Source organism: Loxodonta africana, chromosome 18, assembly GCF_030014295.1.
Source record: "Loxodonta africana isolate mLoxAfr1 chromosome 18, mLoxAfr1.hap2, whole genome shotgun sequence".
NCBI classification, from domain to species: domain Eukaryota; kingdom Metazoa; phylum Chordata; class Mammalia; order Proboscidea; family Elephantidae; genus Loxodonta; species Loxodonta africana.
Genome location: NC_087359.1, coordinates 33459892 through 33596788, shown reverse-complemented (window position 1 = coordinate 33596788; position 136897 = coordinate 33459892). Strand labels below are relative to the sequence as shown.

The following is a 136897-nucleotide window of genomic DNA, read 5'->3' as shown; positions in this document are numbered from 1 at the left end:
TGGTCCAGGAACTGGGGGCTGTGAGGTGGTGGGTACTGGACCAGGGTCTCCTGCAGCTTCCTCTTCTCTCTCTTTCCAGATATTATATTACAAGAGCCAAATTGGTTTCTAAAATAGCTAAATATCCCCATGTGGTAAGTAAGGGTTTTGTGGCCTGAGGGTGGAAGTGATAGGAGAGGAAGGACTGGCTGGGAAAGAGCTGCTTGTGACCAGTCAGGCCTTGGGAAATAGCCCTTTCCTGTGCCTCTGCTTTCAGGAGGACTATCGCCGCACCGTGACAGAGATTGATGAGAAAGAGTATATCAGTCTTCGGCTCATCATATCAGAGCTAAGGAATCAATATGTGAGTAACCTAGGTCTCTGCCCACAGTTGTCCTGGTTTCTCTTAGTTCTGTGGATAATTTTCTTGCCATTCTCTGGAGGTTGACCTGGGAGGGAGGTAAAAATGAGTAGAACAGATTCTGCTCATTAACTGAGTGTTGAGAACCATGAAATCATTGAGGGTGTGTAGCTGGGTATCTCTTTTCTTTATGTCTGGGTGTCGGTGGGGAAGGGAGGGTATAGTGTAGTGATTAAGAGGCGAGTGTTACAGTCAGACAGCCGGCCCATAATATGTGTGACCTTGAGCAAGTCATTTAACATCTCAGACTTCATTTTCTTCATCTCTAAAATAGGATTGACTGTATCTACCTCACAGAGATGGTTTTAAAAAATAAGTGAGATGATATATTAAAGGACCTAACATGATTCTTGGTGCCTGTTAAATGCTCAGTAAATGTTAGTTGTTAATGAACACTTGGAGCCTTGGAAAGGAGTTGACGGTCCTAGAACCAGTTTTTGGACTCTAGGAAAAGTGGGGCAGCTACCCTGAATGCAGTTTCAAGTGAATGGCAGTGGGATTATGCCTGTGGGGGATTTGAGAATGATTGCTTGGTTATTTGTTGAGGGTTGTCTCTTTCTTTGTGAGGTGAGGGTGGAACAGATGTCTGATTCCCTGATCCCGCTTCTCCCAGGTCACTCTACATGACATGATACTGAAAAATATCGAGAAGATCAAACGGCCCCGGAGCAGCAATGCAGAGACACTATACTGAGGCCAGGGCCAGGGCCAGGGCCAGGGGACTCTGTGAGTCTGGCTCAAGACCGACATTGCCTTGGTTTGTTACATGACTATCGTGATGGGAAACTGGCTGGAAATCATAATCACACCGCTCTGTTTTTAGTTAGAGTCTAATGAAACTCTCATCTAGTTCTGTGACGTGTTTACCTCTTTTTTCAGGCCTCAGGAACTCTATTATTTTCTTCTCCAATACCCACACCCGACCTGTCCTAATTTCTGGAGAACTCCAGGTTTGTGTGTGCAGATTGTTAGCACAAGCTACTTGTGCTTTCTCTCTCCCTCTTTACTCCCTCCTGTGTCTTGGGCTTTGTGTTTTCTTCTTTCTGATGTTTCGTTGGTTAGAAGCCGTGAGAACTGGAAGGAGAGTGCTAGGTGTTTTTTAGGAACTGGGTTGGGGGGACTGACCCATCTTTTCCTGACACAGACGTCTCTTGCTTCTGTGGGACATTGGATCCCCCTGGCCTCAGGTGATAACTTAGGGTTTCCCATTTGCATACCTCCCATCTTGAGCCTGATCACAAGAAACACTTTAGACTTTCAGCCATGCCCTTAGCTTCTTCAGATGTTTTTATAATGAGGTTTCCACATACACATATTTGTGCATGTATACACACACAGATGTGCACGTACATGCCTTCCTACACAATTATCTAACACCCCCCCAACCCTGTCACACGTAAACCTTGCAGAAGGAGGTGATAGTTTTTGAGGCCATCATCCACCCAGACAAAAGTCCCGGACCCATCTTCTCTCCTGATACTGTAGCCTCTTGGTGCCCAGGGTGAGTTGGAGGAGAGGTGAGAGATGAGAAGCAGAGGGATTGGGGAAGGCACCCTTCCTCTGTGACTCAGGTCCTTCTTGGTGTTATTGCAAAGGCTGGCCTCTGACTCTCCGGTGCCTCTTCCCAGGCCAGTTGTAAATTGAGGTGCAGGGGAGGTGTCTGCAACTGTGAGGTCCCAATGCTGCTGCTGCTCCTCCTGGACGTTCTCTTTGGGAAGTATTTCTCTTATTTATAGTATTGTGCTTCCAGGGAAAGCAGTCGTGTGTGTGTATGTGTGTGTGTACATGGACACACGTACATGTGCACATTTGTGTGTATGTGAACGTGTGCTCGGTAAGTCAAACTATAGAAGAGTTGCCTCCTATCTCTGGAAATCCCCCAGAGATAGCATTTATTGTTACAGCTTTTGCATCACCCACATCAGCCCCCAGCTTTACTATTTTTCCACTGTTGGAGAGTTGGTATCACAGTCAGCCTGCCCATGACTCTTTTTCAGTGTCTCCTGCCTACTTCTATTCTTCCTCGTCTCTGTCTTCCAAACCCCAATTGTATTTCTACCCGTGATGCATCATTTTTACTCGCGATATGTCGTGGAGAAGGTATCAGGATGTTGTCTTCCCGTGAATAGTACTCAGTAACAAACCATTGCATTTTAGTTGGGCAGTGCCCCTACCCACCCTCAAGATCCCGTCTAGCCTAAAGCCCCTCCCTCTTCCCACCATGTGTTTCTCAGTTCCCTTTTTGTTTGTTGGATTGTTTTCCCTGCCCTTCCTCCTCTCCCTCCTGCTCTTGGATCGTAATGTAAAATTCTTTTACCATGTCAAGAAATTATTAAATTGCAGGTACTTTGACTTCTTTCTAAAGTCACAGACCTTGGTGCGTTGCTGGTGGCTAGGGACATACCTATACTCCCGTGCGTGCACACTCAGACACCCACCTCCACATACACCCCCAACCACCTTTTTTGAGTGTGCCAGTTCAGCTGCCTCTTTTCTCTGGAATAATGGAAATACTGAGGCTTTTGGCTACTAAGAGGCAAGGGTGGGCCCTTCCTTTGTGTTCAGTCTGAATTAAATTATGTGAAAGTTAGTTCTTTCCAAGCCTAAGCTGCCTTCTGTTCCCGCCCTCAGAAAGTCCCAGTTCCTTTATTCCCCAGTGATAACCATGAGCTGCCAGTAGAGGCTGCTGTAGTTCCATATGTGGAAAGTGACGTGGTTCAAGGTGCTTCCTAGGACCCAGTCTTGCTTTACTATATACCAGTTCTGTCAATGAATAATCTCCTCAGTTCCCTGAGAAGATACCAGGGGCTCCTGGTTCCAATTTTCAAGTTCGTTTAAGGGCTGCCTAGGGCCCTAGCTCCCCCCGAAATAAAGTTTTCCCAGCTTCACCTTGCAAATAGCCTGGTTTCCAATGAGAACCTCATTGTCACAGCAAAAAGTTTTACGGTCATGAACAGCAGAGGAAGATCTCTATTTCATTTCAGAGAACAGTACCAGTAGCTAATATTTTTGAATACCTACAGTGTGTAAAACTCTGTTAAGCGCTTTATGTGCATAGTCACATTTAATCTTCATGATTCTGTCAAGTGGTTTTTATTATTCCTTTTCTGTAGGTGAGGACACTGAACACTCAGGTTAGGTAACTTCCCCAGGATCATTGAGCTTAGAGAGCTGGGACTAGTGTCTTAACCCAGGCCCTCAACCATTTATTCCTCCTTTCTCACTAACAAGATAGAAAGAGGCTGAAACTTCAGATCAAGGGATTGGCATTAGGTAGCAGGCAGAATTCAGTGCTTATCGGTGAACTGGGCAGTGGGTCCTAGAAATACTGGGCAGGAAAGTAAACAATTAACGGTGCCTGCACATGGCACGCAGGACTTCATGGGTGTCTGAGATTTTGCATTCTTCTTAGGCCTGTTCTGGGTAGGAGATGTTTAGTGTTAATCTAAAACCCTTTAATCTGGTCTAAATGGATGGAAATCAGTAGTTGGTACTGACTGGGTACTGTTAGGAGTTCAGGGCACAGAAGAAGTTTATACACGTGGGAGTAGCTCCTTTAGCCAAACCACAGGACAGAAAATTGGAACAGAATTATACAAATCCAGGTCAGAAATTTCCTGTCCAACCCATGGGGTGGAGTCTTCTCCATTCCTGTCCATCCTAGTGAATATATACCCTGACTGAATGTCAGTGACTGGAAGGAGCATCTAGTAGGACGCTGCTTTTAGCTCTCAGCATCCACAATGAATCTCAAGGTAGTCCTTGTATTCCTGGCACTGTCCCTCATTACCATCTTCACCCTGGCCTATATTCTGCTGACCAGTCAAGGTGGCTCCAGCCAGCCTCCCCGCTGCCCCTCTGTATCCCCCAGTGCCCAGCCCTGGACACAACCTGGCCAGAGCCAGCTGTTTGCAGACCTGAGCCGAGAGGAACTGACTGCTGTGATGAGCTTTCTGACTCAGCACCTGGGCCCTGGGCTGGTGGATGCAGCTCAGGCCCGGCCCTTGGACAACTGTGTCTTCTCAGTGGAGTTGCGTCTGCCCCCCAAGGCGGCAGCCCTGGCCCACCTGGACAGGGGGAGCCCTCCACCTGCCCGGGAGGCCTTGGCCATCGTCTTCTTTGGTGCACAAGCCCAGCCCAACGTGAGTGAGCTGGTGGTGGGGCCACTGCCTCGCCCATCCTATGTGCGGGATGTGACTGTGGAGCATCATGGGGGCCCCTTGCCCTATTACCGACGCCCCCTGCTGGCAACCGAGTATGCCCAGATATGGAGGCATTTGAAAGAGGTGGAGTTTCGCAAGGCACCCGTCTTCCTGGCTTCTGTCTTCAACTACAATGGCTCCACTTTGGCGTCCTTGCACGCCAACCCCCGTGGTTTGCGCTCAGGGGACCGTGCTACCTGGATAGGTCTCTACCATAACATCTCAGGTGTTGGTATTTTCCTTCACCCGGTGGGGCTGGAACTGCTGCTGGACCACAGGGCCCTGGACCCTGCCCAGTGGGCTGTCCAGCAGGTCTTCTACCTTGGACAGTATTATGCAGACTTGGGCCAGTTGGAATGGGAGTTTAAGGCTGGCCGACTGGAAGTGGTTAGAGTTCCTCTACCCTCTCCAAATGGTGCTTCATCTCTGAGGTCCCGGGTTTCTCCGAGTCCTCTTCCTCCACTTCAGCTCTCGCCCCAGGGCTCCCAGTACAGTGTACAAGGCAACCTGGTGGTATCCTCCCTCTGGTCATTTACCTTTGGCCATGGGGTTTACAGTGGCATGAGGATTTTTGATATTCGGTTCAAGGGTGAGCGAGTAGCCTATGAAGTCAGTGTCCAAGAGTGTCTGTCTGTTTATGGTGGTGAGTCACCCATGGCAATGATGACCCGATACTTGGATAGCAGCTATGGACTTGGCCGTGATAGCCGGGGCCTGGTACGGGGAGTGGACTGCCCTTATCAAGCCACGATGGTGGACATCCATGTATTGGTAGGCAAAGGGACAGTCCAGCTGCTTCCAGGGGCTGTGTGTGTATTTGAGGAGGCCAAAGGACTACCCCTTCGAAGACACCGCAATCTGGTTGAGAGTCATTTCTATGGCGGTTTGGCCAGCTCAGCTCTTGTGGTCAGGTCTATATCATCTGTGGGCAACTATGACTACATCTGGGACTTTGTGTTGCACCCAAATGGGGCAATTGAAGGGCGGGTCCATGCCACAGGCTATATCAACGCAGCTTTCCTGAGTGGGGGAGAGGAGAGCCGCCTCTTTGGGAACCGTGTGGGAGAACAAGTGTTGGGGATGGTGCACACCCATGCTTTCCACTTCAAGCTGGACCTGGATGTGGCAGGTGAGTGCTGAGGGGATAAGGGCTGAGAGCTAGGGTTGAGGGCAGGTGGAGGGGAGTCCCCCAAATCAAGCCAGAGGTCTCTGAGAAATGAGAAAGTGGGGTTCCAGCATCACAGTTTTTTTGTGGCAGTGGGTAGCAGGGACTGACGAGTGTATGCAACTGCAGTCAGTGTGAAATACTGGGCATCTGGCAAAGGGTAGAAAAGGTTCTTCCACCCAGCTCGTCTGAGCTGCTGCGATGATTGTGAAACGAGTCTAAATGTAACGGGTACCTTAGCCCTAACTGCATGCTCTGGGCCTGAGTGACAGTGGGTGGATGAAGTGGCTCTGTCCTATGGTACGAGAGGAGGTGTAGACATTGGATGGGGCTGGGATAGGGGCTCTCAGGGTTCTTTCTGACTAATTCTGAGGATCAGCAGATGTGGGGTGGTAAAGACAGGGGCCTGAGCAGCGGTAGAAAGCAGAGCCTTGTCTAAAGAAGTTTTCAGGGAAGGGGTGGTTCTGGGGCCTGAGACGGGGTTGGCGGGGGTGGGTAGTCCAGGATCTAGGGATTGCTCCACAGGATTTCAGACAACTGGGACCATGGGATAGTGGCCCCATTCTCCTCACGGGGAGGGCTATCCTGTTCCTGTTAGGACATGTCATCACACTGGGCTCTGGTGACAGGCAAGCATGTCATTAACTTGGTGCAAGATAGGGATTTCTCAAGTAGGGCTTGGAGCACAGAGGGAGGATTTGCTGCTCTTGACAGATTCTGTCAAGGACAGAAAATATCAAATCACAGAATTTTACACCCAGGAAGAAAATAGAAATCTACCAGACCCTCTCTACAGTTGGGAGAAAACAAAGGTGGTCAGGGGCCATGATGAGGCAGGAAGAGACTGCCTAAGTGTAATGCAATATGACAAGGCATATGTCTTGTGAAACATTTGATTATCCTCGAGTATGAAGGCCTGGTGCAGGGGGTAGGGGATAAGAGCTAAAATAATGTTACTGAACTGAGTTCATTTTATTAACTAGATTATTCTTTGACATTTGGGGTATGACTATTTTCTGATATGAAATTTCTCTTCAGTATTTTTGGCATTAAAGAGCCTTGGGAAGTAAAATGAACTACCTTTATTGGGTCCTAGTGTGCGCAGCACAGGCTGGTGCTGTGGGGCCAAAGAGGCTGTGTGGACACTTGCTGCTCACAAAAGGAGGGACTAGCTTTAATAGAGAACTTTCCCTTGCCAGGTGCTTTCATATGGGTCACACTTAAAAAAAAAAAAAACAGCGATGAAGACCTGTAGAAAAAAAAATAGCATGTGATTCAGTGCGAAGTGGGGTAGTACAGGTTACGAATGCACCAAAATTTCAGGGAGCTCCTGGACAGTTTAAAGGTATAAATTGGCCTCCTTCCAAAAAAGAGTGGACATGGTCCAGCCTTGATGAGAAAGAAAACTAAGTCTCAGAGCTGGGCGGGAGGTGGTGTGGGAATGTGCAGGGAACCATGGGAGGGGATTGGGTTTTTCCAGCCAGTTTCTTGAAGACAGGAGCCCTGATGGCACAGTGGTTAAGAGCTCATCTGCTAACCCAAATGTCAGCAGTTCAAATCCACCAGCTACCTCTTGGAAACGCTATGGGGCGGTTCTACTCCATCCTATAGGGTCGCTATGAGTTGGAATTGAGTCGATGGCAATGGGCTTGGTTTTTGGTTTCTTGGAGACATACATGATTATTCCTTACCCAGTTATAAGAATATTAATAGTTACCTGCATATGCTTTCCAGTTTATAGAGCACAGCCATATATGTAACTCGTTCAACCTTCATAATATCTCTGTGAGGTAGTAGGATGGCTTTTATTATGCCCAGTGTAGATACGCAGAGAGTGAGACTTAGAGAACCAAAGAATTGGTCCAAGGTTTATTGGGTAGACCACCCTAATAGAACTTTCTGCAGTGTTCTCCATCTGTACTGTCCCATATGTTTGCTATTAGCCACACACGGCTACTGAGCACTTGACATGTGGCTAATGTGACTTGAGTAACCGAATTTTTAAACTTTAAATAGCTACATGTGATTAATGGTTATCATATTGGACAAGGCAAGTTAGAAGAAGACAGACTAGCACTCAAATCTAGACCTCTGGCTCCTAACACAGGCGCTCTCTGATCCACTCTCCTGCCTTTTATAGCCCAATGCACTGGGCATTGTGGGGAAGATGAAGGGCCTGTCTGGGTGACCTCATCTGCTGTGGAATTTCTCTCCCTCCCTTCACCTGGCAGGGCTGAAAAACTGGGTGGTGGCTGAAGATGTGGTGTTTAAACCTGTGGCAGCTCCCTGGAGCCCAGAGCACCAGCTGTACCGCCCACAGCTGACTAGGCAGGTCCTGGAAAGGGAAGACCTGACAGCATTCTCCTTGGGAAGCCTCCTTCCCCGTTACCTTTACCTGGCTAGCAACCAGACTAATGCGTGGGGTCACCAGCGCGGGTACCGAATCCAGATCCACAGCCCCCTCGGCATGCACATGCCCCTGGAGAGCGACATGGAGAGGGCCCTCAGCTGGGGGAGGTGAGGAGGGCCCTGGGCAGTGGGGTGGTAGGGAAGGACAGGCCCCTTCCCCATCCCAGCTCTTGGAGAGCCCAACTCACTATCCATGCTTCGCATTCATCCCCTCAGATCCAAGTAAATATGGGATGGAAAATGATGTCACACAGAATCTGATACAAAGGCTTCCTGGGCTGGTAAAGGCCCTTGACATTATCTGACACCACCTCCCTCTGACAATTCCTGGGCAGGTACCAGCTCGCGGTGACCAGGAGGAAGGAAGAGGAGTCACAGAGCAGCAGCATCTATTACCAGAATGACATCTGGACACCCACTATGGCCTTTGCTGACTTCATCAACAATGAAACCCTCTTAGGAGAGGTTGGTAGCCCTAGGAGCAGAGGAGATGGACACCCAGCCTCTGACTGGAGGCTGGAGGGAAAAATAGGTCTCTAGTTCTCAAATTCAGGGGCCAAGGAATTCTCTGATGATGAAGACTGGTCATCCCTCCTGGGGTGAGATTAACCATGGGACATTTTGCAACCTACAGTTTCTCACAGGTCACCACAGCATGTTGTATAGGCCTAGGCTGAGAGGCTATATAGTACCTGGTCAGAGGTAGACACGGGGCTGAGGCTGGGGGTTTGGAGATGGTAGCTGGGGTGGGGGGTGGTTTTTTGGGTCTTGCCTCCAAAGCCCTCCAGCTCCTCCCTCTTCCCGCAGGACCTGGTGGCTTGGATTACAGCCAGCTTCCTGCACATCCCTCATGCTGAGGATGTCCCCAACACAGTGACCGTGGGGAACTGTGTTGGCTTCTTGCTCCGACCCTACAACTTCTTTGATGAAGACCCTTCCATCTTCTCCCCTGGCAGCATCTACTTTGAGAAGGGCCAGGATGCTGGGCGCTGCAGTGTCAATCCTGTGGCCTGCACCCCCCACCTGGCAGCGTGTGCCCCAGACTTGCCCCCTTTTTCTTATCAAGACTTCTAGCTCTGAGGATGTGGTGGGACATGGGAGGCTGAGGCATAAGTACCTTCCTCTGTTTGCACTTCCCATTCCCTGCATCCTTATCAAGTCTGCTCCACTGATAACCCACTCTCTCAATGTTCTTTAGGAAACAGCCTCTTCCCAGATATCTCCATATATCACTTTGGTTCACTCTCATTTCTCATTATTTTAAAATATATTAATGAATTCATAAAAATGATGTGAAATATAGCACTCAAATACTTAATGTTCAGTTTTGGTGAGCATTATACTAGATATTTATGCATGTATATTCAAATGGAAGAATAAATAAAAATTTGTAAAATAGATATGGTATGTGTAATTTTAAATAAAAAGTACTACAAGGATTTTATTTGAATTTATTCTGTTTGACTTTTAAAGTATCTGGAGTCCCCCGGAGAATGTTTAGGACTCTTGGCCAAGGAAATTAGCAGAGGAGAGGCGAGAAGGAAAAGGGAGACAGACCTGACTGAGCAATGTCACTTGTGAAGACGAAGGGGCTGGGAGTACAGGGTTTCCTTGGAAGGAGAACAATAGTTTGCAGTTATAGGAAGGGGAACACCCGGCCCTGGGAAAGCAGGCTACATTCTCTTGAAAACTTCCCCTCCCTCCCCCTGCCCCCCCCGCCCCCCACCCCCACCCCACCCACCCGCTTCCCCCAACCCTAGCTGTCTCCTTCAGCTCCCAACTCCAACTCTGACCCAGAGAGCGAGTCTGATTTGGATCCTGGAAGACAAAGCCATGTAAGGTCTGTGGAAATCGCTGCTGCCCGGTTCTAGACCCGCCCCCAGCCTTGGCCCGTCCTCCTTCCCCCAGCTTTGTTGTGTACTTTCCAGCCTCCAGTCTACTATGTGCCTAACTCCCAGGAGCCCCAGCCAGCATCCAGGAGCCTGCCAACATAGGAGCCAAGAGAGACCCTCTCCTGCGGGCCTGAGAACACACGTCTCCACCCCGGTTCCATCCTCTGGTTCATGTGGCAATGAACCAGAAGGCCACCCTGGTACTCCTTGCCCTGGCTGTTATCACCATCTTTGCCTTGGTTTGTGTCCTGATAGCTGGCAGGGGTGGAGATGGGGGTGAAACCAGTCAGCCTCCCCACTGCCCCTCCGAATCGCCCAGTGCCCAGCCCTGGACCCAGCCTGGCCAGAGCCAGCTCTTTGCGGACCTGAGCCGAGAGGAACTGACTGCTGTGATAAGCTTTCTGACTCAGCACCTGGGCCCTGGGCTGGTGGATGCAGCTCAGGCCCGGCCCTCGGACAACTGTGTCTTCTCAGTGGAGTTGCATCTGCCCCCCAAGGTGGCAGCCCTGGCCCACCTGGACAGGGGGAGCCCTCCACCTGCGCGGGAGGCCCTGGCCATCATCTTCTTTGGTGCACAAGCCCAGCCCAACGTGAGTGAGCTGGTGGTGGGGCCACTACCCCGCCCATCCTATGTGCGGGATGTGACCGTCGAACGCTACGGAGGCCCCCTGCCCTACCACCGACGGCCTGTGCTGGCCCGAGAGTACCTGGACATAGACCACATGATCTTCAACAGAGAGCTGCCCCAGGCTGCTGGGCTCCTCCACCACTGTTGCTTCTACAAACCCAAAGCACGGAACCTGGTGATAATGATCACAGCTCCCTGTGGTCTCCAATCAGGGGACCGGGCCACCTGGTTTGGCCTCTACTACAACATCTCAGGGTCTGGAATATTCCTGCACCCTGTGGGCTTGGAGCTGCTGGTGGACCACAAGGCTCTGGACCCTGCCCACTGGACTATCCAGAAGGTGTTCTACCAAGGCCGCTATTATGACAGTCTGGCCCAGCTGGAGGACCAGTTTGAGGCAGGCCTGGTGAATGTCGTGCTGATCCCAAACAATGGCACAGGTGGGTCCTGGTCCCTCAAGTCCCGGGTGCCCCCGGGTCCAGCTCCCCCTCTGCAGTTCTACCCACAGGGTCCCCGCTTCAGTGTCCAAGGGAGTCAAGTGTCCTCCTCATTGTGGACTTTCTCCTTTGGCCTCGGGGCTTACAGTGGCCCAAGGATCTTTGACGTCCGCTTCCAGGGAGAACGGCTAGCTTATGAGATCAGCCTCCAAGAGGCCCTGGCCTCCTATGGTGGAAACTCCCCAGCAGCAATGGTGACCCACTATATGGATGGCAGCTACGGCATGGGCAAGTACTCCACGCCTCTGACCCGTGGGGTGGACTGCCCCTACCTGGCCACCTATGTGGACTGGCACTTCCTTTTGGAGTCCCAGGCCCCCAAGACACTACGCGATGCCTTTTGTGTATTTGAACAGAACCAGGGCCTCCCCCTGCGGCGACACCACTCCAATTTATACTCTCACTACTTTGGGGGCCTCGCGGAGACAGTGCTGATTGTCAGGTCTGTGTCTACCTTGCTCAACTACGACTATGTGTGGGATATGGTCTTCCACCCCAATGGGGCCATCGAAGTCAGGTTCTATGCCACGGGCTACATCAGCTCAGCGTTCCTCTTTGGTGCGGCCCAGAGGTACGGGAACCGAGTTGGAGAGCACACACTGGGCACCGTCCACACTCACAGCGCCCACTTCAAGGTGGATCTGGACATAGCAGGTAAGACATCCTGGCAGACAAGGGTGCCAGAGGAGGGAGCTGAAGACTTGTCTTTGTTGGCTTGGGTTTTATGTAGGTATCCAGGATAGGAAGATTTGAGCAGGAGTATGCGGTTTTGGATTTTCATGCTTCCCCTTTTGTTGGGTGAGAGAAAATTGGCTGTTGAGTTTTATTTGGATCTTGGTTCACTGGCTGGGTGCACAGCTGCCAGCTTCCTTCCTCGTGACCTCATCAGAAAGCCTTGGGAAATAGTAAAGCTTAGGGAGGAGGCAGGATCTGGGAAAATAGGGTTCTCTTTGCCCTCCTCCCTCCCTTGCACTTACATGGGCTCTGCCTCAAGGAGGTAGCCATTTATTTTTCACTGTTCTGGCCTGTTCTCTGTGTCTGGCCTGTGGGGCTGCTGGTCTTTTCATTCTGAGTCCCTGGGTGGTACAAACAGTTCAGTTGCTAACTGAAAGGTTGGCAGTTCAAGGCCACGCCGAGGCACCTTGGAAGAAAGGCTGGCAATTTGACTCTGAAAAATCAGCCCTGTGGAGCACAATTCTACTCTGCAACACATGGGATCACCGTGAGTTGGAGTTGACTTGATGGTAACTGGTTGCTTGGTGGTGGTTTGCATTCTGCCAAGTCCCCGGCAGGACAGTCGTGGGACAACTGTGGGCTGCCCATTTCTAGAAGATGGACCTTCCTCCTTGACTACCCATCTCTTTCTGGGCACAGTACACTTAGGTTTGAGGGATGGAGGGGTACTGGGGAGCATTAGGGATAGTCCCTGGGACTAGTGGTCGCTGAGCACCGAGGCTGGGTGACGTCTTGGAGTCATCTTTGTCCATCACTTTCCCTTCCTACCTACATTGAGGTGATCACCAGATATTTCTTCTATTCTGCCTCTGAAATAGCTCTAAACCCTTCCTGGGCCCCACTGCTATCCTGGTTGGTGCCAGTCCTCTCGCTGTGCCACTTCTTCTCCTCTTCCTCTCAGACCCAGGCCCTACTCTGTGCCAAGAGGAACCTCCCAACTCAGGCCAGGCTGTGTCCTTATACTGCCCCCACCTGCCACATCACCCCAAGGATCCCATTCATAGAATAGCTGACAAAGCCCTTTCCTTCACAGTTCAGCTCAACCTGCCCTGTAGATTCTTCCCCATACCCTGCTTTAGCCATACCCCAAGACCCCTTGTCCCTGGATACCCCGTATGTGTAGGCAAGCTACTTTGTATTTGCTCATGCCTCACCCCTGCCTAGAATGTCCTTCCGTGTTGTCTGTGCTGATGACATCCTTTAAGGGCAGGCTTGAAAGTTGCCCTTTCCTGCCCACCCTGTATTCCTGCAAGCTTGACGTGGCCATTAGGGGTTTCCTGTCTGTGTCCCCTGTGGGAGCGGGAGGGTGAGGATAAGGTTTCATTCACCTCTGTGGCCCCAGGGCTGAGTCTGGCCCCATCCACTAATGTTTGCTGAAAAGATGAATAAATGAAATGGAATCCCTAAAGAAATATTTGAATGTACCTGTCCACAGCTTTGGCTGAAGTGTTGGAGATAAATCTTGGGGAGAGGAACAGGAAAGAGGGAGCTCACTCAGTTCTGTGTTCTCTTCCATCCTCACTCTGAAGCCAGGCGGGGGCAGAGTCCAGAAGGGCAGTGTGGCTGCATGACCAGCCCTTCCCCCCCCAACACCCTTCGCCCCTGCAGGACTGGAGAACTGGGTCTGGGCTGAGGACATGGCCTTTGTCCCCACTGCGGTGCCCTGGAGCCCCCAGCACCAGATACAGAGGCTGCAGGTGACCCGGAAGCTGCTGGAGACCGAGGAGCAGGCTGCCTTCCCCCTGGGAGGGGCGGCCCCTCGCTACCTGTACCTGGCCAGCAACCATAGCAACAAGTGGGGTCACCCACAGGGCTACCGCATCCAGGTGCTCAGCTTTGCTGGGGAGCCGCTGCCCCAGAGCAGCTCCATGGAGAGAGCCATCAGTTGGGGCAGGTGAGTGGGGTGGGTGTCAGAGAGGGGCTGGGAGGTGAGTTTGGGAAAAGAGCCTAGTGAGGGGCAACTAGGAATTCAATTTAAACTGTATACTGGGGTAAGAACTCAGGAGGGATTTCCTAGTTATCAAAAGGTACCTCAAAGGGCACGTTTTCCCCCTTGAGGGCTAAAGCCCAGGACTGAGAACTCTTCTCTTTTGGCTGGGAGAGGGGCCATTCTGTGCAAACGCAGGAAATGAACAGGTAGATCTTGGAAAGTGTTGGCAGACCCCCCCATGGTAATGTCAGTGATTCTGCAGCCTTCAGTCGCTGTGTGAATGAGATGGGGAAACTGAGGTCCACTCGCTCAGCTCCCTTCCCTCATAATCAGTCAGCTGGATGGGGTTAATGACCATAGAGACCTGACCAGTGCCTCCCTAGGTACCAGCTGGCAGTGACCCAGCGGAAGGAGGAGGAGCCCAGAAGCACCAGCATCTACAATCAGAATGACCCTTGGACCCCGACTGTGGCCTTCGCAGACTTCATCAACAACGAGACCATTGCTGGAGAGGTCAGCTGACCTTGGGGGGGCGGGCAGAAGGAGGAAGGCAGGGCACAGGGATGAGCTCCGCCTTCTCTTGGGGGTCCATGCCAACCATCTGAGAGCTGCTCAGGGGTGGACCTGATTATGACCTCTTGAAGGAAACTTCCCAAGCTGGGAGTTCATATGCAGACACTGGGTGAAGACCCAGGCCTGTCCTCTAGACCCTAGAGCCCTCATGGAAAGTGACTGGCTGGAGATTGACAATATTTTCTGGCCCCGGAATTCTTGAAGGGCTTCCAGCCAGCAGGAAAGATCACATCTCTTGGAAGCTTCTCCCATTCCTGCCTCGACTACTGCAGGGTACTTTTCTGAACGTTGGCCTCTTCCTGCTTTTTCCCATCCCCTGGTCTTCCATCTTCCATCCCCTACCCTCAGTTTGGGAGTTCCAGGAGAGTTAGGAGGACAGGAGCTGAGGTGGCCTGTGTGCCATCCTTCCTGGGAAATGTCAGAGAGGGAGGACACAGGCCAGGGGCAGGGAGGCAGGTATTGCTTCCATTATGAAATTGACTAGTTATGCTTCGACTTCTGGGCCAGTAGAAAAGAATGCTTAAAGACACAGGATTCTTTTGAGGAAAGGTGGGCTAGTAAGCTAAATCCTTATAAGAAGGCAGGGCATGGCCTTAGCAAAACCAGATCTCTGACCCTCTTTCTTCTCCCCTGCTAGGACTTGGTGGCCTGGGTGACAGCTGGCTTCCTGCACATCCCACATGCCGAGGACGTTCCCAACACAGTGACTGTGGGCAACAGTGTGGGCTTCTTCCTCCGACCCTACAACTTCTTTGACGAGGACCCTTCCTTCGACTCTGCTGACTCCGTCTACTTCCGGGAGGACCAGGATGCAGGGGCCTGTGAGGTCAACCCCCTGGCTTGCCTCCATCAGTCTGCTGCCTGTGCCCCGGACCTCCCTGCCTTCTCCCATGGGGGCTTCTCTCACAACTAGCTGATCCCTGGGATGGGAAGTCTTGCCAGGGGCTCCAGGGCCAGCGTGTGGGGAGAGGAGGCAGCTGGGCACCCTGGCTCCCTGATCTCTTTCCTCACATTCCTGGCATCCCCTCCCCTCCCCGTTTGTCCTTTCCGTTTCATCACCCTCCCTTGTACCCGATTCTGCCAGGAACATTCTGAGGCTGTGATGCCTCTGACACAGGGGGACTCAGCTTTGTTGATCTCGGACATGCTGGGTTCCCACCCAGAGAGGAAAGGCATAGCCCAGTGGAAGCCTGGAGTGATGACCAAGCTTTGCCCCACAGGACTTTTTTTTTTTGCATTCGTTTTCCCACTTCTTCTTAGGCCATCTCCGGGTGTCTCCTGGGTCTCCAAAGTCCCTCCCTTGGAAGATGAGGATGGAGGCTCAGCAATGGGGATTGCCCCAGGAGACTCCAGGGCAGGGTTCCTGCTTGTCCACAGATGTGCTGGAAGGGCCCCTCTGCCTACATTCCCACGCATCCTCTTCCTTTTCTCCCTTCCCCTCCTTCCTCTCACTCCCTTCTCCTCCTCTTATATCCTGGGATATCCCTCAAGGTCCTGAGGTCCCTCTGCCCTAACCCGTGGTGCTTCCCAGCCCTCATTTCTCTACTTCAGTCTCCTCTGCAGCCCCTAGCCCTGTGGAAATCTCGAAAATGCAAGAGGATATCTAGTTTGAGGGGACAATCCCTGTCGGTCCCGCTGTGCCTGTCACCTACTCCAGTAGGAGTTGTACTCACCCGCATCCTGGGGTAGGGTTGTGCTTCCAGGCAGTTCCCTCTACTCATTTGTGTCTGTGTGCCTTGCCCCAGTGGAGGGGTAGTTAAGTGCTCAGCTGCTAACCAAAAGGTTGGCAGTTCAAACCCATCAGCCACCCCATGGGAGAAAGATGTGGCAGTCTGTAAAGTTTATACCCTTGAAGTCCACTCTTACATCTGCTATTCAACATTGTACTTGAAGTCCTATCTGGAGTAATTAGGCAAGAAAAAGACATAAAAGATATCCAAATTGAGAAGGACAGAAAAAAAAAGATTACAGCCTTGGAAACCCTATGGAGCAGTTCTCCTCTGTCCTACAGTGTCGCCATGAGCTGGAATTAACAGCAACAGGTTTGGGTTTTTTTTTTTTTTTTTTTTGGCCTTGCACTCTTTAGAGAGGATACTCATAGTGACAGCAGCAGTTCAAGTTAGCGTTTTAGGTAACTTTGTGGGTTGTGTGTGACCAGTGGCCTCTACCTGGAGCTGCCCCTGCGGGAGGTTGGGGTGGAAAACAGAAAGCACCTGGACCATCCAATCATGTGCAGGCATGCAAATGAGCCATGACCTCTGGTGGGGACACAGCCTCTAGGGCCTCCCACCACTCATTGCTGTCCGTCCTGGGGTGTGGATTGGGATGGGCACAAAGAAATAGCATGAGATTGGGAACAACGGAATCATCCTTCCATAGGGGACTGGCTAAATAAATTCTGATACAGCCTTGCAATGCAACGCTGTGCAGCTATAAAAAATTGTATCTTTCTATATCCTAATAGAGAATAATTGTCAAATGAAAGAGGCAAGTGCAGAAGTGGTTAGAGCACTTCCCATTTGTGTTTTAGAAAGGAGGAGAATATAAATACATATTTGCATATATATGTGTATTCAGAAGAAACGGGTGCCCAGGTTGCCTCTGTGGCAGGGAACCCAGAGGGAGAGAACAGGAGAGGGGGGACTTGGTACTGTGCAGTAAATCCCCACTTACGGACATCCAACTTTCTAACAACTGGTAGTTACCCTTTAGTGTTACGTAAATTTGCCCTCACTCTGAAACCATTGAACCAACCCCTACTCGCAACGAATTCTTCATCACAGCCACCTTCATTTGCTGTACCTGCAGCTTTTTTTGTGTGTGCTTTCAGTGAAAGTTTACAAATCAAGTCAGTCTCTCATACAAAAACTCATATACACCTTGCTATGTACTACTAGCTCACGTGCAGCTTTAAAAAAAAAAAAAAAAAGCAGCTTTTAGGTCACTGAAAAGGCTTTGAACCTTTCTTGCAGTCAAAAAAAAAAAAAAACCAAACCCGTTGCTGTGGAGATTCCAACTCATAGCAATCCTATAGGATGGAGTAGAACTGCCCCATAGGGTTTCCAAGGACCATCTGGTGGGTTCGAACTGCCGACCTTTTGGTTAGCAGCCGAAGTCTTAACCACTGCACCACCAAGTAACCTGAATAAGAACTGTATGCTACCTGTTCTGACTTACCTACAAAATTGACTTAAAGACATGGATAGGAAAAGATCTCATTTATTATAACCCAGGACTGCCTGTATACCCTTTTGTACATTTTGAGTTTTGAACCATGTGACCATATTATCTGTTCAAAATAAATAATAAATGAGTCCAAACAGGTACTGACATTTTTTTTTTTTTAGGAAGGTATGGGGGTGGTTAAGGGATGGATTCGGGGACTGAATTTTCCCAAGTTCCTGAGAGCCAGAAAGCAAATGTGGCTTCTTTGCCTCCTCTTTGCTTGTATATCTCTCAGGGAAATGTTAAGCCTCTGTCAATGTTTGTCTGTCTTCTTCTCCTAGAAAAGGGGACAGGGAGAAACGACAGGGGAGGAGGTGACTGTTTGCTGGAAGCCCAGGCCAGGATAGGAGGTAAAGTGCAGGATACAGAGGTTTTGGATCCTGCTCAGCTTCTGACCAGAGGGAGATCATATCCTGGGATCCCAGACTCTGTGGAAGCTTTGGCTATCCTCTAGCCCGCCCCCAGCCCAGGCTCACACCCCAGGACCAATGGAACAGTGGATGGGGTGAGCCAGTGAGCTGGAGAAAAACAAGTTCCAAAGAACAGGGCCAAAGACTTCAGCAAGGAACACAGGCCAGCGATGGCTGTACGGATTTATAATACAGCCTGGGCTGGAAGCAAAAAGTTTGCTCTTGGCTACTAACCTAAAGGCTGGAGGTTCAAAGCCACCCAGCACTGTGGAAGAAAGGCCTGGCAATCTGCTTCTGTAAAGATTACAGCCAAGAAAATCCCATGGAGCAGTTTGACTCTGTAACACATGGGGTTGCCATGAGTAGGAATCAACTTGACAGCAATGGGTTTTGTTTTTTGTTTTTTTACTCCTACAGCTTTAAAGAACAAGGGAGAGGGAAACCTGTTGCATTTCCGTTATCAAAACACAGTCAGTTGCATAAACATTTCTGGATACCCTGACCCTTTTGGTATCGATTTACCTGGCTTAGCTCAGCCAGGTTTCCAAGTATCTCTCTGTCTTCCGGGAATTACTACCCTGCCTAAAACACGCACCATATGAGGCTTCATGCTCTTATCTCTGCTACTCGCCCCTCCATGTCCCCATCTCACATCAAATACTCTGATCTTTTGGCTGTGCCTGCCCATGCCAAGCTGTTTCAAGTTTCCATACCTTCCACTTCTGTCCCCTTTGACCACAACATCCTTCTTCTTCTCTGCCAGGCTAATGCATTCTGTCTTCAAAGGCAGCTCAAAGCTCTCTTCCTGGGGAGGTCTTCCTGGACGTGTCCAGGCTGTTGAGGGAAGCATGTCCCTTCTCTGCAACCTCAGTCTCTCCCAGTTCCCCTTGGGACCTGGCTGCCCAAATGACTGTGGCCTCCTGTCACCAGCAGAGAAGCTACCCAGTCATCAACTGTGAGGAATGGAGGTGGCTTTGCTCTCTGCCTCTTCAATACCCTGGAAGAGGGTTTCCTGGAGTTGTGGGCTGTAGGGCTGCTAGGCTACCCCTACAGCCAGTTTCCCAGCCCCAGCTGACCTCTGACATGGCCTATGAGTCCTATGCAAGGGGGAGAGGTGAGGGTCTCACCCCTTCCCCACCGCTGCCGCAATGAAATGGCCAGCTTCTCACTTGCTCTACATCCTGCATCCTCCCTCCATGTGGTGCAGGGGACTCAGGGCCTCCCCAGTGTGATCTGGCTCAACCCTCAAGCCCCCAGGCCTCCCCAGGTGCCTTTTATTCTCCTAACTTTCAAGCTTCCCTTGGGCAGATTGGTAGAATTCTGGTTGATGGAGGCGGAGCAGAGCCTGGAGGGGGTCACAGGCCAGAGGGAGGAAGGAAGCCAACTGAAGTGTGTGAGTGGGTGGGTTTTGCCTGCAGCCTTGCACCCAGGGCAAAGGGTTCGTTTGGAGGGTGGAGGAAGAAGAGCCAAGGACAGTCCCTTTCTGCCCCCATCGCTTCTCCTTCCTCTTGCCTATGTCAGCTGTGTTATCTTCAAAACCACCCCTCCCCAATCCATTACCCAACCCTCACCCAGAGTGTGTTGTTTGATTTGGGACAGGAAGACAGAAGTTCGTGTGGGCCACTTAGAGTTCAGGCTCCTATCTCGGCCCCACCCCCTCAGTCAGGGCTGATCCCTGGCCCCCTCCAGCCCCACTCCACCCAGCCCTCTGCCCTTGGCCAATTGTCTTCACCATGACCCATCATGCCTCTGCCTGGCTACACCACACAGAGACTGGGACCCTCCAACCAGAGAAAGGCACCCAGCTCCTGTCTGTTCATTTTTATATCTCCTGTTCTGCATTCAGAATCAAGAACCCGACGATTGGCCAGGGACTTCTAGCCATGGAGGTCTTCATTATTTTGACCCTGTTTAGTGCTCTGGTGACAGGCACGCATGGAGGTGGGACTGGGAGTGAGGGTGAGGGAGACAGAGGGTGTAAACCCAGCCTGTATCCCCGCTGCCCATCCGAATCCCCCAGTGCCCAGCCCTGGACCCAGCCTGGCCAGAGCCAGCTCTTTGCAGACCTGAGCCGAGAGGAACTGACTGCTGTGATAAGCTTTCTGACTCAGCACCTGGGCCCTGGGCTGGTGGATGCAGCTCAGGCCCAGCCCTCGGACAACTGTGTCTTCTCAGTGGAGTTGCATCTGCCCCCCAAGGTGGCAGCCCTGGCCCACCTGGACAGAAGGAGCCCCCCACCTGCCCGGGAGGCATTGGCCATCATCTTCTTTGGTGCACAAGCCCAGCCCAACGTGAGTGAGTTGGTGGTGGGGCCACTGCCCCACCCATCCTATGTGCGGGATGTGACCGTCGAACGTTACGGAGGGCCCCTGCCCTACCACCGACGGCCTGTGCTGGCCCGAGAGTACCTGGACATAGACCACATGATCTTCAACAGAGAGCTGCCCCAGGCTGCTGGGCTTCTCCACCACTGTTGCTTCTACAAACCCAAAGGAAGAAATTTGGTGACAATGAACACAGCTCCCCGTGGTCTCCAGTCAGGGGACCGGGCCACCTGGTTTGGCCTCTACTACAACATCTCAGGGTCTGGAATATTCCTGCACCCTGTGGGCTTGGAGCTGCTGGTGGACCACAAGGCTCTGGACCCTGCCCACTGGACCATCCAGAAGGTATTCTACCAAGGCCGCTATTATGACAGTCTGGCCCAGCTGGAGGACCAGTTTGAGGCAGGCCTGGTGAATGTCATAACGATCCCAGATAATGGCACTGGTGGGGCCTGGTCCCTCAAGTCCCAGGTGCCCCCCGGTCCCTCTCCCCCTCTGCAGTTCTACCCCCATGGTCCCCGCTTCAGTGTCCAGGGGAGTCGGGTGTCCTCCTCATTGTGGACTTTCTCCTTTGGTCTTGGAGCTTTCAGCGGCCCAAGGATCTTTGATGTTCGCTTCCAGGGGGAGAGGGTTGCCTATGAAGTCAGCGTCCAGGAAGCCTTGGCTGTCTATGGTGGCAATTCTCCTTCTGCTCTGCGAGGCCGATACACAGATAGTGGCTTTGGGTTGGGCCACTTCTCCACGCCCCTGACCCGTGGGGTGGACTGCCCCTACCTGGCCACCTATGTGGACTGGCACTTCCTTTTGGAGTCCCAGGCCCCCAAGACACTACGCGATGCCTTTTGTGTATTTGAACAGAACCAGGGCCTCCCCCTGCGGCGACACCACTCCGATTTATACTCTCACTACTTTGGGGGCCTCACGGAGACAGTGCTGATTGTCAGGTCTGTGTCCACCATGCTCAACTACGACTATGTGTGGGATATGGTCTTCCACCCCAATGGGGCCATCGAAATCAAGTTCCATGCCACGGGCTACATCAGCTCAGTGTTCCTTTTTGGTGCAGCCCGGAGGTACGGGAACCAAGTTGGGGAGCACACACTGGGCACCGTTCACACTCACAGCGCCCACTTCAAGGTGGATCTGGACATAGCAGGTAAGACATCCTGGCAGACAAGGGTGCCAGAGGAGGGAGCTGAAGACTTGTCTTTGTTGGCTTTGAGTTTTATGTAGGTATCCAGGATAGGAAGATTTGAGCAGGAGTATGTGGTTTTGGATTTTCATACCTCCACTTTTGCTGGATGAGAGAGTAAAAGTATACGAAGTATAAGTGAATGTCGTCCTCAGAGGCTTTCGTGATTAGCAGGTCAGTTATTCTTTCTTAAAAGAAAAAATCTTCCATACTTACAACATATATCTGTAATTACAGAGTTTGTTTTATTGTATAGTACATGTAAATAAACTCGGCTGCTAACCAAAAGGTCAGCAGTCTGAATTCACCAGCTGTTCCTTGGAAACCCTGTGAGGCCATTCTACTCTGTCCTGTAGGGTCGCTATAAGTCAGAATTGACTTGACAGCAATGGATTTGGTTTGATTTTTTTGATTATACATAAATAGGAGTCCCTGGGTGGTGCAATGGTTAACACTCTCAGCTGCTAACTTCAATGGTGGTGGTTCGAATCCACGCAGAGACACCTTAGAGGAAAAGCCTGACCTTCTAGTTCTGAAAATCAGCCATTGAACACCCTGTGGAACACAGTTCTACTCTGACACACATGGGGTCACCCTGAGTTGGAATTGACAGCAACCGATGTAACTGAGATGTATAAATATAAAATACTGATATACATGTGGCATCATAATGTACATAGTTTCGTCATGTCTGTTTTCTCACACAATGATGTATCATTCATTCAAGCAACAAGTATTTACTGAATGCATACTGTATGCCAGGCACTCCAGTAACACAATTTATCAGCAGAAACAACGGCCCTGACCTCAGGAGACTTACATTCTGATGAAGGAGAGGGAAGCCCTTGTGGAGCTCCTGTAGAAATGCATTGGGTAGAAACAATTCTATGCTTACCCTCTCTGTACCCGTTTACTCTAGTGTAAAAGTGACATAACCATGTCTTCCTCATAGGGTTGTGGTGAGAACTAATGATGACCACTTTAAAAACACTTTTTCCTTTGGAATATTTTTCAACTTACGAAAGTTTCAAAAATAGTGCAGAGAGTTCCCATAAACCCTCTACCTAGTCCTTCTAATGTTAATATCTTATACATAATCAGAGTACAATGATCAAAGCCAGGATATTAACCTTATTACAGTACTATTAACTAAGCATTGGACTTTACTCAAATTTCATTAGTTCTTCCACTAATGTGTTTTTTCTGTTCCAGGATCCAATCCAGGATTCCACATTGCATTTAGCTGTCATGTCTCCTTACCCATTGCCATTGAGCTGGTTCCACCAATCTGTGACAGCTCCTTAGGCTTCCTTGTCTTTTCTGACCGCGACACTTTTGAAGGTTACTCATCAGTTGTTTCCCAATTTGAGTTTCTCTGATGTTTTCTCATGATTGGATTGCGATCATGCATTTTTGGACAAGAATGCCAAAAGAGATCTTATTCTATTCTTAGTGCATCCTGTCAAGGGGTACAAGACGTCAATATGCCTTATTTTACTAGTGATATTAGCCTTGAGCACTTGGGTAAGGTGATGTCTTCCAGGTTTTTCTACTATAAATAGATTAATAAATATCTTGGGGAAATACCTTGACACTATGCAATTATCCTGAAAACTCTTAGTCTTTGTCACCTGAGGGTGGGAACCCTGGAGTGGATTAGGCACAGTGAAGCCACAAGAAGAAGCTAAGGGCTTGCTTAATCAACCTCTGCTCTCTCCTGGTCCCCGGAAGGTGTGGGGGGAGCTGCCAGCATGTTTGGATTTATTGCTCTTTGATCTCAGGTCACTTAATTTGACTCCTAACATGGGACTTGGTAGAAACCCTAGTGGCACAATGGTTAAGAGCTACAGCTGCTAACCAAAAGGTCTGCAGTTTGAATCCGCCAGGTGCTCCTTGGAAACAATATGGGGCAGTTCTACTCTGTCCTATGGGGTTGCTATGCGTCGGAATCGACTTGACGGCAATGGGGTATGGGACTTGGTTAGATGCTAATAAAATCATTCAAAACTCCCAATGTTCAGGGAACAGACTGTGCCTTTGGGTCTGCTCCCAGCTCTCTGCCAAACCCCAGACTACAGGAGATACCTTCAAGCCCCCACACCCTGCGGTGTGGGGGCCAGGGTGTGGTTTTCATCTCCTTTGACCCCCATGTCAGTGTCTGTGTGCTAATGTGTGGGCAGCAGAGAGCTGTACTAATACCCTGCTTCCCAGCACTGCCACAACATGAACCTTGTGCCCTTAGTGACCAACCAGGGCACACTATTTAAATTCTCTAAGCCTCAGTTTTCCCATCTGTAAAATGGGGACAACTGTAGCTCCTCCTTCATAGAGAGCCAATGTGGGTAAAGGACTCGCATGTGCTAGTACAGAGCCCCTCCGGTTTCACTAATGCTGTCTGCCGCTGTTGCTTGTTATTCTCCTGATAGGGCTCTTCTGGCAATGCCAGAGGGCTTCAGATGTGGGGGGCGGAGCCCTCTTCAGGTCAGAAAGAGCCTGCACATGGCCTGCTAGGCTGCTCCAATTTCAGGTAAGCTACCCTCCCTTGTGGCTCCTCAGCAGGAGAGGCCCAGTCACAAGGCACCCAGGGTTATTATAGGAGAGGACATCAGGGGAAAGACCCTCCCCCAAATCTCCAGATTGGGGATATTTTAGAAAGAGCCGAGGGAAGCAGGGGGCTCACTCAATACTGTGCTTCTCTTCAATTGAAGCTGGGTGGGGGCAGAGTCCAGAGGGAGCAGGTAGACTGCATGACCGGCCTTTCCTCTCTCCCTCCCCCCGCCCCTCTCTCCCACAGGACTGGAGAACTGGGTCTGGGCTGAGGACATGGCCTTTGTCCCCACTGCGGTGACCTGGAGCCCCCAGCACCAGATACAGAGGCTGCAGGTGACCCGGAAGCTGCTGGAGACCGAGGAGCAGGCCGCCTTCCCCCTGGGAGGGGCGGCCCCTCGCTACCTGTACCTGGCCAGCAACCACAGCAACAAGTGGGGTCACCCACGGGGCTATCGCATCCAAGTGCTTAGCTTTGCTGGGGAGCCGCTGCCCCAGAGCAGCTCCATGGAGAGAGCCTTTAGTTGGGGCAGGTGAGCAAGGTGGGTATTGGAGAGGGTCTAGGGGAGGTAGGCTATAAAAAGGGCCCCACAATGCTGGGAACCCAGGTTTCCCCACTCCCCAATGAGTACATGTGCATATACACACCCACACACATACACAAACACACACACAAATTACTGTGGCCACAACCTTTAGCCACTCAAAATAAAGCCTATTGGACTGACAGATGGATGACTGGAGAGCTACCTATTGAAGCAAATTTAGTAAAATGTTAACGGTAGTAGAATCTCTAGGTTTTGGGTATATGGGTACCCACTGTACAATTCTTTCAACTTTTCTGTATGTTTAAAATGTTCATAATGAGTATTGCTGGGAAGGGACAAAGAGTAAGAGGGGGCAGACCTGAGGACATACTCCCTAAAATCCAGGCATGTGAGACACTGAAATTGACCTAGGATGGAAAATCAGGCCACATCTGTATACATGGAGCTGGGCCGGATTGACACCAGGCTTGGTTCTGGGTGGGTGTGTGACGCTTCTACCTGAAGCCTGAGTGATGGACTGACTGATGTGCAAGGGACAGGAGATTGACCAAATTCAGGAACTCTACAGTAGTGCGTGTGTGTGTTTGTGGTGGGGGAGGGGTGAGAGAGAAGAATGAGAGTGAGAGCAAGAGAGAGAACTGGACAGAGAATGATAAAGAGGCTTGATAAGCCAAGACCTTTGGGCTCATTTCACTTTTCAGTGTCAGCTTCAGACAGTAGGACAACATCTTAGTTATCGAGTGCTGCTATAACAGAAATACCACAAGCAGATAGCTTTAACAAACAAATTTATTCTCTCACAGTTTAGGAGGTTAGAAGTCTGAATTCAGGGTGCCAGCTCTAGGGGAAGGCTTTCTCTCTCTGTTAGCTCTGGAGGCAAGTCCTTGTCTCTTCAGTTTCTGCTTCCTGGTTCTTTGGAGATCTGCATGAGTCTTGCCATCTAGCTTCCCCTAGGTCTAGGAGGGTCTCACTGCAGGGACCCCAAGTCCAAAGGATGCACTCCACTCCCAGCTCTTCTTTCTTGGTGGTAATGAAGTCCCTCTCCTCTCTGCTCACTTCTCTCTCATTCAATCTCTGGTAAGATAAAAGATGTGACTTGAGTAAGGGTGGCAACTAAAGTAAGGGTGGTGAAGGCTGTGACTCAAGAAGCACCCCACACTGATTGTGCCTCATTAAAATATAAAGGTTAGGATTTACAACACGTCACAAAATGGAGGATAATTACATCAGATCATAAAATGGAGGACAACCACACAATACCAGGAATCATGACCTAGCCAAATGACACATTTTTTTTTGGCGGGGGAGACACAATTCAGTTCATAACAGGCACATTGATGACCTTGTGGATCAATCAAAACCCACTGTAGGTACCAACTGGCTGTGACCCAGAGGAAGGAGGAGGAGCCCAGTAGCACCAGCATCTACAATTTAAATGACCCTTGGACCCCAATTGTGGACTTCACAGACTTCATCAACAATGAGACCATTGCAGGGAAGGTCATTGGAATGGACTAGCAGAGATAGGGTGGGGGGCTTGAAGCAGGGAGAGCAAGGAGCAGCCACTTCGGTCTCTCCCAAACCAGAATCCTTCTGGGTCTTTAGAACTACTAAGAAAGAATGCTGTATGATTTTATATTTTTTTGGCGAAATTATGGAAGGTTAGGCTGGTAAACTGAATCCTTATATGCAAGGCTACTGGAGGCGGCAGGACATGTCCTTAGCAAAGCCAGACCTCTGACCCTCTTCCTTCTCCCCTGCTAGGACTTGGTGGCCTGGGTGACAGCTGGCTTCCTGCATATCCCACATGCCGAGGACATTCCCAACACGGTGACTGTGGGCAATGGTGTAGGCTTCTTCCTTCGACCCTACAACTTCTTTGATGAGGACCCCTCCTTCAACTCTGCCGACTCCATCTACTTCCGGGGGGACCAGGATGCGGGGGCCTGTGAGGTCAACCCCCTGGCTTGCCTCCGTCAGACTGCTGCCTGTGCGTCGGACCTCCCTGCCTTCTCCCACGGGGGCTTCTCTCACAGCTAGTTGATCCCTGGGATGGGGAGTCTTGTCAGGGACCCCAGGGCCAGGGTGTGACAGAGATAATCTCATTCATCTGCCCAAGAGACTTATGTGTCCTTTTTTTATTTGACAAGTTCTTCCATACCCCTGCCACATGTTAGGCCCCTTTTCATTCTATAGTAATAATCATAGTAATAAATAAAATTGCCTTCATAGTCCTGTCATGGTGGATGAGGGGCTCTCTCTGGTCCCACATAGCTCCCACTGCCAGTCCCAAGAGACCAGCATTCGGTCTTTGCGTTTCATAAAACTATGTCTATTCAAGAAACGGAGATGGATGTAGGTTAAAATGGGAATGGGTTTGGAGAAAGGACTGGGGCCAGGAACCAGGTGGAGATGAGAGTGAGGAGGATTGTGCAGCCCCTTCTGGCCTCTCCATCTACTTTGCTCCATCTATCTTGAAGCAAAGAAGATTTCATTCATTCATTCATCAAACATTTCTGGGGCTGTTCCTGAATGCCATATTTGCACTGACACACTAAAGTATCATAATATCCTTGCCCTTGAGGAGCTCAGAATCTGTACTGGAGGAAGGCCTTTCGGTAAACGATTAAAATGCATTGCAATAAGAGCTATGACAGATGAAAGGCATACAGAGCAGGAGCCTTCAAACACCTGTGGGTGTCTGGGAGGGCTTTATGGAGGCAGTGAAAATTATTTGTGCATGTGTTTAATTTTATTAATTTATTCATATGAATAGGTAACACATTCACATGTTCAAAATCCTACACGTACAAAAAGGTACATATCTGGTGATGGTTGCACACCTCTGTGAATGTACTTAAAACCAATGAATTGTATGCTTTAAATGGGTGAATAATACGTTATGTGAAATATATCTCAAACAGCTTTTTTTTTCTAATTTTTATTGTGCTTTAAGTGAAAGTTTACAAATCAAGTTAGTCTCTCACACAAAAACCCATATACACCTTGCTACACGCTCCCAATTTCTCTCCCCCTAATGAGACAGCCTGCTCTCCCCTCCACTTTCTCTTTTTGTGTCCATTTCACCAGCTTCAACCAAACAGCTTTTTAATCAATCCATAAGGGTACACGTCTCTCCATCCCACTTCTGCCTGCTGGTCTCCAAGCTCTGCTCCCTGAAGTCAACCGATATTATGAATTTATTGTATATTTTTGTTGTTGATGTTGTTAGGAGTGGGGAGTAAAATTTGAAGTGGTTAAGGAGTTGAATTTAGTCTAGTGGGGAAGTGGGGAGCAGTGTTCCTGGCAGAGATATGGGCACAAAGGCTGTGGTCCTGTAGTATGTTCAGGAACAGTGAGTGCTGGCACATGGAATGGGGTGGTGGAATGGTAGGAGGTGAAGATGGAAAGGTTAAATGGGGTCAGAATGAGCAGAGCCTCGGATACCATGTGGAGCCGTCTGGACTTTATTCTTAAGCTGCAATAAGTCAAATCTTTAAGTTGTATTCTCTTTTTTCACATAACATTCCATCATAACCATTTTTACAGGTTGCCGTGTAACCCTCAAAAGGATGATTTTTAGAGGATAAGTGGTACTCTAAGTTGATAGTAAACTAATCATTTCCCCTTGGGCAACAGGTTGGTTCCAAATTGCTGTCAAGTGGAAGAATGACCCCCATTGGATCTTGGCTTTGGACAATGGCTTTTACGTGGTAGACTCACAGACTCGGAGCTAAAAGGGTCTTAGGGATTCATCTGGAGTCCATCCTTAGGTCTTCTATCACCTTGAGAAAGGTATCTGAATCACTCAAAAGATTTTTAGACTTTGGTAGTTTTTGCTGACTCTGGAAGGTCCTTCCTCAGACCTACTTGCTACACATCAAAAGAACTATTTGAAAACATTCAGGTCCAGCTGTGCTCTCTCCATCTTTTGACTTAGAAAAGTGCCCAACCACCCTCTTGCTGTACTTGGTCAAATGACAACCAAATGTCTGGGGTGGAGCACTCTGGAGACTCAAGAGAAGGAGACATTTGGGGCTGCCTACAGCAATGCTGAGGTGCCATCTCATTTTCAGTGAGGGACTCTGACCACTGGACACTACACTAGGGACAGTTAACTTTCAAAAGTGTCAGATATGGCCCACTATGCTAGGGACTAGGGGGACAGTGAGTGCTAGGCAGTCACCATCCATTGCCTGGCTTGGCCTAGGGAAGATTCTGCTGGAACAAGAAACCATCTCTGGTGACCTCTTGCTCTTGGAGGTGGGGGCCAGCCCAGGTCCCTCCACTTGGCCCTCATCTTCATCCCTTAGGGCTTCCTCCTTACCCAGACTGTCTGGCCTCAGCTGCCTTGTAGCTGCCACAAGGACCTCATTGAATGGAGGAAAATAGATAGTAGCCTTTTCAAGGGGGGCTCGGTTCTCAAACACCTTCCCACTGTATGTCTCACACTCCTTGACCTTATACCCGTGGCCAGAGTATGAGGAGGGACTTGCCCTTTCCTAAGGTCCCCCCCAGGGGACATGATGTCCCAGTCTCTTCCACTCCTCCCATGAAAATGCGGAATCCAGGAGAATGGAGACTACTCGGGATCAGGTGATTTCCACCTGTTGCCTCATTCATCTATTCCTGACACCAACTCTTGTACAGCAGATATTAATACTCCCCATTTTATAGATGAAGAAATGAAGATGCAAAAGGACAAGGTAACTTCCCCAATAAGTCACCTGGCTGGTTGGTCAGCGATGGGGCTGGGATTGACCCCAGGTTATACCTCACTGCCGTCCGTCTCCTGTATCGCTGCTCCTGTTCACTGCCTGCTAGGACTGTTTTAAGAATTAAAGTAACACTTGAAAAGCACTTGGCACCTGATCCATATTAAGCAACCCTCTAAGAGCAAAATCAACACTTGGTGGACTGGAGCTAAAATATGCAAAGGTGCCTTAAAGCAAAGGCTCTCAACCTTGACTATATATTGAAATTACTAGGGGAGATTTTAAAACTCAATACCCAGGCTGCACCTTAGACCAGGGCTTCGAACTGAATTGTTCCAGTTCAAACCCCTGCTGAGAATTTGAATTTCTAACAAGTTCCCAGGTGATGTTTATGCTGCTCCTTAGGGACCAATTCTGAGAACGACTAGTAGAATCAAAACCCAAGCCTGTTGCTGTGCAGCCAATTCCAACTCATAGCGACCCTATAGGACAGAAAAGAACTGCCCCGTAGGGTTTCCAAGAAGTCCCTGGTGGATTTGAACCACTGACCTTTTGGTTAGTAGCCAAGCTTTTAACCACTATGCCACCATGGCTCCACTGGTAGAACAGTGGTGGTTCTCAAAATTTATTATACAGAAGGAACACCTGGGGATCTTGCTAAAATGTAGATTCTGATTCAGTATATCTGGGGGTAGAAAGGCAAATTCTCAGCAGGGGTTCAAGCCAGAATGAACCTGCTCGAAGCCCTGCCTCAGACCAATAAAATCAGGATCTCAAGGGGTGAGATCAAGAACTGATGGTACTAAGAAAACCAAAGACACAGGGAAAATACTAGCCCAAAGGAGTAAAAGACCAAATGAACAAGAGACTCCACCAGCCTGAGACCAGAAGAACTAGATGGTGCCTGGCTACAACCAATGACCGCCCTGACAGAGAACATAACAGAGAATTCCAGACAGAGCAGGATAAAAATGTAGAACAGAATTTAAATTCATATAAAAAGACCAGACTTAATGGTCTGACAGAGACTGGAGGAATCCCTGAAACTATGCCCCTGGATGCTCTGTCAACTCAGAGCTGAAACCCACTCTTCAGACAAAGATTACAAAGGACTATAAAACAAAAAATAATACACGTGAGGAATGTGCTTCTTAGTTCAACCAAATATTCGAGACCAAATGGGCTTCTCCTGTCCAAAAGCAGGATGAGAAGGCAGGAACGGACAGGAACTGGTCAAATGGACACAGGGAACATGGGGTAGAAAGGAGGATTGTGCCACCCCATTGTGGGGATTGCAACCAATGTCGTAAAAGAATACATGTACAAATTTTTTAATGAAAAATTAACTTGGGCTGTAAACTTTCACCTAAAGCACAATAACAGAAACAAACAAAAAACCAACGGTACTGAGGAAGAAGTCCAAGCTGCACTGAAGACATGGGCAAAAAACCAGACTCCAGGAACTGACAGAATACCAACTGAGATGTTTCAGCAAATGGATGAAACACCGAAAGCTCTCACTCATCTACCCCAAGAAATTTGGAAGACAGCTACTTAGCCAACTGTCCAGGAAAGATCCACATTTGTGCCCATTCCAAAGAAAGATGATCCAATAGAACGCAGAAATTATCAAACAGTATCATTAATATCACATGCAAATAAAATTTTGCTGAAGATCATTCAAAAGCGGTTGCAGCAGTACATCAACAGGGAGCTGCCAGATATTCAAGATGGACTCAGAAGTCGTGGAACCAGGGATATCACTGCTGATGTCGGATGGATCCTGGCTGAAAGCAGAGAACACCAGAATGGTGTTTACCTGTGTTTTATTGGCTATGCAAAGGCATTCGACTGAGCAGATCATAAAAAATTATGGATAACATTGGAAGAATGAGAATTCCAGAACACTTAATTGTGCTTATGAGGAACCTGTACATAGATCAAGAGGCAGTCGTTTGAACAGAACAAGGAGATACTGCGTGGTTTAAAGTCAGGAAGCATGTGCGACAGAGTTGTATCCTTTCACCATACTTACTCAATCTGTATGCTGAGCAAATAATCTGAGAAGCTGAACTATATGAAGAACGCGCATCAGGATTGGAGGAAGACTCATTAACAACCTGCGTTATGCAGATGACACAACCTTGCTTGCTGAAAAGAAGAGGACTTGAAGTACTTAATAACGAAGATCAAAGACTACAGCCTTCAGTATGGATTACACCTCGACATAAAAAAAAAAATCCTTACAACTGGATCAGTAAGCAACATCATGATAATAAACGGAGAAAATTGAAGTTGTCAAGGATTTTATTTTACTTGGATCCACAATCAGAGTCCATGGAAGCAGCGGTCAAGAAATCAAACAAGGTACTGCATTGGACAAATCTGCTGCAAAAGACCTCTTTGAAGTGTTAAAAAGCAAAGATGTCACTCTGAGGACAAGGGGTGCCTGACACAAGCAATGGTGTTTTCAATTGCCTCGTATTCATGTGAAAGCTGGACAATGAATAAGGAAGACCAAAGAAGAATTGACACCTTTGAATTATGGTATTTGAAAAGAATATTGAATATACCATGGACTACCAAAAGGATGAACAAATCAGTCTTGGATAAAGTACAGCCAGAGTGCTCCTTAGAAGCAAGGATGGCAAGACTTTGTCTCACGTACTTTGGACATGTTATCAGGAGGGACAAGTTCCTGAAGAAGGACATCATGCTTAGTAAAGTAGAGGGTCAGCAAAAAAGAGGAAGACCCTCAACAAGATGGACTGACACAGTTGCTGTAACAATGGGCTCAAGCATAACAATGATTATGAGGATGGTACAGAACCTGGCAGTGTTTTGTTCTGTTGTACACGGGGTCGGTATGAGTCAGAACCAACTCGATGGAACCTAACAACAACAGGGGTGAGGTTCAGGCATTAGCAGCTTTTAAATCTTCCCAGGTAATTCTAATATGTAACCCAGGTTGCAAAACCTCTGGATTTTTTGTAGGAGGAGCCTGTCAGGTGAGATTGACCAGTCTAAGATAAAGAATATGCCCATCAAAGGTGCAGAAAAGTGGCATTACAGAGCCTGCCCTGGCAGTGAAAATCCAACCATGGCTGGAGCAGAGGAGGTGGCCCAAGGCCAGGACATGTCCAGCCCTGGGGCAGGTATCTCCCTATTAGCCATGTGGATGGAGACCCCAGGCCCTATCAAACCTATCTCAGGACCAGCTGCTGATTCTGATTCCCAGCTCAACAGACCAGCTCCCCATCCCACATTTCAGTCATGAGAAGAAAATCAGCAAATCAGTTATATCTCTTTTTGTAAATGAACGAATTGGCATTTTACTTTTGCTATGACAGTTACTATAGATCAGTAGATTGGCCTTCAGGAAAGACTTGGGCAAATCTAAATCTTTCCTAAAAGACAAGTCCCCATTGGCAAGTTGATGAAGCCAGTTTCTGATCCAGGCCCTCCTTTGGACTGTGGCAGATTCACGAAGACACCGTCCTGAGGTGTCCTTGCCAGACTCCCAGGGTGCACCAGCCAAGCCACAAACTTCGCATCTAACTTTCTCCCCTCCCCGTCCTGTATTTTTTGTCCTTGACCAACTGCCTCTTATAAATCTTCAGAGCTCCCCATTCTCTGCAGTGCATGTGTGGTCATTCACAAACTAGGACCCGCCCACCCTGCCATCCTGATGCCCTGCCCTCCAGACACCCCAGACCACCTGCCGTTCTCAAACAGGCCTCTCCCACCCCTTGCGCCTCTGCCCACGTGCTCCCCTCCCTTTGGCACGCTGCTCTCCCTCTTCTTCCCTTCCTCACCTGGTGACATCTTATTCATCCTCTGAAGCCCAAATCAAGTAGCACCCCCTCCACTTTTTCCTGAGCAAAACTAAGTGCTTGTTCTCCCTATAGGCAGACTCTATTTTTTTTTTTTTTTTTTGCAATTGTGCTTTAGGTGGATGTTACAGAGCAAATTAGTTTCTCATTAAATAATTAATACACAGATTGTTTTGTGACATTGGTTGCCAACCCCGTGATGTGTCAACAGTTTCACCTTCTGGACCTTGGGTTCCCCATTTGCATTCATTCAGGTTTTCTGCTACTTCCTGCCTCTCGTCTTTGCCTTTGGGCTGGTGTGCCCATTCGGTCTCATACATGTGGTTGAACTACATGTGTTATTTGTTTTATAGGCCTGTGTAATCTTTGGCCGAAGGGTAAATTTCAGGAGTGACTTCAGTACTGACCTAAAAGGGTGTTGGGGGCTATACTCTTGGGGTGTCTCCAGTCTCTGTCAGACCAGTAAGTCTGGTCTTTTCTTGTAAGTTTAAATTTTGGACAGAACTCTACTTTGGAGGCTCACACCCTAAACTCTAGTTCATGGTCTGTTCATATCCTCCCCTCACTCCCTGAGTTCCCTGGGGTAAGAACAATGTCCTGTTGTCCTTGGTGGCCTGGAGCCCAGCGTGGTGTCACACTCAGTATGTGTGCTTAAATATGTCTTAGTTGAAATTTGAATAAACAATAACAATTGTGACATTTGAGTAAATTCTTTGCCGTTGAACCATCACTTTCTCATTTGACTACCTCACAAGAAGTTCAAAGATCCAGAGTAAGAAATCAAGTTGGCAGCACAGGCTAAGACAGAACAGGGGGCCAAAGGGCAATACTAACACTGAGCCCAACCATTTCCTTTCCAGATGAGACCTGCAGCACCGGGACCATCAACCAGCAAAGGTTGCAGAAAGGAGGAGACAAGGGCAGAAGGGGAATCAATAAACACTCAAGGATTAAATGAACGATGGCCAGGGGTGGAGATGCGGATTTGGGAGTCACCTGCCGGCGTTGAAGCTGCCTAGGAGGGTGGGAAGAGAGAGAATGAAGAAGAGCAGAGCCTTGGCCAACATCACGCTGACTGGGGCTGGCGGAAGAGACAGGAAAATAGAGCTTGCAGGAGCAACACTGAACACCACTGAGACTGAGCGAATGAGTTTTTCAAGGCAGTTAACTGTCAAAAGTGTCAGATATGGCTCAAGAGATAAAGAGAGAAGAAAGATGAGAAAAAGCCAACCAGCAAATCTGACCACGAGAAGGTGACTTTCCAGCAGAGCAGAGGAGGCTATGGTCTCACAGGGTTGAGGAGGGAGCCACAGGCATCCTGCTCTGTGGAATTCAGAGTTGGAGAGGTCCTTGGACTTACGTGGCCCCAGCGCCACACTATGATCACTTCAAACCTACTGAAGTGAAGACAATCGTCAAGAGAAAAAAAGGCTGCTTTCCCTTCCCACTGTGAAGACTCCAGGAGGCGTGTGAACTCCTGCCGCCCTGCCCCCTCTCTCCTGGCTTTACTCTGGCCAGAGGTCAGGCACTGTAAGGACCCCTGTCCAGGGAGACAAGGACAAGCAGGACAGATGGCTCCTTTTGCCTTGCTGTGTTTTTATAGCTCAGAATAGCCCCTTGGCCCCCTAAAGGCCCACAGAGCTGTTTGTTTTAATGGCAATTCCAGGCCTCACCTCTTCCCCTTTTTTCTGCATCATGGTTCTCACTTGGAACCTCTCAGAGAGGATGAGATGTGGGTTCAGCGGGTCCAGACCACTCATTTCCTGATTATCTCCCCAGCTGGGCTCTGGAAGAGGGAAGGCCTAATAACCAACTGTACAACATGGGTGTTTTGGTTGGGATGAAATCTCCCATCTCTTAAAGAAAAGAGTTGATTGAAAGGACTACAAGGGCAGAGCTGGGAAGAAGAAAAGGAATGGGGAAGAAAAGGGTGAAAGGATAAGCCCTAATCTGGATCCCACCTAGATCTCAGGCTCTACCTAGGGAGGCAACTTTCACTTAAGAATATGGAGCTTGGAGTCCCTCGGTGGTACAAACAGTTAAGGTTAATGAGCTTGGCTACTGATCGAGAGGTTGGAGATTTGAGTATACCCGGAATACCTCAGAAGAAAGGTCTGGCAATCTCCTTCTGAAAAATCAGCCACTGAAAACCTTATGGAGCACAGTTCTACTCTGACACACATGGAGTCACCATAAGTTGGTAAAAGAAGCATAAGAGAGACAGTAGCAATTTGATATCCATTCGTGACAAAAAGAGAAAAGAATGTGGAGTTTGCTCTGACTCCCTGTGTACTTCAGGTCAGGCTGGTTTCTGCCTCACTGTTTAGAAAGTACCCCATTTACGGGAGGAAGATGGACTTTCACTGAATATCTTTCAAACTGCATTTTTTTTAAACCAAGTGAATGCATTACTTTTGAAAATATTTTAATTAAAAAATGTATAACCCTATTTATCTTTTCCTTCAGGCAATAACTATCAACTTCTATTAGATAATTCAAAATCAGGCAGCACCTCGTTGGAGCTGCTTTCAAAGGGGCAGGCTCAAAGAATGTGAAAGGTGAAAGTGGGACAAGGTCATGAGTCTGATTTTACAGTTGAACTAAAACCCAGAGACCGCTGGTGACTTGGTCAAGGTTACACAGCACTTTAATCTTTCTATTCCTTTTTTTTTTCAATCCTGGAGGTGGCAGTGGGAGACAGACAGTCTCTTGGGCTGAGCGTTTCTGAGAATCTTCTAAGAAAACCAAGGAGCTCCTTCTGCCCCACTCCCACCCCTCCCCCTTGTAAACCAGAAAAACCAAACCCACTGCTGTCCAGTCGCTTCTGATTCATAGTGACCCTACAGGACAGAGTAGAACTGCCTGATAGAGTTTCCAAGGAGCACCTGGCAGATTTGAACTGCTGACCTCTTGGTTAGCAGCAGTAGCACTTAACCACTATGCCACCAGGGTTTCCCTCCCTGTCATACTCCCTCCTTATTCCCATTCCCCACCACGCTAAGGCTTAATCCAGGGCTGAGCTATTTCAATTAATGACTCGGTTTCCCTCTCCTTCTTTGATTGGTCTCAAGTCTTCCAAAAAAATTGTAAATTGAAGCAAGGAGAGACGACAGCTTTGGTCCGGATCCTTAGGTCCTGTCACGCTTCCCTTGTCTCCTCAAATAGCCCTTCTTTGCCTCAGGGGAACAGACCAGGACAAAGGGGAAAATGAGTCTTTTTCAAATAGTCCTGTCTACCCTGCCTCTGCAATACACCATCAACAAAATTTAACTCCTGGGAGGAAGGTTCCAAGTTGACAGCAAGAATGTTTCCTAACTGCTAGGGTGGTTTGGCCTTGTCAAAGGATTGTCTGAGAAGGGAAGAGTCATCTACCATCTGTCCATGAGGGAACTGATAGGACATTTGTAGAAACAGGATATTCTCTGGAAGGAGCAACAGCTTCTTCAGGAAGGAGGTAAGGAGGAGGTAGGAGAGGGAGAGGAAGGTCAGTCTGTGATTCCCACCAAGGTTCTGATGATGTATTTGACTTTGGTAGAAGCTGGCCCCTGGGGTGGCCGAGGAAGGTAGTGAGCAGGGAGTTCTCCATGGTTTGTAATGAAGCAAATGCCTTCAGGTATTTTTCTGTGAGACACACACCATGCTTCCCGCACCTGGTCAACGGATGCACAGTTCAAGGTCCTGAAGCTGAACTTTCTCACTGCGCCAGAGATAAGTCAGCCATTTTCACTGGCTAACAATGATTAATCCACCTCTCCCTCCACCTTTTTTTTCCCAACATGTTTTTGTAAAAAATGATCTGGGTCACTCACTTAGAAGGTGGCAACTGTTGATTTGGCCAGTTTCTACAGTCCACCACTAAACATTTCCCTCATTGGTCTCTCAGTCGAGCAAAAAAAAAAAAAAACACCCCCCAAAGTAAAGAAATTAAAAAAATAAAAATAAAAAAACTTTACATCTTACACTTTGGGCTGTCACCCCTCTGAGAAATCACTGCTGCTACTCAAAGGTCTGTATTGAAACTAGGTTTTTGCATCCCTGTTACAATGTGCAGACAACATCCATTTCTAGTGGTAACAACTGAGCAAAAGTAAAGGCAGCTCCTGTCTCAACACAACTCACAGTTCCAGCCAGAAGAGAGGATTAGGCTGCAAGTAAACTCGGAATTTCTTTTTATGACTGCTTCCCCTCTTTGCTTTCCTATTGGCAAGTAAGGTTGTTTGAGTGAATCACTCTAACTCCTCTGGGAGAAGGTACTCTAGAACCAGCTGCACTTATTTAAGGGCAGACCAGACTGTACTTTCTCGCATCCATCCTTCTTATTCTTCCCAAATCAAGATCCGAAGCCTCTGAATTTCTGTTTGTGGAGAAGAGTGACTGAGGAGTGCTCAGCTAGGGGACCTGATGAAAAGGTGACCATATAATATCTCACTCTAGGCTGGTCATTTCCCCAGAGGGCATTAATAAGTCTTGAACATCTCCTCTGAGAACAAAATAACAGGGAGCTCACTGACATTTGCACAAATGAGGTTCAGCCTCTATCTAAGGACTCCCCCAATTTACATAGTTGTGTAATGTCTGGCCACCCTTCCCCACTAGACTGTCGAGGTCCTAGAGGATGATTGTGATTTAATTTTGGCCTCCTCCGAGAGCCAGACATGGTGCTCTGCTCAGTAAACATTTGTTAAATTAAGCTGAAGAACTTCTTGAAAAATGACAGGTGTTAGAAGAAGATGGTGGAATCCCCCCTTATGGAGATAGTTCTCTAAATGGGTGGATTCTCAGCAAAACCTCCAGCAACTCAAACGCTTAATCCACAATATTCACCTCAAATATTGCAAGACCTTTGAGGGTTTGATAACTGCACTATTTCTCCCTTCATTCAGCTTTCTAGCAGGCTCAGATCCTTTGGGGCCTTACCTCTGTCTGCACATGATAAAAGTTTGCTGGAGGAAGCAGAAAGGGGCTGGGAGGTAGAAAAGTGGAGACTAGCAAATAATCTCCTGATGGGATATGCAGTTGCTCTAACCAAGAGGTCAGAAGGACTTCCCAACTGCTCCTACCTACTCCGAATAGGTTATCGGCTCCATTATGACTCCTTATCAGTACAAACAAGCCTTCTACCTGAAGTTCCCCGGAAGATAAGGCTCTCCATTTTCTCCCCATATGCTGAGCACATGATGGAAATCCACCAGACTCAGGGACCCTGGCTCCTAGCAACCCTGTGGAGACCCAGAGTGGCCTTTGGATATTTCGACAGATCTGCCCTATTTGTCCTCAACTCTCCTCAGACCCTAGAAACTCCAGTCCCCAGGGATCACCCAGGAATTACTCAATACTTTCGAGGAAAGCTTACCTGGGTAAAGGGAAGCAGCTGTCTCTTCTGGTGGGCTGACTACCTATGACCCAGCAGACTTGACAGTACGGAAGCTCCCTCTGCCTCCAACACTGCCAAGCACATGCTTCCTTTGCAGCCCACCCCTTGCCACCAACGCCAACACCACCATTACCTAGTCTCCAGGACAGATGTGGCAGGAGACTCTAGGGTTGCTTGGACCAGCAGAGACAATGTGGTCAAGCGCAACTGGAGTCAGCTTGAACTGGAGCCCATGGGGATTGGGGATGAGACTCCAGATCATACATCCTGGATGATTTTTTTTTTTAATTGTGGTAAATATATACGTAACAAAACATTTGCCTTTCAACTTTTTTCACATATGCAATTCAATGACATTGTGTTACCATGTTGTGTAACCATAACGATTATCCATTTCCAAATTTTATGGATGATGTTTTAATCATTTCCACCTTGGAATGTTGCCAGCTTTTGCTACAGACTCATTAGCTCTGAGTTTCTCTTCCCTATCCCTAGCCTACCCCTTACAAGCCAATATGGACTTACTAACGGGAAGTTCAGGTGCATTTAAAATGGTTTTCTTCCCACTGACTTTTATCCTTGAAAATGCATCAGTCCAACTCCTGACTCACTCCCCTGTTCACTTCAGAGTCCCACGTGACCTGAGTGTGAGATATTTGGTCTCTCCACTGCTTGTAGGCTGGTTTCTGCTCCTGCAGGTAAGCAGGCAACATGGCCTGTCATAACTTGGTGTTTGTTAGTTTTATTTATTTCTTGTCTGCATTTATGGCACTAATAAGATTGCATTGTCTTCCTGGCCATTTTAAAATATAAATGTATGCGTATACATGTGCATATGTATATACATACCCATACATGTATGCAATGCTAAATAGGTAGGTAGGTAGACAGACAGGCAGAGAGACAGACAGACAGATAGATAGATAGATAGATATCTCCAAGAGGAGCCCTGGTGGCATAGTGGTTAAAAGATAGGGCTGCTAACCAAAAGGTTGGCAGTTCAAATTTACCAGCCGCTCCCTGGAAACCTTATGGGGCAGTTCTACTCTGACTATATGGTCACTACGAGTTGGAATCAACTCAACAGCAACAGGTTTGCTTTTTGGTATCTCCAGGAGGAGTCCCTGAGTAGTGCAAACAGCTAAGCACTTGACTACTAGCCAAAAGGCCTGACAACCTACTTCCAAATGGTCACAGACTTGAAAACCCTATGGAGCAGTTCTGCTCTGCACACGTGGGGTCACTATGAGTAGAATCAACTCAAAGGCAACTAACAACAACAACATATCTCCAACCACAGTTGAAAGGAAGCTCAAGATGCAGAAGTCTTTCTCAAAAATAACTAAAAATTTCAACATTTCTTCCCAAGTCCCCAGTCACCAATTTTCTGGTGTTCTTATTTAGTGCTACACATTCGTATTGTTTTTACATGAACATACATTCATGTTATTGCTTAAACTTATGTGTTAAAAACTCAAAGGTCCTAACTTGAAAGACATCAAAGATGATTACTTTCTGTCCCTAAAAGATATGGAGCCACTACTAGGAAGAGAGTTTAATCTTCTAAACCAGAGGCATTTCCTAGAACCCAAGGAAGTTAAGGAAGGACTAGCAAGGTGACAGTTCCCAGTGTGACAGAACTTATTATATTTTAAAATTAATAACTTGAAACTTGAATAGCTAGAGCACAGGGCGGTCACCAAGACTTTGTCTCCAAATACGTGCAATTGCAGACTTAAAAACTCAGGCATCTTTGCAAAAACCATGATAGAATTAGACTCTGTCCTGGGTCTCTGGCCTGCTTTGGGAGACCAGGAGGGCAGCCCCTTGCCCTGTCAAGCAGCATGCCCAAGTTAATAATTGGCCCTGCTGAGTACATGGCAGATCAGGCTGTTTTTGTGTGCCTGTTTTTCTATTTTACGTAAATTACCCCGAACACGTTTGCATCAACCTACTGATGATGCACCTTTGATCAATAGATTTTAGACAAAAGTGGTTTTTGAGTCCAAAGATCAGGGCTGGGTTGACCTGCAGACTGGATACAGGGTGTATAAAACAGGGGCAAGGCGCAGGCTGATAGCAGAGCAATCACCATCAAGCCTGAAAGTACTGCAAGGGATCAGCTGACAGCTTCCTGAGGTGCCAAGGGAATGAAGATGGGAGACAGCATGAATGTTCTCCATGACTTTGGAATCCAATCAACGCACTATCTCCAGGTGAATTACCAGAACTCCCAGGACTGGTTCATCTTGGTGACCATGATCGCAGACCTCAGGAATGCCTTCTTTGTCCTCTTTCCCATCTGGTTCCACCTTCGGGAAGCTGTGGGCATCAAACTCCTCTGGGTAGCTGTGATTGGAGACTGGCTCAACCTTGTGTTTAAGTGGTGAGTAAGAACCAGACAGAGAGGAGACGAGCAAGGGAAGAGAAAGGTCTTCACCCTAGAAGTTGCTCTTCCCATGGAAGACCACAGGCTGTTTTCCCCCTTGACCTTGGGTCATTTACATTAAGAGGGAAGACAGAGAAACCCTGTCAGTGAGTTGCAAAAGCAGGAAAGCGTGTTTCATATAGATTGAAGGGGCAGAAAGGCCCATTGGACTTAGTGAAAAATCTAAATTATAGGCTTTAATCAAAGAAAGACAGTTTTATTACCTTGAAGCACAATAAGCAACATAAAGATAGATGTATGAAAGAAGAAAGATGATGTGTGAAGAATGAAAAAGATAATTCAAAAGATTGATGTGTGGGGTAAAGAAATGTAATCCAGGGAATTGGGCTCCAGCCCTTGTTCTGCCACAGCCACCTATGTCCTTGGCAAGTCATATTACCTTTCTGAGTTTCTGTTTTATAACCTTTACACTTAGGTTATATCTGAAACTTTACTAATAGTCATAGTTAACATTTATTGAATACTTAGTATGTACCTGGCATGTGCTAACTGCATTTCCATAGGGTAGTTACTACTTTTTACAGGTGAGGAGACCAAGGCACGAAATTAAATGACTAGACCAACATGATTAGTTCATGGATAAGCCAGGATTTGAGCCAGGCAGACTGGCTTCAGAGGCAATACTCTTGAGAACTCTGTTACAGCCAGTGCTGGTAAACCAACTGGGGGTGCAGTGGGGTGAGGTGGGGATGAAGTCCTGATTTCAGTGTTTGCGAGTTTCCATGGTGTAAATGTTCCCACTCTGGCCATTTCCAAGCTACTGATGGTTCCAGCTTGCAAAAGTCCTGGATATGTAACAACTGGCTCCTGCTAGCCAGTGCCAGCCAACTCTAGCACATCACTGGTTTGGTCTCTATTTCCTCATCTAGAAAATAAAGAGGTTGGACCAGCTGCCTCCTAAGACCTTTTTCCATCCCTAAAACTATGTCCATGGTCAGGTAACTCTTAAGATCTCCTCTACCTTTAATATTATTTGGCCAAAAACAATAAAAGTTATTGGGCTCGAAAGCCAAAATCATAATGATAGGACTCCTGAAACCCCTGGTGACAAAACTAGTAAATTTTGTCTATAATTTCCCTTATCCAACAGCATGATCATAAAAAGTAAAAAGAGAAAAGCTTATTCCCAATATCTGAACTCCATTAAGCAACCACGAATACGATGTCTGGATTGTCTGAGTTGCAGAGGTCAGAGTTAGTAGCTGTCCCTGAATTCGGTGAGAACTCATTGTTCCACCCCCGAAGGGTAGAGCAGGCATCCTGACTGACCTTTGGTTCCATCTCCACAGTGAAAAACAAACCCAGTACATTAGGATTGTCTGAGATATTCCGTTTCAGAGACCACAGAGAAAGCCTCTAAAGCCATGTACGTCTTTAAGGAGAGCGATTCTGATGGAGATGGGGGCCATGTCTCCTGGGGGGCTTCTCCTCAGGGCTGGGGTGCATGCTCTGGCGTCCTGGGAAACTCAGGATTCATAAGACCTGAAGAAATGGAAGAGGGAACCCGTAATATATGCAAGCCCAGGTTGCAAACTGCAGTTTCACATCTTTAGAGCATCCTTCCAGGACAAGTTTCTCCTTAGGGTTTTAAAAAAAAAAAAGTCACGTAGTTACCATTTATATGACTTTTAGGATTTTTTGTTTATTTATTTATTTATTTATTTATGTTTGAATAGATAATACATTTAAATGTTTCAAAATTCAAAGTTTATATAAAGGAGGTACTGTGAAAAGCCTCCCTCCTATGCCCCTCCCCAGCCACCCAGTGCTCTGTTTAGGATCATGTGGGTCTTCCCCTCAAGCTACTCTCTCTTCTTAAAGGTGCTGGTTTTTGGGAAAGGGGTCGTTCAATAACTCCAGGCCCTGGCTCTACTTTTCCACAGGATCCTTTTTGGACAGCGCCCATACTGGTGGGTCCTGGACACCGATTACTACAGCAATACCTCTGTGCCCCTGATAAAGCAATTCCCTGTCACCTGTGAGACTGGGCCAGGTGAGAGTCCCACCCCCTGTAGACACAGAAGCTGAGTGTACCTTGTTCATCAATGCTGTTGTTGTTATCTGCCATCGAATCGGTCCCTGACTCATGGCAACCCCATGCACAACGGAAAGAAACGCTACCTGGTCCTGTGTCATCCCCATGATTGGTTGCAGATCTGACCATTGTGATCCATAGGGTTTTCACTGGCTGATTTTCAGAAATATATCACCAGGCCTTTCTTCCTAGTCCATCTTAGTCTTGAAGCTTCTCTGAAATCTGTTCAGCGTCATAGCAACATGCAAGCCTCCACTGACAGAGAAGTGGTGGCTGCCCATGAGGTACATTGGCCAGGAATCAAATCCAGGTCTCCCATATGGAGGACAAGAATTCTACCATTGAACCACTATGCCTCATTTGCTCATCATGGGTCCCACTAACATTCATTGTGAATGAAGCTGACTTTGAGGGGACATGCGGACAATCACCCCTTCAAGCTTTCGTCAAGGCTTCTATTTGGTACAACTCCGTTTTAATTCACTTCAGCAAGGTCTTGCTGAACAGCCATATTGCTGTTGCTTCAGAAATCCACTTGATGTTTCCAGAGCTAGTGCCAGGGAGACAAAGGCACCCCCCAGGCAAAGAGTTTGTGAGAGTAACTTCCACCATGGCCTTTTGCCCAGAGAAAGGAAAGTGGTAGAGGCCTGAGCCCCTAGCTTTCCAGACCAGTGGGCTGGTTCATGGATATGTCTCCACTGAGGTGACTGTCCAATCCCACACTCTGTCTGCATTTTATTAGTTATAGTCAGATAGGTATTGTTAGGTCAAATGAAAGATTTAACTTTTTGACAGGTACTAGGAATACCAACTCATTTCCATCACCCTCATGGGGTCTCTATGAGTCAGAATAGACTTGGCAGTAATGGGTTTGGTTTGGTTTTGCTTTTCACTCAAGCTCATGTCTTATGCTAGATCCCTTCCTCAGGGATTCCTTCCTTGACCCTCAATGGGTGGTAAATGGATAAATAATGGATGGCAAGATGGGTGGACAGATGGAAGGCTGAATAGGTGGATGGATGGAAGGATGAATAGAAGGATGAATGGAGGACAAATGGATAGATGACACCCCCAGCAGTCTCCCAGATGGAGAACTTTTCACCTTTCATCCATCCATCTCTTTCCTGTCCTTTAGGGAGTCCCTCTGGCCATGCCATGGGTACAGCAGGTGTATACTACGTGATGGTCACATCCACCCTCTCCATCTTTCAGGGAAAGAAAAAACCGACCTACAGGTTACGGTAAGGATTCACCAGTAGGGTGTGGCTGGTGGAGGGCAAGAGGTGGCTTTCCCCATAGCTGACACAGCCATGCTCTCCCTCACAGTCCCCCAGCCTGTTCCCATGCCTTGGGGCGGCACTGATAAGATTCCTGGCACTTTTGCTGAGGGTGAATATCATAGTCACAAAATGTTAGAGCTAGAAGGGGCCCATCAGTGTACTGTTATTTAACAGATAAGGAAACAGGGCCTAATGAATTAAAGGAACTTCTCAAGATCAGGTAGTGAGGTAATGGCAGGATTAAATAAAAAACCTGTTTCTATAGCAAACACAGATTTGCCCATCCAGGCTTAAAATAAACAAAGAAACATACATTCTGACTACAAGGAACTCTAAGTATGCAACCACGATGCAAATCCTTAATTAACAAATAGTTAAAATAGCTAGGTAAAAATAAAATAGATGTAGATAGTATCTGTAAACAATAAGTAAAATTCACATACACAAGGCTTCACCACTACTTGCCACAGGCTTCCTTTGAATTTAGGATCTTGGAGATTTGAGCTGTACAAAAAATTTTACTGAAGGACCTAAAGATTGCCAGTCTCCGACATTGCTGCGGGGGCTGTTTTCTTTGCTGAAGATTTTTCATCTAGGTTCTGTGATAGTTGTCTTTTCCTTTGCAGGTGCTTGAACGTCATTTTGTGGTTGGGATTCTGGGTTGTGCAGCTGAACGTCTGTCTGTCTCGAATCTACCTTGCTGCTCATTTTCCCCATCAGGTTGTTGCTGGAGTCTTATCAGGTATCAGCTGCTCCAACTCCCTCTCCCAACTCCCTCTCCCCACTACCTAGTTTCTCCCTACTCACGAAATCCCAGCATTCCAGCCATGTTCTGTTTGTAATCAAGGCTATTAGCGTTTCAGTGGGTGAAAGTCAAGGGTGGACAATTTGAAATGATTCATTTTTATAGAAATACTCAGATTTGCATAATTAGGTGTGTTCCAGAAAAGGTGTAATACATCTAATTAATTTACCCAATTGAATTCACCTGAAACCTCCAAGCTTTCTACATTTTTTATTTCTTACGATTTTCCACTGGAAGCAGACCCTAATTTAGTTTTAAGGTAATCTACCAAATTTAACAATGTAACACAAACGTCCCAGGAAATACATTCATTTGCAAACCTAGTACCATAGATATCCTACAGTTGATCTCTTTTGTAGGTTCAAAGTTTTTAACATCTGTGTTTTCTTAGATCCAGTTAATAAGGGGTAGAAAAAGATTTAGGTTAAGTATAAGAAGTAACTTCTTGACTTTGTGGGAGGCACTGGAATATATAACTTTAGGGAAATTGTGGAATTGCTTTTCCCAGGACTCCATAACATTCAAAGAATGTTGAAAACAAGGGAGAAAATCGTATTATGGTGACCACAAAAGTAACACAGCATTTAGTCTTGGGTTCTATGTTTGAGAAGGAGCCCTTGTGGTGCAGTGGTTAAGCACTCAGCTGCTAACTGAGGGAGAAAGATATAGCAATCTGCTTCCGTAGATTACAGCCTTGGAAACCTTATGGAGGCAGTACTACTCCGTCCTATAGGGCTGCTATGAGTCGGAATTAACTCGACAGGAACGGGTTTGGTCTGCGTTAGAGAAGAACTTGGAAGCCACGTCACATCAAAGGCCAAATGTTTAGGTTAGAGAAGAGGATAACTATCTTCAAATGTTTTAGGGAGGTACTAGATTGACAATTTATTAACTCCTGCAGAAAGAACTGAGGCCAATAGATGGCATTTGAGGGGGACAGATTTCAGCTCAGCATAAGAAAGAACTTTTAAACAATAAAATTCATTTAAAGACGAAATGAGCTGCCCAGTAGGTATAAGCTCTTGGTCCCTGAGGGTAGTCAAATAGAGACAGGAGGACTTTCCACCCTCACAGGAAACTTGCAGGTTGTGGGGAGATATATGAGACATGACCCTTCTATCCAAAAGAGTTTCTGGCTGAGGACAGACTGAAGTCATGTATGGGAAGAAACCAGGTAACCTCTGACATGGCAGTTGTGACTTCATTCCACAATGGCAGGACAAATGACATGCCATCCATTACTCCAGACCTACCTCTAGCTGAAGGTCCAGAATGACATGTCATTCTTTTTTCCACGCAGGCATTGCTGTTGCAGAAACTTTCCACCACATCCGGAGCATCTACAATGCCAGCCTCAAGAAATACTCTTTCATTACCTTCTTCCTGTTCAGCTTTGCCATTGGGTTTTACTTGCTGCTAAAGGGGCTAGATGTAGACCTCCTGTGGACCCTGGAGAAAGCCAAGAGATGGTGTGAACGGCCAGAATGGGTCCTAATTGACAGCACACCCTTTGCCAGCCTCTTCAGGAACCTGGGGACCCTCTTTGGCCTGGGGCTGGCTCTCAACTCCAGCATGTACAGGGAGAGCTGCAAGGGCAAGCTCAGAATGTGGCTTCCCTTCCGCCTCAGCTGCATCCTGGCCTCCCTGATCTTCCTGCACCTCTTTGACTCTTTGAAACCCCCATCCCAAATTGAGCTGCTCTTCTATGTCCTGTCCTTCTGTAAGAGTGCAGCAGTGCCCCTGGCATCTGCGAGTCTTATCCCCTACTGCCTCATGTGGGTCCTGGGCCAGCCGGACAAGAAGTCTTTGTAAGGTACATGGGGTCTTCAGTATTTAAAGTCAATGACTTGTGCCAGAGATTGAGGGGACCTAGGGTCTTCTGCCAGCCCATTTTGAGGCCAGAGGTGCTAGAGTCAGCTCAGGTGATCCTCCCCTTTTTGCAATTCTAATTCTATTGGGTAATGTTTTTTTGAAAAGCTAAAGAGGCTATTTGAGAGAGCCTTGACTGTTAAAAGTTGGGTCAGTTCTGGATTTTTTTTCCTGAAGACTCGTTCTTCTGTCAGGTATACAAAAGCAAGACTTCCAGGTAAGGCCAACTCACAACCCCAGACTGGGGATTCCAGCTGAGAATTTTCTACCTGTGCTCAACCTGATCAAGGAAAGGAGAAAAGAGTAGTGGATTTGATAGGGAAAGAAGGATGGATAAAGGAGGGTTTTTTAGTATCTTGCATATCATGCAAATTATATGCCAAACAATATCTAAATGGCTTTAGTTACGTTTGAATCTTTACAGAAGGCACTCTCAATAATGGGGGACCAACTAGAAGTATAATTAATAGGTAGTTAATGGGGCAATTTTCTTTCTTACTTGTATTTTTCTATTATATCTACGGTCATTGTACTTACTTGGATTTCTGAATGGCTGCAGTGACCTAGATATTGTTCTAGGTCAGAACATTCAGGCATAGTCAGTTTCTTCTCTCTCACACTAGATCATCCCCCCTTCACCCAACTCTGCTTTCTCCAGAATTTTCCACTGGTTCCATACCTGCCTTGCTGGATCCTCAGATGCCTAATGGAAGACTCCGTGGTGGTGCTTTTGTACATTTCATTGACGCTCTGAAATCTTGGCAAAAGAGCAAGGAGAGGGTTCAGGATTCTTCTCTCCAGAAGGTCACTCCAATGTTACTTTTGATTCCTGGAGGGCATATATGACTCCTTTCTATCTTCCAAGCCAACTAAGAGCACGTTCTTATTCACACCAACCATCCTGGTCAAAACATCTTTAAAAAGAAAAATATACATGTGCAGTATTTTATTAAAGCAACATTTTATTTAAGAATGAAGTCTTACTAATTACTGTATTTTAGATGCAATTGTGATCTGAAGGTTCTAATTCTGGCTCAGCTAAATTTCTAACTTTTTCCCCATTTCCCTAAACAAATCATTTGGTTTCTTCATACCTGCAATTTCCCTTTGGAAAATGAAGGGTTTCTATCTTGGGTAACCAGAAGTCTAAGTAGGGATGGGGAGACTTACCAGGGTCCACAGGGGCACACGCAGAGTTGATCAATTGCAATTTGAGGGCAGACGGGTGGCGTCATTAACAAACTAAGCAATCAGGGCATGTAAGTCGTAGCAGAACAAGACTGGGCAGACTCTGGGATCCTATAACCCAGTGTCAGGAAGGCTTTGGGTAGTTGCAGAAAGTCTGTACAGGGCAAGTCATAGCACCAGGGAATGCTCAAGGGAGCTACTGCAGATTTCCCTGCTGAAGAATGTGACTTATTTCATCTTGGGTTCATTTCACCTCTAAAGGCCTGACTTAGCACCATAACCCTGGATCTCCTGAGGGCAAGATCAGCTAATTTAGCCAACGAATTTTGGAATGCGTATATTTAGGGAAGGCTGAGTCCTCCTATTGGATTTGGGTACTTCACAGGGGGACCAGGCCCCTAAGAGACTCTAGTGGTCCCACCAAGGGAGAAGGGAAATGGTCTTGATCTGTCTGAACTGAACCCTACTGCTTAAGCATGGCCATCTTCCTTGATTATTTGCTCTTAGCGACCAAGATTATTGCCCTAAGACAACCTTCTAACTTGAAACTACCAACAGTCCCGGAGGCCACCTTTCAGCCAAATAATAAAAGCAAAACTTTTTGCCATGAAGTCAATTCTGACTCATAGCAACCCTATCAGACAGAGTAGAACTGCCGCATAGGGTTTCCAAGGAGCACCTGGTGGATTCGAACTGCCGACTTTTGGTTAGCAGCCGAGCTCATAACCACTGCACCACCAGGGTTCCAGTCAGCCAAATAATAGACGGGGCTATAAAATCAACAATCACATCCATGAAGAATGCAATTCTTAGAACAACAACTATATGAGACCAAAAGGACATTTGCCCCAAACCAAAGATTAGAAGACAGGGAAGGACAGGCAAATGGGACTAATGGAAACAGGAAACCCGGGAAGGAAATGGGGAGAGCACTTACACATTGCAGGGATTGCAACCAAGATCATGAAGCAATCTGTGCAAGAATCATTGATTGGAAAAATTAATTTGCTATGTAAACTTTCACCTAAAGCACAATAAAATGTTTTTTAAAAAAAATAGTCAACAAGTCACTTCTGTCAGAGACCCAAGGATCTAATTCATCTGGGCCAACCTAGTTATGGTCTAGTCCAGTGACGGGCAAACTGAAGCCCAAAATCTAAAAAGTTCCATCTGGATTGCTGTTTCCCAGAAAAGGGAAAAAAAAAAGTCTATATATAGTATTATTTTTCCTGTATTGGCCCTTATTCAAAAGGATTGCTCACTATTAATTCTATTCAATTTTTTTCACTTTATATGAAAATTAAGACCTAGAGAGGTAAAATGGCTCATCTAAGTCACATCAGTAACCTGTCCCCTGGTCTCCTGAAGCAGCAGAGAGCTTTCTCCCTCTGCTGGGCTCCTGTACTTATTTGGGCTGTTATGTGTCAACATGCAGCTGCTGAAATAAAAGTGAAAGACGTATGTAAACAGAGGTGCCAGCTTATTTGAAGCCAGGTTTTGTTACTCGGTCCAGGGTTTGTTAAAACTGCCGCCAGCTGTAACCCTGTTCTGAGGCTGCCTGCTCCCAGTAAGGTCATGCTCTCCTCTCTGCCTTTGTTTTCATAAATCTCTCCAGGCCACAAGTGTAGCTACAACAGGAAACAGCTTGCTGTATAATATGGCTTTTTTTTTTTTTTTTTTTTGAGCATGAGACTAATTTTCCAGCCAGCAAATTTTCAATACTTTCTTTTGTGCCATCGTCTCGCTTTCTTCTTTGCTTTTTTCCTTCCATAGTCGTTGCCCTCAACTCACCTCGGACATTTGAAGGCTGGTAGGGCACCTCTCACTGCTCCATCGCAGAACTGGGGATTCCGATTCTTTATTATCTGTACTCCTTTCTCTCCAGAGGCAAAAAGAATAAAAATATAATTCCTTCCCCTCTGTTGTTAACTCTTTTGGAGACTATTTGACTGAGGTACCATCAGAATTGCATCTTTTCATCTCCTTCTTTCACCCTCATCTCCTACTCCAAGCCCAGGCTGTTAGCAATGCTGCCACCCTACTAGATCCCTATTTGATCAACCCTTCACGTGGACGCAAGTGAGTCTTTTGAGAGTTGTAATTTGGTTTAATGCATTTAATAGCCAAAGCGGCATAAGTCAGTTTTCTTTCTTTAAGTCATGTCTTTGTCCTCCTTACGTGCCAATGTCCTCCTTACGAGTCTGGTTTTTGCCCACACGGTGACTGCAGTGGAACGGCAATGGTGTGGTCTTTCTCTACAGACTGCCATGAAACCACATGGAAACCCCTACACCAAAGCCTAGAAAGGGTCCCTTTGCCTCAGGCGCCTTGGGTGAGGACTCTCACTCCTGATAGGGATTGGAGTCAGTTCAGGAAAAGCGGATGCAGCAGCCCTGGTCTTTGATCCAATCTCCAAGCTTCGTCAGCAGGCTCACTAGTCACAGGGGCCGTGGAACTGTTATCTCCAGAACTAGGCACTTTCTCACTTTCTGCTTAGAGTGCTCTGCACAGCAACAAGATATGTTTCTAGGAACTTCCAAAGGGCAAGTGACCCCAAACAGAATGACTCCATCAGACCGGCAAATTAATTTCTTGAGTGGGGGGTGGCTGAAACCAATCTGTTTTAGGAAAAATTAAAGACTTGGGGAGGATCCTGTCCACTTAGGCTCTTTTACCTGAAAGAATTCAAAATTTCCTCCTAGTCATAGGTTTTCTTTTGGTATGCCTACAATACTCAATCCTTATGCTAATGCATAATCCTTTATGCTCCCTTTAGGGAAAGATTAACCTGAGGAAGTCAGTTTGAAGAGGGGTGAGAAAGTGTTAGGAAACCCTGGCAGCATAGTGGTTAAGTGCCACAGCTGCTAATCAAGAGGTCCGCAGTTCAAACCCACCAGGTGCTCCTTGGAAACTCTATGGGATAGTTCTACTCTGTCCTGTAGGGTTGCTATGAGTCGGAATTGACTCTACAGCAGTGGGTTTGGTGTTTTTTTTGGGAAGAAAGTGTTAAAAAGAGCCCTGGTGCGGGTTCAAACTCATTCAGCAGCTCCAGGGAGAAAGACTTGGCGATCTGCTCCCATAAAGTTTAAAAAAAAAAAAAAAAACCCAGTGCCGTCGAGTTGATTCCAACTCATAGCGACCCTATAGGACAGAGTAGAACTGCCCCATAGAGTTTCCAAGGAGCGCCTGGCAGATTCGAACTGCTGACCCTTTGGTTAGCAGCCGTAGCACTTAATCACTAAAGTTTAAAAGAGCCTAGAAAACCCTATGGGGTAGTTCTACTCGGTCACATGGGGTTGCTGTGAGTCAGAATCAACTAACAACAACAAAATGTTAGAGAAGCACTTGGTGCGGGTTGGGAAGAATCTGAAATAGTAACAGATTCTCCCTCAAGTTTTATTTTGGGTTGAGCCCACTGGGAAACTGAGGGCAGAGGTGATGAAGTTTGAATGTTCCATTCTCTTAGCAGACAGGGCAAAACCTCATGTCATTGTTTAAGTACCATTATTTCCACACAAAATATCTAATAAGCCAGTGATTCTCATCTGTGGGCAATTTTATCTCTTCCACCTAGAGGACACTTGGCAATGTCTGGAGTCATTTTTGGTTGTCACAACTGGGGATGAAAGGGGGAGGATGCTACTGGCATCTGGCGGGTGGAGGCCAGGGATGCAGCTCAACATCGTACAATGCACAGGACAGCCCCTCACAGTAAAGAAGTATCTGTCAACAGTCCCATGGTTGGAAAACTGTGTAATAAACCATCGAGAAGGGGAGAGTCAATCACTGTGTACCTGAAATCATTTTCCTCTAAAGACTGTTTTCCAACTCAACATCAGAGCACTCTCTGTACAAATGATTCATTTTTCCAGTTCTGTCAGAAATGGGAGATTTATTGCTCTAATTCAAAATAAAAGTGCATTGATTGTTAAGTGGTAAAATTTTTGCTTTCTATGGGAAAGATGTGGGTTTAATTCCCAGACAATGCACTTCATATGAAGCCACCAACTGTCTGCAAATGGAGGCTTTTGTGTTGCTACAATGCTGAACAGGTTTCAACAGAGCTTCTAGACTAAAAAGGACTAGGAAGAAAGGCCTGGTAGCCTACCTCCAAAAGTCAGTCGAGGAAAACCCTATAGATCACAACAGCCTGGTTCAGTCCAGTCCGATCTCCAACCCATGGGGATGGCATAGGACCATGCAGCATTTCATTCTGTTGTGCATGAAGTTGCCATGAGGGAGCCTATTGACAGCAGTAAACAATAATAACAAGTTCTAAAATCTTTCCCTCCATCCAGGTCTACTAGCGAAAGCAACTGGAGTCATTGCATCTGAGTTCATATAAATAAATTCACTCTGAGCTCCAGGCCTTTCAAAGAGACCCTGAAGCTAAATGTGTTTCCAGGCATCCACAGATGTGGGCATCATTAAACACAGGATAAGATGGTAGATGGATTGGAAAAGAAAAAAAAAAAAAAAAGGCTTGGCCAAAGAGTTAGGGTGAGATAGGTGGGGTCTGGAAGAGAGCCACCTATTGAGTTTGGTAGACAAACTGCCCCAGCCCCCAATCAAAGGCTCTAGGTGTACTAAACATTGGTGTTACATCATGAGGGAGAGGGATGAGAAAATAAAACACATTCTTAAATGAACAAAGATCGTAGTTAAAACAGTCACTCTGCGCAGTGCTAGTGCTTAATGCCATTGAGCTTGGATTTTCTGTTAATTGCTGATAAAAAAAAAAAAAAACAACTTATTTGATTATCCCTTAGTAAGAATTGAGAAGGGAAAAAGTTCCAGGCCAAAGAGGCTTCTGATGATGATGTTAAGGTAAGAATTCACTAGAAAAGTTGATTTAAAACGTGTGAACTTTAAGTAATACTAGTTCATTCCACTGAACATTTTCTTTGCTTTCTAGTTGTTAAATATCAACTCATACCCAAGATGTTTCATTAAAAATATTCTATATGCTCCCTAAAGTTTGTCACAAATATCTATCCATCTCCTTCCTGTCTTTTACGGTTCCTGATTTAATGTACTCTTGCTTTCTTGATCTGACTGTAGTTTCCCATCCTGGAGTTTTTCTTTTACTCTTAAGTTTATAGTTTTAAAAACAGAAGTATGAGTCTGCTGTAGGCCTGGCACTGTAACAATAATTGAAGAGCAAGGGTTACTTTCTTGTAAACATTTCTTTGGCATTCTCAATTTGTTTTAGCTTCAGAACTCTTAATTTCTTCCTCTTTCCCCATTTTAAAAATTGGTTCTACCTATCGGCTGGTTATTGGTGAGCCCTAGCCAATATCTGGGGATTGATCTGCCAGGGGACAGTGATTCCAAACAGGCTTTAATACCCAGCATGCCTTTTCAACGCTTCCTTGGTGTCTCCAGACTCTAGAGCAAAGAATTTTGATGCTGGAGTTTACATTTTCCCATTCCTTGGAACATAACTGTGAAGGCTTTTTGCTGCAAAGCCAAACCGATTAGTTGATTTATATTATAACTAGTGGCTGCTTTATATACTCAAATAGCTATTCTAGGCTCAAAATGGTCAGACCTGGAATGTGCCGCAGTAGATATTGTTACTCACAAGGAACTTAACAGAAAAAGTATCTAAATGACATTTTTGTTTCCTTGAAACTCACTTCCAAACTTTCGTACCAACACACATGCATTTTACAGAGTTGTATCCTTTCTATTTGGTGTTCTTTGTGACTTAAAGTAATTTAATTTACACACTCCCTAGAGGCCACAGAGGCTACACTCTTGTCATTTAAACAGTTGCATGATGTTTCCTTATGTCACCATACCATAATTGGCTGAGCCATGCCCTTATTTGGCGTTTGGATGATTTCCAATTCGGCACTCTTTATAAATAGCAGCACCATGAACATCTTTGCACAAATTACATTTTTTCCTTTTTGGGTTATTTCCTTGGGGTATAGTCCCAAAAGGAGCATTACTAGGTCAAAGGTTTGAAAAGTTTCATAGCTCTTGTTACCCACTGCCAGAATATTCTCTGAGCAGATTGTGGTATATTTGTGCATTTCAAATGTTTAACCAGGTTTCCCACGATATAAAATAAGATTAACCTCCACCTTTTCTTATTCTTCCATAATGTTCAGTGTGGAAGGGAGTTGTAAAATTTCAAAATAAAACAAAAAAATCAAGACAGAGAAGCACTCTTTCTGTGGCTAGAGACAAGCTCTCAAGAGAATGTTACCCTGCCAGTGCTGGGGTGAAAGATCTGCATTCCAGGCAGAATAGAAAATATTACCCAAGGCTCTGTGAAGTAATGTCAACTGAGGAGCTCTGAGGCAAATAGTTTCAGGGAGAATTTAAAGCCCACAAACAGCAAGTGATCTGGAAGACTCCTAAAGGAGGGCACCCCACCAGTCCAGTTGCCCTTGAGCTGACTGCAATTAATGGCAACCCCAACTCATGGAGAACCCAAGTGTATCAGAGTAGAACTGTGCTCCATAGGATTTTCACTGACTGATTTTTCAGAAGTACTTCTCCAGGCCTTTCTTCTGAGGTGCCTCTGGGTGGGCTGATACCTCCAGCCTTTTGGTAAGTGGCCAAACTTGATAACTGTTTGCACCACCCAGGGACTCTTAACCCAGAAACCCAGTGCAGTTCGGTCAATTCCGACTCATACTCATAGCGACCCTTATTTGTAAACTCTCCTCCAGTTTTTGCACGCCATGTATTTCCTGCCAGGGCCCCTGCCTAGGCATGCCTATCTGTTAAATTAATATCCCTCAAAAAACCAAACCAAACCCAGTGCTGTCGAGTCGATTCCAACTCATAGCGACTCTATAGGACAGAGTAGAACTGTCCCATAGAATTTCCAAGGAGTGCCTGGCAGATTCGAACTGCCGACCCCTTGGTTAGCCGCCGTAGCACTTAACCACTACACCACCAGGGTTTCCATTAGCACAGACCAATCTCTGCTGAGCTCTAGCGCTGTACATCCAACTATCAATTTAACCTCTCTTCTTAAATTTCTCACAGGTGCCTCAAAGTGAAAACATACAACCTGACTTCATAATATTTTACTCCAAACCAATCCTCTCTAGAACTCTCTGTCTTTGTGAATGGTACCATCATCCACCCAGCTGCCCTCTCCCTCACTCTCCAACTCAACAACAAATCCTGTTATTTTTACTTCTTAAATATCTCTAAAATCTGCCATTTCTCTCCAACTCTACTATCCCCCTGGTTCAAGTCTCCTCCATCACTGGCCTGCAAAAGCCTCCTAAGTGACCTCTGCATCCACTATTGCCCCTTTCGTATCTATTCTCAACAAGACCGACAAGGCGATCTTACCAAAAATCTGGTAGCACACTCTTGCTTGAAATTCTTTAATTGATTACTGCTCTTAGGGTACAAATCCTCATTGTGAAAATGTATGTCCACACAAAAACTTGTATACAAATATCCATATCAGCTCAATAGCCAAAAAATGGAGATAATTGAAATACCCATTAACTGATAAATGGATAAACAAATCGTGGCATATGCATACAGTGGAATATTATTTGGCCATAAAAGGAATGAAGTACTGATATATGCTACAACACGGATGAACCTTGAAAATATGCTCAGTGAAAGAAGCCAGACATAAAAGGCCATTGACGTGAAATATCTAGAATAAGCAGATCTATAGAGGCGGAACATAGATTAGTAGTTGCCTAGGGCTGGGAAATAGCATGGGGTGGGTGGAAATGAGAGATGACTGCTAAAGCGTAAACCAAAAAAACAACCAAACCCATTGCTGTTGGGTGGATTCCGACTTATAGTGACCCTTTAAGGCAAAGTAGAACTACCCCATAGAGTTTCCAAGGAGCGCCTGCTGGATTTGAACTGCTGACTTTTTGGTTAGCAGATGTAGCTCTTAGCCACTCTGCCACCAGGGTTTCTTTTTAGGGTGATGAAAATGTTCTAAAATTGACTGTGATGATGGTTGCACAACTCTGTGACTATATTAAAAACCATTGAATTGTACACTTTAGATAGGTGAGTTTTAGGGTTTGTAAATTATATCTAATAAAGTTGTTACCCATCCCCCGCCCCAAAAAAAAGTTTTATCATGGCCTCCAAGAGCCTGCTTGATCTGGGCCTCATCCACCTTGCCATCCTCTTAGTTCTTCCAATGTGCCGCACTCCATCCCTCCTCTGGGCCTTGCACATGCTGTTCCCTTATCTCAGAACACTTTTCCTTCCCCTTTCTCATAGTTAATTCCTCCCCATCCAACCTCAGCTCAGATATCACTTTCTGAAGGAAGCCTCCCTGCCACCCACTCCACTGGCTAGATCAAGTTCCCTTGCAAAGTTCCCTCTTTACAGTTTCTTTCCAGCAAACGTCACCGTGTCATTCCTTGAGCCATGTCTGTCTTCCCCACTAGACCATAAGCCCCGGGAGGGCAGCTCTGTGATTGCTTTGCACACCAGTATTGATAACCCCAGTGCCTAGCCCAGGGCCTAGCATACAAGGGCCCTCAATAAATCTTTGCTGAATAATAAATAAATGATACACAACTATTTGCCCCAACTTGGAAAACCACCTAACAAATTATAGGATCACGTAGCTCAGAGTTCCACAAATGACTCAGTAAAAAGACATTCTCAGGCACTCCCAACTCAAAATTAGAAGAAGGTTCAGAACCCAGAGGACAGAGCACGCTTATGTACAAACATTGGCCTCTTCCCAGCGGACGTCTACTCCCCAGTAGGCGGGGAACTAAGTCTCTGAGCAGCCAGTTACTAGGAATTCATGACCAAGCCTTGTTGCTGTTTTTCCCAGATAGGAAATGATTCTCAGAAGTTCTAGGCGAGATAAGGGTAGATTGAATCCTGCTTCAACCTTATGGGTTTTCCGTATGTGGTTTTTCTTTTGGTTGGTGGGTACAGACCCTATTGGTGGCTTAACCAGTGGTTACCACATTGCCTCAGTCCCTGTGACACTCCAGTTCCCTGTTGCCTTTCTGATACTTTAAATATCATAAAAGCAGAGAAAACATACACAAAACACCATAGTGGCTACAAAGCTCATTATTACATAGTCAAACTTCTATGGTTACAAAAGTATTAATTGAATGTCAATTTTGTCTTCATTATTGATAGATTTATTCCTTTACTTTCCTGGGTTCCCTTCCTAGGGTTATTTGGCACTGTCTTAGGTTGTACAGAAGTTTTTATTTCTATATCTTCCTGGGATTACAGTAATTTTCAGAACCAAAAGAGAAAAGGATGATAGTGTCTCCAACTAGCCGATGTTCGATTTCTGCATGGTCAACCACGTGATTCTTGATCAGGACAAGGACCAGGTTGCATTTTCCAACCTGAGCTCCCATTTTCTATTTAAGCTTGACTTGATACATCAGTAAGATTTTTAAAATTCACCCCTTGCAACCTAGTGTCTCTCACCAAAATAATGCATTCCACAGGTCTTGCTTAGCCAAAACCCATCATCTTATCATTAGGATATGCAGTGTTGACAGCTATAAAAAATGTGTACTTGCCTTATCGTGGCTTGTTATGATTACCAGGAAGTTCTGGAGGTTTCATCTCCTCCCTTTAGGACATTTGGGTCATTATCCCTTGGAAAACTTTAGGGGCGGATGGGCTGTGCGACTCCCCCTCCCTCTGCTTATTGTGTGTGACCATGAGTCTTGATCAGTCTTTCCTGTTCTATGTACAATTCCTACTTTTCCAGAACTACTTGGCTCACATTAATTTCTAGTATTCACACTTTCCCAATTACAAAGGAAAACAAATGCACAGACCTACTTATTTAATTAAAAAAAAAAATACCCGTTTATTCACACTCCTTACTGATTAAAATTAACAGATCCTGGTAATATTTACCTTTTTAATAAATCACATGTCAGCTTTTTTTAGATCTTTCACATGCTCAACTTATCTCAGTTAATCATAATTTGCTTTTCCTTTTGATGTCAAAATTTTTGTAATTTGGTCAAAGGCTTCCTCAGCCTTCCACCACTACCCCCCTGAAATCTTTGTTTTTCTGGCCTATTCTGAATTTTTCTTGCTCCCAGGCACAGACTCAGCTACCCTCCAAGGAGTCTCAGTTCTTTTTAGTGGCACATGCGAGTTGGGGGTTGGTGGAAGTATCGCTGCTTATGGGCTGTATTTAGGGTCAGAGTTAGGAAAACATAGTTTTCTTAAAGATCATGATTTTCCTAATAGAACTCTACATTTTAATTTTTTTCCAGCATCAAGTTTTTTTATTTACATTATCTATATTTATACATATTTTGGAAACCCTGGTGGCGTAGTGGTTAAGAGTTCAGCTGTTCTACTCTGTCCTATAGGGTCGCTATGAGTCTGAATTGACTCGACAGCAATGGGTTTGGTTTTTGGTTTTATACATATTTCTGGAGACCTTGGGTGGTGTAAACTGTTAATACATTTGGCTGCTAACTGAAAGGTTGGAAGTTCAAGTCTACTCAAAGGTGCCTTGGAACAAAGACCTGGTGACCTACTTCCGCAAAATGAGCCATGGAAAACCCTATGGAACTCAGTTCTACTCTGATACCCATGAGGGCACCATGAGTCAGAGTCATCTCCACAGCAATTAGATTTTTTTTTTCTACCTTCAAGTTCATCCAGAGCCAGCCACATCTCACCTGGATCTGAACCATCATCTTCTCCTACCTGGATTACAGCATTAGCCTCCTAACAGACCCACTGCTTTCCAGGGCATCAACAGTCTTCTCTCAACAGAGCAGCCAGGTGATTATTTTAAAAGGAAAGTCAGACCCTGGCTGGTGCTTAAAGTCCTTCAGTGGCTCCCATGCACCCAGAGTAAGAGCCATAATCCTTGCAGAGGCCCACAAGCCTTGAGACGACCTGCCCCCTTCTCTCTTCAATCTCATCTCCACCCACGCTCGCCTCTAGTCTCTACTCCAGCTGCCCTAGCTCCTCCTGTCTCTGGAGCAGTCCAAGCACACTCCAGCCTTAGGGCCTTGGCACCAGCTGCTCCCTCTGCCCACCTCACTTGTCTCAGATATCTGCTTAGCTAATGCTCTCATGGAGTTCCTGATTGGCGCAAATGGTTATCACACTTGGCTGCTAACCAAAAACTTGGAGGCTTCAGTCCACCCAGAGGCACTTAAGAAAAAAGGCCCGGCCATCTGCTTCCCAAAAATCAGCCACTGAAAACCCTGTGGAGCACAGTTCTACTCTGCCACACATGACACTCAACAGCAACTGGTTGTTGTTGTTTAGGTGGTTGTTGTTTAACGCGCTCATCTCCTGGAAGTCTTCGCTCCATTCTTATCTTCTTAATGAGACCTTCCACAACCATCTTATTTAGTTTCAACCCACTCTACTAACCTCTTCTCCCCACTTCTATCCCTGCATTCCCAATCCTCCTTCTCTTCCCTTACTACCTTTGTATCTTTTTTTCCCTTAGCATTTACCACCTTTTAACATATTATGCCACTCACTTATTGATTACATTTACTTTTATTAAGTGTGTGCATCACTAGAACATAAGCTCTACCCGGACAAGAACTGTCGTTTGTTCGCCGATGTTTTCCAAACGCCTGGAATAGTACTGGCACATAACAGGCATTAAATAAATATTTGTTGAAATTGGTCAGTGCTCATGCCATAGCAATTGGTAAATACTTTGAATGCATCACTTGAAAATATAAAGTATCTTATGAAACACAGTCACACTGAATTTTACATTAGAAATTGTTGAATTGGCGTATGTTTTGTTATGTGTATTTTCACCACACACACACACACACACACAAAGATAGTCAAAGGAAAAATAATAAAGTACACCATGGGGAAACGATTACATTTAGCAACTATTATAAATCCAAAATGATTATACATGAAATCAGAGTATCCATCAGTTCCGTTGCTCTGTTCCAGCCCCCAACCCTGAACTACCAGACTAAAAGAGGCTTGGCTCCATTGTTTTATAAAGTGGTGTTTCTTTTCATTTCATCAGTTGTTCTCAAATTCATTTCAAAAGCATTGCTTGGTGTATTTTCAAATCTTGACTTTCTTGAACAGGACATCTTTATTTATTTATTTATTTTGGAAGTTTGGAATTGTCTTTCTGTTCTCTTGTTGGCAGACAAGACAATGTGCCTTCAGCCCATTAAAGATCTCAGCTCTCAGTTGTCAAGTAACACAGCTGTTACACTGCGATTCCTTTACCTTCAGCCATCTTTCTTGCATTCTTCTCTTGTTTTGCTGGAGTTCATCCAGCGAGTCAAATTATATACTGTTTCTTTGTTTCAGAAAGAGAGCACAGGTGGTAACCTTTCTGAGTCCTTGTCCATCTACCAGTAGCTCTATTTCACCTATGCTTAGAATCTTGTCAACGTTTATACCCCAGGGACTGTCGATGCCACCAGGGGCCAGCTCTTGCAGCCACAACTTTCCTCATATGTTGCCCAAGCTCCCACTGCCTCCCCATATACCTGCCTCTACCCGGTGATGGCTGTGAACCGCATAGAAACCACTGAAGCCAGCTCTCCTAGCTAGACACACTCTGTTTGTAAGAGCATAACTGGGTAACATTTCTTTCTGTTATACATCAGGTCTCCATGACTCGGAGCTGACATGAGAGCAACTAACAACAACAGCAGTCTGCTTGTAAGAAGTGAACAAAATAAATGCTGTGTTGTATTATGAACTCATCACCATATCTTGCCTTGAAAGCCTCCTGTGAAGGGTTTTATCAAACAACTCACCTTTGATTTATCACGGGGACACCTGGATTCTTATACAGCAAATTTGCTTAGAGCAAAGGATAACTGAACGAACCAGAAGTATGGAATCTCGTTACTGCTTTCTGTCAACAATCAAGAGGTGAAAGGGCTGGAGGAAGACAAAAAGCTGAAAAGAAAAAAATGAGTAAAAGAGGCAAAATTTCAGGAAGTCGGAGAAGACATGATAGAGAACCTGGAGGCAACATTCAAGCCTTGGCTTTAAAAAGGAAAAAAGTGTTGTCTGTTGTCTTGTTGCCATTGACATAATCAGTACGACGGCATTTAGAGGGAGCTCTGGAAAACAGGAGTTATGACTGTTTTCTGAATTAGGAAACCCTGGTGGCTTAGTGGTGAAGTGCTACAGCCGTTAACCAAGAGGTTGGCAGTTCAAATCTGCCAGTTGCTCCTTGGAAACTCTATGAGACAGTTCTACTCTGTCCTATAAGGTCGCTATGAGTTGGAATCGACTTGATAGCAGTGGGTTTGGTTTGGGTTTTGGTTTCTGAATTAAGTTAGGACTCAGAGCTATTCAGAATGCCATAAAATATCAAACATTGATTTCATTGGAGAAGGGTTGAAACTTCTCAAAAACAGAAATATAAATGATCAGAGCTTGTCCCTTGATTCCCTGTTTACATCGTCCACGTCACATGGAAAACGTCTGCAGAAGCAAAAAACGGACGAGACAATTAGAAGCCTCCTTTTGGGCTGGCTGAATCAGCAAGGGCTCTTTTATCCTTGTTTTTGTTTTGTTTTGTTTGGCAGAGGCCTTGGCAACCACGGGCTTGCAGCACCCTCTGCTGTTAAGCTGTGAGGGATGGTCTCTGAATGTTGACAGTCACCATCATCACTTTAAACTGAGACTGCTAAAGGATTCTGTCTGGAGCAAGAAGCAAATTATAAGAGCAGAAGAAATTCAGAAGTTGTTTTCACATGAAATTTCAGGATGAGTTAATATTGCTGGTTTGTTGTTGTTAGGTGCCATCGAGTTGGTTGAAAAAACAAAGATGTCACCTTGAAGACTAAGGTGCGTCTGACCCAAGCCATGGTAACAGCAATGAAAAAAGCTGTACTATTCCACCTAAGTGGTTTCTCAGCCTTTTCCAAGCTGACTGAAAATTCCCAATTTACCCAAACTAAGGTTCTATTAAAAACAGGAAAAGTAGACTTTTTCTAATGCCATGGGTGGAACACATGTAATACTGTCTCCATAGAGATCAATCACAGATTAATAGAAAGGGGGAGGCACAGACTTAGAATTAAATATAGGGAATTAGGGGGGGTCACCTTGTGGACCCCATGAAGAATAAACCCCTGGCTTCTCAGTTCCAGCATTATAATGTACATTCTTGCCCTAACAGAGGTGAAATCACAGCCTACATGGCAATATGAAAATGGAAGTTTTTCTCTTCTATTTATAGCCTGTTACTTTGATCCTTTTTCCTCGGCAATAGCATCAGACAGCCCCAATATCCTGAAATGCCCTAGATTCTAAAATCCCTTACTTTAACCCTGAGAGATGCTAGTTTATAAAACAGAGAAGATATTGGTCATCTATAATTTATGTGATATTTTTAAGTACATTAGTAGACATGCTACCAAGAGGTCACACAACACCATAGTTATGTGGATGGACTCAGGAGCCAGGCTGACAGTTCAAAGACCCACCTCACCATTCACTAGCTGAGTCACCTCATGTTCAGTGACTTATCACTCTGTACCTCAGTATTCTCATCTGTAAAATGGGGATGGCAGTAGGATCTATCACATGGGGTTGTTATGAGAATTAAATGAGTTAGCATTTATAAACTGCTTAGAACAATGCTTGGCAGAAAAACTATATAAGTATTGATTACAATAATAAAATAAAACCTGTGCAGTGTGTTCATCAACAAATGAATGGATAAACAAACTGTGGTATATCCATACAAGGGAATATTACGCAGCCATAAAAAAGAATGGAGTTCTGATACATGCTATGACATGGATGAACCTTGAAGACGTTATGCTAAGCAAAGTAAGCCAGACACAAAAAGACAGATATTGTATGATTTCACTTACATGAGGTATCTAGAACAGAAAAATTCATAGAAAGTAGAATAGATGTCACAGGGGGTAGAAGGAGGGAATAATGGGGATTTATGGTTTTATGGATACTGAGTTTCTGTTTGGGATGATGAAAAATATCTAGAAATAAACTGTGATGATTACACAACATTGTGAATTCACATAACACCACTCAACACCCTCTTTCTCCTGAGCTGTAACACAGGATTTACCTCCTGCTAATGGAGGGACAGGTGGATCTTGTAGAATCAGAAGAAATAGCCAAGCAGTGATGGGAAGTTGGAGAGATCCATTTGGGTGAACAGCAATACACGCTCCTTGTTGGATTTAGTCTTTGCCTCCTTATAGCTGCTACTTAGAAGATGCCTGATATATGTGTGAGTTTTTGATGAATCCAACAGCCTCTTCAAGACCCTGGTTACCTTCTGGGGCTGGAGGGCAATTTGCAGTTCCACAATTTCTATAAAGAGGGGGCTCAGGAAAAAAAAAGTCTAGGATCTTAAAAGCTTGTGAGTAACTATCTAAGATACAGCTATTTGTCTCTACTCATCTGGAGCTAAAGAGAAAGAAGAAAACCAAAGACTCAAAGAAGAAACTAGTCTACAGAACCAATAGTCTACATGAACAACTACATCACCTACCTTGAGACCAGAAGAACTAGATGGTGCCCCACTACTGGTACTGATTATTGCGACCAGGGACCCAATGGATGGTCCTGGAGAGAATGGGAGGAAAATATAAAACAAAGCTAAAAAATTCCTTTAAAAAAGGCCAGACTTACTGGACCAGTGGAGACTAGATGAACTCCCGAGACTATTACCCCGAGAGATACTCTTTAAACTTGGAACTCAAACCATTCCCAGAGATCACCTTTCAGCTAAATGACAGATTGGCCCATAAAATAAATAACATCACCCATGAGTACTATGCTCTTCAAAATCATCTTTATTTTTTTTGGTTTAGACCAAAGATGAAAAGGCTAGTGGGGGACAGGGGAAGCTAGATGAAAGGAAACAGAATAACCAAAATGGAAATAATGAGAATCCTTATATATTGTGAAGAATGTAACCAATGTCACTGAACAATATGTATAGAAACTATTAAATGAGAACCTAATTTCCTGTGTAAACTTTCACCAAAAACACAATAAAATATTTTTTAAAAAATAGGGACTCAGGGAGGCCATCTGGTTGGAAGCGAAACCAGCAGACTTGTCTTAAGACAGACTTGAAAGTGTTGAAAAGCAAAGATGTCACCTTGAAGACTAAGGTGCGCCTGACCCAACCCATGGTGTTTTCAATCGCCTCCTATGCATGTGAAAGCTGGCGGTGAATAAAGAAGACAGAAGAAGAATTGACGCCTTTGAATTGTGGTGTTGGAGAAGGATATTGAATATACCATGGACTGCCAAAAGAATGATCAAATCTGTCTTGGAAGAAGTACAACCAGAATGCTCCTTAGAAGCAAGGATGGCGAGACTATGTCTCACATACTTTGGACGTGTTGTCAGGAGGAATTAGTCCCTGGAGAAGGACATCATGCTTGGTAAAGAAGAGGGTCAGTAAAAAAGAGGAAGACCCTCAATGAGATGCACTGACACAGAGGCTGCAACAGTGGGCTTAAACATAACAATTGTGAGGATAGCGCAGAACCAGGCAGTATTAAGTTCTGTTGTACATAGGATCACCACGAGTCGGAGGTGATTTATGGCACCTAACAACAACAACATGTTTGCACAGCAAGCATGCTATTTTGAGGTGGCTTGGATGCTGGAGAGCAGGGGTCTAAATTCTCCCCAAGGGTCCTTTGGCACTGCCACAGCCCTCCCTTGATCTCCCCACTCCCCCATTACTCTCTATTACGTCACCCTGTTTTTTTCCTTTTTAACAGAATTTATAATTAAACATTTATTTGCTTTCTTCCTTCTTGTGTCTCTTTTCCATGGCTGTAAACACCATAAGGATGGGGACCACAGCTCTATTATTCACCAGCATGGCCCCAGTGCTTACAGTACAGTGTCTGGCACAGTATGCGGTCAATAAATATTTGCTGAATATTTATGAACAGATGAATTCTGTGGTTGTTTGTGTACACAAGTCAACAGCTACAAAAACACAAGTTAGATGATATGAAAGAAAGGGAGACATTTATTTTCACAGAAGAAAATGATTCCTCCCTCCTTTCTGAAACACTTGGCCTTGAGGTTGGTGTTTTAAGATGAACAGGGATATTGACGCGGCCCTCAGAGCACTTCTTCAGGGAGAGAGAAAGGCTGTCCCTGTGAGCACCTCTTCTGATTCTAGACACAGCTCCAGGTAAGTTAACTAAGACCTGCTCTTATTCCTTAAGGTTTAGTGCCCGTCACTCAGTCAGCAATAGTCACGTGGATGGCACAGAAGGTGCAGACCTTTCTGGAAAGATGGAAACTTCTCCATCACTCTTTTCCAAACAGACCTGGTTGCACTTGGCCAAGGGTACCTTAGTCATAGCTTGGATCAAATTCAGGAAAGGAATCGGAGACACAGAAGCTTTCTGCAAGGGATTTTTTCATTAGGGTACGCTCAGCCATCTGTTTTCCCATCAGTACCAGGCAGGGCCCTGGAGTTTATTTAAGTTCTTATTAAGGACAAGACCTGGCTTTCTAGTATAGCTTGGCCAACTCACTGGTTTCCACTCAGGACTAACAAGTGGGGTGAGGACATTTGGCGCCACCTACAGTGCCTTCCCGAATTCAGTCTGTCTCCTGCTCTGTGTCGGTCTTTCATCTTTCATACTAACACTGGATCCAGTATATACATGTGCACATACACAGTTACCCGGGAGACCCTCACCGAAGTACAAGCCTCGGTATCTATGCCTTTGGTGGTTTATGGGGACTTATGTAACAAAAACTTCCTTAGGAGCCAAGAAGGAGCCACGTCTTACTATTTCCGTGTTGGAAGAATAGATGATAGCAGTGTTCCAGAAAATCTGTGTGAGTGTGTACATACAACTCTATCATGTTCTCCATTAATACATAAAATACCTATTATTTTGTTTGTACTAATTTAATGTTAGTCAAAAGAAAGAAACTCCAGATGCTTTGTTTGCTGGTGAACCTCATAAAGGACAATCCACCCCCTCCCTCTGAACACAAACTGTCCCTCTCCCTAGTGCCCTGGATTCAGGCTCCTGGGACAGACATGAATGGTGTCGCCAGTTCCAACACTGCTGCTTTGTTTTCCCTTTCCTCAGACAACCGGTTACTGTTTTCACTTAATTTGCTCAAGCGTTTATACACTTATTTCAGAAAGTTCCTTTCCTAGGATGCTGTGTTCACATTCCTATGTCCACATTTTCTTCCTTAATATATGCTTTTATAAAGTAACTTTGTTGTTCTTGGCAAACCATATAACTATAAATTTTTTCCTAAAATAAATGAGGGGGTAGGTATCCCAGTTGGGGACACTCATTCAGGCAGCTATGTCTCTATCAGTCAGACGTGAGATTTTTCTTCTGGCAGTTGAAAGTATCAGCCGCTATTGTTAGTTGCAAGGTATCTGACCCCAGGTGAGAGCCTGGTGTCAATGTTGATTTTGCTCGTACACTGCTGCAGGTGGCCAGGTTCTCCGGAGCTTTTGTCATCGATTATGTAAGAAGCAAGTATAATTCATTAAGAGAAGTTTTTCATCCCAATTGACCTGTGAATTGCTTATCTTCATGTGGTCTAGCCTGGGTCTCTACCAGCTCTAGCAGAGACCTGGGCCCTGGTGTCACCATGTGTAAAGCTGGAGGCCAGAATGAGCTGGTCTGCGTATCTCTTCCAGCCCTGACATGCCATGACTTTGGTCGAGAAAGAATCAATTTGCAGGTTAAGAGGAATAGGACATCATGAGGTACTAAAAAATTACATGTTCTGTAAGTCAGTCACAAAACAACAAATACTGTATGAACCCACTTATACGAAATATCTAGAACAGGTAGGTGTACAGAGACCAAAGTTTATTAATGGCTACCAGGGCTGTGTGGGAGAGGGGGTAAACAGGACTCAACGCTTAGGAGACACTGAGGTTCTGTTAAGCGTGATGGAAAAATTTGGGACCAGGTAAGGGTGATGGTTGAACAACGAGATGAATGTAATTAGTGCCACAAAATTGACAGGGGAAGAATGTTGAAATAGCAAATATTTTGTTATGTATATAGTTGCCACAATTTAAATAATAATAAAGACATGGGATCCTGGAAAAAAAAATTAAGGTGTTCTCATGATTCCATAGTGGTTTTCTTGAGCACTTAAGAGCTGAGCATATTACCTCACAGCCCAGTGGACTGGGTGCTGTCATCACTGCCATTTTACAGATAAGGAGAGTGAAGGTCAAAAAGGCAAGATACCTTTCCCAAGGTGAATAAGTGACACAATCAGAATTTTTCTTAGTTGTAGTAACTCTGAGTGAAACATAACCACACAAAAATAACACATCAATGTACACTATGATGAATAATTAGAAAGCAAACGCCTATAGAGCTGCCACCTAAGTCAAGAAACAGAAAATTGCCAGCACCCCAGAAGCCACCCCTACATTGGGTCTCTTCCCCACAGCCACTTCACTCCCTCCACTCAGAGGTAAATGCTGTCCTAACTTTTTAAAGTAATCACATCCTTGCTTTTCTTTATAGTTTTACCACCTACAGGTGCGAAAAGCCAGGACTTCTACCCAGGTTTGTGAAAACTTCAAAGTCCGTGCTCTTAACCACGATACTATACTTCCTATTGTTCTATCAGTTTCTGAAAGATGAGTTTAAGTTTTCCATCGATTATGGGTTTCTTTAGTTCTCCTTTTGTTGTTGCTGCTGTCGGGTGCTGTTGAGTTGATTTCGACTCCTAGCTACCCTATTTGACAGAGCAGAACTGCCCCGTAGGGAGCAGATTTTCAGGTCTTTCTCCTATGGAACTGTTACGTGGATTCAAACCACCAACCTTTTGGTTAGCAGCTAACCTCTTAACCTTTCTAACACCAGGGCTCCTTATTTCTCCTTTCAGATCTGTCAATGTCTACATTATTACTTTGAAGCTGTTATTAAAGGTATACAAATTTATTTTCCCACGGATTGACCCTTTTATCATGACTCGTCCCTGTTGGTCTGTAATAATGCTTTCTACCTGGAAGTCTAACTTGTCTGATATTAATATTGCTATACCAGCTTTCTTGAAGTTACCCTTGCACAATAAATCTTCTTCCACCCCTTTACTTCCTCGATAACAGACTTGGGCTATCTTTCTACTATGTATTTTTCTGGCTTCCTGACCTATTTGCAAAGTCATCAATACTTTTTAGTTCTGAAGCACTAGACTGAGAAAAGAAAGAAAAAAAAAAGGAAAACAAGAAGACTTGAATGAGTCTAAGCCCTTGGTCAAGCCTCCAAACTGACTTTCATTATCCTTAGGCAAATGCACTTCTACATTAAGAAAGGTTTCAGCTGAGTTTAGATGAATTGGTACATTTATGACAAGGCTGGGTGGCTCAAACAGCCGATGTGCTCAGCTGCTAACCAAAAGGTTGGGAGTTTGAGTCCATTCAGAGGTGCCTCAGAAGAAAGGCCTGGCAATCTACTTCTGAAAACTCAGCCACTGAAAACCTATGGAGTACAGTTCTACCATAACACACATGGGGTCACCATAATTTAAGGGTAGGTTAAAAGATACTGACTTAGATAATCAGTATATTTCATCAACATAATGCTTACTCATGTAGGTTATACCTAATAAGGCCCAAATTAGGAAATGGTTTATTCAAAAAGAGATACTAACTTGCATAATCGCACTGGGGTATACTGTACAAATTAGTCAAACACGTGTAGACCAAAACCATTTGAGTCAAACAATTTTATTGTCCAACAGGCTCCTTCTGTGGTCACAGGAGGCCCGTTCTCAACGGCAGGAGCACAGGGGAGGGCATGCTGAGTCCTCACTCCTCAGCACTCTGCGTGTTGATATAGTCCTGGAGAAGCGCCCGCACCTCTGCCCGCCGGCTCATTCTGGTGGCCTTGCCCTGAAAGCGGCCTTTCTTCCCCGCTCCTTTGCCTTCCAGAACCTCAGCCACCCTGGGGAGTAGAGATACAGTCAGGGAAGTTCTAAGGGAAATGCCACAGAAAAACCGAGGGCAGCTCTGAGTCTTTCTCTAGGGCCCATGGGGAGGGAAGGGAACAGTAGAATCCTTTCTAAAAATATCTGCACATCATAAAAATTAAGTACTTTTCTTCATCAAAGGACTATGTAAACAGAGTGAAGAGACAATCAACAGATTGGGTGAAAATTTTGGGAACCATGTAGCTCACAAGGAGTTAATATCCAAAATATTTAAAAAACTTCTACAACAACAAAAACAACCCAATCAAAAAATGGAGAAAGGGCTTGAATAGACATTTCACCAAAGAGGATATACAAATGGCCGACAAGCACATGAAAAGATATTCAATATCATTAACCATTAAACAAAAAAAGAAACCCTAAACCCATTGCCATCAAGTCGATCCCAACTCATAACAACCCTTTAAGACAGAGTAGAACTGCCCCATAAGGTTTACAAGGCTGCAATCTTCACAGAAGCAGACTGCCACATCTTTCTCCTGTGGACTGGATGGTGGGTTCGAACTGCCAGTTAGCAGACGAGCTACTGCTTAATCACTGCACCACCAGGGCTCCTCTCATTAACCATTAGGGAAAAGCAAATCAAAACCACAATGAGATACCACCTTACCCCTGCTAGAATGTCTATGACCAAAAAAACAACAGGCGTTGGTGAGGATGTGGAGAAACTGGAACCCCTATCCATTGCTGGTGGGAATGAAAAATGGTATAGCGGCTACGGAAAACACTTCGGCAATTGCTCAAAAAGTTGAAAATAGAACTACCATATGACCCAGTAATCCCAATCCTAGGTATACACCCGAAAGATCTGAAAGCAGGAATGCAAGCAGAAATCTGTACACCAATGTTCACTGCAGCACCACGCACAATAGCCAAAAGGCAGAAACAACAACCTAAATGTCCATCAACAGATGAATGAATGGCTAAGCAAAATGTGGTATAAAGCACAAAGAGAAATGAAGTCCTGATGTTAGATGATGAACCTTAAAAACATCATGCTGAGTGAAATAAGTCAGTCACAAAAGGACAAATACCGTACTATCTCACTTACACGATATAGGCAAATATATAGAAACAAAGCTTATTTGGTGGTTACCAGGAGCAGGAGGAAAGGGGCAAGTACTGTTTAGGAGCACTGAGGTTATGCTAATGGTGGTAGAATAAGTCAGAAGAGCAGAGTGACAATGGTTATACAACACAAATAATATAATCAATGTCACTGAATTATACGTGTAAAATTTGTTGCACTGACAAAAGTTTTATATATATTTTCACAAAACCCCTAAACGTGCATACAGATACAAGTACAATGTTTATTATAAGAGCAAATAATTGGAAATAATATAAGTATCTACAAATGAGGGACTAGATAAATTAACGGTAACCCATGGTACAAAATATAATACAGTCATAATGCAGTTGCTATAAAGTTAGAGATTCGCCCACACGTTAGGGGGAAAAAAAACCGTGTTGTTAAGAGAGATTTAAGTTGCAGGACAATGCATGTGATTTGATCCCATTTATGTTTTCCTTTTTAAAGCAATTATGTCAAGGCACAGAAAAGGATTGTGAGGGCACACCAAGGTCCAGAGAGGTGCCCTCCAGGGAGGGAAGTGGGTGCACCTGAGGAATGAGCAATGCAAATGAAAACGCCTGGGGGCAAACGCCTGGGAGGAGTCACAGCAAAGCAAGCTGGGCGCAAGTGGGAAAGTGGAGACTGTGGCAAGCTGGAGGGGCTGTCCTGTCTAAAGAGGGCAGCCACTGGTCACTTCCTTTTAGCTACCACCATGGGGGAACATGGGCCCAAAGCTACAGGATCCTTCCTTTTTTTTTTTTGAGAAAAGCTAGAACTCCCTATTCTCATGTAAAAACCTCCTAATTTTAAAATGTAGCAGCTAATTTGAAATTTTAAGACAGTGAGCAGGCCAGTCTACAGGGCCCCTGTAGCTGCCTGTGGGGAAACTCTACTTAAATACTTCCATTTTGCTACAATGATTGACCATGAATGTGTATTCATCAAAGCCAGCCAGGAGCCCCTAAGTGCACTATACCCCCATATTAATTTAAAACATGGAAATACTAAAAAAGTCTTGTAAGGATGACGAAGTTCAACAAGACTCTTATTTTTCCATAATAACTATATTAATGCCTTTTTTGCTTTAGTCTCAAAACCCAAATTTCTCCCTCCCCAAAGGTTTTTCTGCGCCTCTGCTTCACCGGTGCCTCACACCTCTGCTTCATCTGCCTGCTGATAAGCCAGCAGCAGGGTTCAGGTACTCACATAACCAAATTTCTTTAAAAAAAAAAAAGGAACAGGAGACAGCACATGAAATTTTGAGCCAAAAGACCTAGATTCAAGTCTCGGCTCTGCCACTTCAAATGTGAGTCCTCAAACATGTCCTCATCTGTGAAACTGGGGATGATGGAGGTGATAGTGATCCCTGCTCGGCTGATCTCACACGCCTGTGGTTCGACTCAAATGAGATCACAGGTATGATGGCCCTTCTAATCAATAAAGGACTGTATCAGGAAGTAGGCTTTACAGGCAGCCCCACCCATGCAAATCCATTAGGATTACCTGGGCCCCAGGTTCTCCACGGCCTCGGCTGGTCCTGCCAGCAAGAAGAGCCCAGCACCTTTCTCATCGCCCACAGTTAAGAATAGGAGGGTCTCCTAGGAGGTAAAACAGAGATGAGCCCTGATACTCAAGGATGTGGGGTCAACCCCCCAGCCCCTGCAGTCTCCTCAGTCTCAGGACAAGATTTTCCCCCCAAGCCACGCAGTGAGGTTCCTGATTAATGATGCAGCTCTGCACTCTGGCCCAACAGGGTCAAGAAACTTTTTGAGTGACTATGGGAACTTAGGAACCTTGGTAGTGCAATGGCTAAGCACTCAGCTGCTAACCAAAAGGCTGGTGATTCACGCCCATCAGCCAGTCCATGGGAGAAAGATGTGGCAGTCTGCTCCCATAAAGGTTACAGCCTTAGAAACCCTATGGGACAACTCTACTCTGACCTGTGGGGTCACTATGAGTCAGAATTGACTCAACGGCAACAAGTTTATGGGAACTTAAGTTAAACATTAAGAAGGAGGTGGAATGAACCATGGCCAAGCATAAAACGTCTTTTGTGATCTGACTCCCACCAACTCTTCCTGCTGGCCACCCCTCCCCCACCCACCATGCGCCACCACGCGCCTGTGCCAGCCATCCCCCAAACCACCATGCCTCCCCATGTTCTACGCTGCTGCCTCAGCCTGCCTGCCTGCCTGCATTCCCTTGTCTGTCTGAGGACCTGTAAGAAGTCTTCAAGGCACACTTTAGGCCCCTCCCCTAAAGTCTCCCCACCTTTTGAAGTAATGTGCTCCTCTGCCTCTAGCTCCCCTACAAGCCCCATGGGCATATGTGCAGTGCACTGCAGCATTTATCACCTGAAATTACCAACATCAACACCCAGGCTAGAAAGCGGGCTCCTTGAGAACCAACATTCTCTCCAGGAAGAATTATACAGAGAGACGTACAAAAGGCTCAACCCAGAACAGGCAGGTCAAAAAATGCTTCCGGAGTAAATGCATGAGAGACGTGGAAATCTCTGAAGCGCTGGACTGTCAGGACCAGGAAGGGCAGCTGAAGCCAGAGGCAGAGGAAAACGGATGAGATGGCCTTCAAAGGGCCTTGCCAATCCCAGCATTTCTAAACCAGGCCCTTGGGACACATAAACCTGAGAGGCTCTAACAGCTCCACTTTGTGAGGTGTTTAGATGCTGTGTCACAGACCCAGGAAGGTCAACACCATAGACCCAGATCAACACCTAAAACAGGGGTTGGCTAGCGCTAAGAAGATGGTACTGAGTGAACTTCTATTCCCTATTCTTTGTGCGTTTATGTGGAGGGACTTCAGCTAGACTAAGACCCCTCGCTTCTATCTCACCAGTTGTCTAATCAGGGTGGGTACAGAATTCCATGCCCCTCTTACCTCCGACCCAATCTCATTGGCGATGATGTTCATGAACTCAGAATCACCCTCCTTCCTACAACAGAGGACATAGATATGAGTGCCAGGTTGGAGTGAGAGCTGTGAGGCTGCAGGAAACCTGGCTGCTCCTCATGAGGCTGACTTCCTGCCATATGTCCATGCACACAGAGGCCTGGGCCCTCTTCAAAGAGAAAGAGTAAGATGCCCTTCCTGGCCTCAGCATGCTGACTGTGTGTTTCTGTCTCCCTTGAAGAGGATTCTCCAGGATAATCGGACATCTGTTAGATGCTAAAGGAAATGAGGGAAGGTGCTCATGAAAGTTAGTGTTACAGCAAAGATGTTTATGTCAAACTCAAGAAATCTGGTATATAACGCCACTTCTTAGGCTCTCTGCTGTCTTGAGAATACCAGTGAGCAACTCCCCTTCTACCACCCACTGCATACAAGCCCAACGCTGCTCTCCTGCCTCGTCTCCACGCCTGATCTCTCACCTATGTAATACGACCACACCTCCCCAGTCTGGGCTGTTCCTGAGGCTATGGGCAGTGTGCACGGCCAAGTCTCTGAGGAGATTCAAGTTGTTCTGAAATAGATGTGATAACTCAGCAAACAGGTGGAAAGGATAACAAGAAAGAACACCATCTTCCCTCCACTTCATTCTTCCCTCCCACTCCTCTTTGACAAACTACACATCTGTTTAGGCCAAGGGGGCGAGTCTGAGGGCCTATTCCAGCAGAGCGCACGCCCTGTTGCTCCCTCCATGGAATAAATCACCTTCTGCAGAAGCTTGGTCGAGTTTTGTAGCTTTTTCACTGCTTCCACATGCTCCTCTGCTCCACACCTGTGAGAGAAGGGTCAATGGAAACCTGGCCAGCTTCCCAATTGCTTTTGCTGTTGGGGGCAAATCAACAATTCTCTTCTTGAAAGGGTACCTCCCTCCAGATGGGAACCTGGAGACATTATAAGGAGTCCCCTTAGGTAATTGGGGGATGGCTATAAAGGTGTAAACCATTTTTGGGGTCTGCTCTACTATCTGCAGCACTTTATCATTTATCGTTACATCTTTCCCCCCAGACGTAATAGATTATTCTGTCCACCTTCTCCAGGTAGGAGAGCTAAAACCCTCAAGCCCCGGGGTGTCCACAGCTGAGAGAGACAGAAGATCAGAAGAAGGGGGCATACTTAAGCAGACTTGTCAGTGCTTTTTCAGTCCCATGACTTCTCTCCATCCACTTCAGCACCCGGTTCCCAGCCAGAAATATCAGGTTGGTTTTGTTCTTCTTCCCCTTCTCAGTCCCCAGAATCTTAATCACCTACATGAAGAAGGGAGTAACGCACGTTCACATAGGCATAAACTACAGCGAATCCTGGAACCCAAGGGCAGGAGAGACTCAGACCTCTTCCCCAGCTCCGAAGCAATGAAGGAATGATTTCCCTTAGGATTCTTCAATTGCACCCCCATCACTCCCAGCCTGGTTGTGATTCCCCATGCCTGATACCCTCTCTCAACCACTCAGAGGCCCTTCCTCACCTACCTGAAGATCACTGAGATTGCTCACGTGGGTCCCACAGCACATGTTGGAATCAATGCCCTCGATGGTAACAACTCGAATGGGTCCAGCATGACCATCTGGCAAGCCCCGGCCCCTCACCTGGAATAGACGGGAGAGGGACGGGCTGTCTAAATTTTGAGAAGAAGCCCTGGGAGGGCCATCCTGCAGCTGCTGCCCCACTGGCTCTCCCCTCACCTGCTCCACCTCAGGATCATCCAGGCTTAGTTCTCGCACATTCACCGGCAGCCGATCTCTGATTTTTTCATTGACACTCTGCTCAATGGCAGCTACTTGCTCTGTAGTCACAGAGGGACTGTCCAGCTCAATCACACTCCGGAGTCGTCCTAACTCCCTGCCAGAAGAAGTAGAGTGGTCACAGGATATTGATGATGACAGTGATAATAACACACAAAAAGTTCACAGTTCATAAAGAATATTCATACAAATGACCTTATTTAATCCTCACAAAAATCCCGCAAGGCAGGGATTGTCATTTCCGTTTTATAGGTGAGGAAACCGAGACTCAGGGGGAACACAATCAGAGTTGTGGAGCCAGGATTCACCCCCTCGTTCTCTGGGTTCCAAACTCCATGTACTTTCCTGACCCAAGGGAGCTATTTCTCCTCTCACCATTGTGTTTCTCCTAAGAAACACAATTTTAATGTGTCAACTTGGCTAGGCTACAGTGCCCAGTTGTTTGGGCAAACACTAGTCTAGATGCTGCTGTGTGGTATTTTGTTAATGCGCTAAAGATTTATAATCAGTTGGCTTTAAATAACAATTACCCTTGGTAATGTGGATGGACCTCATCCAATTAGTTCAAGGCTTTAGGAGCAAAAATTGAGGTTTCCCAGAAAAGAAGAAATTCTGCCTCAAGACTATAATACAGAAATCCTGCCTGAGTTTCCAGATTGCCAGTCAGCCCTACAGGTTTCAGACTTGCTAGCCCCCACAACTGCTTGAGCTGATTCTTTAAAATAAACCTCTTCACATATACATGGAGCCCTGGTTGGAACAGTGGTTAAGCATTGGGCTGGTAAGCAAAAGGTCAGCAGTTCGAATCCACCAGCCGCTCCCTGGAAACCTTATGAGACAGTTCTACTCTGTCCTAAGAGTCACTATGAGTCGGAATCTACTTGATGGCAATGGGTTTATATACATATATATCCTATCGGTCCAGTTTCTCTGTAGAACCCTGGATGATACAGACGTTCACTATCAAGGGGAAAGGAGATCTCAGGGCAAATTATGAACGCTCCCCTTTCTCATATCCCTTACTCCCTGACCCATGCTTGAGAAAGGAGCAAGTAGCCAGAAACCCACACCCTACAGTTCGTCTTATGTCTCTTGCTCACCATGATGTTGTCTTCCATCCAAACAGATGGTCAGCGACCGCTGTGATGAGATGCTGCCCTGAGCAAAAAGGGAGCAAGAGACAGGAGATGAGTTAGAAGCCCAGACAGCCGCATACTCCCACAAGTCTCACTTGTTGAAGACCTATCTCCCAGGCACCAGGCACTTCAGATACTTTACTGAAAATCTTCATGAGAATCCCCGCGAGAGATATGATGATGCCATTTGAGAAACTGAGGCCTAGGGAGATCAAATAACTTGCCAAGGCAATGTAGCTTATCAGAAGCAGAAATGGGATTTGAACTCAAGTTCTGATGTGGCATATTCATTCATTCAACAAAAAATTATTGAGTGCTTACCAGCTGTGTGGCACAGGGCTTGGAATCAGAGATACAGCACCATCTCTGATTGATGGCGACAACGAGGAGGAGGAATTAATTCTACGAAGGCAGAGGGAATGAGACAGCCAAAGGCCTTTAGGGGGAAAGAAGCAGGATGTGTTCGAGGAACAGAGAGAAGGCCAGTATCTACAGAATGCAGACAGCAAGAGGGAGAGGGGCACCAGATGAGGCTGGAGCAGTTGACCGGGGACAGCCCATATGGGGCTTATAGGCCATGTAGAGTTTGTAGGCCAGGAGGAGTTTGATTTTACAAAAACAGCTGCAGGAAGCCCTTGAAGAACTTTAAGCAGGGGTGTGACATGACCAGATTTTTATTTTTAAAAGATTATTCTGGCTGCTGTGTGGAGAATGGGCTACAATAGAGTAAGACTAAATGTGGGGAGAACAGCTAGGAGGCTATTACAGAGGTCCAGGGGCAAGAGAATAGGAGCTGGGACTAGGCTGATGGTGGTGACAGTGAGGGCAGTGCAGAGACATTTAAAAGATAAGCCAATAGGATTCAGTGGCTTTTCCCAAAGAAAGTGGTGTCTGTAATGAATTCCAGGATTTAGGCTTACACAACTGGGTGGGTCATGATGCTCTGTACTAAAATAGAGAATGCTAACCGAGGACCAGGCTTGGGGTGAAGGGCGGTGGGGGTAGAGTTTTATTCCATTTTGGACATTTTAAGTTTGAGAAGTCTGTAAGACATGCAGATAAAGGCATCTGGTGGGAAATTGATAAAATCCAGCAGTTATTCTAACACTTTTACTTCTCATATTGATTTTATGGCATTCATCATATTCTGCCTGAATCAAAGCTAATTCTGCATGTCTGTCTCTTCCAAAAGGTTAACTTCTAGAGAAGCAAAACCACTTGGTCATGATGATGACTACCCGTCCTGTAAGTCCCCCACCCCACCCAACCCCACATACCTGAATGCTGCTGCATGTGGTCAAACCTCCGCTCCCAGTCCACCCGGACCTGGACCTGGCTCCCAGGGGTCAGGGGTGTCTGTGTGAAATGATCAGCCTGGGACCCCTGGCGGGTCACTCTCAGCACAGCGATGTCACTGATTGTACCTCGGTCATCAGGCTGTGGAAAAGAAGTGCAGGCAGTCAATGGTGGGAGGCTGGACTCACCCTAACAAGGACTCTCTAGGAAAAGTGTGTGAGGGACAGATCCAGAATTTGAGCTCCCCAAGGGGAAAAAGATCATGCCAAGTGAGGTAGGTCTATTTTGTTCCATAAGGGAATTGTCTCTCTGTCCTCTTCACTCTGAACACGTAGATATTTTGTTAATTAGAACAAAATAACAAAATTAAAAGAGAATAAGAGGAAAGAGACAATCACAGCAAAGATTTTAGTAAAACTCAAAGAACCTCCATCCTTACTCTCATTGCCTTAGTTTAAATGCTTATTATCTTTCAAGAGTCTCTGAGATGATCTGAATTTTCCCTCCTCCCTCCACCCCATCCTCTGCACTGCTACTAGAATTAGATTTAAAAATATTCATTCATTTCCTCAAAAAGTTAAACACAGAATTACCATATGACCCAGCAATTCCACTCCTAGGTACATACCCAAAATAACTGAAAGCAGGGACACAAACAGATACTTGTACACCAGTGTTCACTGTAGTATTATTCACAATAGCCAAAAAGTGGAAACAACACAAATGTCCATTCCACCAAGAGATGAACGGATGAATATACTGTGGTATATACATACAATGGAATATTATTCAGCCGTAAAGAAATATGAAGTTCTAATACATGCTGTAACATGGATGAAACTTGAAGGCATTATGCTAAGTGAAATAAATCAAAATGACAAATATTGTATGATTCCACTTACGTGAAATATCTAGAATAGGCAAATGCATAGCAACAAGAGTAGATTAATGGTTACCAGAGGCTGGGGGCTGTGAGGGGGAGAAACGGCAGTTACTGCTTTATGGGTACTGAGTTCTATTTGGGCTGATGAAAAAGTCTGAAAATAGATTGTGGTGACCGTTGCACAACATTGTGGATGTAATTAATCTCACTGAATTGTAGACTCAAAAATTACTAAAATGGTAAAGTTTATGTTATATATATTCTACCACAGTAAAAAAAATTTTTTAATTCACTCATTAAAAAAGGTATCAAGTGCTAATTGCTTACAAGACATTGTGCTAGCCCAAGATACAATGGAAACAAGACACAGTCCTTCCCCTGAAAGAACTTAGACTTTGGAGGAGAATACCGATAAGCAAACAGGCAATTACAATATAATCTAAAACATGCTATAACATAAGTAAATACATAGCAGTAGAGAAGCTCAAAGACTCAACAGTCTTGGGGAATCAGAAAGACCTTCCTGAAAGAACTAATGTCTAAAATTAGGCCTTCTATGGACACCTGAGATCACAGGTTTTCCTTCACCAGATGAGAAAACTTCCATGTTGGGAACACTACTGCAATAATGACATTAATATGAAACTGAAGCCATCTCAGTAACAAGTCTACTGAAAATGTTCTCTCATGCTACTTCTTTAAGAGCCTGCATGGCTCACCACTGCTTCCTCAATGAAGTCCACATGCCTTAACATATCCTTCAAAGATCTATGAACTGGCTACCTTTCCATGGTCATCTCCAGCCTGTCTCCAAAACGCACCATAGGCTTCGACTGTATCAGACTGCTTGCAATCAACTAGACTTGTCAGATTCCTTCAAGCTTCCCTGCCTGCTGGAGATAGTATTTCTGCTGAGAGCGCCCCCCTGTCAATTTCTGATTTTTGACATTCTACCTATCCTTCGAGATACAGTTCAGATGCCACCTCTACCATTAATGCTCACCTTTGGAGTTATTCTCCTCTTCCCTGTTCACATTGTACCTAATCTGTACCCCAACACAACATTGATAAGGCCGCCTTAAAAAAACAAAAACCAAACCTGTTGCCATCAAGTCGATTCTGACTCATAGCGACCCTTTTAGGACAGAGCAGAGCTGCCCCATAGGATTTCCAAGGAGCTGCTGGTGGATTCGAGCTGCCAACCTTTTGGTTAGCAACCATAGCTCTTAACCACTGTGCCCACCAGGGCTCCAAGTCTGCCTCATGTCCCACTATTGTAAACTATCTACCTCTCCTGAACAAAAGGTTGGCAGTTGAAACTCACCAGCTGCTCTGCAGAACTAAGACGTAGCATAAAGATTCAGCAGTCTGCTCCATAAAGATTTACAGCCTTGGAAACTCTGTGGAGCAGTTCTACTCTGTCCTATAGGATTGCTATGAGTCAGAATTAACTCCATGGCAGTGGTGTTTTTTCTTTTTCTTTTTTTTTTTTATCAAACACCCTCAGCTTATTCCTAGCTCAGGGCCTTTGCACTTACCATTCTCGTTGCCTGGAATACCAGCACACCAGATAATTGCAGTGACTCAACCCCTCAATTCATTTAGGTCTCTACTGAAATAACTTGCGTCCTACGTGGGAAAGCATCCCATCACTCTGTTTCCCTTTACTCAGCTTTCATTTTATTTATAGCACTTACCCCTACTTGGCATGTTATTTATGTATTAGTGGTTGTCCGTCTTGTTCAATAAACATGCCACATATGTAGGGGCACCCTCTAGTTCACTCGTTATCCTTAAACGCTAGTATAGTACCGAAAAAAAAAAAAAAAACCACATAGTACCTAGTATATGTTATGTCTAGATAAATACTTATAAATATTTGTTGAGTCAATAAATGAACTGAATTGAACTAATTTCCAACCGTGATCATTACGGTTGAGAACCAGGAAGCAGGACAGTATTTTCCACCTGAGCTCAAAGGAATTAGGGTTTTTTCTTGGAAGGAGGAAGGGCTGGGGGACGAGCCTGGTACCTGTCCTCCGCCCTCGGGGAAAAGCAGCGTGTCTTCCAGCACCACGTGGAAACCGTTCACCACTTCCTTCTTGCCATTGCTTCCTTCGGTCTGCAACTCTGCAGGGCGGCAGGAGACCACAGTGGTGGTGAACTGTCACAGAGAGGGACAAGGGAATAAGCCCCAATCCCAAGCCTCCGTACACCGGGACTGAATCCCTATCCCGGCACTCTCTCTGCATGAGGCGCCCTCTTCCCCGCACCGCCCCATCCGCTCGGCAGCAACAGACCCTCCGCCCCTCGGGCCTTACCTCCCGGGCGTAGCTGTCCCTCTGACACAGGAACGCCATTACCGGTGTTTCTCAGGACGCGGAGATTCGCGCACCCAGAAAACCCTGGGAGCGGACGGAAAGCGACGGGGGACAAACCTCACTATGGCCCCGTATGTGCGCAGAAGCAAGAGGATAAGAATGGGGTATGGCTTGGACAAATTTATTGAAAATGCGAATTGCGAACATTCTGGATTGGGTAGCAACTGTTTTCAAGGTTTTGAAAAGACCAGAAAAATAAAACAAAAAACAACTGCAACCTGAATTTGTCAATGCTCTTAGTTAATCCCCTTTGTCTGGAGGCATGTGTGTGTTCGTGTGTGCTTTGGGGCGGGGGTCCATAACCTTTCTGCCCCTGGGGTAGAACTAATGTCTTAATAGCAAAATGAGCAAAAGGCGTGGACAGAACACATTAAAAGAAATACAAGTCTCCAGAAGAGTTTTAAACATCAAAGAAAACATTCTTTAATGGTTATAAGGGTAGGGAGGGAGGAAGAGGGGAATTCACTAAATGGATAGTAGACAAGAATCATTTTAGGTGAAGGGAAAGACAACATGCAATACAGAGGAAGTCAGCACAACTGTCCTAAACCAAAAGCTAAGAAGTTTCCTGAACACAGTCAAACGCTTTGAGGGACAGAGTAGCAAGGGCAGGGGTCTTGGTACCATGGTTCCAGTGGACATCTAGGTCAATAGGCATAACAAAGTTTATTAAAATGGTCTGCATCCACTTTGGTGAGGGGTGTCTGGAGTCTTAAAAGCTTGTGAGTGGCCATCTAAGATGCATGAATTGGTCCCAAGCCACTTGGAGCAAAAAAGAATGAAGAACACCAAGGACACAAAATATTAGCCCAAGAGACAGAAGGGGCTACATAAACCAGAGAATCCATCAGCCTGAGACCAGAAGAACTAGATGGTGCCCACCTACCACCGATGACTGCTCTGACAGGGAACACAACAGAGTCCCCGACAGAGCAGGAGAAAAGTGGGGTACAGAACTCAAATTCTAGTAAAAAGACCAGATTTAATGGTATGGCTGAGGCTAGAGGAACCCCAAAAGACATGGCGCCATGGACTCTCTGTTAACTCAGAACTAAAACCATTCCTGAAGCCCACTGTTCAGACAAAGATTAGACTGGACAATAGGACATTAAATGATACTTGTGAAGAGTGTGCTTCTTAGTTCAAGTAAATACACCACACTAAATGGGCATCTCCTGTCTGGAGGCAGATGAGAAGGCAGAAGGGAATAGGAGCTGGCTGAATGGACATGGGAAACCAGAGGTGGAAAGGGGAAGTATTCTTTCACATTATAGGGATTGCAGCTAGGGTCACATAGCGATACATGTATAAATTTTTGTATAAGAAATTAATTTGATCAGTAAACTTTCACCTAAAGCACAATAAATAAATAAAAAGAAATATAAGTCACTAATAAAAATAATGTGCAATTTTATAATCAAAAGCAAATTAAAACTAACCACAATCTTTAATCTTGGCAAAGATCTAAGGAAGTGTTGGAGAATGGAGCACTTATTGTTGGTGGGAGTAGGAACTGCTGCAACTTCATTGAAGAGCAACTTGGCAAAAGCTATCAAAATGTTTAAATGTATCTATCTACTCTTTGAACTCAGACTCATGGCTTACAGAGTAGAGCTCCATAGGGTGTTACAGAGTAGAGCTCCACAGGGTGCTACAGAGTAGAGCTCCATAGGGTGCTACAGAGTAGAGCTCCATAGGGTGTTACAGAGTAGAGCTCCACAGGGTGCTACAGAGTAGAGCTCCATAGGGTGCTACAGAGTAGAGCTCCATAGGGTGTTACAGAGTAGAGCTCCACAGGGTGCTACAGAGTAGAGCTCCACAGGGTGCTACAGAGTAGAGCTCCATAGGGTGTTACAGAGTAGAGCTCCATAGGGTGTTACAGAGTAGAGCTCCACAGGGTGCTACAGAGTAGAGCTCCACAGGGTGTTACAGAGTAGAGCTCCACAGGGTGTTACAGAGTAGAGCTCCACAGGGTGTTACAGAGTAGAGCTCCACAGGGTGCTACAGAGTAGAGCTCCACAGGGTGTTACAGAGTAGAGCTCCGCAGGGCGTTACAGAGTAGAGCTCCATAGGGTGCTCTTGGCTGTAATCTTTAGGAAAGTAGATCACCTGGGCTTTCTTTTGTGGCATCCCTGGTGTGTTCAAGCTGCCAACCTTTGGGTTAGTAGTTAAACACAAACCTTTCGTGCCACCTACGACCTTACTCTAGAAATTTACCCTACAGCTATTCATGAACAAGTATGTAAAGAGCTATCTACACTTTTTAAGAATATTCCTTGCAGCATTGTTTGAAAATGGCAAAACACTAACAACAACATAATTGTCCTTCAATAAGCCCATTGTATTTCTGTTACAGCAGCACTAGATAACTAAGATGATCTCCAGCATATAGTAAGTGAAAAAAAAAGCATGCTGCAAGATGTACATAGTATGATTCGAACTGAGTACACGCACAGACACGTATCGCGTTTGTTTATGTATGTATTAAATTTTAATATATATATTATAGTAATATAAAGTATATAATGCTGTATATATTCTGTATATGTTGTGTATTGTTCTACATAATTATACCTTATAACTATCTAATATAAAATATAGGTATTGTGAAATTTATAATATATGTTATACATATATATAATTTTTGGAAAGTATATAACATATACATATTTATACACACACAATTTTTGGAGAAATTGTTAATATTTGTTACCCTTATGGGGGTTGCAGATTTTACTTTAAATTTTATACCCTTTACATTATTTTAATTTCTTTACTATGTCCGTGTATTACTTATATAATTCTTTGAGTATACTTTTTAAATAAACCTCAATACTTTGCCATGAGCTTAAGGGCAAAGTTTGTGGCTGTTGCATTTTGTGTAAGTCACAATCTCTTGTACACGTTCCCAAAAACAAAATGAAACAAAAAAAATCTAAACGCATTGTCATTCAGTTGATTCTGACAACCCTATATAGGACAGAGTAGAACTGCCCCATAGAGTTTCCAAGGCTGTAAATCTTCATAGAAGTGGACTCTCACACCTCTGTCCCACAGAGCAGCTGGTGGGTTTGAATCACCGACCTTTTGGTTAGTGGCCGAACACTTAACTACTGCACCACCATGGTTCCTTTTTGTACATGTTAGGCACTTAAAAAATGTTTGTGAATGAATAGGGTAGCTGAAAAACGGAGGAGTAAACAAATGTAGGTATTAACTAGAGTAACATCTAGTTTTAAAACCATGAAGAAATTTCTGGCATATGCAGAAAGCTGAGGTGAGGTTTCTGGCTGGTTCTGGGGATAGTAGTATTAGCCATGTAAGGAAAGGCTGGTTTCTGCTCTGAGAAATCAGAACACAGATCTGGACACAGGGAAGTCCCCCGGCTTGGTCACAAGCTTGCTTTTAACTTCTGTCTTTCTTCTAAGCTCAGTAACAAGCGCCAGGATCTCTGGCACCCACTCCTATTCCTCCTTTTGGGAGGAACTCTAGAGGGAGAAGAGGCTTTAAGACAGGGAACAAAGGCCCTGAGATCAGAGGGTGCCTGTTTGAGAAATAGCAAAGAGACTAGTGTGGTTAGAGAAGAAGCAAGTAAAAGGGAAATAGGCTATACTATCAGGGAGGTAATAGGGCATTGCGTGTGGAACCTAGAGACTTAGTAAGACAGGGAACAGAGGGGCCCCCAAATCTGCAAACAAAGTAACAAGAAATGGGCGCAGAAACAAAGCCATTCTGCACAACAATGGGGCAGGGTGTCTAAAAATGGCCCCCATACATCTTTAAAACTGCCTTTCAGAAGCAGCTGGAGAAAACCTGGCCCAGGGACATGCACACAACATCCACCTGTGACTGCTGTGTGACCTTCCACCAGGGGCAGTGAGGGGCGCAACCCCGGCTAGGGAATTCAACCCAGGGAGCAAGAGACTGCGCAGGCGCAACACCCCATAATAAGTCCTGCTATGAATCCCAGAGGCCTCCAGGACAGAAGCCATCTTGGAAAGCTGCTGCTTAGTTAACATATCCCACCTGTGCCTATGAATAAACATGAATCTTTTCCTGCCCAAGAACTTCTAAAATCTAGAGCCTGTCTTTTGTTCTGCGAGATGAGGGTAAGTGTTGCTCTAGGCCCTCCTCATCTTCGCTTGCAAGCCTCTTCAATAAAGCTTTGCTTGTGTGGAAAACTACGAGCCTTACCTGCTCATTCTTGACCAGTGAGAGGCAAGAACCTTATTCTGGTAATAGCTTGACTCCAGGAGGAAGAAGTACAAGAAGGAAAGAGACAGAACAATTCCTAGAGATTTATTATAATTATATGCTTCTTTGGCTTTCATGCTGCCACACAGACACACATATTCAAATACTCTAGAGCACTCTGAAGAGTGGCCCAAACGCAGAGATTGCAAGCCAATCATTGAGAAGTCTGGAGCCCCACCAGTCTCCTTCTCCGTCCCACCATCTGATGCAGTAGCCGTAGTCAAGTGCCTAGGAGAGAGAAATAAAACATGAAGGGGAGCCTTAATGAAGAGCTTCTAAGAAAGTTCACAGATCCCAGAGGACCCCGGTGGACAGCCAAAAAGCTGACAAAGGCCCGTGCCCTAGCTTTTCCAAATGACTGGAAGATAGCCACAGCCTCTTCTTCAACTTTATGCTGTCATAGAAAGTTAATTACCTTTTGCATCAGTGCTGTCAGAATCATCCTGGGGAAAAAAAAGACCAAAGCATCTGTAGAGTCTCAAATTCTACAGTGAACATTTGTGTTCACAAACACTGCTCACTCCTTGCTCTCAAAGTTTTCTTTTGTGATTTTCTAAACCACACAACTTTTTGATAGACTAATGTAAAAAAAAAAGGATTTAAACTTTGAAAAATATACCACTGGTACTCAATAAATAGCACTACGTCACGCATAATTTAGTTTCAGAATTTTGATTAATGCCTCTGCTCCTTGGACTGGTGCCTTAGGGCGGAGAAGCAGACGAGAGGTAGAGAAGAGGAGGGTCTTGCTGGGATTGTCTAAAGCCTGGAGAGGAACACTCCACATCCCGTGGCAAATTCAGATTCAGCTAACATACACTGAGAACTACTGTGTGCCAGGGGCTGGAATAGGCACTTATTTTTAAGAGCTAAAAAGAAACTGAAGGGCCGAAGGGCAGGCTTCACTTACGTCCAGGTCATCCATGGCAGGGGGAGGTCCTTTTGTGCTGACCTTCTTCAAAAGCTGGCGGGAAGAGAATAGTAGTCACAAGGGAGAAGAGGGGTGAGGGAAGAGAAATTTGCATATTGATGGACCACAGGAAAACCTTCCCAGCCAGGGCGGGCCAGCCGGGCAACTGCCCCCTTCTTCAAAACCCTAAAACATCACTGGAATTAATTGAGGAAAAGTAAATTGATCCCCTTCTTAAAAGGAAAATTAAATACACACACAGAGCACACTCCTCACTAGTGCAGGTTGCTGTCTATTAGTGTTTTATGACTTGAATAAATATTAGTTGAAATTATGAAACCAAATGACAGATGGCAAGATGCTATTTATTGGGAACCAGTGATTTACTCTATGATGTCAATTTTATACTGCTTACTTTGAGCTTCCCACAAAATTATCTGGTTCAGGGAGGAAAAATTAACACAAAGAAAACAGAAGCAAGAACATGAGTTACAGAAAAGTGGGAAAAGATTTTTCTAAACATTTTAAGAACACAACCTCTACTCTGAATAGTAAGCGAATCTGTTTATACCATTTTACTAATACAATAGTCATTTCTCTCACCTCTACTAAACGAACAGTCAAAAATATGTAAAGAATATCAACACCAATGAGCTTGCCAAGGGAGCTTATATATTTCTGCCTGGCCCTGGTACAATCACCCACAAAAACGTGTAGAAAGACGAAGAGAATGACCAAGAGAGTCTAGAAGCAGCAGGTGCTATCTCTCTCTTACCTCCGCGTAATGTTCCACATGAGCCAGCTCTACCTCTTCATCCCCTTCCCAATCTCTCCAGTTATCAAAGTCCACAGACAGCCACACTGGCTAAAAGAGGAGGCAAAGTTGAAGGTAGGGCAGCAGCAGCAGAAGTGCATGGAAGAGGGAAGAAAGAGTCAATGGAGGTACACTTTTCCCAACAGCACCCCTTCAACTAGCCAGCCCCCCTCCAGGCTGCCATGTCATCATTTTCATCCATGGAGATTTACTAGGAACCTCCTCAGTGCCAAGCACAATGTTAAACATTGTAGGAGATTAAAAAAAAAAAAAAAATCACAGGAGTTCTGCCTTCCAGGAGCTTAGAGATTAAGTAGGGAGATAACATATATTACAACTATATAATACGGCATCATAGGAGTCAAACAAGTGAGACAGACAAGCTGGATTCCTTGGAGTCAGAAAAAATCCTTCAAGATTTGTGTTCCAAAGTTCTTACACTTAGCCAAAAAAAGAAGTTATCCACTCATTCATTTAACAGATACCTATTGAACTTTTTTTTTTTTATTGAACACATACTATATACCAGACTCTGACCTTGGCATTGGGAGTATAAAAAGGTTCAACATATTGTCCCAGTCTTCAAGAAGTAAGTAGGGGAGGGAGATGTTAAAAAATCATTGTAATTCCAGAAATTCACTAACTAGATAGTAGACAAGAATCATTTTAGGTGAAGGAAAGGGCAACACACAATACAGGGGAAGCCAGCACAACTGGACTAAACCAAAAGCTAAGAAGTTGCCTGAACACAACCACTTTGAAGGACAAAGTAGCTGGGGCTGGGGGCTGGGGACCATGGTTTCAGGGGACATCTAGGTCAGTTGGCATAACAAAGTTTATTAAGAATACGTTCTGCATCCCACTTTGGTGAGGAGTATCTGGGGTCTTTAAAGCTTGCAAGCAGCCATCTAATATGCATCAAGTAGTCCCACTTGGAGCAAAGGAGAACAAAGAACACCAAAAACACAAAGGAAATATTGGTCCAAAAGACAAAAGAGCCACATAAACCAGAGACTCCGTCAGCCTGAGACCAGAAGACCTAGATGGTGGCCAGCTACCATCAGTGACCAACCTGACAGAGAACACAGCAGACAGTCCCTGGCAGAGCGGGAGAAAAGTATGGTGCAGACCTCAAATTCATGTGAGAAGACCAGACTTAATGGTCTGACTGAGACTGGAGGAAACCCTGAAGCCATGGTCTTGGAACACTCTGTTAACCCAGAACCAAAACCAATACCAAAGCCCACTCTTCAGACAAAGATTAGATTGGACTATAAAACGTAAAATAACACTTCTGAAGAGTGTGCTTCTTGGTTCAAGCAGACACATGAGACCAAATGGGCAGTTTCTGTCTGGAGGTAGGATGAGAAGGCAGGAAGGGACAGGAGCTGGTCAAATGGACACAGGAAACCCGGGGTGAAAAGAGGGAATATGCTGTCACATTGTAGGGTTTGCAACTAATGTCACACAATGATACATGTATACATTTTTGTATGACAAATTAACATGAGCTATGAACTTTCACCTAAAGCACAATAAAACAAACAAACAAAAATCATTATAATACCATGGGGAAAGTGTGGTGATGGAATTATGTAGGGACTATTATGGAGTTATGGAAACCTAGGCTTCTTAGAAGAACAGGGCCTTGAAGGGTGAACTGGGCTAGTTGGGCCAAGGGAGTGGTAATGGAGGTTTTCCAGCAAGAAGGCACAGTGTGAGCAAAAGTAGATAGATGAGAAACAGCCTGTGCGTGCAAGAGCTACAGGCAGTTTGCTGAGGCTGGAATGTAAAGTTGGAGGCAGAGAGTAATTGGATATAAGGCTGCAGAAGGGAGGAATAGCTAGGTCATGGTCTTGTGTGCCATGCTAAGAGGCTTGGAATTTAAGGGCAGGAAATCACAAGCTCAAATGCCTAAAAGAGTCAGGAAGATAATGAAAAGCAATAAAGTGAGGTGGAACATGTGCCCCGTTTAAAGCTCCAACTCTAGGCATTTGGGAATTTAGACTAGTGTGGCTGGATTCTCCCACTTTTCAAGAAAAGCTGATGACCTGGGTTTTTAGGAGAAATCTCCGCATTTTTAAATGTCAGTAATCAATCAAAACAATTTTTAACATTGTGAAGACAGCTAAAACAAGCTTGTGAGCTAGATCTAGCCAATAGGCAGCAGGTCTTCAACCTTTTAGGGGAGAAGAAGCCACTGGAGGGTCTTAAGTGGAAGAGCGACAGAGTCAAATGTGTGTTTTAGACAGACCATACTGGAGGACAGCAGGTGATGGGTTGAGGGTGGGGCTGAAAATATGCAGCATACTCCACCCAGTGATGGATGAGACCTGAACTAGGAAGAGACCTAGTAATGGATTCAAGAGTATTGAGGAGGTCACTATAGAAGAATCCTGATCAAAAGGGAGAAAACACAGAACAGAATTTCAAATTCTTATAGAATCCAGATTTTCGGGAGCCATGGAAGCTGGATGAACCCCTAAAACTATTGCCCTGAGATAATCTTTAAACCTTAAACAAAAAAAATCCCTTGAAATCTTCTTAAAACCAAACAATGGTTTAGCTGAGCTAGTAAAGAATGTATGCTTTTAATATATATCTATATGGGATCACATATGGGATCCCTATATGGCAAACCCAGGTGGCGTAGTGGTTAAGTGCTACGGCTGCTATCCAAAGGGTCAGCAGTTCAAATCCACCAGATGCTCCTTGGAAACTCTACAGGGCAGTTCTTCTCTGTACTATAGGGTCGCTATGAGTCAGAATCGACTCCACGGCACTGGCTTTTTTGGGGTATGGGATCAAATTGACAGCAGCAACTCTAAAGATTAGGTAGGAATCTTGGGTAGCAGTGAGTTTAAGTTAATGGAAGAAGAACAACTCTTAAAGGGAAGGTGAGAATGGTTGCACAATTGAAAGAATCTAATCAATGTCACTGAATTGTACATGTAGAAACTGTTGAATTCGTGTATGTTTTGTTGTGTGTATTCTCAACAACAAAAATGAAATTATATGTATGTATAAAGAATATTGAGGAGGTCAAATTGGCAGAGCTCCGTGAACGATTAAACATTGGTGGGAAGGGAGGCAAGGGTAATTTCCTGATCTAAGTTCCTCTTGCAGTTGAGTCCAACTCATAGCAACCCTGTAGGACAGAGTAGAACTGCCCCACTGTGTTTCCAAGGAGTGGCTGGTGTGTTCAAACTGCTGACCTTTTTGGTTAGCAGCAGTAGCCTGCTGTAGCTCTTAACCAAGCTTGGGTACCCGGGAACATGGATAGACAGCACAGGAGAAGGAGCAGGCAGCTCCCCACACACCCACCTTGATATCCTCCTTTGTAAGCCGGGGCCAGGCCACATTCTCCTTCCACTTCCTTACAAAACAAGTAACGGAGCGGCTAGAGCGCTTATCCCGGGAGTCCTGCCAGATAGAGCACCTCATTCTTAGGGGCTGAGGTTTAGAACGAATCTCTAAGTTTCCCTGGGGAACCTTTCATCCAGACCTACCGTCCCACCCCATCCTTACCTTAGAGTTCACCTTGGCATAGAACTCTATCTCGTTGTACAACTCCACTCCATCGGCATTCTTGCAGCTAAGGAGACAACGTGGCTGAGGAAACACAGGAGGCTGAGGGCTGAGGGTGGGCTGAAGGCGTTAGGAGAAAGGAAAGGTTCTTGGGCAGCCTGGCCTTATGGAGGCGAGAGCGGTTACCTGAACACAATGCGGTGGTCCTCGATGAGCACATGGGCATCGGTGTTGTCCTCAACGCAAAACTCCATGAACACATACTTAGGCCTGTCATACCACAGGGTCCGGGCATGCTGCCTGGATAGGAGTGGAGATGGGGCTTCATAGGGGTGAGAGAGGGAAGACTGAGGGCATTTGGAAAAGGCGGTGGAGGGGAAAATATAGGCACGTTCGATGCCAGTTCTGTCAAAGTGGAGCCAAATGAGACAGACAGGTCTAGGGAGTCCCTGGGGAGTGACCGGAGTGGGTGTGTGTGGTGAGAGTGAAACCGGGGAAGAATCGAAAGTGTAGGACTAGGAAGGTGGAGAAGTACGGAGTTAGGGGGAACATTCAAGTAACACTTCCCCTCATCCTGCACTTACGGAGACCTGGGGTCCTGGAACTCCCATGGGACCTCGCAGAACCTGGAGCGCCCAGGAGAAGATTCGGGGCAGGGAATCTCCAGGGGGAAAGGCCAGGGGGAGTTTCGCGGCTGGAGACACTCACCTTGCCATGGTGCCTCCCGCTGCCCAGTAGGGTTTGGAGTCCTAGGCAGGGGCCGCTATCTTTAGATCCCGGGGACGCCCCCAGCAGCTGCCTATCCTTATATGGTAGGGGGTAAGGTAGGAGGGAGGGGGAGCGTGGCCCGACAGCCAAGAGATCAGTATTTCGGAGAGACTCTGGGAGAGCGTAATTCCTGCAGTCCTTCACAGCTGTGGGGTCTCCAGAAAAATACGGAATAGAGAAAGATGATTCCTCCCCAGGGTCATAAAAAAATCATGGCGAGAGCTAAATTAGACGGTATACATATGGAATGACCTCAAGGAAGTAGGCCTCAATGAGGACTTCTCCTCAGTCTTATTCACATGTTTCTCCAATACTTGGCACACTCAGTGCCTGATTCACAATAGGCACTCAATGAAAAAAATTATTGGACCCAGTAAAATCCCTGCGGGAGGCCTGCCCTTGATGACAGCTGAACTGAAAGCCCGCCCACCCGCACTCTCCAGTCAACTAGCCAGAGCGCCGTTGCCATGGCAGCAGGGGGCGCGGCTGACGTGCGGCGGCGTTTCCGGGAAGATGGCGGCTGTCGAAACGGCTGCAGACCCGGTAACCGTGGTGGTGGCTGTTGAGCCAAAGGCGAAGGACGAAGAGGAGGAGGAAGAGGAGTCGCTGTCACCTTGCGAGACGGTGCGCTGGGCTCCAGTGGGGGCAGTGGCGGAGGCCGGGCCCAGGGCAGCTGCGTTTTCGGAAGAGGCATCGGCCGAGGAGCCCGGCGTGGCCCCGGCTTCCCCGTCAGGCTCGCCGGACCGGACGCTGCGGCGGCTGCGGGCCGAGCGGCGGCGGCTGGACTCGGCACTGCTCGCACTGTCCTCGCACTTCGCACAGGTGCAGTTCCGCCTGCGCCAGGTGGTGCGCGGGGCGCCGGCGGAGCAGCAACGCCTCTTGCGCGAACTCGAGGACTTCGCCTTCCGTGGCTGCCCTCACGTCCTGGGTTACGGGGACCCTGAGGACCCTGCCAGCGACGAGGGGGACGGGCTGCCAGGGGACCGACCACGGTTGTGGGGCGAGGACCAGGTGAGCAGCTGGGGCCTGGCCCTGGGGGATATTGAAATAGGGGGAGTTGGGTGGGCGGTGGTGAATGAGTATGCGTGCTGGAAACGAGGAGGCTGGAGACGGATGTGCGCGGGCTGTTGGAGGGTGTGGAAGGGAGAGATGCCGGTGTGTGATGACGTGAGGAGTGGGAGAGTGGAAAGCAAACGGAATATTGAAAGGGCAGCAGAGCAGCAGAAGCAGTACTGCTCCCACTCACCTTGCCTTCACCTCATAAAGTCCCTGAGTCCTGGACACATTCGCTGATAGAGTACTCCAGCCCTGGAAATTGGGAAAATTGCCCTTGAATGTGAAAAGCTGGTGAGTTGGAATCCATGGAACTTCCTGTCCGTGCTTTCCTGGAACCTAGAGAAAATCTTTATTCTTCAGAATCTCTTGTTTGGGTGAGAGCAAGATCTCTTAGTAATTGAAAGAAACACAACTCCTGTTTATATGAATTTCCTAATGTTGTTGTTTTTAACACACACACACATACACTAGGTGTTCTAAATGAACTTTTACTGGGAACAACAAGATCGATTTTGTTAGTGACACTGGGAAGTAATGAGACTCTATGTATACTATACCAAGGGAAAGTTTCTTTACAGGTTTTGACTCCCTGAAAGTGCACAAATAGGTTGGTTGAGGTGTTGAAGAGACACCTCCTTTCCTCCACTTTTTTATTCAAATTACAGCCCACATGTGGCCTTCTTCCTACTTAAATTGGTTTTAGCCAAGAATACTTACCAATAGCAGATACCAACTTATTTATTTTAATCTGAAATATTTCCAGTGCAATCCTGTGTTTACTATTCCACCCTTCTCTCCACCTTCCCACAACTCCGTGCACAAGGACCACCACCTCAAGTTGCCAGACATTTAAGGAATAGGAGGAATTAGTGTGGCCAGGCCTTTTTCAGGAGTGAGCAACAAATGCGCTCTCCTTTTGCTGGTATTCATTTTCACTTTCAGAAACAATGTACAAAAAAAGTGTAGCACTTGGCCCACCTAAGAAGCACCTCTTGTGCATACAATGACCCATGAACAGGTGGTGCCAAAGTGGGACACATCTTTACACTGAATGATTTACTTCTTACCAGTTCCAGATTTTTTAAAAAACCCAGTATTTTCTCTTATCTCACTTTATACTAGAAATTATTTCTATTATTTCCTGCCTTGCACCAGAGCTTATTGCTCTCTACTAAAAACGTGTTTGCCCACACTAACAAATAGCATACTGTACCTAGCATGGCAAGTGGCAGAATTCAGCAGACATGGTCATGAAAACAGCATCGGAGTTTATGACTGGTTTCTTTCTTCCATAGCTTCACGAAGCTGGTATACAATGAAAACAAAAACAAAGAAAATTTACCTAGTTCTCCTGGGGCTGGTTAGATAACTTCTTCCAGTGAGGGTTCATTGTTTGAAATTTGTCATTCTGTTCCTAATTCGGTTCAGTAACGTACAACAAATGTCTATTAAGAGCTTACTCTATGCCGGGCATTATGCTGGCCACTGAGGCTACAAAATCAATATCCTTGCCCTTAAGGAGTTCATAGACTAGGGGACATAAAATCCTAAACAAATAATTACAGTGTGATAATGAGCTAGAGAAATGTGTACAGATTGCAGAGGAAGAAATGATTGGTTCTGCCTGCAGAAACCAGGGAAACCTTCTCTTAAAGGATAACTAGGCCTTCTGAAGGTCAGATGGAGAGGTGGAATTCTAAGAAAAAGCAACAATATGTACAAAGGAATACAGAGGGAGTATCTTCAGAAAAGACTTCTTTTTATGCTGAGCAAACCGAAAGCGAGAGGATTGCTTTTAAAATAGCTGGAACGAAGAGCTTATTTGTTGTTTTTCATTTGTTCTCTCTCTTGCCTTACTTCTGGAGGGTTTGGTAAGTACCATTTTAAGGCTATATTTAATATCCTATAGATTTACAGGCTTCTAGTTAAACGGCAGTCTTAGAAACCAAACCCGTTGCCGTCGAGTTGATTCCAACTCATAGGGACCCTATAGGACAAAGTAGAACTGCCCCATTGGGTTTCCAAGAAGTGACTGGTGGATTTGAACTGTCAGCCTTTTTGGTTAGCAGCCAAGCTTTCAGCCACTGCACCACTAGGGTCCCAAACAGCAGCCTTAGACCTACAAATAATTCGCTGGTTTTGCTTCGTTTTGTTTTTGATACTCAAGAAAGGCAAGGAAGAGCCAGTGCTTGAGAATACACTGGCAAAACTTTACCACCCTGAAGAGTTTGAATAATTTGAATGCATACACTACCTGGTGACTATCAGACCTTTTTTTTAAACATTGTTGCCTTCTCACTCCCTTTACTTGGCTTCTGGATTTTTCTCAGTGCCTCGAGAACCTGTGGAAGGGCTTTGAACCCTAAGAAAACTGGCTGTAGTTATGAAGTCTTTCTCTTATCTGCAGAGTCTATTGCAAACTTTGATGACACAAAGTACTCAGGAGTCCTGCTGTGATAATTGGCTGGGGAGGATGGCAGGTTTAATTCCTAGGAGGCTGTCTTGGCTAAGATGAATTATCTTAACACTAAGTAGACCTCAGAGAAAAAGAGTCTTAACAGAAGGCCCCATTATATTCGTATCCTATTTTTAAGGAGGGACAGATACTTTCTTAACAGAAACACATTTAATAAATTGCCCAGGATGAAATAATTATTCTTATTTTTGAACATGCCTTATAAATTGTGTATTTCATTTGGATTATCTGGAAACATTTTTATATTTTACTCGTCATTATTGGCTTGACAGGATTCTTAATATACCCTGAAAATAGACCTAAGTGTTTTTCTTATCTTAGAGTGAGCAGGAGAAACGGGAGCGTCTGGAAACCCAAAGGGAGAAGCAGAGGGAGCTGATACTGCAGCTCAAGACCCAGCTAGATGACCTGGAAACTTTTGCTTACCAAGAGGGCAGCTATGACTCCCTGCCGCAGTCCGTGGTCTTGGAAAGACAGCGGGTGAGCAGACCTCAGAGGCACCTCCACCACTGCCTAAGGTTAACTTGTCGCTTCCAGTATTCTCAGGACATCCTCTCCTAGCTCCCTCTCACTGGGCCTTACCAAGAATCCCCGAAACAGCACAAATCAAAGGGAAATGTTATATTACACGGGACCGTTCTTTAGTCACGCATGGAAAGCTCAGGTTCCAGAACTTTGTAATAGAATGATTGAGCTCTTCCTTTTTGATGGCCATTATTAATAATAGTAGTAGTAATAGTATAATAATAACAATAATTTCTTTCACTTGGTAATTGAAACAGCTCTGTTTGGGCACTGCTGCCCACCATCAGTTGATAAATATGTGAGGAATCCAGACTGACTTTAATACTGTATTTACTTAAGCAGGATCTGGGTAGACTAGCAAATCTGTTAGAAAAGATACAGCTACAGCTTCCCCTACATGTTATATTTAAGCCTGTGATATGGCTGTTTTCCTGGCTGGGCTGGAATTAACATTACCAAGGTTCAAATTGGTTCTAATAATGTCACTAGTGTATTATTTTTTGGCTGTAATGTACCGTGTCATTACGTGGAGATTTTTCTTTAGTTGACTAAAATGGGGTGAGAAAGAATGAGAAGAACTAGAAACTAAGAGAAATCAGTATTCTCTTATAGCCTAAATATTCACACTGTTGTTCTCCTGAGTGAAAACTGACTGGCCTGGTAGAAAATTTGCAGCGGGTGAGAGGAATCATTTCTTTCCAAGAGGAACAAAAGGTTCTTGTTACTGTAAGAGAAGTGGAGAATCTGAGCCCTCAGCCTGATTAGCAGTAGCACCATTTTCTATCACATATTGGGAGTTGTGTGTGTCTTTGATTTCTATTTCAGGGTCGAAGGCCTACTAGTTACCACTTTCCTTCTTCTCCCTAACGCTCTCCCTGAAAAATGCTCATTGCATGTGGTCTCATAGGTGATCATAGATGAGTTAATAAGGAAACTGGACATGAACCTGAATGAGGACATTAGCTCACTATCCACTGAAGAGCTCCGTCAGCGTGTGGATGCGGCTGTGGCTCAGATCGTTAACCCAGCCCGGGTGAAAGAACAGTTGGTTGAACAGTTGAAAACTCAGATCCGAGACCTCGAGATGTTCATCAGCTTCATCCAAGGTCAGAAGAGGGGGCAGGGAGAGAAGGGTGGACATAATAATAAATTACACTAATACCTAAAGGTGCCGGTTCTTGATGTACTGGTTAAGAGGTTCGATTACTTAGTAAGGGAACCAGTATGGTAGAGTAGAAAAAACATGGGTTTTAGAACCAAGCAGAGTTGAAATCCCAGCTCTGCCACTTACTGGCTTCATGTCCTTGGACAGGTTACTGAGCTGATCAGTCTTGCTCTTCTCATCCATAAAGCAGTGATTCATTCTTTATTCACTCAGCAAATATTTATTGAGCCAGTCAGTGTTATAGGCCATTAAATGAGATAATATTTGTAAAATTCTTGTCATGTGGTAGGCACTAGTAAGTCTTATTTTTCCTTGAAAAATCTGCCATAAAGGGCTAATAAGTGTCTTGTCTTTGTAACTTCTCATCACAGATGAAGTGGGAAGCCCCTTGCAGACAGGTGCTGGGCACTGTGAGTGCAAGGCCAGTGGGAAGACAGGAAGTGGCTACACCAGAACAGGCAGCAGCAGACTGCCTCCAGGAAATGGCAGAGGTAAGTACAGCTTCCAGAACAGGCACAGCATAGAGACAGAAAGTAGATTAATGGTTGCCTAGGATTATTTTTTTTTTTAGGATTAGGGGGGTGGGTGTGAAATGAGGAGGACTGCTAGTAGTACAGGGTTTCTTTTTGGGGTGATGAAAATATCCGAAAAGTTATTGTGATGATGGTTGCACAACACTGAATATACAAAAAAAAAAAGGAATTATACATTTTAAATGGATGTATTATATGGTATATGAATTATATCCCAATAAAGTGGTTTATTAACAATAAAAAAAAGAAAGGGTAAATCTAGCTACACCCTAGGCTCTTGGGTGTATGAGCTTGTACTATAGTTCAGAAGCAAGACTTGATCTCAGCTGTGACTTGTTGGATGTGCCTCTGTGCAATATGACCTCTCGCTGATAAGTCATTGTCCTTTTTTTAAACAGCGAAGCCAGAAGATGTGAAGAGGGCTCAGGAGAGGGGGCTGCATCTGATGCGGCGAGCACTGGCCGTGCTCCAGATCTTTGCTGTTAGCCAGTTCGGTTGTGCCACGGGCCACATTCCACAAACCCTGTGGCCGACGGGCCAGGCTGACAGGGACTACTGTCCCTTACTAAAGCGGCTGGAGGTATCAGTAGACCGAGTGAAACAGCTAGCCTTGAGGCATCAGCCACATGACCATGTTGTCACCTCTGCCAACCTCCAGGACCTGTCTCTGAGAGGCAAGGATGAGCTGACCATGGCTGTGCGGAAGGAGCTGACAGTGGCCGTCAGAGACCTGCTGGCCCATGGGCTATACGCCTCCTCTCCAGGCATGAGCCTTGTCATGGCCCCCATTGCTTGTTTGCTACCAGCCTTCTCCTCGGCCCCTGAGGCCATGCACCCCTGGGAGCTCTTTGTAAAGTACTACCATGCTAAGAATGGCCGTGCTTATGTGGAATCTCCAGCCCGGAAGCTCTCCCAGTCCTTTGCTCTGCCTGTGATGGGGGGTACTGTTGTAACCCCCAAACAGAGCCTACTGACAGCCATCCACATGGTGCTGACGGAGCACGACCCTTTTAAGCGCAGCGCAGACTCAGAGCTAAAGGCCTTGGTGTGCATGGCACTGAATGAGCAGCGTCTGGTGTCCTGGGTGAACCTCATCTGCAAGTCGGGGTCGCTCATTGAGCCCCACTACCAGCCCTGGAGCTACATGGCACACACAGGCTTTGAGAGTGCCCTCAACCTGCTCAGTCGCCTCAGCAGCCTCAAGTTCAGCCTCCCTGTAGACCTGGCTGTGCGCCAGCTCAAGAACATCAAAGATGCCTTTTGATTTGAATGCCCTGGCCCTAGACCACTGCCTCAGTAGAGATAAATGTGTTAGTCTTCTAGGATGGGGGAGGAGTTAAAAATGCTCCCTGACTCTGCTTCAGTGGCCAGCCAAATGACTGCAACTTAGCACCTCAGAAAGATATGCAGGAGACCCACTTATTAAAAAGGTTCTGCCCAGGTTTGTGACCACAGTGCACATATGGGCACATATGTTTGGGCCTGTATAAAAGATATCTGGCATGACACACAGTTACGCACCAGCTCATTGTACCATGTCTGATTGTTAGAAAGCTCAGGTTGCTCTAACTATTCTCTTTATGGCAGTAAGTGACAACATGAGTTACTGGTCCTGGAAGACATTCAACTTGAGGTTCCTGTTAGTCAAGTTGGGAGCCATTTTTACTTGAAGGAGGTCTGAGAACCCTAGGGCCAGAGTTTAAATTTCTCTTTAAGAATACTAATTCCTCTTTCTTCCTGACCCAGGGAAGGCGGAACTGCCTCTAAACTAGGAATGAGACTGTGTGAGAAACAATATTTCTGAGGAAGTTAACCTCAAGTTGATTTTAATATAAGTCCTTTTTGTAAAGCTAAGAACTGAAACCTGACCCTGACCTGGTAGTCCTCTTCTCACAGCACAGACAATGGTTCTTTTGTTGTCTTGGAGCAGAGCTGTTTATAAGGAAGGAGAACCAATGTCTGGGAATATGTCCTCTGGCAAGTAGACTTTCCTCTACACACCTTCCAATAAGACACTGATAAGTTTTTTTTAGAAGTAAATGTATTAGAGATCTACTGCTTCAGAGACTCCTGACAAATGTAGGGAACACACGCTGGTAACCAGCAGCAACTCCCCCTGGGTGTGGTTCACCAAGCACCACTTGTCTTGGAGACAGGATGATGAAGGAGGTCTGATCTTGCACCTCTCCCTCAGATAATGGCTTAAGTGTATTCTTCCAGTCCATTCCCACTACAGATACTAGGATGGGGGATTAGGTATTACAGCAGATCACTGTTTACAGGCAGGAGGGTTGAGTATTTCATTGTAAAACTGGCTGTAGAGTGGTCCTATTTGGTCTTCAGTATTTTAGCCTTTTTAGTTCACGTTTGTTCATCTGCTTGTGGTGGGTACTGCTCCAGGACTGACCAAAGATGGGAAAAAATACCATTAACTTTTTGGAAAACTCGGCGGGCTCCAAATACTACTGATTCAGCATTGTGTTCATGTATTCAATTGCCAGCTGCACCTTCTCTGTCACACTATTATGTAGTGCATTTTAACTTAATCTCTTTTTCAGGAATGTGTTACTTCTGTAAATGCATTATTGATATTTCTGTAGAATTAGTCCACCTTCTGTGTGAAGGAGCTTAAGTGTAAAATGATGTGAAAGATGATATATCCGTGGTTGCTAATAAAATCATAGTATTTTGTGTAATTTCTCCGTACAGACTTTAGAGACTAGCCCTCAGCCTTGCTTTGTAAGTCTGTCTGGGCATTATCAGCCTATCTGATCGAGACCAATATTTCCTTGAGAGCTCTCTGGCTCCTTACCTTTCTGCCTCCTCCCTGTCCTGAATCAACTCAGCTTTGGTTTTCCTTTTTTCTTAATATTGTTTCACTAAAAAGTACATTTAGCATTATCATTGCCTCCAGTCCAGGCTACAGACCTATCTCCACAGCGGGTCTCCCCACATGCCACTTTTGGAACTGGCACTTTGGAATCCGTTTGCCTGAAGTCATTTAGGGTGGGTGGTATGGCATAGCCCTAGGATCACCACAGTATTGCCTATTTTGAAGCCTTACATAAATTAACTTGTCTTAAGGCTCTAGCATCATGGGAGACATTTGTGTATGTGTCATCCTAATTTAATTCTTACTAGTAAGGCAGTATCCCCGTTTTTCAGCTAAAGAAACAGAACCACAGGCTTACACAGTAGAAGAGATGGGATTTGAACTAAAACTGCCTGGCTCCAAAGCCTATGGTCTTTCTGCTCTATCATGCTACATTATTGTATCATGCTTGTTCTAGATTTTTTGTTTCTCTCCTTCCCCCATCCTCTTACTCTACCATCAGTCTGGGGAGGAGAAGGTATTGTCCACATACCTGCCAGGAATTTCAGCTGCCAAAGGACTAGGCTATAGGGAGATGGACAGACATTGTTCTTCCAAGTTCTTCAGGAAACCATAAAGCGTGCATAGGTTGAGACAATCCAGCCAGCATCCCAGCAATCACACATAATCTTGTTAGTCACTGATGTCATCTGCATCATGTCTGAGGACAGAGCTCTATCCTTGGCTTGGGGTGAGGCAGACCAGACTTGGGAGAAGAGGAGGTACAGTCTGCCCGGGCCTGTAAGACTATGCAAGAATGGAAAGAAAAAGCCATGGATATGTATTCAATGAAAGTGCACAGTCACTGAGAAAATGAATGTGTTCTGTTTTAGTACGAGTATGATCTGCGAAGCGTTGTTAGAGATTTTAAGATGCTGTGTATTCATTCGTATACTAGCGAGCACCAACCAACTGCCTTAGTCAGGCTAGATGCTGGGGATAGAAAACATACTCCCTGGCCTCGAGGAACACACAATTTAATGAAGGAGATAGCCTAGCCAATTGGAGATGATGAGTAGGTTGTTAAAAGACAGATTGCTGGGAGTTAAAATGCCCCCAGAATTTTTGATTCAGTAGGTCCGGTGTGAGGTATGAGAATCTGCATTTCTAGTAAGTTCCCAGGTAATGGTGATGCTTCTGATCTGAGCCACACTTTTAAGAGCCACTGATCCAAACCAACTATATATATTTTGTAATAAAGGTAAGTAGAAATTACTGAGAGAGAACAGACAAAGGAGAGATTAATTTTACCTGAGCCAGTTTAGGAATGGCCTTGAAGGTTGGAGAGGATTTGGGTAGGTTTCCTACCTCCACCCCCGCTACCCCTGCCTATGTGGAGGGGAAGAGCTGACACACCTGGAACAGCCTGAGTAAAGCCCCCAGGGCTTGGAAGAGGTTTGGCTGGCTGGGTCCTAGGGGTTTATGAGGGGTGTGGAGGAGTCACAGAACTTGTGCTGAAGGAAGGCTAGGCGGGAGTGAGAATTCAAACTATAGAAGCAGAGAGCCAATAAAGGATTTTAGTGCTGGGCTTAGAGTTGTGTTTAGAGCAGTTTCTCAAAATATTTATAGATCATACATCTCCACTCCAAACCTGAATCAGAATCTCCTGGAATTGGAGATGCATCTTTAACCAGCATCCTAGGTGATTCTGATCCACACTAAAGTTTGAGAAGTGATTGAAGAAGAGGAAGAACTGGGGTCAGGTCAGTTAGAGAAGGTGGAAAAGGATAGAAATGAAAGTAGGTTTAGAAGATATAAGGCAAAATTTACAGGATTTAGTTAACTGATTTGGAGGCTGGCAATATGTGAGAAAAGGCTCTAGTTGGTGGCAGAGTGGTTAAGCACTCAGCCGCTAACCGAAAGGTCGGCAGTTCGAACCCACCAGTTGCTCCATGGGAAAAAAGATAGTTTGCTTCCATAAAGATTACAGCCTTAGAAACCTAATGGAGCAGTTCTCTGTCGTATAGGGTTCCTGTGAGTTGGAATCGACTCGGTGGCAATGGGAGTATGTGATTTTGATGCTCTAGAACTGTCCTCTCATCTTGAAGTGAGAGGCCGGAGTAGATGATCTCCGATGTCCCTTCCAACCCTAAAATTTCGTAATACAAATTATTTTAATTGGATATAAGAATACAACTACATAATTAGTATGATAAACCATCAGATGGCGTCCTGAGAGCTGCTGGGGAATTTGGTCCCTGGAGAGCCTCAAGAAGCTAACTGATGAAACTGTGATTGTTCCCACCTCTTGCCTCAAGACTAGTTCTATAGGGTCTTCAATGTTCAGATGAGCAGAAACTGTGGAATGGGCTTTTTTTTTGAACACTATCTAAAAACACTCTTCTTGGGAGTGATGAAGAATTCTGTTTGAGTGCCAACTAGACTTGGGTTCTGGATCTAGATTTGAATCCCGTCTATGCCACTAGTCAGTTTCAATCCAAGACAGGTAACTTATCCTCTCTGAATCTTTATTTCCTCATGCCTAAATGGGAAGAAAATACTCAAGATGCAGAATTACAAGGATTAAACAGGCTATTGAATTATATAAAGTGCCTAGCACTTTGTCTGGCACAGAACAGGTGATCTGTATGATGACATGGTGAAAAGCATGAGTTCAGGAGTTAGACTGCTTGGGCCTGAGTTCCAGCTCCACTACTCAATAGCTATGGACTTTGAGCAAGTTATTTAAACTCCCTAAGTTTCAGTTTTTTCAACGGTAGAATGGAGATAATGATAGTACCTCTTGCCCAGTGTTGTTATGAGAATCAAATGAGATACTGTACCATAATGAGATAACTCTGCCTGGCACAGGGTAAATAGATGCTATTATCACCTTCACCTTCCTTCACTGCTTATTCTAGTTGGTAATGTCTGTGTTTTTTTTTTTAATGTCTGTGGCATCATCTAAACGTTGTGGAAAAGAACCCTCGTTTGATCTTTGTCTCTCCTTCTTTATGCACCTAACAGAGTGCACACAAAAAAACAAATCAAGCCCATTGCCGTTGAGTAGATTTCAACTCATAGCGACTCTACAGGACAGACTAAAACTGCCCCATAGGGTTTCCAAGGAGCTGCTTGTTTTTGGTTAGCAGCCAACCGCTTAACCACTGCGCCACGAGGGCTCCAACAAACAACTCTTGCATACAGTAAAAAAAAAAAAAAAAATCACCAATAATGTCCCATTTTGTTCTTTGAATCTTCTAAGGCAAAAAACAGTGGAGTTCAGACTGCCTCGCAACTAGCTCCAGTAGCAGAGCAGCTGAGCCAAAATGGGTGCATGCACACAAGCTGTCCCACCTCTACCATCAGTGCACCACACACAGCACTCCTTTGTTTTATCCACTACCGGAGCTACTAATAAAGTTTGATTCAAATAAGTGTTCCGCCAGGTCCTGCTCTTTCCTCACGAGCTTCTTCCGCCCACAACATACTTTCGAGCGAGCCCTAAGGGGCGGGACCGGAAGTGAGGTCACTTCTCACCACCGTGAAACGTCAACGGAAGTGGTGTTTCTTCTTTTCGGCTGTCGGCATAGGTGGTAACTGTTGGTAAGTAGAGGCAGGGGAAGGGGCTTCAATCCGCCTCCATCCGCGGCCAGGGGGTCGGATTGCAGGGCGGCGCTAGATGCATCCTGTTCCTCGGCCTCTGGTGGCTTCGTAGGGGATCCGGTCTTGCTACCAGGGCCTGCGGGCCGCCTGGGCCAGGTCGGCAGTGAGCGCAGTCTGAAGATCCGGGCCTGTGGCCTGGACTCTGCGGATTTCTGAGCAACCTTTCTTGCTCTTTGCAGAAATGGGCAAGTTCATGAAACCTGGGAAGGTGGTGCTGGTCCTGGCCGGACGCTACTCCGGACGTAAGGCCGTCATTGTGAAGGTATCAGCCTCGGGGACCTCTACGCCCTCGTGTTGCGGAAACCCGGGAGGCTTCGGAGGTTCTGGGGTAGTCACCACTGAGCGTTGTGGGTTGGGAGAATGAATGCATGAGGGCTTTAGAGAAAAGAGAATGCAAGATACAAAACGTGAAATGTGTCAGGTACCTAATACCTAATGTGTTTTCCACCAAAGAGACTTTAAATAACAAGGATAGCGGCCAACATTTATTGAACCCCTGCAGTGTCAGTACTTTACGGGTGTTGTCTTGTTCAGTCTTGGTAGCAAGAGTCAGAGATGTGAAGAAATTTACCTTAGGTCGTACAAGTAGTAAGTGGTGTAGCTGGAACTCTAAGAATAGAAGTCGTTTGTGGTCAAAATGATCACCTTTTTCATGGTAGTCAGGAAAAAAGACGTCTTGCAAAAAGTTCTTGAGCAAAGAGACACCAGATTTCTCATTAAGAAATTGGTATATCTTTGCTTCAAACTCAGCTTAGCATGTTCTATACCTTATTTACCTCTTTCCTACCTTTCTGTGCCCTCCTGCCAGATTGCCCTAGGCTCCAGCCACATGCACTGTTGTTTTTTGCTGTTAAGACTCGGGAGTATCTCTGATTCCCCCTCCCCCATCTGCCTGAAACTGGTCTTATGGTGGTGGAACATGCAGGGTCTGGAGTTAGGCTGCCATTGTTTGAGTCCTGGCCTTACCCCTTAGTAGCAGTGTAACCAGGAGTCCCTGGGTGACAAATGGTTAAGTGGTCAGTGCTAGCTGAAAGGTTAACAGTTCAAACCCACTCAGAGGTGATTCGGAATACAGGCCTGGTGATCTGCACCTGAAAGATCACTGCCTTGTAGGGTGGTCATGAGTTGCGATCAGTGGCAACCAACAGCAGTAGCGTAACCATGTAGGAAGTTATTAGATGTAAAATTCTAAGCACTGTGCTTGGCGCATATCAAGCATGCAATAGATGTTTCTTATTTTTTTAAACCCCTTAATCTCCGGAAGCCTTTCTGGATTTCTGTTCCTGTTAACTCTCTGGACACCTTGTATAGGGCTTGTATTATGTGGTTTTTTTCTCTTTACATAGTAGGCCTCAGAGACTTCGGGTTGGGTTTATTTTTCCACCCCTCCTGTCATCTAGCATGGGGACTACATAGGCTCTCAGTTAACATCAAATGTAATTCCTTCTCATTTAGAACATTGATGATGGCACCTCAGACCGCCCCTACAGCCATGCTCTGGTAGCTGGAATTGACCGTTATCCCCGCAAAGTGACAGCTGCCATGGGCAAGAAGAAAATTGCCAAAAGGTCAAAGATCAAGTCTTTTGTGAAAGTGTATAACTATAATCACCTCATGCCCACAAGGTGAGCATTTCAAGAAGTGGGAATGAGTCCAGAGATAACCTTGCACCTATTCCGATGGTGGGAAGGGACGCTGTTTTCGTTTTGTCATTCTATAGCTTATAAAGTAGCCATGGTTTCCGGTCTTGCCTCTGTCATCTGTCTTGGGGCTGTATTCCCCCTTAAAGGCCTAGATTTAGTCTTTTTCTATGAAGACTTCCCTGATTTAACCAAGCAGGATTGAAAAGTCTCGTAAGCCTATTCTTTGTTTACCTGTCTCTCCTCACCTGTAAGCTCTTTGGCTGTTGGGTGAAGGTGGTTTCATTTGTTTCCACTCCACGGTAAACACAGGCAGAGGGTCTGGTCCGCCCTCTTTCATCTTCTAGTATACTCTAGGTTTTCAAAAATGGGCATGAGTGAATAAAGGGTTATAAAATACAAGATCCGGGAAAGTCCTGAATGACAATTGCATGAACCTGGCAGTGTGTGCCTAAAGCTTGCTGCCTTAAATACTGCGTGTTTATTCTTGGTTTGCTGGCCTAAAGGGACAGCTGCTTCTCAAGTGTTGCATGCTGTGAGGTTGAGGTGGCTAGCTGCCTGGCTTCTGCATTTTCATAGTGGGACTCTGGGTGACTCTATAGGCATAACTTGAACAACACTAAGTAGAATGCTTCCAAATTAAAAGCCAGCCAGCTGTTATCTGTGGTGGAAGTAAAGAAATCTAATAAAGTGATGTAGAAATATAAAGTAGTCGTGGGAAGTTGAAAATGGATTGTCGAGTTTTTTAATAGCTTGAGTCCATGAGCCCATTAAAATTAAGGATTTCCAGAAGGAAAAAAAAGAAGTCATTAGGACTTTGGCACAGCTTGCAGTGATTACTCTTGTGGAGTCACACCTGATACTTCAATGTCCCAGGAAGGCTTGGGGGGCTTGTGAAGGCCCCGACAGCACATGAACTGGTCCTCCCATCACTCCCCAGGTATTCGGTGGATATCCCCTTGGACAAAACTGTTGTCAACAAGGATGTCTTCAGAGACCCTGCTCTTAAACGCAAGGCCCGGCGGGAGGCCAAAGTCAAATTTGAGGAGAGGTAAGTACTCTTTGGTTGGTAATTGTTGAGGTACAGTTTCAGTATTCCCTGTGAAAGAAATTCCATTTCTCTGTTGTCCTCATTGGTGTCTTTTTTTCCCCCCCGCCCTCGTCCTCTAGGTACAAGACGGGCAAAAACAAGTGGTTCTTCCAGAAGCTGCGGTTTTAAATCTTTTTGGTTTCAATCATTAAAATACAAAAAATCCCTGTGTCTGACTGCTGCATGTGTTACTAGACTGGGAAAGGGGGAACATTCATGGAATGGGAGACATCGGCGGATGGTGGATGACGGACTGACCGGGAAAATCTGAGAAGTTATCTTTGTGAGACTTAAGCTACTGTTCTCAGCCTGATAGTCCTTTAATGATCCCTCAGTGGGTAAAATATGATCCACTGAACTGTTTGCCAGAAACGCTACTCCTGACGTTTCTGTGGGTAGTTTTTCCCTGAAGAGAATTAACATTTCTGGCTTTGTCCCATTACATGCCGGGAGAATCTGTTCCCCTTTCCTGCACTGTGGCATCAAAAACACCTCTGGGTAGGGACCAGGTGCTTTGGATTGAAAACCATTGATGAGGGTTTCGAACCTTATTAGCACTGGTGTTAATCACCCAGGTGGCTTTTTTACACCAGATTGCTGAGGCCTGGTCAGAGAAGCCATTCCTAGTGGGACAAGGGAGAGGCCCCCAGTCTGGGTCCTGGTTGTCAAACCAGCAGGAAGGAGTGTGGTTCACAGGACATAGGCTTGTGTGGTGCATGAAAGGCTTATTGGTCCCTCCTGTCGCAATTTACAACTCATCGGTTACTTAAAACTATGACTTACCGATGAAAGAATTTGTGGTTCCAAATCACTAGGAACTAGAATGAAAATGAGCCCGTTTGCCAAACTTGGCACCACCCTAACTGAAAAGAGGTGGGAGGTAATGCTGGAGTGTGATAGTGTTAGGAAACAAATAGCTTTACTCTGATTTATGTACTCTCATTTGAACCCTCTTGCCTCTAGGTATTAGGTATCTGTTAAGACACTTGTTAAGTGACATGCCGACTCAAGGTCATAGAAATGGAACTGAATTTAAATTGCTTGACAAAAATTATCTCAAGTTCCAACTTCGAATACTGTTCCAACCAGGCTTGGGTATAGGTTTCTTCACTTCCTAGTACTGTTACCTTCAGCCAGAGTCTGAATCTTTTTACCTCTTTCATCACATATAAAATGCAGATAGATCCAGCTCTGTGGGGTTGTTCTGAGGATTGAGTTAATTCATGTAAAGCAGAAAGGTGTTGGGCGTATAACATTCACTGCTCAAAAAATGCTGGCTGTTACCAGTTTTGTGAATTTGATCAATTCTCCTGGCAACAGTTTGCATATGTTCGGGAATTATTTTGTTGATGCCTGCATGTGCCCAGCATCATTCTAGGCTTTAGGGATACCCCTGCTAACAAAGCAGATGATTCTACCAAGCTCTCAAAATCTTGAGCTTTGAGCTGTGGTGGTGTCTTTTGCCTATGTAAAAGGCTACTTGCCCCTGCAGGGATAGTGTCAACTGATTTAGTTCTGACAGTGCTTACGACATGCCGGGCACTGTTAAGGCACCAAGGATACAGCAATTAACCAAACCTCCCTGACTTGGGTAGTTAGAAATGCTATGAAGAGAAAATCCCAAGATATGGAGAGAATTGAGAGGGGTTGCTACTTGATAGCTATGATGTGAACTATACTTAGGTCCTGGTGAGGAGAGTAAAAAACGAGAAAGAGAACTTGGGGAGGGGATATTTGAAGATGAGTGCAGGTAAGAGACCTGCATGAAGTTCATTGAGAAAGGAGTTAGAGCTGGCATTGATGCTTTGCTTGGGACTAGCACTCAGTTTGCAGCTGTTTGTGGGGTAGTTTTCCCTGAGACTTCATTGTGGTGCAATCTGCTTGGAAGACCGGGGAGGCTCCTCCCAGGGGTGGGGAAGCCTCTGCTGGGGGCGTGTGAACACCAAAGGGTAGGGCTTTTGCGGAAATGAAAGTGGAAGCAAAGAGCCCTCGTGAACCCTGAGAGGTGCATTTCAGGCCCTGCTGTTGCTGGAGGAGGCCGAAGCCCCACAAAGGGTACAAGCAAGCCTTTAGCAGTGGTGGACTCTGCCACTTCGTCCCCAGCTGAAGCGTCAACGTTTGCCAACTGGAGCCCAGACCCATGTTTGTAAGTGAGGAAGAGGGAATGCGGGTGGGGAGAAGCAGAGGTGCTCTCGGCTCGGAGCCTGTAGATATCTTAGGGCCCGGAGGCCAAGCCTCTCCCTGCTCCTCCTCTCTTAGACCAGCTGAAGGACTGTGGAGAAACACAGGGTTGGGATTGCCTCTCCCTTGTGGAGCGGGCTCAGCAAGTCTTCCCCTAACCACCCCAACGCTCTCTGTCCTTCCATCCCTGCTTTATTTGTAGTCATAACACTTATTAGTAACATATTGTAGATAATTAGAGCTCCACAAGGGCAGAAGGTTTTGTCTTTCAGTCACTGCTGTATAGAGCCCAGAACAGGGCCTGGCATGTGGTAGGTGCTTAATAGCCATGTGTAGTGTTGTAGAGAAAAACTTGAATGTTGTTTCAAGTTAAAAGAGGTTTATTAATGGTTTTAAAAAATTGCAATTGTGAAAATAGGTAACTCGCTGAAAATGGAACCAGGTAGTCCCAGGGCAATTTGGTTTTACAAGTATTCTTATGGGATAAAAAGAGGAACCAAACCATAGGGAGGGCAAGTGCAGGAAAATCAATATTGTAATAATCACACTGATTGGTCACTGGTTATTAATAGTGATTACAGATACTTTCATAGAATGGCTAGCTCATGGTCACAAGATGCTTACGTGTGTTTTCTTTGTGTATCTTGCAGAAATACCTTGTTGGCACCCAGACAGCACTTTTCCTGAGTACGTGTATTTTGAGGGGTGCAGATGGTCACTCGGTCAAAACCCCTCGGGACGTATGGTTCCACATCCTGGTTTTGATCACCGAGGAAAAACATGTTTTTCTCAAAAACATAGCTGTTAGTCCAGATATCCAGGTTAAAATTAGATAGCATTGTCAGCACATCACGTCTGTGTCTCACTGATTGCTCTGAACGTTTTTTTTTTTTCCTGAGACAATAGAATGAATGAGTGAGTGAATGAGTAGAATTCTTGTAGCCCTCCTATTCTTTCACCTCTGTTTGATCTCTTCCCCTCTTTTGGTATCTGCCAATCCTGGGCCAGGTGCTGCTTACCTCTGACCATACCTTCATTTTTCTTCTTTACGTTCCGTTTTCTTCCCTGACCCATGACTAGGGATCCTCCAAGACCACATTTTCAAGGCTCTGTCCTTTAAAGAGCTCATCCATCCTCTTGACTTCAACCATCACCACATGCTTCTCCAACCCAGAGTCCTGTGCACCAAGTCCTGTCCCTGACCCTTTGTGTCTTCAGTGATCTGCTCTGCCTTTGTAGGTCTAATCATCACCTCAAACTCAAATATCTGTATCTCTATCAAGTGGTCTTTGGAGATAAAAAGACAGGCTTGACTTACTTAAGCCCATTATTTAACTTTGATGAACCTCAAGTTCCTCATCTATAAAATGAGGATTATTAAAATGTTGTTGTTAGGTGCCATGGAGTTGGTTCCAACTCACAGTGACCTTGTGTATAACAGAATGAAACACTGCCCAGTCCTGTGCCATCCTCAAGAATAGTTGCTATGTTTGAGCCCATTGTTGCAGCCACTGTGTCAAATCATCTGCTCGAGGGTTCTCTTTTTTGCTGATCCTCTACTTTATCAAGCATGATGTCCTTCTCCAGGGACTGATCCCACCTAATAATATGTCCAAAGTACATAAGACTAAGTCTTGCCATCCTCGCTTCCAAGGAGTGCTCTGGCAGTATTTCTCCCAAGACAGTCTTGCTTGTTCTTCTGGCAGTCCATGGTATATTCAGTATTCTTTGCCAACATCATAATTTAAAAGCATCAATTCTTCTGTCTTCCTCCATTGTCCAGCTTTCACATGCATATGAGACGATTCAAACTACCATGACTTGGGTCAGGCACATCTTAGTCCTCAAAGTGACATCTTTGCTTTGTAACATGTTAAAGAGATCTTTTGCAGCAGCTTTGCCCAATGCAATACATTGATTTCCTGACTGCTGCGTCCATAGGTGTTGTGGATCCAAGTAAAATGAAATCCTTGACAATTTCAATCTTTTCTTCATTTATCATGATACTGCTTATCGGTCCAGTTGTGAGGATTTTTGTTTTCTCTAGGTTGAGGCGTACTCCATACTGAAGGCTGTGATCTTTCATTAGTAAGTGCTTCAAGTTCTCTTCATTTTCAGCAAGCAAGGTTGTGTCATCTGCATATCACAGGCTGTTAATGAGTGTCCCACCAACCCTGATGCCACATTCTTCTTATATATCCATAAAATGACCTCATCCTCCCTTGCCAACTCTTTGTCTTTAGAAAAAGCAATGTAGTTTCAAGTTGTCTTTGGAGATAAAAAGTCAGGCTTGACTTACTTAAGCCCATTATTTAACCTTGATAAACCTCAAGTTTCAAGTTTCTCATCTATCAAATGAAGATTATTAAAATAGAAAACATTTAATATAGCACTTAATATACCACTGTTCCAAGCAAAATTATAGGTGAAAATTGCTGTTATGCCCATTTTACAGATGAGGAAATCAAGGTACAGAGAGTGAAATAAGTTGCCCATGGTCTTGTGGTAGTAAGAGGATCTGGGATGGAAGAAGCTCGGCTCAAGTTTGTGCTCTTAATTTATGTTAAACTGTCTCCCAGTACTCCCAGGATGAGCATAAATTACATGAGATTTTATCCTGTTGTTCTCAAGTTATGTTCTAAACTCAGCAAGTGTCATGAATTGAATAGTGTTCCCCAAAAATATGTGTCAACTGGGCTAGGCCATGATTCCCAGTAGTATGTGGTTATCCTCCATTTTGTGATCCAGTGTAACTTTCCTATGTGTTGTAAGTCCTAACCTCTGCCTGTGGGTAATGAGGCAAGATTAGGTTATGTTAAATTAGTGTGGGATACAACACCCTTATTCAGGTCACATCCCTGATTCAATGTAAGGGGAGTTTCCCTGGGGTGTTGTATCACCTTTTATCTTACAGAAGAAGGAAGCAGAGAGATAGGGACCTCAAACCACCAAGAAAGAAGAGCTGGGAGCAGAGCATATCCTTTGGATTCAGGGTCTTTGCACTGAGAAGCTCCTAGACCAAAGGAATATTGATGACAAGGACCTTCTGCCAGAATTGACACAGAGAAAGCATTCTCCTGGAGCTGGCACCCTGAATTCAGTCTTCTAGCCTCCCAGACTGTTAGAGAATAAATTTCTGTGTTAAAGCCATTCGCTCGTGATACTTCTGTTATAGCAGCACTACATAACTAAGACAGCAAGTAAGGGAGAAGAATGTATATAGTCAAAGTAATCTTATATCCATTAACTAACTCATCCCTAAGTTGAATATACCATGGAATACCAAAAGAACAAATTCATCTTGGAAGAAGTACAACCAGAATGCTCCTTAGAGGCAAGGATGGCCAGACTCTTATCTCACATACTTCGAACATGTTATCAGTAGGGCTCAGTCCCTGGAGGAGGATATCATGCTTGGTAGGGTAGAGCGTCAGCGAAAGAGAGGAAGACCTTCAGTGAGATGGCTTGACACAGTGGCTGCAACAATGGGCTCAAGCATAGCAAGGATTGGGAGGATGGCGCAGGACTGGGCAGTGTCTTGTTCTGTTGTACATAGGGTCGCGATGAGTTGGAATTGACTCGACAGCACCTAAAAACAGCAACAGTGAGCACAATTTTTTCAGTTGAGCACCAGAGAACGTTAGCTTGCATTTAGGGCCCATGTTATCATGTATAGGGTCGCTATGAGTCGGAATTGACTCAATGGCAATGGGTTTGGGGTTTTTTTTTTTTTTTTTTTGGTTTATAGTTGAATTCAAGTAAGTGACTAGAGTTAGCCGGTGTTATTCTTAAGAGGGTCCTTTGAGAAGTTTCAGGGAGTTGGGGACAGGAGGTGGTTTTGTGATTCATAGACCGACTGTGCCTGGCACATCATAGCAGACCCTCAGCAACTGCTGGTTCTCTTCCTTGCCTGCTGGGTCAGTGGCCTTATTCCAAACTCTCACACAGCCTGGCCTCATCTTTGGTTCGTTCCCCTCTGTCTCCTTCATGCAGGCATCCATAAGGCTTTTCTTTGTTGAATGTCTTCATCTCTACATGTTCCTTCTGTCCCCCCTGCCAGAGGCCCAGGCCAGCTCCTGCCACATCCCTCAGAATTTCTGGGGTAGTTTTCCTCCTTCCAAGGTCACCATTCCAGTTTCCCCAGGCATCACTGCCAGGTTGGTCTTTTTTTAAATACCACGCCCATCATGTCACTCCCACTTTCGGAAATCTGTATTAGTTCCCCATTTCCTACTATATCAAATCCAATACTTTTTTCCTTTTTTAAAAATATTTATTTTTCGTGGCAATATACACAATCAAACATACATCCACGCACAATTTCTACATGACCAGTTCAATAACATTGGTTACATACTTCACGTTGTGTCACCATTCTTACTATCGCTACCCGTATTATTTCATCACCATTAATTTAGGCTCTCTACCTCTTAACCTGGAGCCCTGGTGGCACAGTAGTTAAGAGCTAGGACTGCTAACCAAAAGGTTGGCAGTTCAAATCCACCAGCTGCTCCTTGGAAACCCTATGGGGCAGTTCTACTCTGTCCGTAGGGTCGCTTTGAGTCAGAATCGACTCTATGGCAACGGGTTTGGTTTTTTTGGCACCCCTTGACTAACACTTGTTTTGGATCCAAAATCAACGCCCATGGAAGCAGCAGCCAAGTAATCAAGTGATATATTACACTGGGGAAATCTGCTGCAAAAGACCTCTTTATAAAGTGTTGAAAAGCAAAGATGTCACTTTGAGGACTAAGGTGCACCTGACCAAAGCCATGATATTTTCAATTGTCTCATATGCGTGTGAAAGCTGAACAATGAATAAAGGAGACTGAAGAACCTTTGAATTATGGTGTTGGCAAAGAATACTGAATATACCATGGACTGCCAGAAGAACAAACATATCTGCGTTGGAAGAAGTACAGCCCGAATGCTCCTTAGAAGCAAGGATGGTGAGACTTCGTGTTACGTACTTTGGACACGTTATCAGGAACCAGTCCCTGGAGAAGGACATCATGCTTGGTAAAGTGAAAAAGAGGAAGACCCTCAACAAGAGGGATTGACATAATGGCTGCAACAATGGGCTCAAACAGCGATGATTGTGAGGGTGGCACAGGACTGGGCAGTGTTACCTTGTGTTGTACATAAGGTTGCTATGAGTTGGAATGGGCTTGCTGGCACCTAACAACAACAACCTGTTCAAGTTCATCTTTGCTTTAGATTAACTATTGTCAGATTAAGTTCATATAAATAATTATAAGAGTACTATGCTCAAGGCAAACATTTTTTATTAATTGGGCCAAACTGTTATCAAATCAAGCAGGAAAGCTATTAATTTTAAATATTAAATAACATTACCAATTAGATTTTCAATTATGTACAATCATAATCAAGATTCAAAGCAGAAGTAAAAGGAGGATAGACTGAGGACTTAATCTAGCCCACAGATGTATTTCATTTTTTGTATATTTTAAAAATTAAGCCATCTTCTTAAAATAAAAATCCAGATTTCTGATTTAAACATGCTGAAATGCTGGGAACCAGATGCCCATGTGAAAAACTTAACAGTTGAGAAGAGGTTGCCCATTTTCGTGGGGACATATGTTCTCTAATTTGTCAGAGTCCCCACTATTCCCTATTATGCTGCACTGACTCCCTTGATGCATTGATGTCATCTAACTGGCCCCTGAAGGCATTGAGTTTGCAACCCCTGATGATATAACTAACTGTAACTATAAATAATTAGGTACCTTTCTCACTACTCATAAACTAGCATAATTTGGTCAAGCCCTAGTTTTCATCTGCTTAAAATAGATCTAACTTACACTGGATTTTATTTCCCTTTATAATCTGCTCCTATCCTGTCATTCACACGACACATATTTACTGAACGCCTGTTCTGTTCCAGGGATTCTGCTAGACTCTGGGGACAGAAAGATGACCAGGACAGAGTTTCATCTTCACAAAAGAGCTCATACTTCATTGAGCTGATATTATTTATCAGTGTTTGCAACACACACTGTAAACTCTGTTGTCTGCTCCATCCCACAAAAAAAAGGTGCTTTTATTTGTATCCCTAGTGTCCTTCCCCTGCCTGTGTTATCAGCTCTCTCTCTGGATCGGCTCCAAATCACACCCAGACTGAGGGACCACTTGGTACAGTGGAAAGGGTAGTTAGTAGTCAAGGGACAAGCTGGGTGACATGGGATAACTTACTTCCCTGCTCTGGGCTTGATTTCTTTACTGTCTGTAAAGCACAAAGGTTAGCAGGGTGAGGTCTGGAGTCTGAATGACTTTGCCTGGTGCTGAATGACTTTGCACAAGTCAACCTCTCTGAGCCTGAGTTCCCTCCTCTAAAATAAAGATAGGAATGGTATGCATTTCATAAGATTGTAGTGAGAATTAAGTGATATGATCCATATAAGGAGCTTAGCACAGTGCCTGGGTTACGCTGTTAGCCACAGTCAAGTCAGGTGACCCCATGCACAACAGAACAAAATGCTGCCAGGTCCGGCACCATCCCCATTATCACTTGTGGGGTTTCCATTGTGATTCATAGGGTTTTCATTGGTTGCTTTTTGGAAGTAGATCACCAGGCCTTTCTTCCTAGTCTGTCTTAGTCTGGAAGCTCCACTAGAACAGCATCACATAAACTTCCAGTGACAGATGGGTGGTGGCTTCACTTGAGGTACATTGGCCGGGAATTGAACCTGGGTTTCCCATATGGGATGCGAGAATTCTACCAATGCACCTCCAGTGCCTCAGGACAGGCATATAAAAAAAAATAGTAAGTGCTTAATGTTAGTGAATCATATCATGACATTTTGCAAGTCTAAGCCCCTGCTCCTCCTCAAAGCCTCCCTTATGTTAACCGGAGTCTGTCCCTCCTCCAAACTTCCACTGCATTCCACAATGCCATGTGACCATGTACTTGTCTCCCACTGCCCAGTGTCTCCTACCCTGCCTAGTTCAGTTCCCAGCACCTCATAGCAGGTGCCCAGTGGGTATTTGTTAAATTCTAGATGGGCAGTAATAAACCAGCTAAGGCTGCAGCAAAGGCTCCTGGCCTTCTGAGAGAAACTGAGATGCAGCTGGCCAAGTCCTGGGTACAGTGAGCTAGGACCAGCCCAGACTAAAGGTGGTGGGTTGTTTTGGGTCTGGGCATCAGCTCTTCTTCTGTAGCATCCAGAATAGCACCTGCTTCCCCTGGGCTTGTTCAGACTTAGGAAAGGCAGGTAGATGTCTGGTTGGTCCCCTCTGTTCCCATAGGCCCTCCACACCCTCCTGGAGGAGCAGGTCAGACTAAGGGAGAGGCTTCAGGAGTTGCAACAGCTGAAAAGGGACCCCAGGAATGCCCCCCAAGACAAGGTAAGGTGGGAGGGATGCAGCCTGATAGAAAGAGCTGGGAATCAGGGAGTTCTTAGTTTCACTCCTGGCTCTGCCACTTCTTTGCTGTGTGACCTCGAGTATGTTACCTGAACTCTCAGTCTTCTCATCTGTAAAGTGGGAACTACCTCCTTCCAGGCTTCTGTGAGGACAAACTAAGATCTTGTATGTAAGTGCCTCACATGGGACATGACCTACATTCATCCAGCTCTTCTTTCTTTTGTAAATGTATTTAGCTCTGGCACTCAGCATCAGTGGAATGGGTGCTTTCTTCCTGGGAGGGAGTGAGGAATTCTCCCACCCTTTGGGCTGCATTGGCCTCCCCTTTCCCAACTTCAGGTCCCATTCCCAGCGCCTGAGTTCCCCCTGGTATTTCGAGGCCACACTCAGCAGGGCAGGGAAGTGCCCAAGTCTTTGATTTCCAACTTGCGGATCCGCTGCCCTCTGCCTGGAGGCTCAGCTCTGATCACCTTCGATGACCCTAAGGGTGAGTTAGGGGGTGAGTGGGAGAGCCTCAAGCCAAGGCCTGGGAGGCTCCCCATTACTGACCCTCCTTTCCCCACCCAGTGGCTGAGCAGGTGCTCCAACAAAAGGAGCATAAGATTGACATGGAGGAGTGCCGACTGCGGGTGCAGGTCCAACCTTTGGAGCTGCCCATGCTGACCACCATCCAGGTGACAGAATGGCAGGGCCCTGGGATGTGCAGGGGTGCTGTGCACCTGCGCAGGGGGCAGTGGGGCTGTGCCTGGGACCACTCCCCCATATCTCCCCTTAGATGTCCAGCGAGATCAGCAGCCGGAGGGTGCTGGTCAGTGGGTTTCCTGCAGGGCTCAAGCTGAGTGAGGAGCAGTTGTTGGACAAGGTGGAGATCTTCTTTGGCAAGGCCTCCATTGGGGGTGGTGATGTGGAGATTCGAGAACTGCTACAAGGAGGTGTCATGCTGGGTTTCACCAAGTATGGAGGTAAGGGCCCAGCAGGGCCTCCTGGAGGGGAGATTAGGGTACAGGGTGCATTGGGCCACAGGAGAGGAGAGGACTTTGATGCTAAGGGTCCACCCCCTCCCTGTTCCCACAGTGGCCCAGCGCCTGTGCCAGATTGGCCAGTTCAAGGTGCCACTGGGTGGGCAGCAGTTCCTTCTAAGTGTCTCTCCCTACATGAGTGGGGAGATCCAGAAAGCTGAGGTAAGCAGGGGGTACAGAACGGGGTCTGGGCCAGGGTATCTATCTGCCTGCCAGAAACTTGCCCAAGGAAGGATCAGAGCCCCCTAACCCCCACTGACCTACCCAGTGCCAGTTTGTCCAGGCCTCCAGACCCCTCCCATACTCACATGGGGTGTTGCCTGCCCCAGCCTCTGCCCCTAGCCTCTTACTCTTCTGAGCCTTTGCCCATCTCTTGGCTCTTTTCTCAGACCTGGTTCCAGCCAGTGCCCCGCTCAGTGGTGGTGTTCAACATCCCCGACGTCCTGGATGGCCCAGAGCTGCACGATGTCCTGGAGATCCATTTCCAGAAGCCCACCCGTGGGGGCGGGGAAGTGGAGGCCCTAAGAGTTGTGCCTCCTGGAGAGCGGGGCCTGGCGGTCTTCACCTATGAGTCGGGCTAGGGGTCTGTCCTTCACATCACCGACCCCAACCCCTCTGCCAAGGTTCTCAAACTGGGCTGGGGGTGGTGCATGTAAGAGAGAGATCTTTATGCTTACCACAGGGCAGGGATTATAAGTTACGAAACACTGCCCAATTACAGCAGAAGTGTCTGGGTAGCATGGTGTTCTTCCTCATTTCATGTCTTGAAAGGAAATTTGATTTGGGCCTGGAAGGGAGGCTGGGGAGGGAGTGACAGGCCAGAAGCCTTCTGCTGTCAGCACTGGCTGTCCAGGAGCCCACCTTCCCTTCTACTTTCAGAGGCAACATCCAGGACCAGGGTTTGGTTTTTTATTGACACAAACACAAAGGCAGCTGCGGTAATGGGGTGGGGTACACAAAAGCAAAAATCGCACTTCACATGTTTAGGCCTCTCCCCCCACCTCCCACTGGCAATGGCTGGGGCAATAACCCTCCCAAACCCCAGCTTGTAAAGCAGAGGAGTTACACCTCTACCCCGGAAATCCCCGCTTTGGCTCCAGTGGCCTATCTCCCACCCCTCGTTCCCTCCCAGCGCCAACTCCCCACCCGTGTAAACAAAGTTTGGGGCTGAGTCAAAAAAGCTACCTCCTTACACTGAGAAGGCAGTGGGGCCCCCCTTGACAGCAAGGGGAATGTGCTTTGATTTTTACTTTGGTCCCAGAACAAGACACAAACAGCGCTGCCTCTCAAAGCCCTGGATGGTAAATGCCACACTTATCTGCAAGGCCAAGAAGCCTTCCCCACCTCTTCCTCTTCCTCAGCCATTGATAGAGAACTGACAGCCCCAGAGACAGGACATGGCACGCACCACAACAAGGGCAACTGCTTTCGCCCGGGCCTGGGAGGCTAGGGCTAGACGCCCACCCACTGGCACATACACAGATTTTTGGCAGTAGTGTGGGACTGGGGACAAGTGAAACCCCAGCTCCACCAGAACAAGAAGGCACTGGGGAGAACAGGGGCAGAGAGGGAGGCGGGGACTGGGACCCTCCCGCCGCACACACACACAAGCATAGGTTTTCCTTTGCTAAGGCACTGAGAACAGATCCAGAGAACTCAGTGAAGTGGGGGCTCTGTGTTCCTCCCACAGAGTTGTGACCTGGGGGAGGTCTGATTCCCACTTGTGTTGTGAGAGGCAACCTTGGCTAAGAGTGGTAGAAAACCTGGAGGTGGAAAAAACCCAGTTGTGCTTAAGAAGTTGGGGACAGAGGAAGAGGCCATGCGAGAGTTCACAGGTGGGCAGTGGTCAGCCTGGGGGTAAAGGGATACTAGAGAGAGACGGGTGCATGCTGGACTCACAGACTGGCCCCCATATCCTGAGCTGACATTTCAATTCTTTGGGGAGGTGGTGGGGCACGGGCAGAAGCACACAGAACAGGACCAGAATAGGACGGGGAGGGACCTTGGCACAAAAGCAGCACAGCAGGCCTGGGGAAAGGGTGGGGGGCAGGAAGCACTCAGCCTCCCTGTGACCCTCCCTGTCCCCTTGGCAGGGCCCAGACATCCAAGTGGTCACTTCCCAACCAGGAAGGAAGGGGGAAAGGGCAGCAAAGGGGAGGGGGCAGCCCTGACTGAAGAGAAAGGGCAAGGAAGAGGTCATCCTCATGAAGACCTTTGGGAGAAAGAGGGCAGAGCATTATGACAGAGGATGAAAGGCAAGACTAGTGGTCAACAGAATGTGGCTTCCCAACTTCCCCTTTCCTGGGTCCCAAGGGTCCTCCAGCCCCATGCCCTAGTTCTCCTTCTCTGGCCCAGGCACCAGGAGGACCTTGCCCACATTCCTCTTCTCCTGCATCTGCTTCATGGCATCAGCCACCTGGAGGGGCAAGAAAAGACTCTGCTCCCAAAGCCATCCAACCCCTACCCACAAGAGCCAGCCCAGTCTGCCCTCCTCTTCTCCAGGAATCCTCCCCCTGGAACCTCGGCCTTCAGGAGTCCTACCCCCAGGACCTCCTTCAGAAGCCATCTGCTCACCTTCTCGAAGGGCCAGACCGAGTCAATGTGGGGCTTGATGAGGCCCTGGTTGTACAGAGCCACCAGGCGGGCCACCACACTACTGACCAGCTCCACCTCGCCCTCCAGCTGGCCCAGATGGAAGCCGCACACAGCCCGGTTGGCCTGCAGCAGCTGTAGTGCTGTCACACTGAACTGATTCCACCAGGTGCGGGCCACGGCCATCAGGTTCCGCTTGGGGCCTGTCAGCATGTTGGCGGCTCCTGAGGGATCAGGCACAGCCAGTGAATCCAGGTGCTGGGCATATCCTGGCATGTTTGCATCCATTGTCCGCCCTCTGTGGTCCCCTTACAATTATCCACAACAGTGCTAGAGATGACAGGACTGTCCTCAACCTGCTAGCTACCAGGCCCAAACCGATTTCAGCTGACTCAAAAATTGCTCTCATCTTTATTCTTTGTGTGAAATAGTTTTTTAAATGGACACACAGCTTGCCCAACAAGCCCACAAGTTAGGTCAGAAGGAAGGCAAACTGGTTGACTTTGCATCAGCAACAATCCCTAAAAAGGAGCACGGAGGGAACACTGAGAATTTACTAGAATTGGCATGAAAAGTTGTGAAAGAGGACAGTAGCTGGCACCCAGGAAGCAGCAATCTGAATGCCAGGGACCACTCCCAGCCCTGGTGCTCTCTACAAAGCACTGTCCCTTCTCCCATTCCAAAGCCCTGGAGCCCTGAGCCCCACCCCTCAGACCCACCCTCCTTCCTCTAATATCCCCTCTCCTTCCCTAACCCACTAACTCACCATAGGTGACGACTTTGCCCATGGGTTTGAGAAGGTTGTAGCCCTTGGCAGTGTCTGACCCACCCAGAGGGTCCATGACGATGTCCACTCCTGCCACAGAGTCACGGGAGCCAGGAACAGCTTTAGGATCCATAGGTCTAGCGACTCCCTCCCTGACCCCACGTCCCACACACCTCCCATGCCCTGATCCCCACCTTTAGGGGAGACCTTTTTGACCTCGTCCACATAGTCACTCGTGTGATAGTCGATGGGGTGTGCGACCCCATTCTCCTTCAGTACTTCGTGCTTGCTGGCCGAGGCCGTTCCAAACACGGTCACATTCTCCACTGTACGGCACAGCTGCAGGGCTGCCATACCCACACCCCCTGTGGAGACACCCATAACAGGGATATGGAGTAGCCTGGCTATCACTCCCCATGCTAGCATCTCAAGGGCCGGGTCCATAACCCTCATCTTGCCTCATTTTGACTGGGGCTTTCCTCCCTCATTCTATATCTAATTTCCATAATTGAGAATTGGGGGCAGGTGGGTGGAGAGGAGGGGGTGCTGGGTGAGGGCACTGTTAATACGGACAGCACACTAGGCTGGACCTGGTGCCTGAATGTTTCCATGGCAACAGCACTGCAGAGGCCTCTGGGCGCCAGAGGCCAAAGCAGCCTGGTGTTGCCATGACTACGACAGTCCAGACAAGCTGCAGGAAAGGGGCCTAGAAGGAAATCTGGGTAGGGTGAGCAGGGGAGATAAAGGGAAGGAGCCTGTCACCTGCAGCCATGTGTACCAAGACGCTGTGGCCAGGCCGCAGGTTGCCGAAGTCAAAGAGAACCATGTAGGCTGTGATGTAATTGACCAGCAAGGCAGCGGCTTCCTCAAAGGTCATGGCCTCAGGCATTAGGAAGGTCTGGGCTGAGGGCACAGTCACCTCCTCCTGCCACATCCCCGACTTGATCAACACCATCACCCGGTCCCCTTCCTTGAGGAATGGAAGAAGAACATCATTCAGTCACTCATTCATTCACCCACAGATTTATTGACCTTCAACTAGGTACCCAGTCCTCTTTTTGACAATGAAGTCGTAGTAGAAGCAGCAGCAGAAGTCACAGTAATAACGATGACAAATAATAACATGAACAACAAAAATAGCAACTTAATGAGGACCAGTCCCTATTTTAAATGCTTTATATGTAAATGCTCATTAAATCCTTACACCAGCTCTTTGAGGTAGATACTACTCTTATCTCCAATTTACAGATCTTACATTTGGCTATTGTGTAAGATCCTTGAACACAAGAAGTTACAGTTAAGGCAGTATGAAGCAGTAAGAGGTCAAACTCCTCGGTTAAAAAATGGGCTCCACCATTTATTTAACTGTGGTGCAACCTCGGGCAAATTTAAATTACTTAACCTTTCTGAGCTCCAGTTTCCGCATTTGAAAATTAGGGCAGTTACGATTAATGAAAAAAATAATTATCTAACGGGTTTAGCACAACGTCTGACACACTGTAGTGCTCCATAATGGGATAACAGCAAGGAGGGAAGATCAGAATCCAACAACTGAAGGTAGAGGGTATGTGGTAAAGGCCATAACCAAAGAGCAGGTAAAGGTCTCTGTGAGTTTAGGGCTGGGCGTGGTCACCCAGGAGAAGTTACCAGTATTGGGGGCCAAGTAAACACCTTTCCCCAGAGATGGCAAGGTGGCCGAGGAGAGCCACGGTCCCATTTACCAGGGAAATGCTTCCCACTCCCACCTCTCAGCCACTTGCAGGACAGGGGCAAAGGTAACAGAGCCTTTCCCCCGAGCTTATCAACTGGGATCCAAGGAAGGACAGAGAATGGTGATCAGGAGAAAGGAGGGCTTCTCATCACTCTCTGAAGAGCCTCAGGAAGGAGGTGTGGATGCTGTCCCAGGACAAACGGGGTCTGTTTGGGCCCTTGCCAGGAATGATGAGAATTCTGTATATCAACAAGACTTAGAATTCATGGAGAAAGGGGATGGGACTCTGCCACACACCCATTTTCATGTCCTCAGCCCCCACACTCCACCCAAGAGGAGGACCCAGGACTGGGATCCTTCCCAGCAAGTCCTGGCCTGCAGATGAGGTCTGAGGAATGGATCCTCTCCACCCCAGCACTCAGGGGTAGCTAACTTAGAAATGGCCCTCCAGAGCACGGGAAGGGGTAGTGGCCCGTTGGGCCCAGATCTGACCCAGAATAAGTCTCACCCTGGCTCATGTCCACTCCTCAGCTCAACCCACGGCTGGGCCATGCCCCCTCCCCAGCCCAGACATCAGGAGGGAGGGGGAAACCTCCCCCCCAGAATCTAGGCTCTTACATCAGATTGAGCCCTGGACGGGATAGCCTGTATTTACCAGGTGGAAAGTGTGGGAGGGGAGGTCAGGTGGATGGCCTTCAGCAAGCCCTCCCCCACAAAAATTCCTCTTAGCGCCTTCCCAAGAGCAGGGTTACTTAAAACTGAGTGGAGAGGGTGGGGCCGGAGCTGAATTTGGGAAGCTCTTTAAGAAGGAGCTGTTTGCGGTACAATAAAGCCAAGTAATCCAGTTCTGGTATCTGGGTCTGGCCGTGGGGCAAGAGGAAGGCTGCATCAGGGGCTGCATCTCAGGGGCCTCTCTTGCAAGCGCCAGACTTAAAAAATAAAATAAAAAATGACCTGCAGTGGCCTCACCCCAGGTCTCTCAAAAAATTGGTCATTTAGGACTCTCCTGTCCCCAGGGTTGTGGCTAAGATTAATGATAAATGGAAAGGAGAAACAGAGCAGCAGAGCTGCGCCAACCTGCTCACGGTGCCACACCTCCCCACCTAGGCCAAATGGACACAGCAGGGTTTCTGAGGCAGGGGTCCTGCACAGGAAGGCGGAGGCGGATTCCGCTGGACCTTCCCAAGGCCAGCCACGCCTGCTGAGTCACGGGAGGAGGAAATATTGCAGTCATAGGGGACAGAGAGCCCCAAACAAAGATCCGGAGCCCCAATCCCGCCTTCTTCACCCCAAGGCCGAACGGGCAAAGGAAGTCCTCTGGCTGTGGGGGACCAGGTCTCCCACTGCCCCATGATGGGCGTGTTCCGTCACTCCGGCCCTGCTCCGGGATGGGCCGCCTCACACCCCCGCAGACCACGGGGCTGCATGTGACTCGGCCTTTGGCACGGCGGCTGCGCCCTCGCCCAATTCCGACTACCCACATCTCCAGCTCCCTCGGGGAAACGGGGCTCTACCGTCACTCCGGGTCACAGACCACAATTATTCAGGGAGTGTTTGGGGGTCAGAGGTACAGGTACGGTTTTACTAAGAGGTGGTGGGCGTTAAGATGTGCGCATGCGCAAGGGCGCCTTATTGTTTCTTTTCCCCCCCTCCCCGCCTCTGGGCGGTGGCCGCAGCTAAAAATGATTTGGGAGGGGGCGATAACTCCACAAAATCCAGTTCTCCAGGAGTGTCAGAACTAGGATCCTTTCCCACGCCCGTCCACCCCAGTCGGGACAAGTTTCTCCTGCTTGCCACACCCCCGGCACCGCCCATTCGTGCCCACCTGTCGAGCAATCCGCGCAGCCCCTCTCGTCCTGCCGCCCCGCCCTGGCCCACGCCGCCCCGCTCACCTTGCGGTCGCTGACTCCTTCACCCACGGCGGTCACCACGCCCGCGCCCTCCATGCCCGGGGTGATGGGCAGCGGCGGCAGCCGGTCGTACAGTCCCTGTCGGGCCATGAGGTCAGCAAAGTTGAGCCCGCAGGCCCGGACGCGCAGTGTCAGCTGGCCAGGGCCGGGGGCCGGGGGCACGGCCGGCCGGCTCTGCAGTTTCACTTTGTCATAGCCGCCGAAGCTGGTGAGCACCAGGCAGCGCAGCGGCGGCGGCGAGGCGGCTGCAGCCTCCTCCCCGACCGCGGGCGGCTGGGGGTCGCCCGCGGCCTCGGCTTTCGGCGGCTGAGAAGAGCCGTCTTCCTCGGCCCCTGCCTTGGCCGCCGCTACCACGGTGGCCGCCTCGGCTGCCTCTCTCTCAGCGGACATGGCTTGGGCTCCCGACGTGGGTGCACAGTTGGACTGAGAGTGCATAGCTCGGGAGGACCGAGTGCACGTCTGGCAGAACTGCGGCTGCGGGCGCTGGACAGCTGGAGCGGGGCGCGGCGCCGGGCTGGGGGCGGGGCCGGGGGCGGGGCCTCGCGCGCTGGCTTAAAGGGCCAGCGCCTGGGCTGCTGGCGCCGCGGGAGCGCGAAAAGTGGATCAGAGGAGGGCCGGCAGCAAGACACGCGCGAGGGCACCCTTGGGGTCATGCGGACCGCTATTTATTTTATCATAATAAATCTGTGCGTGTTAAGAAATAATTGAAGGAGCAGTCTGAAGGACAATCTCAAGACGTGAACTACCATCACATTTGAGGAGCCAGCCACCTGTGGACCCGAACCCAACCAGGTTGTACCTCAGACTCTGACTCTCCATATGTAACCCAGGGGCGGGAATCAGATCCCATTCAGTGTGGTTTTGCAGGGGCAAACTGGGAGCATGGAGACCGGGCCTTTAAAAGTTTCAGTCTGATTTTGGTTGGTAATGCTCTGTGCCTCAATTTTCCTTTCTGTAAAATGGTGATATTGCTTTAGTTATCCTAACAAGGTTGATTAGAACAAGATAAAATGAAATCGAGGTTAAGAAAGCGTTTTAAAACGATAAAAGATGGTATGCAAAAAAGTGGTTTGATTATTGTTAGACTCAGAATGAAGCCGTTTAGGGCTTGGTTCTGGCTGTCACTCTGGGCAGTTCTTCCCTAGTTCTCTGTCCCCAAGCATCCACCAGAGGACGCAGCTCCTCAAAAACTTTCCATTCACCGCTTGGCCGAAGGAACTCAGTCCGCGCTTCCCTGCTAGTTTGTGCCCCGGGTTCAGTCACCACAACCCCCGACCAAGCCGCCCGTTGCCATGGGGACAGAAAGCTGTGATGTCACCACTATCCCGGTGGGCGTGTTGGAGTCAGATACCCCGATTTCCCCAAGATCCCTTTCCAGGATATGAGGGTAGGGGAGGAGACAGAACCGAGAAGACTCCCTCCTTCCCCCGCCATGTCGCGCCCCCTCGTGCTCAGGAAATGGATTGCTGCCCCCGCGCGTGCCCGCACTGGCACACTGGCGTGCACGCGTGGGCACGCAGGAGGCCAGAGTCTCGCGCCGGTGTTGCCCCGCCCCCTCAGAACTTCGTCCCACCTCTGCCCCGCCCCCACCTCCAGGGAAGTCAAATAAGTCAAAAAAGGCCAGCTCCGCCCGCCTCGCATCAGGAGGGTCCCCCCGGCTCACGCCAGTGCGCCTGCACCCGGCTCCCCGCTCGTCTGCTCCAGGACCCCGCCCAGCCCCTGGCCCCGCCCAGCCCCCTGGCCCCTCCCCGGTTGCGTGGGCGGGAGGCGGGGCTAGGGGCGAGGCTGCCGCTGGGGGCGGGGCGGCGCGGAGGGGGCCACGGCCCCCGGCGGGGGCTCGGCGCGGGCCCGGGAGATGCCGGTGTCGGCGGCCCGAGCGGCTGCAGCTGCAGCGGCGGGGGAGGCCACGGCGGCTGGGCCCCGGAGGGGGGCTGCGTGGGGGGCCGGCGCGTAGCCGGGACCATGGAGGGGCAGAGCGGCCGCTGCAAGATCGTGGTGGTGGGGGACGCGGAGTGCGGCAAGACGGCGCTGCTGCAGGTGTTCGCCAAGGACGCCTATCCCGGGGTGAGGGACCAGTGGCTTGGGAGACGAGCGCTGCGGGCGCGGGGGTGGGTGACAAGGGCCCGGGGGATGGACGGAAACGGGTACCGGGGTAACCAGGACGAGCGAGAGGGGCTGGGAAGACCGCGGAAGGCATTGGGAGCTCTGAAAGGACTGCAGAGGGTGGGGTGGGAGGAATTGGGGAGCAGGGTGATATGGTATGGGGTTTGAGAGAACGAGAGGATCCCCGTGGGGGCGCTGGGGGAATGTCGGGGGCCCTGGGCACGAGGGGAAGAATTAGGGGCTCAAGGGACTATAAGGGGGTCTGCGAGCCTGGCAGTGATTCTGAGGAGGCAGCAGCTCCCGGGATCTCCTCTGTGCCCAACCCCAGATCAACTTGGGTCCAGGAGCTGGGCTGGACCGGATCCGGGGTCGGACTGAGGAGAGGATCTCATCTTGACCCATCCGTGTCTGCAGAGTTATGTCCCCACCGTGTTTGAGAACTACACCGCGAGCTTTGAGATCGACAAGCGCCGCATAGAGCTCAACATGTGGGACACTTCAGGTAGCTAAGTCCCTTGGGGTCACCCTGACTTCCAAGGCCCTGCCCTGACCCCTCCTCTGACTGGACCCTTTGGCTCCAGGTCAGTCTAGCCCATCCATCTAGTTCTAGAAGGAAGGAGAATTAATGTTCTGCCTGAAACCAAGGAAACTGAGGCAGAGCTTGCTGAAACACAGGGACAGTGTCCTGAAATAGAAGCCCACTCTCTGAGCCCCTCAGCTGGGTTCCCCCTATCTGGGAAAGTTGGGAAGGGATGACTTTTATTTTGGAACATGTTTCTCAGGAAATCAGACTAGGTTTAGAAAAGACATTTAGAATTTCTTGTGGGGAGTAGGAAACAGACTGAACTGGAGAAATCTGAGATCAAGTCCTAAAAGGATGGGAGAGCCCTTCCCTGTCCCTACCCCAACAAAGGGGGAGTTTTTTTTCTTTTTTTAAACTGAGTCCCCTGGAGAGCTAAAGATGTCTGTCAAAGCCCAGACATGCAAACTGTGAGAATGTCAATTGATTTCATGAGTGTCTCAAAGGGATCCAAGACTCAGAAAAGATTAAGGATTACTACTTTCAGAGAAATCCCTAGCGAAGCAGGGAGCTGTGTTCTGTCCCTGACAGGAAGTTCATCCTGCCATCTAACCTCCTCTGCTCTTTCTCCTTGGAGAAATAAAGACTACATTTTCCAAATTAATAGTTGCTCTGCTCCCCACAAGCCTTGATCAGGATTCCTAAAGTCTCCCACCCCCTCTCACCCCTTCAGAACCCACTTCTGTCCCCTCCCTCCCTGTCTTCCTTCAGGTTCCTCTTACTATGATAATGTCCGGCCTCTGGCTTATCCTGATTCCGATGCTGTGCTCATCTGCTTCGACATTAGCCGGCCAGAAACGCTGGACAGTGTCCTCAAGAAGGTGGGAGACTAAGGAGGGGCAGGGCAGCTAGACTGAGAGGGATTGGGCTCCAGCGTGCGCATGGCCATCAGCTGGACAGGGTGTGAAGCTCTGAGCTCCCCTCTCCCAGGAAATAACTGCCCAGAGCCAGATACAGCATCTGGTAGGGAGCAGGGAAGACTCAGGAGATCCTTCTCCCTGTTCTCCGTATCTCCTTGGGTGTGGGGTCCCCAGATTCAAGAGGTGGGAATGCTGATCCTGGAGCTCAGGAAAGCCCTGTGGCCTCTTCAGGGCCTTATTTCCATGAGAAAAGCTCGTGGTGAATGGACAGAAGTCAGCTAGCTCAGCTAGTGCAGCCCTAGTTCCCAGGCAGGGGAGGGCAGGGCAGGCAGGATTGGTCTGTTCTCAGGCAAGTGTTTGGGAAAGGGAGAAGGAGCAGGAAGGTTCCCAGCTGGCAGACCCTGCATAACCCTGAAGGAGAAGCAGGGCCCTAACCCTACAGGCTCACCCCAGCCCTCTCCTCCCTCCCCGTCTCCACATACCATTCTGCTTTCAGCCCATTCCCACTTCCTTTCTCACACGGGAGAGTCTGGAGGGGTGCATGATTTCTGCCAGCTGGGGGAAGGGAGTCCTCCTGGCATGAAGCAAGGGTTCACCCTGGGCCTCCCTCTACCCCTCCATAATTCTATTTTCTTCCCCCAAATAGTGGCAGGGGGAAACTCAGGAATTTTGCCCCAATGCCAAGGTTGTACTGGTTGGCTGTAAACTGGACATGCGGACTGACCTGGCCACACTGAGGGAGCTGTCCAAGCAGAGGCTTATCCCTGTTACACATGAGCAGGTGGGACCCTTGACCTCTGACCTGATCCCAGCCTGGACCTCTCACCTCTGCCCTTCTTAATCTCTGATTTGAAAACACCCTACCTGGTTCATCCCCTACTGTGGCCTCTGACTGCTGATCTTCAACCCACCCAGCCCACAGCTGTCATGCTCCTTGCTGAGCTGCAGACTAAGCCCCTAACTTTTTTCCCACACACTTCTCTTCCAGGGTAGTGTGCTGGCCAAGCAGGTGGGGGCCGTGTCCTACGTCGAGTGCTCCTCCCGATCCTCTGAGCGCAGTGTCAGGGATGTTTTCCATGTGGCCACAGTGGCCTCCCTTGGCCGTGGCCATAGGCAGCTGCGTCGTACTGACTCACGCCGGGGACTGCAGCGATCTACTCAGCTGTCAGGACGGCCAGACCGGGGAACCGAGGGCGAGATACACAAGGATCGAGCCAAGAGCTGCAACCTCATGTGAGGGGCGGGTTGGGGCACAGTGTGAGGAGGGGTGGCCAGGGGCACAATTGTTCACTTGCCTGCACCTGGGCTTCCTGACCTCCTGACCCTGGCTAGGGGTCAGGGTGGGCTGAGTGGGCAATTCTTTCTTGGGAAGGGGGCTAGAGGGCAGAAGGCTGTCACCATTCCCTATATCCTCATCCTCCCTCCTGTCCACAGGCAGCTAAGGGAGTTACAGGGACAGGCATCTGGGGCATGAGCTAGGATGGTGCAGGTGGGAGTTGGGGAAGCTGGCATCAAGTAGTGACCTTGGTCGAATCTCAGTAAATGCAAGGTGCCTTCACTCCCCATGCCCCAGTCCCTATAACCTGGTCCTGGCTTCCTTCTCTAAGGAAAGAATCCATCCTATGACTGTCTGTGTTCCTCTCCTCTCACTTCGACAGTTGTTCTTACACACCCTAACCTCCAGGCAACATGTACTAAATTAAAACACACGAGAAGCCCCTCCCTATTTGCCTATCAGCCCCAGCTCCCTCCCTCCCTCCCTTCCCCAAAAGTCACCAATAAAGCCCATGTCTATGGAAAACGGCTGTGGCTTTAGTTTTGTTGCTTTTTAAAAAAATAAACCAGTCGTTAGCAGCAGGAGGGAGAGTTAGAACTCAGGAAGAACTTTCTTGTCTCTGCCCAGAGATAGAGCAGAGCAAAAAGCCACGGGTCCTTTCAGCCGTGTCCTTCTAGGAGCCAGAGGTGGGGGAAAGAAATATTTTGGGAATGTTCATCCTAGTTAATGAGCTGGACAATCCTCAGGCCATTGAGGGGCTTTGGAGTGGGTTGATGTGCAATTACTCAAGGTTACTGAGCCCAGTTGGGGCCCCTGCTAATGTCTGAAGGGTCCTGCTGAAGTGGTCCAGGCCCCTCGCTCACCATCTCCACCCCTGGTGTGGAGCCTATTGGGGCCTTGGGGTTGTGGGGCTGGAGGACATCAAAGGCCTCCAGATCACGGAAGCTGACCCTCTGCCAGGTGAAGTTTCCCTAGGGAATAGGAGCTTGATTCTGGGGTATCCTGGGAGGCTGGGACAGGGATTCTTTCTCTCTTTCTATCCTGAGCTCCTTGAGCATTTTGGGAGGAGTATCAGCTGTGAGTTTAGGGTCACCCCTACCCCCTAGAGAAGGAAAGCTGGTGGAGGGGACACAGCCGGAGTGCTTGTTAGGAAGGACAGTGCCCGTCTGTTTTCTCAGGAGTCTGGTTTCTGATTATCCTGTATTCCCTCCCTGGCGCTGGTCCCACTGGCCTCTTTTCGGTGACATTCTCCCCCAGGAACCATCCTACCCCTCCCCCAGCCCCAGCCAGTTCTTCCAATGACACACTCTGGGAGGGAACAGTCCTTACCTTCCCATCTGCTGGGATCCCACCCTAATTCACAGCCCACCCCTCATTCATTCAGCAAATATTCACTGAGTACCAACTGTGTGCCAGACGCTGGCTGGGGAGACTGAGAGAGGCCCCTTCTCTGTTTCTGGAGGCCAGCTGGCAGGAAGAAAGGTTTCCCAGGGCTGGAGGTGCCTCGATGGAGGGATGTAGGTGTGGAATGTTGTGGGAGTGCCTTACAGTTTGGGAGGGCATCCTGAGGAGCCAGGTCCTGAGGAGCCAGGTCCTGAGGCAGAGAAGGGGTGGGAAAGGCACTCCAGACAGAAGGTTCAGTATGTGCAGACACATGGAGATGAGGAAGGGCATGGTGCTTCTGGGGCTCTCACAGCAGGGCGGGCAGGAGATTAGGTTGGGATGTTACACTGAGGCCACTGCAGGACCCACAAAGGAACTGAGGCCTTCATTTTGAGGCTGGGAGGAGCCATCAGGGATTTCAAGCAGGGAAAGGAAGTGATCAGATTTGTTTCTTGGATAGACAGTGGAATGGGGCGCTGGAGGCTGGAGGACTTGGCTCTGAGATGTGTCCTTTTAAATAGCTTCTTCTTTCCCTATGCCAGGCCCCAGTCTTGAGAGGAAAGGAAATTTATACCCACTCTCTGGCCCCTCAGATGTCCCTTCCTCTCTTTCTCTTACCAGACTCCCATCCTGGTCCCTCTCATCCAGTCTTCTTGAGGATTCTGGGATAGCTTTGAGGGCACTGGGCTTTGCACTAGCCCTGCACTCCCGTTCCCCTCAACCTGAGACCTGGTTAGGGTGACGCTGAGACTGTCCCCCATGACTCTGAATCCCTGGATGGAGGTGCTAGGATGGGCTGGAGGTACAGCTCCCAGGTGCTGCTAAGTGGGTATCCATCTTGTTCTAGAGGGCTGACCCTTCCCCCACAGGAATCTGCAGATACCATGAACTCAGGATTCTTGGCCAATCCATGTGGCTTCTCCACTTCGGACTTGCTGGGTATCCTGCAGGCTCAAGCCTGCGGCTGTCCAAGTGCAGAATGTTGCCATCCCTCTTTTTTCCCAACCTTCCTCTCCTGCTGTTTGCGCTCAGGGAATGCAAACGCATTTCAGTACTCGCCTAAAGCAAACATAATTAGGAAGATAAATCAGCTGGCGGAACCCCCAAAGTTTAATACGTTTCCAACACCACCGGGAATGGATTTTGGTCCCTTCTGCAAGTCTGGGTGGCCAGACATTTTATTTTGTGGGAGGGGGTTGTGCCTCTGGGCTGAAGAGCCCTGTGGGTGGGAGGAGGCAATGGGGCTGTTCCTTGATCCTCAAAAGCCCCTGCAGGCTGGAGGGAGGGGGACCTTACCTCCACCCTGCCCTCCTAGAGTCAAACCCAGCTTCCTCCTCTGCAGCTGTTTCCCCCACAAATTAGACACCAGTTTGGGAAACAATGTAGCCTCGTTAATCATTTAATGAAATAAACAACTAATCATGCTGTGATGCTGCCAGTGTTTCTTAACCTCCGCAATCAGCCAGCCCAGGAAGGAAGAGGGGGGAGAACAGAGGGGAGGAGGATGGGTGATCAATCTCACCCCTGAAGCACTTCAGCTGATAGAGGGTCATCCCCTCAGGACTCCAGCTCTCCCAGGAGGGAGCGACATGGCAAGAACTTGAAATTGTGAGGCAGAGGTCCTGGGGTTTGGGTTCTAGCTCTGCCACTTTTTCCCTGGGAAGTCTGGCAAAGGCCGTACACCTGTCTGAACTCAGTTTTTACACCTGGAAGAGGGAGTTGATCATCACATCTTCCCGCATCTGGGAAGATTCAGAAAGGAGAATCAGTGTAGAAACAAATGCCGTCTGACCCTTTGAAAGGGGCTGAGCTGATGTCGGTCTTTTTTCTTTACCACTAAGATATCCAGGCTTGAGTGCTCCTGAGCTGACCCAGAAGGAACCAGGGGAGGCTTCTTGGAGAGGGTGTTTTGTGCTGGGATTCAAAGGTGGGAGGAAGACCAGGAGACAGGAAGGGGAGACTGCAGTGTCCCCACACCTACCCAGGAGGCTGGAGAGAGCTTTAGTGATTCCTTCAAAGGCCGAGGTCCTTTTGTCCTCATTTTTATGAACACCACCCATTGCCTTTTCTGAAGTCGCTGGGTGAGGACCCCAGGTTTCCATAGTGACCCCACCCTAGATGCACTCAGACTTGGTTGATTTCTCCTGGACACCCAGACCCTGGCAGGCAATCCTGGGAGAGCCCTCTCCTGTGACTCTGTCCTCTCTTACCCAGGAAAGGGGTTTAGCTACTTTGAGCATCCCCCTTCCTCTTGCCAACAAAGGAGTTTCTTCTGCACAATATAGCCCCTCTCCTGCCTCCCTCCCTCCAGCTGGGTCCCCAGATCTTCCGCCACCTCTACTCCATCTCCTGCTCCCTCTTGTCAAGGCTGAGGGTGAGGGTCAGAGAAAGGGGAGGCTCCAGGCCCAGAGGGGCGGGGTGATTCTCAAGCAGCCACCCCCGAGTAGCCAGAGAGACAAGAGAGACCCGTATATAAGTACCCCTCCTCCCCAAGAAAATGCCTCTGCTGTTGACTCCTAAATAACAGATGTCTGTCTGCATATTAATGAGATTGGACGAATAATTGGTGAGTTTTTCATTCAGTGTCAGAATGAAACCCGGAGGCCTTATGTTCATAGCACACAGACACCCACTCACCCTAGACTTTCCCCTTCCCCCAGAGTACAATGAAACAGACGCAGATGCTGGCAGGCTTGACCCACAAAGTAGAATGGAAAGAGAGGAGCCGTGAGGGGGGAGGGGATGTGAGCAAGAGGGAGACCCCTGTGGTCTGGGTTTCACTGCCACACAGCCCCCCAGGGATGAAAGCTTAAATGTGGCCCAGAGAGGGTGGGAGCCAGAGGGTAGCAAAAGGTGGTGGGGGGGGGCAGGGAGGCAGTTGTTGCCTAGGGTAGAGCTACAAAGCAGTGATCTCCTTCAGAGAGGTTGTCCCTCCCTTGAGTGGGAATCAGCAGGCCACTTAATCCTGCCCTAGGTCCTGGGTCAGGGCGTGAGGTGGAAGAACAGAGGCTTTGGAGGCAGACAGCCCCATTTGCCAGCTGGGTGCTCTTGCCCAAGTTACTTGACCTCTCTGAACTTCACTCTCCTTGTCTCTAAGAACATGAAAAGACAGAATGAAATCAAGTGTCTCATGTGTCTTAGTGACTGGTTTATAATAGGGCTTAGTCTCATCCTCACCTATCCCCAAAAGGCACCGAGACAGCTTCCAAATTGCTACCTCTCCTGCCAGACCCACCCCTGTTAGGGCAGAGATTAATTAGAAGTTTAGTAATTTTCCTGGCTGCTGGGAAACTGAGGGAGGAAAAAAGGTACAGAGAGGGGCAGGGAAAGAGAAGTTGGAAGTGAGATAGACAGCCATGGGAGAGAGAAGGATGGAAGCCAAGGCCTGGAACAGAAGGAAAGACTAGAGATACAGAATCACAGAATCGCAAGACTTGAATGCTAGGAGTGGGAGTCTAGAATCTAGACTCTAGATTCTCAAAGCCCCAGTTCTGCCATGAACTCGCTGTTTGACCTTAGAAGTCTCATCTGCTCTTAGCACCTCAGTCTCCTCATCTGTAAAATGAGAAGTTGGTTTGCTCTCCAAGGCCCCTTGTCATTGTGTGAGAACAAGAGTCTCAGTGGCCTGGGGGAGAGCCGGAGAGGGACGCCGGGCTGCCCCCAACACTGTCACCCATCGGTCACTCGTGCTCTGTCTCCTCTCTTCCTTGGTAAATGGATCTGCTGCGCCAGCAAACAACTGTCCATTGTGTCCTAACGAGGGACGAGCAGGGAAAACCAATCACTTATGATGCAAATGAGCTGGCGGCTGCAGGCTCCTCGCATTCACTGAGTGCTTCTCTTCTGCCCAGGCCCTGTCAGCGCTGCCCCGTTGGGCCTTTCTCCCTAGTCTCAGTTCCCATCTGGTCCTTGAGAAGGAGGAGGGGGGAGGCCCAGGCTGGTCTTCCCATTGTCCCTCATTGCCACTGCCTGCAATGAGCCCCATCCCATACCACCTCTGAGCCAGACCTAGCTCCTCTTTCCACCCCAAAGGGCTCCAAGGACTCAGGTTTTAAGTCCCTCTGTCCATCTCCATCCCCTACAGCCCTTGGTGGCACTGGGAAGCTGCTGAGGCCGCAGCAAAAAGTCGAGGGGTAATACAGGCTTGTGTTGGGGTGAAGGCTTGAGAGTTGCCCAGAGTTGGCCACTGGGGTGGAGGGCGAAGGGGAAAAGCCCCACGCTTTAGGATGAAGCTGAAAAAGAAGGCGGCTTGGGCTTCTGACACATGTTAGTTGGTCAGCAGGGGCAAGATCGCTGCCTTCTGCTAGCATAGCTCTGTCTGTTGTCCCTGGGTCACATCTTCTAGAAATGACCTGTTGAATTTCTAAGGGAATTTTTTCCTCTTAATTTCCCTGGCATTTGGTTAGAAACCAGGGGCAGCCCCTGCACAGATCTTAATTTCTACGATTTCAGAGCCTCTGTGGGCTTGGAGATGATCCCATCAGCAGGCCTCTCAACTTGGGGCTACAGAGGCTGAGACAACCCCCACAGCCCTTTTCCTTCAGAAAAGGTCTCGCCTCACCAGGGCCTAGGGGCAAAGTCTGTCAGGGGCAATTTTCTACCCACCTGGTACTTGCTTATTCCAGAGTCTACAGCCTAACAGCTGGGAAGATGCTCGTAAGTTGTATCTTGAATTTTTCCCGCTGATATACTCTAGCATTTGGTTTCATGTGGGTTTAAGAGAAAATGGCAAACATCTGCTTACCTTGTGTGTGTGTCTGTGTTACCTTCGGATTCACTGTCTCCCATCACTAATCTAAGACATACATCTGGCAATGCTTAAAAAACAAAACAAAAAGCCCTTCTGGAATTAGCCAACACCAACTGCTGCAGCATTGCAGAGAAAAGACTTCACCAGGTCACAACCACTCTAGACAACATAATAAAGGCGTATCTGTCTATGGCCTGATGGATAGAAACTCCTGGGCTAGTTAGTTCCAGGTCTACCACTAAGTCACTGGGTGACTTTTGACAAGGTTCAGGACCTTGGTTTTTGTCATTTGTAAGTGGGAATAGCAATCTCTACCCTAGCCACCCCCCAGGGAATAAGCAAGGGGAGAGAAAGAGAGAGAGAGAGAATGGTTATACCAGTGCTTTGAATTTGCAAAGAGATTATCATGAACATCATAATTATTTTCCCAGCCATGGTGGCAGAAGTCTATCTGCCTCAAGTGTCCAGCCTGAAGGAGGCCTCGCTGGAGGACAGAGGGATGGGGAAACTGATGGGCCCTGTCTGGGTGGTACTGGTCTGATTAATCAGGAAGGGAGAAGCCTTCCTGACAGGCAAGGGAGAATCAAGGAGGAAATCTGTAGGTGTGGATTTAGAAGAGGAAGAGTGATTCTTGGACATGTGGATTTCTTACACTGTTCTTGGAAGAAATCAAGGTCCTGAAAAAAGAGCGAAAAGGACTGAATTTTCCAGGCCCAAAGTTCTTGAGGGTGAGGTCAGCAGTTGGAAAAGTCATTCATTCAGTGAGTCCACTCATTCATCCTTTCACCATTCCTTCAGCAAGTACGCACTGAGTGCTTAACAAGGCATCTGCCAGGCACAGAGCTGGGTAATTACAAAGATAAAATGATACTACTTCTGCCCACGAGGACCATGTAGTCAAATAGAAAAGATTAGACTATGTACACAAATAACTCATAATTGAATGAAGAAAATATTATCAATAAAGCAAAACTTCTGGGGTGTTTTGAGGGGGAGGAAGATTCTGGCCCGGAAGACCTAGGGAGGCTTTTGTGAGGGAGGTGGAATGGATAGGATTTGGACCTGTGAAGATGGCAGAGCAGGATGGAAGACAGTGGAGCAAAATTTGTGGGTCCCCATATTTGGAGGCCAAGGAAACTGAAGGGAGCTGTGGGCGAGGCATGAGAGGTTGGGTTTTGGCTTGGTAGGGGAAGTCCAGAGAATGAGTGAGAGGAGGTCGGAGAAATGTATCCTTAAAAGATGCTCGCATCTCACCTCTTCTTTCTGGACCAGGGCCCTTTCCCCAATTCTGGAATCTGGACGTTTTCACCCAGGCCTTCTGGACACTCCTGGCTTCCTTGTCACCGAATCCTACTCAAGCCTCGAGGCCCAACTTGAGATCCTTCCCCAAGAGGTCATCCACAGTAGGCAGAGCCTGGCTCCACCACACAGCCTCTTAAAGAACTTCTGAACCACAGTTCTGCAAGGATTGTGGTTTCTTGCCAAGCCACTGAATAGTAAGTAATTTGAAGGCCAGAAGTGATTCTTATTTCCCTCACATACACACGCACACGCACACGCACGCACACACACACACACACGCACACAGGGTACTACAGAACTGGGCACATCATGACCCCTCCATCATTAACCTTACTGTTATTTGCTGCCTCCCAGGCCTGGTTCCCAGCAAACGTACTGGAAATATCACAGGCTTCAGCCTCACACAGATCTTTGTTTGAATCCTAGAGGCTGTGCCACTTCCTTTTGTTGTGTGACTTTGGGCAAGTTGCTTGACCTCCTAAAACTTCATTTTCCTCATTCGAATATGGGGAGTATTGTGTGGCACTTAGTAGGAATGTGGCCTTAAATGACAGCCAGTAATGATTACTGTTGTTGTTGCTCCTGAGAGCTAGCAAGATCAGATGGTCCACAGAACCCAGGGCTGGGTTTTCATTCTCCTTTCCTTTTAATTTAGTCGTCTCCTCCTCCCACCTGCCTCCCTCTGTTTTGTCTTCCTTAGGTCTTTCCTGCCACCAGCCTATCGGCCTGCCTGCCTCCTTTTCTCCCTGCAGGCTGGCTTTCTCCTCTCCCCTCAGATAGCTCTGCTGTTGGCTCACTGGGAATGGGCTGTCCGTGCCTTGCGCCATCGGTCAATAAAGATAAATTACAAAATCATTTGTTTTATTTGTTCTTGTTACCTTGAGGGCTGTCTGAAATTGCCTTTCTTTTGAAAGCCGCATTTGCATATCTCTATGCTGTTTTTTTTTTTTTTATGCTGGAGTCAAAGGCTGCAGCTGTGGTTTCGCTGCAATTTAAATATTAATAAAACCTCCTAAACCTCTTGCTGTTTTTTAAGCAGTCTGGCCCTTCTGCTCCTAGGTTGCTAATATAATTTAATCTTTGTCCGTTGCTTTGTATTTGCTTAAAGGACCATTTTGGAGTTAACCGAAGCCAGCTGCTGCAACCTTGTAGATAAGAACAATTTACCAGCCCACAAACCTTATTTTTCCTTA

General features: G+C 46.8%; 12 protein-coding genes across 20 annotated transcripts in view; 9 read left to right on the top strand and 3 right to left on the bottom strand.

Annotated features, from left to right (window-relative positions):
• PSME3 (proteasome activator subunit 3) overlaps positions 1–1258 on the top strand; it is a 5208-nt gene extending 3950 nt beyond the window's left edge. For all 4 annotated transcript variants that reach the window (XM_064270296.1, XM_064270297.1, XM_003414260.4 and 1 more), the window contains 3 exons: positions 80–134; positions 257–343; positions 1014–1258. In XM_064270296.1, coding sequence (XP_064126366.1) covers positions 80–134; positions 257–343; positions 1014–1094 — 223 coding nt within the window. In that variant the 3' untranslated portion in view covers positions 1095–1258. The remainder of the gene's footprint in view (positions 1–79; positions 135–256; positions 344–1013) is intronic.
• Positions 1259–2879: 1621 nt separating this feature from the next.
• AOC2 (amine oxidase copper containing 2) lies at positions 2880–9736 on the top strand. Its single transcript, XM_003414262.4, has 4 exons — positions 2880–5731; positions 7999–8284; positions 8512–8641; positions 8984–9736. Exons 1-4 carry the CDS (start codon positions 4144–4146, stop codon positions 9248–9250), a joined length of 2271 nt encoding a protein of 756 aa, XP_003414310.1. The 5' UTR covers positions 2880–4143; the 3' UTR covers positions 9251–9736.
• A 221-nt stretch (positions 9737–9957) lies between these two features.
• On the top strand, positions 9958–17779 carry LOC100676341 (amine oxidase copper containing 3). The gene is made up of 4 exons (XM_003414264.4): positions 9958–11847; positions 13537–13822; positions 14242–14371; positions 15069–17779. The coding sequence occupies exons 1-4, from the start codon at positions 10248–10250 to the stop codon at positions 15342–15344; spliced, it is 2292 nt and encodes a 763-aa protein (XP_003414312.1). The 5' UTR covers positions 9958–10247; the 3' UTR covers positions 15345–17779.
• Positions 17780–19418: 1639 nt separating this feature from the next.
• LOC100673883 (amine oxidase [copper-containing] 3-like) lies at positions 19419–28701 on the top strand. 2 transcript variants are annotated; one of them, XM_064270284.1, is made up of 4 exons: positions 19419–21546; positions 24377–24580; positions 26047–26177; positions 26442–28701. In XM_064270284.1, the coding sequence occupies exons 1-4, from the start codon at positions 19800–19802 to the stop codon at positions 26715–26717; spliced, it is 2358 nt and encodes a 785-aa protein (XP_064126354.1). In that variant the 5' UTR covers positions 19419–19799; the 3' UTR covers positions 26718–28701. The 2 variants fall into 2 exon arrangements, with proteins under 2 accessions (XP_064126354.1, XP_064126353.1); XM_064270283.1 differs by having other exon boundaries at positions 24377–24662; positions 26048–26177.
• Positions 28702–40749: 12048 nt separating this feature from the next.
• G6PC1 (glucose-6-phosphatase catalytic subunit 1) lies at positions 40750–48063 on the top strand. 2 transcript variants are annotated; one of them, XM_023553420.2, is made up of 5 exons: positions 40750–40985; positions 42932–43041; positions 44296–44324; positions 44990–45105; positions 46469–46733. In XM_023553420.2, exons 1-5 carry the CDS (start codon positions 40750–40752, stop codon positions 46641–46643), a joined length of 666 nt encoding a protein of 221 aa, XP_023409188.1. In that variant the 3' UTR covers positions 46644–46733. The 2 variants fall into 2 exon arrangements, with proteins under 2 accessions (XP_023409188.1, XP_003414313.3); XM_003414265.4 differs by having other exon boundaries at positions 40756–40985; positions 44219–44324; positions 46469–48063.
• Positions 48064–67479: 19416 nt separating this feature from the next.
• Positions 67480–80684, bottom strand: AARSD1 (alanyl-tRNA synthetase domain containing 1). 2 transcript variants are annotated; one of them, XM_010594484.3, is made up of 12 exons: positions 80592–80684; positions 80303–80434; positions 77369–77528; positions 76056–76113; positions 74896–75052; positions 74683–74799; positions 74330–74460; positions 73922–73988; positions 73639–73730; positions 73148–73202; positions 71753–71847; positions 67480–69128 (listed from the first exon to the last, which is right to left on the bottom strand). In XM_010594484.3, the coding sequence occupies exons 1-12, from the start codon at positions 80628–80630 to the stop codon at positions 68993–68995; spliced, it is 1239 nt and encodes a 412-aa protein (XP_010592786.2). In that variant the 5' UTR covers positions 80631–80684; the 3' UTR covers positions 67480–68992. The 2 variants fall into 2 exon arrangements, with proteins under 2 accessions (XP_010592786.2, XP_010592787.2); XM_010594485.3 differs by lacking the exon at positions 71753–71847 and having other exon boundaries at positions 69010–69128.
• Positions 80685–84727: 4043 nt separating this feature from the next.
• Positions 84728–90873, bottom strand: PTGES3L (prostaglandin E synthase 3 like). The gene is made up of 7 exons (XM_064270313.1): positions 90866–90873; positions 90344–90562; positions 90158–90224; positions 89954–90052; positions 86591–86680; positions 85816–85869; positions 84728–85133 (listed from the first exon to the last, which is right to left on the bottom strand). The coding sequence occupies exons 1-7, from the start codon at positions 90871–90873 to the stop codon at positions 85014–85016; spliced, it is 657 nt and encodes a 218-aa protein (XP_064126383.1). The 3' UTR covers positions 84728–85013.
• Positions 90874–91407: 534 nt separating this feature from the next.
• Positions 91408–101503, top strand: RUNDC1 (RUN domain containing 1). Its single transcript, XM_003414266.4, has 5 exons — positions 91408–91936; positions 94779–94937; positions 95890–96088; positions 96519–96638; positions 97079–101503. Exons 1-5 carry the CDS (start codon positions 91439–91441, stop codon positions 97942–97944), a joined length of 1842 nt encoding a protein of 613 aa, XP_003414314.1. The 5' UTR covers positions 91408–91438; the 3' UTR covers positions 97945–101503.
• A 1495-nt stretch (positions 101504–102998) lies between these two features.
• On the top strand, positions 102999–106053 carry RPL27 (ribosomal protein L27). The gene is made up of 5 exons (XM_003414267.4): positions 102999–103098; positions 103338–103420; positions 104614–104783; positions 105739–105849; positions 105969–106053. The coding sequence occupies exons 2-5, from the start codon at positions 103340–103342 to the stop codon at positions 106015–106017; spliced, it is 411 nt and encodes a 136-aa protein (XP_003414315.1). The 5' UTR covers positions 102999–103098; positions 103338–103339; the 3' UTR covers positions 106018–106053.
• A 1793-nt stretch (positions 106054–107846) lies between these two features.
• IFI35 (interferon induced protein 35) lies at positions 107847–123254 on the top strand. Of its 2 annotated transcripts, XM_064270293.1 has the most exons (8): positions 107851–108034; positions 115336–115434; positions 115792–115939; positions 116020–116126; positions 116228–116414; positions 116527–116633; positions 116861–117094; positions 118974–123254. In XM_064270293.1, exons 1-7 carry the CDS (start codon positions 108029–108031, stop codon positions 117050–117052), a joined length of 846 nt encoding a protein of 281 aa, XP_064126363.1. In that variant the 5' UTR covers positions 107851–108028; the 3' UTR covers positions 117053–117094; positions 118974–123254. The 2 variants fall into 2 exon arrangements, with proteins under 2 accessions (XP_064126364.1, XP_064126363.1); XM_064270294.1 differs by lacking the exons at positions 115336–115434; positions 118974–123254 and having other exon boundaries at positions 107847–108034; positions 116861–117354.
• Positions 117367–124002, bottom strand: VAT1 (vesicle amine transport 1). Of its 2 annotated transcripts, XM_003414268.4 has the most exons (6): positions 123433–123925; positions 120592–120799; positions 120024–120194; positions 119830–119919; positions 119046–119287; positions 117367–118887 (listed from the first exon to the last, which is right to left on the bottom strand). In XM_003414268.4, the coding sequence occupies exons 1-6, from the start codon at positions 123883–123885 to the stop codon at positions 118804–118806; spliced, it is 1248 nt and encodes a 415-aa protein (XP_003414316.2). In that variant the 5' UTR covers positions 123886–123925; the 3' UTR covers positions 117367–118803. The 2 variants fall into 2 exon arrangements, with proteins under 2 accessions (XP_003414316.2, XP_064126361.1); XM_064270291.1 differs by lacking the exon at positions 119830–119919 and having other exon boundaries at positions 123433–124002.
• A 1410-nt stretch (positions 124003–125412) lies between these two features.
• Positions 125413–136607, top strand: RND2 (Rho family GTPase 2). The gene is made up of 5 exons (XM_003414269.3): positions 125413–125514; positions 125968–126055; positions 126845–126954; positions 127640–127774; positions 127982–136607. Exons 1-5 carry the CDS (start codon positions 125413–125415, stop codon positions 128228–128230), a joined length of 684 nt encoding a protein of 227 aa, XP_003414317.1. The 3' UTR covers positions 128231–136607.
• Positions 136608–136897: the final 290 nt, after the last annotated feature.

Bases quoted from the DNA above. Each gene is read 5' to 3' on its own strand.
- AOC2 (XM_003414262.4), top strand. From the start codon at position 4,144: ATGAATCTCAAGGTAGTCCTTGTATTCCTGGCACTGTCCCTCATTACC. The intron at 5,732-7,998 runs GTGAGTGCTGAG...TTCACCTGGCAG, and splicing joins GCTGGACCTGGATGTGGCAG to GGCTGAAAAACTGGGTGGTG. The intron at 8,285-8,511 runs GTGAGGAGGGCC...ATTCCTGGGCAG, and splicing joins AGGGCCCTCAGCTGGGGGAG to GTACCAGCTCGCGGTGACCA.
- LOC100676341 (XM_003414264.4), top strand. From the start codon at position 10,248: ATGAACCAGAAGGCCACCCTGGTACTCCTTGCCCTGGCTGTTATCACC. The intron at 11,848-13,536 runs GTAAGACATCCT...TCGCCCCTGCAG, and splicing joins GGTGGATCTGGACATAGCAG to GACTGGAGAACTGGGTCTGG. The intron at 14,372-15,068 runs GTCAGCTGACCT...CTCCCCTGCTAG, and splicing joins ACGAGACCATTGCTGGAGAG to GACTTGGTGGCCTGGGTGAC.
- LOC100673883 (XM_064270283.1), top strand. From the start codon at position 19,800: ATGACCCATCATGCCTCTGCCTGGCTACACCACACAGAGACTGGGACC. The intron at 24,663-26,047 runs GTGAGCAAGGTG...AACCCACTGTAG, and splicing joins AGAGCCTTTAGTTGGGGCAG to GTACCAACTGGCTGTGACCC. The intron at 26,178-26,441 runs GTCATTGGAATG...CTCCCCTGCTAG, and splicing joins ATGAGACCATTGCAGGGAAG to GACTTGGTGGCCTGGGTGAC.
- G6PC1 (XM_003414265.4), top strand. From the start codon at position 40,756: ATGGGAGACAGCATGAATGTTCTCCATGACTTTGGAATCCAATCAACG. The intron at 43,042-44,218 runs GTGAGAGTCCCA...CCTGTCCTTTAG, and splicing joins CACCTGTGAGACTGGGCCAG to GGAGTCCCTCTGGCCATGCC. The intron at 44,325-44,989 runs GTAAGGATTCAC...TTTCCTTTGCAG, and splicing joins AAACCGACCTACAGGTTACG to GTGCTTGAACGTCATTTTGT.
- AARSD1 (XM_010594484.3), bottom strand. From the start codon at position 80,630: ATGGCGTTCCTGTGTCAGAGGGACAGCTACGCCCGGGAG. The intron at 71,848-73,147 runs GTAAGAGGGGCA...TTTACCTCCTAG, and splicing joins CCAATGAGATTGGGTCGGAG to GAGACCCTCCTATTCTTAAC. The intron at 69,129-71,752 runs GTAATCCTAATG...TCTACTCCCCAG, and splicing joins GTGGAGAACCTGGGGCCCAG to GGTGGCTGAGGTTCTGGAAG.
- PTGES3L (XM_064270313.1), bottom strand. The intron at 90,225-90,343 runs GTAACCGCTCTC...TTGTCTCCTTAG, and splicing joins GACCACCGCATTGTGTTCAG to CTGCAAGAATGCCGATGGAG. The intron at 90,053-90,157 runs GTAAGGATGGGG...TCTATCTGGCAG, and splicing joins ATGCCAAGGTGAACTCTAAG to GACTCCCGGGATAAGCGCTC.
- RUNDC1 (XM_003414266.4), top strand. From the start codon at position 91,439: ATGGCGGCTGTCGAAACGGCTGCAGACCCGGTAACCGTGGTGGTGGCT. The intron at 91,937-94,778 runs GTGAGCAGCTGG...TTCTTATCTTAG, and splicing joins GGTTGTGGGGCGAGGACCAG to AGTGAGCAGGAGAAACGGGA. The intron at 96,639-97,078 runs GTAAGTACAGCT...TTTTTTAAACAG, and splicing joins GCCTCCAGGAAATGGCAGAG to CGAAGCCAGAAGATGTGAAG.
- RPL27 (XM_003414267.4), top strand. From the start codon at position 103,340: ATGGGCAAGTTCATGAAACCTGGGAAGGTGGTGCTGGTCCTGGCCGGA. The intron at 103,421-104,613 runs GTATCAGCCTCG...CTTCTCATTTAG, and splicing joins GTAAGGCCGTCATTGTGAAG to AACATTGATGATGGCACCTC. The intron at 104,784-105,738 runs GTGAGCATTTCA...ATCACTCCCCAG, and splicing joins AATCACCTCATGCCCACAAG to GTATTCGGTGGATATCCCCT.
- IFI35 (XM_064270293.1), top strand. The intron at 115,435-115,791 runs GTAAGGTGGGAG...TCCCAACTTCAG, and splicing joins GGAATGCCCCCCAAGACAAG to GTCCCATTCCCAGCGCCTGA. The intron at 115,940-116,019 runs GTGAGTTAGGGG...TTCCCCACCCAG, and splicing joins CACCTTCGATGACCCTAAGG to TGGCTGAGCAGGTGCTCCAA.
- VAT1 (XM_003414268.4), bottom strand. From the start codon at position 123,885: ATGCACTCTCAGTCCAACTGTGCACCCACGTCGGGAGCCCAAGCCATG. The intron at 120,800-123,432 runs GTGAGCGGGGCG...CCATTCCTCAAG, and splicing joins AAGGAGTCAGCGACCGCAAG to GAAGGGGACCGGGTGATGGT. The intron at 120,195-120,591 runs GTGACAGGCTCC...GTGTCTCCACAG, and splicing joins CTTGGTACACATGGCTGCAG to GGGGTGTGGGTATGGCAGCC.
- RND2 (XM_003414269.3), top strand. From the start codon at position 125,413: ATGGAGGGGCAGAGCGGCCGCTGCAAGATCGTGGTGGTGGGGGACGCG. The intron at 125,515-125,967 runs GTGAGGGACCAG...CCGTGTCTGCAG, and splicing joins CCAAGGACGCCTATCCCGGG to AGTTATGTCCCCACCGTGTT. The intron at 126,056-126,844 runs GTAGCTAAGTCC...GTCTTCCTTCAG, and splicing joins CAACATGTGGGACACTTCAG to GTTCCTCTTACTATGATAAT.